The sequence below is a fragment of the Dryas octopetala genome, chromosome 2 (genome assembly GCF_963921425.1).
Source record: "Dryas octopetala chromosome 2, drDryOcto1.1, whole genome shotgun sequence".
Classification (NCBI taxonomy): domain Eukaryota; kingdom Viridiplantae; phylum Streptophyta; class Magnoliopsida; order Rosales; family Rosaceae; genus Dryas; species Dryas octopetala.
Window position 1 is genome coordinate 17432663 of NC_141367.1, and position 144179 is coordinate 17576841.

Consider the following 144179-nt stretch of genomic DNA (forward strand, 5'->3'; position numbering starts at 1 on the left):
AATATTAATTAGCTAAATTAAGCTGCCAAATTCTTAAGCTCAATCAACAAGGGGATCCGTTGTCGCCGTATTTATTTTTACTCTGTACGAAAGGTTTCTCCGGGTTATTGTATTCAGTAGTGCAAAGGGGGCAGTTGCATGGAGTGGTGGCAGCAAGGGGGACTCCGATGTATTCCCATCTTTTTTTGCGGATGATTGTATGTTATTTACTCATGCATCAGTTGCCGCTGGCCACGTGTTACGTGGTATTTTTACTCAATATGAGGTGGCCTTGGGGCAAAAAATTAATCTGGAGAAGTCGGCGGTGGCATTTGGTCCTAATATTGATGGCCTAACTCATGCTTGGATTTGTCATATTCTCGGGATACCGAAGGTGGCTTTGGATGAACGATATCTAGGCCTCCCTATTGATGTGGGGCGCGAAAAGAAGAAGATTTTTTCCACTATAAAAGAAAAGTTGCGGGCGGTGTTGCAAGGATGGAAAGGTAAGTGTTTGTCAGTTGCGGGGAAGGAATTGTTGATTCAGTCGGTGGCCCAGTCTATGCATTGTATTATATGCGTTGTTTTTGATTGCCCAAAGGAATTCGCAAGGAGATTCAGAGTTTCATTCGAAAGTTTTGGTGGTCAAAAATGGGAAAAGATGATGATATTTCTTGGGTTAGTTGGCGGTAATTGTGTGAACCTAAGCATGTTGGTGGACTGGGTTTTCGTGATCTACGGGCGTTTAATCAAGCTTTGGTGGGTCGATTGGTGAACCTAAGCATGTTGATGCAGCTAATCACTATTTGCAAGAGTTTACGGAGGCCATGTTTCCTTTAGGCCCTTCCTCTACTTTGGTTCCTCGGCCTAAACAGGTGTGGCTTCCGCCAGAGGGGGAGGTGTTCAAACTTAATGTTGATGGCGCTACCAAGGTGGAGAATAGGGTGGTGGGAGTTGGGGCGGTTGTCAGGAATCCTGGTGGGGCGTTGCAAGCTGCTGCTGTTCAACGGTTTGATGGTTGTTTTTCGCCTAAAACAACTGAGTTATTGGCGGTTCTTCATGGCTTACGACTCTGCCCGAGGCTGGGCTTCTCCCGTATTGTGGTGGAATGCGATGCACTTGAGGTGGTTAATGAGGTAATGTTTGATGCGGAATGCCTCAGTGCCGATGTGAGTTAGTTCTGGAAGTTCAAATGTTGCTTGGTGATTTCCAAACTATTTCTTTTGCGTATACTCTGTGGGTATGTAACGTTGTGGCTCATCAATTGGCCGAATTTTCTTTAAGTTGTACTCATTCTGTTGTCTGGAGGGAGGTTGGCCCTGTTTGGCTCATTCATTTCCTCCAAGATGATGTTTCTGCTTGGTCAAATTATATTCAATAAATATAGCTCTTTTCCTTGATTAAAAAAAAAAAAAAAGTTTAGATAGTTGTGCCTCTAATGCTACTACTTTGCTCATATAACGGTAGAGTATAAATATGTATAATGGGAGAAATTAAATGTGCTAGAGAATAAAAAAATTTCTCCTCTTACACATTCAAGAATCAAGCTTATTGTAATTTTCATCAGCTCACCATAGAGTGGAGAATTTCTTCATTCACCTAACCACCCAACAATGAATTTGAATGATCAGAATCATTCATATTTTAAGGCATCATTCAAAGATCGCCCTTGCAAAAAGTCAACCAAATCGAAAATTGTTTAGCAAGTATTTTGCCAACATTATTTCAATTTTATCTGACGGAATGTATATATATATATATATATATATCAGGCCCTTTCCATTGAGGGATCCCTCAAATAATTTTATTTAAGGGATCTATCATTGGGCTTATTTCATATTATATTTCAACGATCTGAACCGTCTATTTTGTAGGTCTCTATTCCAAGATAATCTATGCAAAAATTTAGAAAAATCGGAAACCATTAAGATATCTAATTTTGATCAAATAAATAGACGAACAAAATGTTTTCGATAAACACTTAAAATGGTAACCATTTAATCAATGATCAAATGGTTTCCGATATACCTAATTTTTTGCAAAGACTATCCTTCAATGAAGACCAAAAAAATAGACGGTTCTAATCATTAAAGTGCAATGTGGAGTGGACCATACAAGAATGCTCTAAAGTTAACATGTTAGCAAGTTAATATGAAGCTAACTACCCTTTTGGGTCTACTACATGATAACCGTTCATTAATTTTTTTAGCCCCACTTCAAAGATCATCTTTGTAAAAAATCTTCAAACTTACCCATTTACTAACCATTTTATATTGTATTTTAACAATCTGAATCATCTATTTTGTAGGTCTATATAATCAAAGATCATTTTTGCAAAAAATTAAACAAATCTCAAATAAATTGTCGAACATAATATGTCTTCAATAAACACTTGACATGATAATTGATCATTTAATTCTACGGTTAAATGGATTCCAATTTATCTAATTTTTTGAAAGGTTAATCCTTGAAATGAGACTTAAAAAATAAACGACTTCGATTATCGAATTATGAAATAAGCCCTACAAAAGATTTCTTATTTACCGTTAAATGAGAAATTCGACCTTAGAAAAGACACATAGAGAGAGAGGGAGAGAGAGAGAGAGAGAGAGAGAAATTCGACCTTAGAAAAGACACATAGAGAGAGAGAGAGAGAGAGTGGCACATAGCCCTTCCAAAATTTAATTATTTGTGCCAGCAAATCCTCTTCTGTCTTATCTCCTAATTAAGTTCTAACCAATGCATAACTTGTACGACATCTGCTTTTTAATTAGTTGGAAGTGCTTTAATTATCTTAATTCTTAACAAATATTGACCAACAATTAAATAATCTCAGTGGTTGTGCACTACTTGAAAAGTGATATCCTAATTAACGTGCTAATTGGATGAGCCAGGACTTCAAATCTACAATCATCAATGTATTGATTTTCTTAATATAAAGGTTACCGACCGAGCATCATTCTTTTGAGAAGATAATTTTTTTTTTTTTTTTGACGGGGAGAAGAGAATATGATCGAGTGGCAATTCCGTGGAGTTGGTGTCGTGCATATTATCTCGTATTTGTGGTGAATATTAATCAATACTAATTTAACCTATTAATTACAACAGATGTATTTATACTCATCTAATCTTTTTATAATCACAGTATTTTTGGATTGATCCACATATATTGTGAACTAAAAAATAAAAATTAAAGTTTTTTTTTTTTTTTTTTAAAAAAAAAACCTCTAAAAATCCACTTAATTATGATACTAACAAAATTGTTAAAAAAAAAAAGAAAAAACTCTATAATAACTCATACAATAGATATTAAAATATAAGAAAAGTTAGAAATTTTCTTGGATCATATAATACTAGTACTTAAACACACTTATTGTGACATAATTATTCGGGTTATTCAAGTTTAAACACATTTATAATTCGTGTCATCTTCGTGTTTTTGTCAATCAATGGCTAACGTACCCAAACCTGCTAACTTCGTGTCAGTTCCAATCGTGTTATTGTGTTGTATCAAAATTGTCATCTCCTTATTTGAGAATAATGTATTTATTTTGTACACACACGTACACACATACACAACACACTTTTAGGCCCACTATATAACGCCATTTTATAATCTGAACCATTCAAAAATCATCTTTTCCAAAAAAAAAAAAAAATCATTTAACTAACTTTTAATAAGTTAATTGTACTTAAATAAATAGACGAACACAATTTTTTTATAAACATTGAAATGATTGTGATGATTGTCACATGACTAAATAATTTTCAATTTTTGCAAGGATGATTTTTGAATGGAAACCTAAAAAATGAACAGTTCAGATTATGGGATCACGTTGTGGGGTCCACTTTACATTATATTTTGATGATTGGAATCGTCTATTTAAATTTTTGGTCTCCTTTAAATGATCGTTATTGCAAAAAATTAAGCTAATCGGAAACCATTTGACCGTTGATTAAACGGTCACCATTGCAAGTGTTTATCGAAAATATTATGTTCGTCTATTTATTTGATCAAAGTTTGATAGCTTAATGATTTTTCGATTTGTCTAATTTTTTGTAAGGATGATATTTGAATATAGACCTAAAAAATAGACGGTTCGAATCATTGAAATAGAATTAATTACTCTAAGGTACCTTTTACTTATTGTTTTTACTCTCTAGTGCACCAATTAGTTTTTTTTAATAACAAGGTAAGTTGCAGCTAGTTGGCTTATCTTGAAATCTGGTCAATTGTCATTTTATTTCCTTTTTGTCTTTCTCTTTCTTCTCTCTTCACGTTCATCTTCTCTCTTTATGCATTTATGCCATTTTAAGTCAAACTGCAGTTTTTTGCATTTTTCTGCAGTTTCTAGAACTGCAGTTTTCTGCAGTTTCTGAAACTGCATAAAAAACTATAGTTTATGCAGTTTACAGTGAACTGAAACTGCAGTTTCTGGAATTACAAGTGAACTTTCTGCAGTTTCTGAAACTGCAAGTGAACTGAAACTGCATAAAAAACTGCAGTTTATGCAGTTTACAGTGAACTGAAACTGCAGTTTCTGGAATTACAAGTGAACTGAAACTGCAGAAACTTTCATATGGTTGCTTACTAAACTGAAATCTTTGAGGAATTATTGTCATTTTGTGCTTTGGTATAGTAAACATACATTGTCATTTTATGGTTTTCATAAATAAAAACCATATTTCAATGAAAAAAAAAAAAAAAGAACGCTTCTAATCCTTTATTCTAAAATATCTTGGCCAACAACCTTATATAAAAGTTATATCTTTTCTAACCAACAAATCAGTATCAGACACTATCCATTTGTTAGCTTTTTATTAATTTTTTTGACCCGTTGCAGTTGTAAGGATATGGTTGGTATTTTGGTTTTTTCTGTGTCTATTTTGGTGATTACGTGGCATGAAGATCTAGTGAATTTGAAGCATGTGGCCCACAAAAGAAGAATATGCCGTTGAGTTTTTGTAGGATGTGACCTGCAAAGTAAGAATGAGGCATTGGGTGTGTTTGGTTAATAAAAAATGTTGTCAGTACCTTATAATTAATGGACTCATTGAAATATTATATGGAGTGGACCCCATTAGGGATTCTTTAAATAAAATTATTTTTTTTACCACTCTTAAATACAATTATTTGACATAGAGATTTGTATTAATTAATACAAGTGCTATAAATACATGTAAAGCCAAAAATTAGATGAATTATAGGGATTGATTTTAGAACAGTGACAAATCAATTTAAAATAATGGAAACTTACAAAAACAAGCTTCACCAACAGTTTTTTATTTAACAAATCAAGGCCGGGACACATTTCAACCTCATCTTGCGTCCTTATATTAAAAAGATACCCAATTTAATATAAAATAGAAGCCGCCCACAAGATTGCTATGAAATTTCTTTAAAAAGTTCTTTGCTCTTGTTGCGATTTGTGAACCGTACATTTAAGCTGAGTACAAAGTGTAGGCACTAGATAATGATAAGAGAAGGCACTTATTTAACAAGGGGTTGGATTGCCGTACTACTTTGTCATGTTACAACAATGATAGCCCACTTAAGAAATTGCACATACTGTCGATCAAGTTTATTTTCAGACAAGAATTTGGACAAATCAAGGTGGGAACCAAAATTTAAAAGTCAACTACAGGCCACAGCCCCTGTTTTCCCTACAAGGACAAAAACCGTATCAGATGTTTCACATTTCTATTTCTGGACTTTAGTAAAGAGATATTTCACATTTGGTACGTGTAAAATATGGCCTAATTCTTGTCAATGATCTGCTTATCTTCACGGCCCGCAAAGGTAATGCCTCGCAACAATGCATATATTGCGGATGAGAATGTAATTTGATCTTGTTGCCAAATGGCGGATTCTAAAATTTTTCATATATATATATTTTCTCAATGATAAAGAGCTCTCAAATATTTTTTAGAGGGCTACTATTTGTATATTTTTTTTTTTCTTTTTGCACATCTTTTTGTAAAAAAAAAAAATCAAAAATCAAAGGAAAAGACATATCTCTCCTTTTCACACCCAAAAACCAACTCCATTTTTTCTCTTTTGCACACCCCATCAACAGACTAAAAAAAAAAACACACACAACCAGCCACACACACCCCCCCTTCATCTCCCTCATCCGACCACACCCACCCACGCAGCCCTCCCTCAGCAGCCCTTTCGTCACCCAACCCACCCACCCAGCCCCCTCCTTCCCTCCCTCACCCGACCACCACAAGCAGCATCCGACCTCACCCCCAACCTCCTTCTCTTCTCTCCTCCCTCCCTCCCTTTCTCTCTTTGCTTTCTCCTTCGTTCGGCACTGGTTTGCCGAAAATTTGAGTTTCCTTCGGCAGCCACCCACCGAACACCTACAAACTATTCGACAGCCACCCGTTGAACACCCACAAACCATTCGGCATATATCCGCCTAACCTAGAGGGAGGTGGGCCAGGTGGGTCGAGGCTAGAGGGAAGGTGCGACGGGGTTAGGTGGGAAGGGGTGCGATGGGGCCGGGGCTGGGTGGAGGGGAGGGAGGAGGTCGGGCTGGGTGGAGGGGAAGGAGGTGGGCTGGGTCGGGGCTGGAAGGAGGGTGCGACGGGGCTGGGGCTTGGTGGAGGGGAGGGAGGAGGTTGGGCTGGGTGGAGGGGAAGGAGGTGGGCTGGGTCGGGGCTGGAGGGAGGGTGCGACAGGGCTGGGGCTTGGTGGAGGGGAAGGAGGATGTCGGGCTGGGTGGAGGGGAATGAGGTGGGCTGGGTCGGGGCTGGGGCTTAGTGGAGGGGAGGGAGGAGGTCGGGTGTGTTTTTTTTTTTTTTTTTGAGGGGTGTGTTGTTTTTTTTTTTTTGGTCTGAGAGTAAGGGGTGTGTTGGGTGAGGGGTGAGTGTGTCTTTTCCTTTGATTTTTTATTTTTTTTTTTTACAAAAGGGTGTGCAAAAAGAAAAAAAAAAGTGTGCAAATAGCAGCCCTCATAAATTGCTTTAACTTAGCTTCTTTAAGGCATTTGTTCAAATATCTTATCCTTATCTTTATATATATATATATAAATGCTCTAGAGTTCATTGGTGAGTAAATTAATATGAAGTTAATTACCATTTTGGACTCATTACATTATGTAATCTCATAATCTGAATAGTTTTTTTTTTTTTTTCATTATATATAAAAATTAAGACTGTTTTGAAACACTTTAATATAAAAAATAAATGTAATTGGGAGCAACTGGCTGCACTGGTCCCTTACATTAGTGATGGTCATAGCCTTCTTTTCATGGTGGAGCCATCAGCCATGAGTAGCCGTGTAGGCATGAGTTAGCGTGCATGTGATTTTTTCTTTTCTTTATATTTTTAAAATTTTTTAAAAAATACAGGTATTGTTCTGGAAAAATTTTGAAAAAAAGATATTGTATAATGGCCCTCATAAATACAATATTTAGATTCTTGGTCTCCTTAGAAAAAATAAAATAAAATTTATGCCTCCCTGGCGTTATGCCTCATGGGACAACATGGGGAGTGAGTAGACGTGAAATATATAAGAAATATATTCGTATATATGCTCTGCATGGATTGAGAAAGAAAGCGTACTTGTGGGTGTAACTCTCTAAATATCCCTCTTTCATTCATCGATGTAATTTCCAGTGCTTAATAAGTAAACATCCAAAGAAAGTTTACGTATCTTAAAAGAGTCACTTGGCCTGCTCATGTTATTGCTGACTACAAGGAGAGAAAACCTGAAAGAAATTGCCAGAGTGGATCAAGGACCTCAAATCACTTCAAGGGTTGGTGATTGTAGATTGCCCAAATTTTAAAGCTTTGGCGGAAGGAATTAGTGTTGTTTTTCGCTTCAAATTATCTCTGCCCAAAATGGCGCAAATAAGCTCGAGCGCTTTTGCTGGCTTTTGGGCTGTTTTGTTTTTAAAAGAGAGCGCTTTTTCTGACTTCTGATTGTTTTTTCTTAGAATTTTAATAGAGAGAGTAGAGTGAGAAATATAGAGATGAAGAGAGAGAGTTGGAAGAGCAGCCGCACCTTTTGTTCCTTCTCTTTGTGGGTTTGTTAGTGTTATTTGCCCACGTATAGTTTGTGTGTGTCGCTGCACTTTTATATTGATCTCTCTCCTAGTCTCCTTTGCTCTTTGTATTTGTGAACAAGATTTGTTTTAATTTGTTCTTGTTCTTTGGAGAGAGTGTGATTTGGGATTTGGGTTTGTGAGAATAAACACTCATTTTGTAATCTCCTTTTGTTATTAGTGGAATTTTCTCGCCATCGCCGCCTGTGGAGTAGCCCATCTACACTGGTTGGGTGAACCACGTTAAATCCTTTGTGTTTGTGGATTGTTTGCTTAATTTCTTATTTTGTCATTCCTTCATATTTTGAGTTTCTGCACACAAAGTGGTATCAGAGCTCAAGGCTACGCTTGGGGCTATTTCTGATTTGCTCTTAGTTCCAAATTTGTTTGAGCTTTGTAATTGTGATTTTGTTTATGAAGGAAGATATGTCAACAAAATATGAAATTGAGAAATTCAACGGGAGTAATGATTTCAATCTTTGGCGTGTCAACATGCGAGCCCTATTAGTTCAACAAAGGCTGCTTAAGCCGCTACAGGGTAAGGAGGCCTTGCCAGCTACATTGTCTGCAGATCAGAAAGAAGACAAGTTGGATCGGGCGCATAGTGCAATTCAGTTGTCACTATCTGATGAGGTGCTCCGTGAAGTTGTTGATGAAACAACTGCAGCTAGGTTGTGGCTTAAGTTGGAGAAATTGTATATGACCAAATCCCTCACCAGTCGGCTGTATTTGAAACAACAATTATACACTTTCGGTATGTCTAAAGGTTTATCTATTCAGAACCATCTTGATGAGTTTAGTAAACTTATTTCTGATTTGAAAAATATGGATGTGAAAATTGATGCATGATGAGGATCAAGCTTTGATTTTGTTGTGTTCTTTACCTTATTCCTATGAACATTTTGTTGACACTATGCTCTATGTGAGAGAAACTATCTCTTTTGAAGATGTTAAAGCAACTTTGAGTTCTAGAGAACTAAAGAAGAAAGTGTCAGAAAACTTGAATGAAGTTCAAGGTGATCATGGTTTGTTAGTTCGAGGTAAAGATAGAGATTCTGGTAGTAGTAGAGGTAATTTGAGATCCAAGTCTAAGACAAGGAAAGGTAAATGCAACTATTGTCACAAGCAAGGGCATTGAAAGGTTGATTGCCCTAAACTCAAAGATAATGACAAGTCTGCTGATGCAAATTTTGTGAATCGTGATGATATATTCTGATTTTGCATTTGCTCTTTATGATGATAATTCTACAGAAGATGCTTGGTTTCTTGATTTGGGTTGCTCGTATCATATGTTCTACAAAAGAATCTTGTGTCTTTGGGTACTCTTGACTCTCAAGGCTATAGGCTTTATGCTCATGGTGGAGTTCTAAGAATTAGAAAGGGTGCTCTTGTTGTGATTAGAGGAAAGTTGCTTGGTAACCTCTATGTACTTCAGGGTAGCACAGTTATTAGTGCTGCATCAGTTTCCTCTTCATCATGTCTAGATTTGAATATTGGTATGGAGATGGGTGTATTTAGTGAGGATAAATTGGATGGGTTTTGTGGAGATGAGATAGTGAGACACCACACTAATTGGAAGACACCACTGTATTTCGGAATTGCAGACATCATGTGTGGATCGCTCTTGGAGAAAGCAAATAGTATGCTTTCTAACTTTGGTTGGTCTAAGGACCTTGGTGCTGAAATTGTTAGTTCTTGCTTCTTGGTTAATTGGTCTCCCTCGACTACATTTGTTTTTAAGACTCCAATCGAGGTATGGTATGATACTCATGCTGGTTATTTTGTTTTGAAATTATTTGGTTGTCCTACCTGTGCTCATGTGAGTGATGGTTAGCTTGAGTTGAGGACGTACGCTCTAAAAAAAAGTCAAGGATGAGCTTGCATTCCAGAATTGATAGCTTCCTGCCTCCTTCATTCCTATTGCGGCAGGCAGCCCTCAGAGAAGGAGGGGGTAGCTCCTGCTTTCCTATCGTAAACAATGAGGTTAAGATAGCATTAGCACGGATCCTTAATTAAGAAAGGCCTACGGCGCTAAAGAAAGGGCTTAAAACGCTAGTTTAAGGGAAAAATTTGTATTCCTACGATTTGAATTTGGGGTGAATGGATATTGTTTGTAGTGTGTTGAGCCTTTGTCACCCAAATTTCAACATACATTTGAAAATTGGATGAAATTGACACTAAATAAAAGTTGAGATATCGTAATGCAATTTTTTAAAGTTGAGGTACCAAGTTGAAAAATAAGGTATAATTAATTAAGGTACTAAAATATAATTTGCTTTAATTATAATAGATTGGTCATACTGCCACATGGTGTTACAGTTACACACAATATATAATTTCTCGTGTCTAAGAGTGTATAGAGCTCACACATGCATATTAATATGTAGATGTAGTTACTGCATACTTGTAGTTATGTTTATGTGGAACAACATCCTACTTGATCTTTGAAACTCAATAAGTTGTTATGGGCAATTAGTTATTAGGGACAATGATAAATATGTTCAAATGAGGAAGACACGCTGAAACAAGAAATTAATATACTTAATTTCATATGTTACTCTTTCGTCTCTCAACGAGTACTAAGTAATATCATCGACTGACTGTGATATTAGAGTCAACAACAAAAAATAACATTGGGAAAAAAAATAACCACCTACATAGATTGAAAAAAAAAAAAATTTCTTTTAACTATAAGGAAGTTTGAATTTTGTTTAATCAATGTAAAGTCTACAAAGAATTTTTTAAATATTTACTATATTTTTATAATGTTTGAAAACAAGATTGCATTAGAATTGCCCGGAAGGTGTTGGGATAACTATCATTTGTTTGGGTTCATTTGGGCTGTTGGCCTGTTACTACTTATTACTTACTATAATGGGCTACACATTGTGCTTGGGTTAGCTAGCAGCCATGTAACCTCAATCTAACCCGAGCCCAATGTGTAGCCCATTATTGTAAGTGGCAATAGCCCAATTAAACTCAAAGTCTCACAAATTCATGAAAGATTAGAAAAGAAAAAAAAAAAAATTACCTTCGGCAAAGAACTTGCCAAATCTTTAACTTTCAAATATTAGTGGGGCGAATTAGGCTATCTCATCTCTTAATACTCAAGAGATACAGTATGAGCACCAAAAGCAAAGGAAACTAACACTAGAATATAGAATATAACTGCATCATCCAAAACAGTCCCTTACAATGAAGGCTCATTGCCTTATAAAGACATCAATTACGCTAGAAAGTCTACCCAACTACCCGCCAGCTAATAGCTAAACACCCATTCACAGTATTACCCAAATTCATGTGTAGTCACTCATTTAAGGGGCAAATTTTGAGCAACTGTGAGCACTTATTTTATTTAGTGGTTGGATCTAATACAACGAGTGAATGAGTTATCCATTTAAGAAATTACATATTCAATCCAACGGTGATTATTCAATAGGTGCTCACAATTGTTCATAATTGTCTGAGAACATTTCTATCCATTATGTGATATGTACAACTCATTATCAAGTAATCCAATAGAATTCCCATCATTCCTGCCCCCCTAAATGAAGGCCACTAGGCCAGTCCTCAGGCCTTAAGAATGTCGAGTATAGAAGATGGTCCCAAATGACCGCAATCTCTGCGCAACTGGCCTTCATGCTAGGCATCCCAACCCTTTTGATACTTGGGCATGAATGAGATTGGTTGTGCCTTTTTACCAAGCCACATGGTTTCCCCATTCTTAGCCTTGTTTGTGGTAATTTCCACCTTAGCATTGTCAGCACCAACTTTCTCCATTAGAATATGGATATTGCAGTCATGAGACTTCTCAAATATATGCAATAATTTTGGCTTGATCGATATGCCACTACTTCCATGGCGCTCTTAAGAAACTGAAGAAATTGTGTCATCACATTGGAACCATTCCTAATGTGCTTTACAGTAGACTCTTTTGGAGTGAAGATCAAATTATTGGTAGAGGGTGGTGGAAGCAAGAGATTACCAAATTCCCTAGGCAAGTTGAAGCATTTGAGGTTTCTTGACCTCTCAAGAAATGGAAGCATTAAAACTCTCCCTAATTCTTTATGCAAAAAGTATAATTTGCAGACCTTGAAGATCTCTGGTTGTGAAAAACTAGAAGAACTGCCTAAAGGCTTTGGGAAACTCATTAACCTCAGGCATTTGGATGTAACTTTGAAGAAAAACTGTCTGCTAGGATATTGGGTTGCAAGCTTAACCTCTCTTCAATCATTATGGATTTTGAATTCTGATCATTCAACTTCTTTGTCACAAGGGTTACAATATTTTATTGGCTCCAAATGACATGGAGGGTCTAAAACGAATTCGACCATTGGACATTGGGGAAATTCGAAAGCTTCAATTTTTGCCTTAAGAAATTCATCAGTCTGCATCTGCACTACACTATCTGAGCATTAAAAGTTGTCATGAATTGACAGCATTGCCAGAGTGGACCTCAAATCCCTCCAAAGGTTGGTGATTGTAGACTGCCAAAATTTGAAAGCTTTGCCAGAAGGAATTGGCAGCCTCATGGCACTCCAAAAGCTGTTCATTGCCAAAGGCCCTGACCTGAGAATTAGATGCAAAAAGAAAACTGGACCAGATTGGCCTTATATAGCTCATATTCCAGAAAAACATGTCAGTTAACGTGAAGCAATTGGGGTTCTAAATTCACATCTGCTTTGCTTGTATGATTTTCAATTACTTGTATGGCAAGAAATATGTGTAAAGTGCACAAAAATATTTGTGCCAAATTTCTGGGTTTTTTTTCTTTTAATTTCACTCTTAACTACTGTGCTCATTCCTCTCTATGAAATGTATTTATCCTTTTTGTATTTTCTAAATTCACAAGAAGAGGGATTAACTATAAAATAATTTCCTGGACCAAACAATGAAAAAAACAGAGAAAACTATATAATAATTTCCTAAGTATTTTATGTTGTTTTCATTTTCAAGGACCACAGGGCACCTTGGTAGTTGACACTTGCTTAAAGAAAAGGCAGAGCACAAGCACTGAAGGAGTTACCTGACCGGAGCTTTCGAAGCCATGGAGATGCTAAGTTACTAACGGACTTACCATGATTGCTTTCAAGGCTTCCATTCTCTTTCTGTTATAATCATAATCTCATTCATTCCCTAATTCATGTGCTAATGTGATGTGGGTGACGTCAAGGGTTACAGAGGAAATAAGGGGCAGCAGCTATAATTGATGAAAGAAAGGGCAGTACTTTTGTGAGGCAACTGATGTGAGACATGAAGTTGTGATCTTTTGAGAGGGATTCGTTCAGCTTTTGGCTCTTCTGGAGTAAGAAGAGTATAGTGAAGCCAAGTAAGATTATTAATTGCTGAATGGAAAGAGGGAGCTTTAATTTATGTTATTATTTTATCTTGATTATACATTTAATTTGCTTTTCACTAGCTTGAAATTAATATGCTTTTTTCATTTATGAATTTCTAAGCTCTCTTGGCTAAGGCTAAGAGGAAGCCACAAATTACTATCACGTTTGATCGATTTGAATAGTACATAGCCACACTACTATTCAAACTAGTTGAAGGGGCCAAACTTTTGTGTTATGAGTGCCAGAGTACAACCACAAGTCCACAACCATAAGCAACATCAATTTTGTGAGCCTAGAGACTTCTCATAAAAGGTTGTAAGGGCTTTCTGGCAAACGTGGTTAAAGAAAAGCAAACATTCACAACATTATGGGCTGGTGAAATGTTCCTAGATGATCTACATGGATTACCTCTCAATCATGAAACTGAGTTCTATAAAACTTCTATCGAGCACGACCCCTATATTCAGAATACTCTGTTAGATGACACATGAGTCTCGTTTGATGCATATGATAGGATTGGATAAGATAAATGGCTAAATTCATGTATATTCAAGAAAGAAGTTTCTAACTTAAATAACAAGATGTGAATAAGATGAATTAATCATAAGGAGAAACTTATCCCTTCCAATCCCCCCAAAAATGGTGGGATTAGTGGAGATAAGTTTCCTCTTATAAATATATAATTCATCTTCTTCCCATCTTCTTCCTTCAAGTTAGAAGACACCCTCCATATTCTTTCTTAAATACACATGAATTTAATCATTTTTCATATCCAATCTTATGCTATACATCAAACAAGGCCATGTAGTACTACCCAAAATCCTGCTGAGTCTCCCTTGTAAATAGTACTATCCCACATGTAATACATAGAAGAAAATACTTCTAATATTAATAACAACCAAACCAAACAATAACAGCACCTCTTGTCCTCTCCATATCCCATAATTTGTCATACAATAATCCATACGGGTCTTATGCACCCCCAAAACAATATCAAAATAAAACCAAACCATCCTTCAGCAAATAGTGTATTAGAGCAATAACTAAAAAGGAAAATGTTTATAAGTCATAAACATAACAATATAGGACGAAAGGAAAGACACTGTGCATAGGACGCGAGCTGGAGGTGGACAAGAAGATGCCTCAATGTGGAATTAGCCCAACCTCTACAACCTTCTACCTGCATGTGGGGAAAAAATATAAACAAAAGCTAAATGAGAGCTGATCAACTTGAGTGAGCAAACAAAAAATTAAGTATCCTGACGGACAGTCCAAAACCTATGTGTATAGTGGATTGAAATCTTCTTTTATAATAAAATAAGTCTATATATATATGTATATACGTATACGCTTAACTCATCAATTCATAAATCATATCTTACAAACTCAATTCCAAAATCTTAGAAAGCATGACATAGCTTAAGCTAGACATGCATGTATGTATTTCCAGTTTATTTTCATGCTAAAGGAAGATGAATATGTAAAATTATGAATATCCAATCCAAAACCAATTGCTAATTAATGGGTGAAGAGGCCATGAACATGATATTATAAGGCAATACTTCACATTATCAATGTGAGATATACACGCAATCAACAAAATATGCAAAACACATTGATAATCAATATGAACTAGTATGTTTAAGAGAAATATTAAATGTAAATAAAAAATAAAAATAAAAAAACATTTCTTAAGATTTTGTTAAGAAAACAAAAGCCTTGATCGCCTATGGGTTCGCTCTAGAACTGTCCCCTCCCATATATGATAAGACCATCAAATTAATGCCACAAAAACCTAGACCAGTTTGTGTGAATCCTCTTGTTCTATCAAAAATACTTCAAGGAAATTAACCTTCCCTGTTAATTATCTTTGTATTCCATTAAGATTCTTATTTGATTAAAACCACCTTGGTGTATATCGTATAGGCTAATTCCAAATCTGCAGCTAGGCCACCATATGTGATCACATACGTACAGCTTTAAATTCAAATCTAAAAAGTTGTCATTCGATGCTATAGTTTTTAATTCACACCCGCACTCTTACAGCTCTCTGGAGCTACAGTTTCAAAGGATGCTATGCGTGTTATAATTGATAAAATCTAAGAAAACAATTTCAGTACAACGTAAGTTTATGTTATGTTAAGTGAAATAACTCCTATCACTTGTATGTGCTTAGAAGCGTGACATATATCATATGAAATTGTGTGACAAAGAATACAGAAAAGAATCACCAACTCACTTGTTCATGTGCACATATGCTCTAATCTTTCCTATTGCCCGCTCATTTTCTGCTTCCCTTTTCAAATACATTTCTGGTGGCATGCCTTGTGCACGTGCTGATCTAATCTTCCTTAATGTCTGCTCCTTTTTTTCTTGCTTCTTCAAGTCTAAGGTGTATCGGAATCGACGAGAAGGATTTAGCACAAGTGTAGATTGCTACAAACAAGGAAGCAAAAGCTAGTTAATCCCAAGCTTTGGTGAAATTGGGGTGTCTCTACCCATTACCAATTAATTTTGGGTTGGATGCTTAACTTCTATTATGATATCAGAGCTTGGTTGTCTGCGTTTAAGGCCTAATATATGGTCATACATGCTCTTACGTCACCCAATATAATTTGTCCACGTGTTAGGCTTAAAATCTCGTCACACGTGCGGAGGCGTGTTGAGAGTAATGTGGAGCAATATTCTATATCGGAAAACTAGAGCTTAGCATATGTACTTATAAGGTCTTGAATCTCTTCACCTATTGCCAATTAGTTTTGGATTGAATGTTAGCTCAAATTCTATCAAGATCCAGCCTGCCCTAAAGTCTAATTAGCTAGATTGAATGATAATATTGTAATGAACATACGTACCCTCCAACGCTTGAGGCTGTCAATAGAAGCATGCTTGGTACTGACAATAGCAAAAGGGCCGGACAAAGACATATCCTCGCCAAAGCCGCCAGTAGCCCTGCTGCTGGACTCCAACTCGCGATTTGAGTGACTTATCCTTGGTTCCCAAAACCGTTTCAGGACATATGACGCAGTTCCTAATTAGTAATTAGCAGGAGCACCAAGTGATCAATTATAAAACCAAACATGAAACCAAGCACTTACGGTATTTCCAGACGAGGCCGGAATAATTCATACATGAAACCAAACATGGTGTAGAAACTAATTAAAACAAACAACTCGAGTAACACGTACAAGCAACAAAGTTTCGAAACACAATTGTGAAACAAGCTATAACAATAATGAAGTTTCCTTCATATAAAACTACTGCATACCAGAGAATATATAGAAGTCGAGGATCAATAAGATTGATTTCATAAGTATTAATCTCGATCCTCGACTTCACAAGTATCAAGCTCGCATTAATTGTATCCTATAAGATTTAAAAATCATACATGGAAGACTATAAAAAATGGACAATGCATGCATGTTAAGGAGTGTTGACTTTTAAGGATCAATATATTGGTCATGAATTGAAAGAAAAACTAAACATTCAATATGTATATATCAACTTATACTAATCATTTTTCTTAAAAAATACAGGAAAAGACCCAAGTACCTGTCATCACTTGTTCTTCAGCCAGCTGCTTGAAAAGCTGCGCAGCCTATAACACAACCATCGAAAAACAAACATTAATTAGAAGACAAAGAGGAGGATATATCGAGCAATTAATGTAAGACACATTAATTAGTTTCTAAGTAAACACATATTACTCGAATGACTTGTCCAATGAAAAACATTGAATTAACATACCAATACATCTAAATAAAAAAAAAAAGAAAAATCCTAATTCAAAATGAAGAATAAAATTTTCTTTCTCAGGACCAAATATAAAACTTAAAAAAAGATTCATTAAAGTCCAACGTTTTTCTTGTTTCTTTTCTTTATCTTCCATGGCTACTTTTATTATTTTTTAATTAGTTTAACATCAGATTCTTAGGATAATTTGTGTCACGTTATTCCTTTTTGTATGACATTGGTAGCTGTTTTATAACGCTAGTTGGAGACACAAGCCATAAAACAAATACTCAACAAGTTATTTGCATATTTTAGAGTTTAGTAAACAATAAAGCCTGTATAACAATGGTCGTCCAAAATATGAGGCCTTTTACTATGGTAGGCCCTGTGCGGTCGCACCACCTGCACCGGGTAAGATCCGGCCCTAGCTGCCCTAAAGTCTAGGGCCGCCCTAAAGTCTAACTATTAGCTAGATTGAATGATAATATTGTAATGAACATACGCACCCTCCAACGCTTGAGGCTGTCAATAGAAGCATGCTTAGTACTGACAATATCAAAAGGGCTGGACAAAGACATATACTCATCAAAGCCGCCAGTAGCGCTGCTGCTGGACTCGAACCATTGCAGGAGATATGACGCAGTTCCTAAGTTATTAGCAGAAGCACCAAGTGATCAATTATAAAACCAAACATGAAACCAAACACGGTATTTCCAGACAAGGCCGGAATAATTCATACATGAAACCAAACATAGTGTAGAAACTAAAACAAACAACTCGAGTAACACGTACAAGCAAAAGTTTCTAAACACAATTGTGAAACAATGAAGCACAATTAAGAATGTAACCTCAGAATTGAATAATGAAGTTTCCTGCATGTAAAACTACTGCATACCAGAGAATATATAGAAGTCGAGGATCAATAAGATTGATTTCACAAGTATTAATCTCGATCCTCTACTTCACAAGTATCAATCTCGCATTATTTGTATCCTATAAGATTTAAAAATCATACATAGAAGACTTTAAAAAATGGACAATGCATGCATATTTAAGGAGTGTTGACTTTTAAGGATCAATTGGTCATGAATTGAAAGAAAAACTAAACATTTCAATATGTATATATCAATCATTTTTCTTAAAAAATACAGGAAAAGGCCCAGGTACCTGTCATCACTTGTTCTTCAGCCAGCTGCTTAAAAAGAAGCGTAGCCTATAACACATCCATCGAAAACAAACATTAATTAGAAGACAAAGAGCAGGATATATCGAGCAATTAATGTAAGACACATTAATTAGTTTCTAAGTAAACACATATATTGCTCGAATGACTTGTCCAATGATATTCTTCTTTACTGACTTGCAGTACTAATCTTCAAACCCTTTTAACATTATTTCTGAAAGAAATTAATTCTATATATGCACTAATCATTTCTAAAAATTCAACATAATATATAGCTAAAATTGATCTTTAAGTAGATGGAGGCTGAGAAGCGACAGCCATAGCCATGGAAACAAACCCTAATCAGATGAAATGATAGTACGGTAAACATATATATACCCCCATCATCCAACGCTTGAGGCGGGCCGTAGAAGCGTACTTGGTACTGGGAATATCAAAAAGACTGAACAAGGACTCGTCGTGGAAGTCGCCGGAGCGGTGGTTTGAGAGACTCATCGATGGTATACAGTTAGTTTTCGCAATCTCTGTGCTCTAAAGTATATACTCCAAGATCCACACCACGGTGCCCGAATTAGCTCAACCTCAACCCTATGTCTCTCTAAGTCACAAGTTTTCAGTAAAGGACTCACGCGTGCGGGGGTAGTGTGTGAGGAATATCCAGAAAGCTAGCTGAACCCACAAAAGTGCAAAACGCGGTTTTATGAGATTAAAAGTGGTTTTGAGAGAAATTTCCCGGTAGCTTCGGGCTACTACCAGCTCTCGTCTCTGCAGCATATGCCATTGCAATACACATCCATGCACTTTATTTTACTACACCCATGCACTTTATTTCTTTTTGTATTTTTTCAAAAACTAGTGCCCTTTTCTAAAATAACCAAGAAGAGCTTAGTACACTATTAGAAATATTGGTGTGGAGTGGAGCTATTGTTGCTATGTGGGTCTTCAACATTTTGGCTCTTCGGCTGCACATTTTTGAACTTTTGTTGCTTTCACAAGATGGACACCATAACAAGATATTTTTATCAGAGAGAGATGTAAAAGAATTCATATAGGTAAGTCCCATTAGGGAAAGAATTAATCCCTATATGGTACAGGTATAAGTGACCATGATATATCTTGATGAAGAAGGGGATCGGACAACGAATTCCATTAAAGCCGTGAATATTGCATCTTAGGGGATTTTGAGCACCCTGTTTCCTTTAATGCTTACAAAACTTTACTCATAGCATCTGTATTGGATTTGACTTTTCTATGGAAGCTACACTGCTATTTTTAAAGGGAAAAGATTTTGTGTCCTAATATAATATGAAAAAAATTATTTTTAACACATCACTATTTATTTGTCACATTAAATTAATATTATTATTGTTAAAAATCTATTTTACCCAATTCAGATCTAATGGCTATAATTACTATTTATAATCCAATGGTCTTTTTCAACAACCACATCATATATATTTAAAAAAAATTAAATAGTCATATGTCTTTCACACTCTTCTTTTTTCATCCGAAGTCTTTCTCTTCATAACCTTACCAGGTAAAAGCCCAGTAACGATTTGGTCCTTGGTTTTAGACACACCTGCAACTATCAATCTATCATACATCCCCACTTAAATTTCAGAAAAAAATAAAGAGTGAAGGACCCCCACCCCCTCTCTCTTTAGTCTTTCCCTTCATCCCTGACTAGCCTTGAAAAGCCATTTTGACTCCAAGCTAGTCTCCAACCCAACAACAAAACTCTCTCTCTCTCTCTCTCTCTCTCTCTCTCTCTCTCTCTCTCTCTCTCTCATACAGAGAAAGAGACAGTGATAAAAACCCCTTTTGATTTATAAACATGGAGGCAAGTTGGACTCTTAGAAAGTGAGCCCTCTTCGATCCCTATACCCAAATTTCATATATGCAATAAATAGACTATGAACAAGAACAAGTGTACAAGCAGTACAATAACATCAAACAAGAAAAAAGTCATAAAGCAACAGGGTCAAGGACAAGGCAACAGCTAAAAACATTATCAATTAGCAGTCCACTGCCATTATTAATGGCATCATTCTTGTCTAGTTCTATCGTAAACTTATATTACATAAAGCATTCCTGGCCAAAAAAAAGAATGCTAGCAATTGCTACCATGGAAGAGATTATGATGTGATGAGTTTTTAGGGGTTAAACGATTTATGGCTTGGATATATATATATTTTTTGTTTAATTTAAATTTTGTAAAATTTATAATGAAGATTAAAATAATATTTGTAAAAACTAGCAAGAAATAATGAATTTAATTAAACAACATTAATTAGTTTAATTGACATGTCATCGGGGCACGTGCCATATTAAGGCACTCTAGCATTGCCGATTTTTAAATTAGTTGGGGGCCAGTGTACTTATCAATTGGGGACTAAAAAAGGAACTTTTGGATTTGAAGATATGTTGCATGTAATGGGTAAGATATATGGTCTTTTGCTTTGCTAGATAAATGTTGTGATGTGCATAAAATAATGGCTTATTCGCGTCAATGTCCCCTTAAAGTAACTTCGATTTTCAATTTGCCCCTGAAACTTCATTCATCCCATTTTGCCCCCCAAACTTTACAAACTACCATATTTCGTTAAGTCTGTTTATGAGTCCGTCAAAAAAGCCTACGTGGCGCTTATGTGGAAGGGGGAATAAACTGCCACGTCAACTTATTTGACGGAGCTTGTAACGGATTTGATGGAATATGATATTTTGTAAAGTTCGGGAGTAAAGTCGGAGGAATGAAGTTTCAAGGGACAAATTGAAAACCAAAGTTACTTTCAAGGGGCATTAACATGAATAAGCCTAAAATAATTAAGTTTTCTATTAGAGCCGAAAATAATTAAGTTTTTTATCAGTATTTGGCTAGCTGCATGATGAGAATTCAAAAATCATACTAATACTTCCTTTAACATTTCAAGTACAAGATTAGTTTAAAGAAGAGGATCGATGACTTACTCTGTAGGGGGGCGGGAGGGGGGGGGGGGAGTTTCGTTGTTAGAATCCTGAGCATCAGTGCAACCCTTTGATCCATATTCTTCTTCATATATTGGAGTCTGCAGGGAGTATTAGTTGATCTTCACTTTCATCTGTCCCTGAAAACCGCAATCGTAGCTCATCGCTTGCCTTGAGGTTGAAGTTGAGATATACATTCGCATACGTCCTGCTTTCCATTTTGCCAACAAATCTTGGATGCAGCTAGCGACTTTTTCTTGCAGCCTCAATACAAAACCCAGTGATCGATCATCTGCTCTAGCAAACCAATATTTTCTTGCTTCTGGCTGAGGCAGATTCATTTTTGGCTTTGCAATATTGCTCAAATTCATTCATGACCTTTCTCGCTAGCTAGAAACAACCATGGATGATAAGATGCCCGGCCTCCTTTTTGTCAAGTTAGGTGGCCGGTCCTTATTGCTTGCTTACGCGACCTTTCCCGTACCACCAACTCTTGTCCTTATTACCCCACTTCATGTGAATCATGTGATCCCAAATATAATTGACTTTTCGAAATTGTGATTAAAATTGGTTCATTTACTCTCATAATTTATTTATATATTGTCTCATTACACCATTACATTGAAACAAGTCATGGAAAATAGTAATTGTATTGTGTATTGCATTGAAAATACTATATATGAATCAATATTATAAGTTTTTATGTTTATTATTTTGTTCAATTATTCAATCTTATTCTATTATATATCCGATAAAACAATTTTGGCCAAAGGCCTCCAATAATTTCAACTAAAGTTGGGAGGGTGCCAATTGATAATGTGGTTGTTCACTAATGTTTATTATTGGTGATTACATCACTAAGTCAGACATGAATAGTAATTACATATTCAACTAATTTGTCTGAAGTGTTGATTAAATTGTGGCTAGTTAGTAATTTAAACTAAAAAAATGGGTTTAATTAAATCAGTGGTTCCCTAGTGGCAGCATCTCTTTCTTCTTTTCCCCAAACCAAACAGGATCCAGCATCGGTGGATGTCAACACTCACGTTAGAAAGTGCCGATCGGTTCAAATCCCCAAATTAAGGGGTTGCTCCTCCTCCAGTCACCATCGGAAAGTGCGTTCCCTTTGGACTGTTTATTGCCAAATAACTGAGGTTCAATCCTTCCACTGTTGTTGTGCATAGGTGGGGGAAATTCATGGGTTTTTTTGCTTCTATGGTTACCGTTATTCATGTTTGTGGCACCTGGACCTGGGTTTTTTCAGAAATTGTGGTTCCTCTTTGTGTTTGGGCTGTGCGTGAATGAGGAAGCACCTGCTACACAAACTAGAAGGGTCGATTGTGTTCCGTAGAAGATAGTTCTTAGTTGGTCCAACTATCGAAGTTTTGAAAGGACCAACAATCAGGTAAGCGATAAACAATCAATGATAATCAGTAATTGTACAATTTCACTTGTTGCTCTCCTACCAACATGGAATGCTTTGTGGTTATATTTAAACTTTTGTTGACATAATTGTTGTTGGGAAAATTGGACCTCTCAATATTAACTTGAGAATATTTCCAAATCCCCTCCAGGATTCTCCTTTAGAGAAATATCAAAAACAACAGAGAAATGAAAATAATGCACACAAGATTAACGTGGTTCGGCAAATTTCCGCCTACATCCACCAGAGATATTTGTTCTTCACTATGAGAATACAAATAGTACAAGACACACTTGAGTTACATCACATAACCCAATCCCATGAACCCTTGTACACCCACACTCATAGAATTTCCCAAGAACTCTCTATCTCACCCAAGAGTATTGCACTCTTGTTTCCTCTCTGCACTCAGAAGCTCACAAGGCTTGCTTCTCTAATGCCTTGCTACTTAAATGAAAGGGTTGCTGCCTTTTATAAACAATTGCAGTGTGTGAACTCTTTCATCCACCGAAGTCAACAAACAAAAGGCAGCCATCAATGTGCCAACTAATAAAGACCAAGAGTTGGTTTTCAACTTGATCCAACTAGCCCACAGCTCCTCAGCCCCCTACCTATCAATTGTCATAGCCCTCCTTGTTTCAAGGAGGCTTGTCTCTATCACACCATGCTGCAGCACCCTTTTTCATCATGTGTCATAAACACATGGTTCTTCTCCTTTCAAACAAAAACTGTAGCAGCAAACCTCTTTTTTATTTTTTAATCAATTTCCAACAATCTCCACCTTGATTTAAAAATAAATATAGCTTCTGATATCAACACTGTCTTCATCAACAGTCATAATTCTCAACACAGAGAATTATCATACTCCACCATAAAGAGTACACACACTTAGACTTAACAAATTCTAAGAATTTCACTTCAGCACATGTCGAACAAACTTGCTGAAAAATATGGTGCAACTCTCATGTTAGGCTTTCTCCGAGAGTTCATCAGCCATCGACATAAATTCCACCACACACCTTGCATCAATGCCTAACCAATGCTTGTGTGCAAACTTGTGGATCCGCTAGCAGTACACATCCTCTTTTCATGGCAACTTTTGGAGACTAGCGACATGCCATGAGGATGTACGTGCCCTTCTCACAAGACATCACTATAGTCTCCCAAGAGAGACACGATGTTAGCATCACCGTCAGTATCTGACTTGGAGCCACTCGCCGAACCAGCTCCACCTTTTGGACAATTTCTTTTGAGGTGCCCAGATTGTCCACACCCCCAGCAGACTACATTCTTTTTCATGGAGTTCTTCTTCTTCTTCCAATTTGCAGCTACCAATGCTGAGTTCTCAGATGAAATTTTACCTCCATCTCTCAGCCTTTTTTCTTCAGAAAAGAGTTTGCTTGTAACCTCTGAAAAGATCACAGTCTCATTTCCATACATCAAAATAGGCTTCATGTGCTCATAAGAAGATGGAAGAGACCATATGAGTCTTAAAGCCATATCTTCATCATCAATTTTAACTCCAATGGCCTCCAGTTCAGAAACGATTCCGTTGAGAACACTCAGATGATCAGAAATTGTTGTACCTTCACTCATACGCAGTGTGTGAAACTGCTCTTTCAGGCACACACGATTTGAGACGCCTTTTGCTTGATATAATTCTTCAAGCTTTTCCCAGAGTTCCTTGGCCGTAGATATTCCATGCACATTTGCAAGAACATTTTTGGCCAAACACAAACGAATCGCACTTGCTGCTCTCAAATCTAGATCTTCCCAGTCCTCATCGCTCATACCGGATTTTGTAGCATCTTTGCTGGAATCAGGGGTTGGTCTCCCCTTCAAAACCTTGTATAGCCCAGATTGGATCATCACATCCTTGACTTGTACTTGCCACAAGCCAAAATTGATTCTGCCATCAAATTTCTCTATATCAAGTTTAACAGACATTTCTGCTTCGTACTAGTGCTCTGTGAATAGTACCTCTGTATACGTGAATAGTAACCATACAAATGAATAGTAATTTGTACGTATCCACACTACCACACTAAAGCAGCACTACACCAAGCAACCGAAGCTCTGATACCTGTTGTTGGGAAAATTGGACCTCTCAATATTAACTTGAGAGTATTTCCAAATCCCCTCCAGGATTCTCCTTTAGAGAAATATAAAAAACAACAGAGAAATGAAAATAATGCACACAAGATTAACGTGGTTCGGCAAATTTCCGCCTACATCCACCAGAGATATTTGTTCTTCACTATAAGAATACAAATAGTACAAGACACACTTGAGTTACATCACATAACCCAATCCCATGAACCCTTGTACACCCACACTCATAGAATTTCCCAAGAACTCTCTATCTCACCCAAGAGTATTGCACTCTTGTTTCCTCTCTGCACTCAGAAGCTCACAAGGCTTGCTTCTCTAATGCCTTGCTACTTGAATGAAAGGGTTGCTGCCTTTTATAAACAATTGCAGTGTGTGAACTCTTTCATCCACCGAAGTCAACAAACAAAAGGCAGCCATCAATGTGCCAACTAATAAAGACCAAGAGTTGGTTTTCAACTTGATCCAACTAGCCCACAGCTCCTCAGCCCCCTACCTATCAATTGTCATAGCCCTCCTTGTTTCAAGGAGGCTTGTCTCTATCACACCATGCTGCAGCACCCTTTTTCATCATGTGTCATAAACACATGGTTCTTCTCCTTTCAAACAAAAACTGTAGCAGCAAACCTCTTTTTTATTTTTTAATCAATTTCCAACAATTGTCTTTTGTGTTAAGATTGCAGTAGATTATACATGATTTGAATGTCTTAATTGTGTTGAGGATGCTGCTGTAAAATGTGCTGACTGCTGGAGGTTCTGGAGGTCCGGTCCTCAACTTCATGTTGGCTTCCTGGAGGTCAGGTCCTCAATGTGGAGGTCCGGTCCTCTACTTCATGATTGTGCTGAATTGTACATATGTCTGTATTTTCAATGATTGTGGTTATTAGTTATTAGTTATTCGTTATTCTAGTTAGTCTATAGCCTATAGGTGTGTGCCATGTGGCTTTTAAAGGGCAATTTAGTAAATTTGTTAGATATGGTTTGTTTATAAAGACCTAACTTCAACATTTTTCTTCTCATTTTAGTCCTGAAGCAGCCGCACACCCTCTTCTCTTTCTCTCTCTTTTCTCTCCTCTGCCGTGAACTCTCTCTGGCCATCTCTTCGTCGTCTAGCTGCCAACACCAGCGACATGGACCTCAATCAACTAGTCTCTTCCTCCTCTCTCTATCCTTGCCTTTCGATTGCTCAACAACCCAATGGAAACATGGATTCACACCTTCTCACTGCTATGTCCTAATTAAGATCTTTTCTCTTGCATTCTCCATGGATACAACTTAGAGGCACGCACGGGTAAACAAATATTTTCTCTCTTCCTCTCTCAAATCATGAAATTTTCTTCTAGGGTTTCGGGATTTTGAAAATTATTACAATTTGTAGATTTAGTGTTTAGAGGAAGATTTGAGTTGTAACTATTATGTTTCATTATTTCCTTTCAGATTTGGAGCTTTGAAGAATTTCTATCTTCAATGTTGTTTATACTGTCACCATCATCATCATCTTAAGAACATCCTCTGGACCACCCGAATGAGGATATGAAGAATTTCTGGTGAGACCCACCATGAACCCTAATATCTGCCATGTCCAAGATCCCTAATTTCTAAGAGACCTCCATCCTAGTTGAACTTAGTTTGAGTTATGTTGTGGACAATAAAAAGCGAGCTTCTTTCTTATGAACAAGAGTTTGAGAGTTGATCCGTTTATATTTGTTGTGAATCTTTTTTTTTTTTTTTCATTTTTTAGATATGTTTATATTTATTTATGTTTTATAAATTTCCTTATGATTTTGTGGCTATAAACAAACACTTAATTTCATAGTAAATTCTGAGACTTAAAAATAAAAGGAATATGAAGTATTAGATTTTGCTGGGAGAGGTCCGGTCTTCATGGTGAAGTTGGGAGCTGCTGGAGGTTCTGGAGGTCCGGACCTCAAGGAGGAGGTTCGGTCCTCAGCTTCATGGAGGCTTCCTGGAGGTCCGGTCCTCAGCTTCATGGCTTCAATGGTGAGTTTCTGGAGGTCCGGTCCTCAGGCTTCGAATCCACTTCTTGTCCTACATCAATATGGAACATTCAACATTGCATGGTTTATATATTGGTGTATATATTTGTGTAGATTTTAGATGATGCACAATGACTAAGTATTGTTTTTGGTTAATTCTATATAAGTACAACAAAAAAGTTTGTTTATCAGTAAATTTAACAAATATACACTATATGACTTGTAAATGGTGTTCTTGAAGCAGAGGGAGTTACTACTGAAGCAGCAACAAATCAAGAGGATAAAGTTGCATGTTCAAGGTACACTCTTGATAATTATCGAGGCATTTATATATTTATTTTGGTGGTACAATTAATAAAATTTCATTTTGTCGTTCTGTGAGATTGATGGTATTGAAGGATCTTGAGTTCGTGAAGAGGGATCTTGAAGGGGATGATATTGATGGTGAAAGCTTGGTCATATTTTTGTGAAAACTGGCAGGGTATCTACGTATTTTGTAGTGAGTTTGGAGCAGTTGCTTGACCAAGTTTAATTGTTTTAGATGTTTTTAGTAAGAATGTTGAAGGAAACTGATAGAATGATTTGTAATTTAGGCTTCAACTGATATATATATATATATGTAATGCAATTACTTTCGATTCAAGTATGCGTTTTCAGATTTTATGAACAGTTTATTAATTAGTAGCGTTCCTTTGAGATTATATGAAAATTCATTACTATTAATTAGTAAGCTTTTTTTTTTTTTTTTTGCATGGTGGAGGACATTTAATTACTGAAACCAAATCAAAAACTAATACCAAGAAAGTGGGAATGCATCAAGCTACTGTTGGAATTAGTGAGCTACCTAACCCATTTTTAACAAAATAGCGGAAGAATCCATGGCATATCATTATTTAATAATATCAATCATCCACCAATATAGCAACCTCATTAGATATGGTGAAAAATTGAAACCAACTAACTATAGCATGGTGAGGAGCATTCTTGCAGACTGTCATGGCAGGTTTTGGCAGAAGCTAGCTTCCACCATTCCTACATTTGGGTGACTTTAGCTCCCTTGCCACCCCAACACAAACCTCCAACATGCTCTATGATGACTGCAGGATGGCAATGGGTAATACAAACTAACAATAGTGGCAGTTGCATTTATTCCTACAAAAAAAATTGGTGAGCTTTGCTAGATAATGTTGTAGTGATCCGGAGTCGCTCTCATATTAAAAATAAAAATTTAAAATTTGACTCCGTCCAAGTACCAAATAAATCTGCCAACTATTTGCAATTCCAAAACTTTAAAACTTCATCCTTGTTGCTGAGGTTAATTATGGACCGCTTAGTAATTGATTCTATATCTATGGCCCCTCTCCATCATTTTCTTCTGGTTTTAGGTCTTTCTTCCTTTTATTATATATCTCTGTGTGAATTTTTCTATTAAGGTTCTTAATTTGAATGAATTTGAAGTTGGGTTTTGGTTGTCTATGTTGGATTTTCTTGGGATTATTATAACTATGTTATTTCTGTTATTTTATTTTCGGGCGCAGTAGTTAAAATAATCTAAAATTAAATTTTCTACTAAAGTCTAAGATGATTTAAAGTGCGACTATTGACTGACATAATGTGCACTGGAAGTTTTCATCCGACAGGGCAATGTATTTTGGGGACAAATATCGATGGATACATGCGCGCATGAACCTACTTTGAAGACTCTGAGTATAGACACTATTCTAATGGATTTTCTTGGCTAGCTACAGTGGCAGCCCCACGTTGTGGGTAAAGCACCTCCTATCTTTTTAAAAAATATATATATACACCTGCTAATAGCCCAGCTAGCCCACTAATGAAAAAAACAAAAAAAAAGTATCTTTGTCAGTTTGTCTTTGTCCCCACTCTTCGATTCGATGCGGCACCAGCTTTTTATTCGACCAAAAAAAATAGTTTGTCCCCACCCCACTTTCTTTTCGTTTGCTTTAAAAGTGATGCTATTTGGACTACTTTAAACTGTAGAGTTAATTATTTTATTTTAAAATTTTATTTTTATTTTTAAAATAAAAATTTCAATTTTATTCTTTAGGTCATTCAACAATTATTTATAAAAATATTTATAATTATTCGATAATTATTTGCTAAACATTGGTAGATTTTTTAGTGGATAACTACTAAATAAAAATGAAAAAGGCATTCGATAGTTCTCTGCATAAATATTTATATTTATTCGATACTTATTTGCTGAACATTGATAGATATTTCGGTAGATAACTACCGAATGGATTTGTATAATTTCTTCATAATTTTGTAATAAAAGGTAAAATGAAATAAAAATTAGACAAAATATATTAAGATGGTCAACTCAACAACTAAGATGGTATGCATAACCTTACTCTTCCTCTAATCCTCTCTATTTGCTATGATTAATCAAATTTGTTGTTGGCTTTGTTCTTCACGTGGGCTAGTGAACTGGAGAGAGTCTTGGAGAGGCATGCATGCAGCTTAGGCTTCCTTTCTTGGCCTTCTTTATTCTTTGTTTCTTTTTGGGCCACAATTAATTCTACAAAATAAAAGAACACACATCAAAATAAAATAAAGAGATAATTATAAATTTAGTTCACTTATTTTATATTTAGTTTAATTTCAGTTTACGATTTTTTTTAAGTTCTGTTTTGGTCCATTAATTGTTTCATTTGCTCAATAAAAGTCCAGATTTGTTTTTTAAAATTTGTCTCGCCTTTTACCCTATCAAATTTCAGTCAAATTCACCAAACATATACTTGTTTTACAGCTATGCATTTCTTCTTTATAACCATATAAAGATCATTCAAATTGGAGTTCTAAAACTCAAGATAATTGGCCCCAAAGTAGGGTACCCGAAACTACTAATTTTTCTTAAAAAATTTTCAGATTTTTCAAACTTTACCAAACTTCAATTTTCTTTGATTCTAATACTCCAAATTGGTTCTTATGACTAAGAAATGATAAAATATAACTTATATTTCAATTATAATTGAAGAAAACACAACTAAAATGATTTAAAATTATAATTTAAAAAATATCATGGACCAAAATTGAACTAAATATAAAATAAGTGAACCAAAATTGAACTAGGTATAAAATAAGTGGACCAAATTTGTAATTTTCTCTAAAATAAAATCTCAACAACAAATAAAGTAAAGCACACCCTAATTTAGTTAAAACTTAAAATGAAATAAAATCTAATAAAATCTATGAAATAAAACGAAAACTAGTAAAAATCAATAATTAACTAAATAATCAAACCAACAATTAAAATACTAAAAATAATGACTAAAATGTATAATTTAGGGTTAGAAAATATGTTATAAATTAAGTCCAACAGTAATACTATTATCTAATTACTAATATATCTATTTAAGCTCTTATATTTTATTTTTTTAGCCATTTAGGGATTTAGCTATTTAATTAGGGATTTAAAGATTTAGGGATTTAATTTTTATGCAATAATTGTGGTATTTCTAATTTACTCTTAAATGTTTGTAAAATTAAATGAGAATTAATATTTAATTATCCAAATTGTTTAGAAACTCTAAGGAAAACTCGTGTAATTTGTTAATGTGCATATGATCGCTTTTAAGCTCAATCTCAATTATTGAAAGTGCAAGTTTGGAAACCAAGTAATCTCTAAATTTCAATATTAAATTGTAGTTGCATATTAATGCTAGAAAAATAGGTAGCTATTGTGTGATTTTGTTTTGTAGAATATCCTTACATGTCATGTTTATAATATATTACCAATAGTATGATAGAATTAGAGTATCCAACCCAAAATCAATTGGCTATGGGTGGAGAGGCCCAAGACTTATAAGCACATATGCTAAGCTCTAGTTTTCTGATGTGGGACATTGCTCCACATTACTCTCAACACACCCCCGCACGTATGGCGAGATTTTTGAGCCTTACACGTGAACAAATTGTATTGGGTGACGTGGGAGCACGTGTGGCTGTTGGGCCTTACACGCGGATAACCAAGCTTTGATACCATGGTAGAATTAGAGCATCCAACCCAAAACCAATTGACTATAGGTGGAGAGGCCAAAGACTTATAAGCACATATGCTAAGCTTTAGTTTTCCGATGTGAAACATTGCTCCACATTACTCTCAACATAGTATAGATACAGATTCAGTAATTAAGAATTTATATATTGTGAAGAAGCACATGGTTCAATTTTTATAGACTTATCTTGTATTTGCATTGCATGTTTCATTGGTTTTTTTTTGTCGCATTTTTTTTTTCTCGTCTATGTTTTTGTATAAATATGCATTTTAATGGGTAAGACTCATTATGTCCCTTCTAACTAGGCGTATCTTTTATGTTTTATAATGAAATTTCCTCGTATCTTCGAGGTTGTTTTTAGCCCCCCCAAATTTTAATTCCTAGATCCGTCCCTGAGTGGCAAATCAAGAAAAACATGTCTATGGGAGGCCCTCAGACACTGCAAAAAAGAAATTTGAAATTTATGATCATGTCTGCAAATGAAATAGCTTAAACATCAAAATGATCATCTACACAAAAATCAGAGATTTAAAGTCTATTTTCTATTGGTATAAAGTATAAACAGCAAATATTTGGTATTTTCATAAACAGGGATGAAAGAAATCATTGAAAAGCAAGCTCAAATTATATAGAAACATGTTCCCAACAAAGAAGAGTGACATACACAATCTACCGTTGTATGAATTTAGAATAGAAATTTATGAGCAAATTACGTTTTAGTACCTTAACTATACGGTTATATCTCATTTTTCAACTTAATATCTCAACTATAAAAAATTGCATTATGATACTTCAACTTTCATTCTATGTCAATTTCATACCTTCATTACATTTTTTGTTAAAATTTCTGTTATTTGTCGATGTGGCAATGACTTGGCACACATGGACCCCATCATTCAGCATTAAACTGGCTTGTAAAAATAGCCACATAGACAAAAAATAATAATAAATCAATAAATTTTTGAAAATGAATAAAATATAAAAATGAAATAATTAAAAAATTAAAAAATAAAAGCCCAGCCCCACAGCCCTCCTCCCTCCTCCCTCACCACAGTCACCGTCAACACCCCACCCTCACCAACGGGTCTAGTTCCAGCGACATCTCCTCCTACAGCTAAACTCCACTTTACATATTACAAAAGAGCTAATCCATATTACAAAAGAGCTAAACTCCTACCGCTGGCCTTGTGTTCCCTTCTCACTAATCCATTCGTCTTTTACATATGAAAAAAAGGAAGTGCATGACAAAGAATGAATAAGATGGTAAACAAAAGAATTTAATATCAAATATATGGAAGAGAAAAAATAATTAAAGAATGAATGAATTGTTTCATCTATCGTAAAACAATTTGAAAGAACAAATTGATAATTCATATAAAAAGTTTACAAATTCAACCAAAGCAAAACACCAAACTTTGCTGACCACCATCGTTGTTTTCCTTCTTGTTCATTCAAATCTCTTGCCCATACTTTAGAATAAGCAAATCAAGTAGGGGTGTCCGCATTAATTAGTTAAGACAGTAGGCATGGGCTCCTGTTAATCAGCCCATCACTTTACTTAGTTTTATGTCAGTTAGCTCCATCATGTTATAAGCTGGAGTCTAACCACCAGCATGTAGGCTGGTTTGTCTTTGTGTGTTGCTAATTAACCTCTATATATGAGACAGCTTGTATGTTGTTTTTTTGAATTAAGAAGAAATAAGAGAACAGAAAACTTCTCCAGATTATTTCTCTTCATTGTGTGAGTTCACAGCAGAAAGTTTTGTTCAGTTTGATCGGTTTAAACCGATCTAAACCAACATTCCTTCTCAATGAGCTCACAATCATGGAATACCCCTCCACCGCCACACTGACAAGACACAGAGATAATTCTTCAAAAGGGAGATCTCTGCAATATGGATCTCATACCATGAAGAGGTCATCTTCCTGAAATGGGAAATTCTCATTCTGCAAGGATATCAAAACTCTGACTCATGAGATCTGAGTCTAGAGTTCTATGAGATCTAAAACGTGACTGTTTATCTTGCTCTTCCTTTTTGGGGAAAAATTATATGGATATATACACATACAGCGATGCGGGTTTGGCGGAAGGAGAAGACAGCAATCTTGTCGGACCGGCGAGGAGACATCGCCGGAACCATACCTGCCGGTGAGGGTGAGGGGTTGACGGTGACTGTGGGGAGGGAGGAGGGCTGCGGGGCTGGGCTTTCATTTTTTTATTTTCAATTGTTTCTTTTTTATATTTTATTTCATTTTTTAAAGTTTATTTGTTTTTTATTATTTTGTTTATGCTACAAATATATTCACCATTTGTACTTTGAAACTACTGCAGTAGAAAAGTTAAACCAATCCAATTCTTACTCCATAGGATATATCGACAATTTTTTTTTTTGGGGGGATAAGGATGTACTGAAAGTTCAAAGTTCAAATCTTAAACCATTAATTTATGAACAGGAGCTTCACACAAACATGAGCCAAATACAAGCTTATAGATGCCTTTGTGCGAAGTTTTTTGAAAATATAATCACCGCAAAAGCCAACCTGCAAGAGAGAGAATTTTGTCAGCACGAACAAAAGAAGATTAATAAAGACTATGTTCTGTTGAAACAATGTGTATGTGGGTAATGGCTAGAGAGGGAAAATGCTTCAAAGGCACGTAAATGTTTACGCTTTCCTTAAGACTTTATTTGCCCCCACAACAAGTGTGCAAAGGGGATATGCAAATAAGTCTCTAGGATACAATGAAGCCTAGCAATATGCTAATGTTGGTCTGCGTTTTGCACAACCGAAGACCAACCCAACACTCAAATGAAGGTTTTCAAGAGACTCAAGGTTTCTAGTAATTGTTTCTGCAGTATAACAATTACTAGACGTTTTTCTAGAATAATAACTATAGTAAAGGCTTGTTAGAAATCTCAAAGGAGATGAAAGCACAAGATACAAGAGGAGAGAATAGAATTTTTGGATGTAATCAATCTGCAGGAAATCATCTCTTTATATAGAAATGATGTACCTTTTCCAAGTGGTGTAATACCTTTTCAGATTTCTGGGTTACCACTCTTTGTTAAGAGTTGTCAATTGCAGCCAATATTAATTAATGACCATTAGACACCTTTTGATCAAAAGTCACGTACAAAACTCAACAGACATCTTCTGATCAAAAGCCATATACTTTAAACCCAATAGACACCTTTTGACAGAGACATCCCTCTGCAGATTTAACCCAAGTGGTGCAAAGACCACTTTGCACCCTTTCACAATGAAAGGTTAAATTTCATGCGGTTATAAAACCACCACTTTACTAAATCATCATCCTATCTCATATTTATATTATGAAAATATATCTAACATGTTCAACTTGTACTACTAAAACATCTGATAAACATCTCCATTTGCAACAAATAGCATCCTTGTAACACCCATAAAACCTTAAATGATATCTTTATGATCAACTTACTCAACAAGACCAAGACTGAAGCAATACTGCCACTGTGCCCAACTAAGCCTGACTGTGAAAAAAATCTTCCCAAGAAACTGGATGATGATAAACTACAGAACAGAAAGCCAAGTGTAAACAAATGCAAAATTCATCAAGCCACATGACAAAATAAAAGTACTAATAAGTCTCACCTGAATTGCAAGAATTGCTCCTGCTATTACCAGAAAGAGAGAGTTAGAAGTAACCCATTTCACAGGACTGCTTAGTATACCAGTCTTTCGAGCATGGAGTACAACAGAAATCTGCAATTTGAACAATTAAGATTCAGTTAAAGTCATAATGTAGCATATTCTAATGAATTGGAAAAGATAAATTACTTTTTCCTATTTTTAAAGGGTTAAGACTTAATTACTTGACAAATGACAAATGTATTGAACATCATTGTATTCTTCACTTTGGTGGCAAGATCGCTGGGATAATTTTTCAATAATAAACTCCCTCCTCTAAAATTGATGACAATCAGAGAAGCAATTTGGTACACAACCTGAAATTTCACAACCAAATTACAATGACAAATATTTCGAAAACACAACTCAAGTTAATGCGAAGTTTGTATAATGATATTATATACATGGGTAGGAACTATAATTCTTGTGGTTACATAAAATCAAGTAAAAACATGTACCTGGAAAACCAGTATCTTCCACTGTACATAGTTCTGATAAGGTTGTCTGTAAAACATTGTACCATAAGTGCATTACTATAACCATCAGAGAAGCAAAAAGGCCAGCAAAAAATTCAAGAGATATGGACCTAGTGTAAGTAAGGATGATTTAACAATGATTATTAATCAGATGCCCCTTTTTTCAATCATACTTTTTATTTTTTTAATCTTCCATACATGATTGGTTTATATATGCTTGATTCAAGAACCTTATTTTCCCCAACATCTCTTTGCTTCCAAATTATCATCTGCAGCTCCCACCATCAAAGACATCTTACCTTCGTTCAATAGGGAGTTCGTGCATCAGGTGATCTGCCGGATGTTCACTAGCCAATGCTAGTGGTCCAAGAGCAACTATGAAAAGATTCACCCAGAGAAGCTGTACAAAGCACAAGAAAAATTGCAACATCTGATTAGGTGCATCCATGGAGAGAAATAGAGAGAAAGAGTATCAGAAACAGAGAGAGAACCTGAACAGCTTTTAGTGGAATGTCACCATAGAGAATGGCTGCCATGCAGTTTATAGTTACGGCAACAACATTGACTGTAAGCTGCAGCTGCATAAATTTCCGAACATTGGCATGTAGAAATCGTCCCCATGTAAGAGCCTACATCCATTAAACAAATTAAAATGTTATTGATGAATCAGCATTTTGAAATAATAAAAAACTAACCAGAGCACATGACAAGCTTTATTTACAATCTATATTCGATCAAACTGTGCTACATTCAGGGACATACAAAGGATGTTAAAGATAGGCTGACATAAAATCCACCATATTTAGAGAAGTCAAACCCTGTTGATGTCAAAACTTTGCCAAAGCGTCAAAGCTTTGAACAACCGGTTTGGGGAGTCGAGACACAGGTAACAAACCTGTTATTGAATCATCATTGTTTTTGTTACAAAAAATGACCAACTTCCAAACAGATCAAGCCCATTTCAATTTCCAATGTAAATAGATATTCTTGAAAGAACCATCCATTGAGATGGAAATTAGACCACTGCTAGCTCCCCAAAATTTTGTTCTCCAAATAATGTGACAGTATTTCATTTACTCAAATTTAAGCCCCTCTGCACCTCAATTATTTTTAACAAGTTATATACTATGTTATTTGGTGAATAAATTTGATGCGTAAATTTGGTCAGTGTAGCATTATTGTAATATTTTATCAAGCCAGCAAGACTTTCCATCACGACCGACAACTGTGATTCAAGAAAAAATTCATTTCATTTACATAGGAAACAAAAGATCTTTTTCTACATCAGTCTTCCTTCTCTCATGAATTTTTAAAGGCCGAGATTCATTAATGTACATATAAGTGAACTCCATAATGAACAATGCAAAACAATCCAACTTTTTTCTCCGCAATTCACATTGGGTTCTACAACATAATTTTTTTTCCAATGCAATGATGTGGTGTGCATATCCTGTACCACATACATTGGGATTAAAAGTTAGGAGAAAAACCGAAAAAGCTAGGATAAGTAGCAATTGTTCACATAACAAATTAGCAGACAAAAAACCAACAGCTTTCAAGGGGAGAAAAAAGCAATAGCATAGAATCAGAAAATGACCATTTTCAGACAATATGAAAAAGGTATTTTTTGGATATCAAAAACAAACCTTCACAACCGTTGCAAAACTGTCATCCAAGATAATGATATCAGAACTCTCTTTAGCAACTTCAGTCCCTTGAATACCCATAGCAAGACCAATGTCGGCCTAAACTTGAAAGTGATAGAACCCAAACAAAACCATCAAAAATGCATAACATCACAAATCTAGAATGCAAGGAGAAACACAAATCGAATAAAAATAAAAATAAATAGTATGAGGATTGAAGAAGTAATAACTGCTAGCTAATACAGAAGTCAAGAAACGGGCTAGAAAAAAGATAGCAAATAAAAAATGTTCACAAACCTCATGTAGTGCAAGAGTATCATTAGTTACATATCCAGTGACAGCAACAATGTCTCCACTGTTACTCAGTGCTTGCACAAACAAATGCTTGTCATTGGTGGAAGATCGTGCCATGACCTACACATTAATTAAAAAAGATCCATTTTTCTACAAAGTTTACCACAATAATTTTTAATCCTTAATGTACAGGAACAATAATTCATATGAACAAACAGATAGTAGATACTCAAACGAATACCTTAATCCTCTGAGCACGTTCTTGTCTTTCCCGGTCAGATAATTCACGAAACTCCCTTCCTTCAATGAGACTTGACTCATCAGTAGCATCTGAATCAAGTATGCCACATTCCAAAGCAATTGCTTTTGCAGTTCGCAGATTTTCACGAGCAAACATGCATACCTATGGCTCAAGATGTGGGAAATTTCTTCACTTAATCATATCGGAAGGAACTTAGCACTCCAACTTCCAAGTGTTCATAAATGTTTTACAACTATATTCCTTTTTCTTTTGTAGGAAACATAACATTTGTTAAAGAAGAAAAATGGTACAGAATAAGTATTCAAAGCATACAAGTAATTACATACAAAAAAAAAAAATTACAATTAAGTCATAACTCCCTCCCAATGAATATATATGAATTAAACTAAAGGAAATGCCTCTAAAATGCTTAGACAATGAGGCCCATATACAATGACACCATCTACAGGGTCCTCCTTTTTTGAGCATATTGTACGAATTATTTTTTCTCACGTACCAGCAACCAAAAAAATCTGCACATAAATAAAAACACCAGCCTGTTTCCAAATCATCAAGATTTTCTAACATAGAGTGGAAAAAAGATTTATAGGGAAGCAATACAAGAAACAGTTTCATTATGATTCCTAAATATAGATGACGGAACAAAGATTGGGAAAGATAAGCCATCATGCCTAATTTCTTCCCAAAATTGAATTTTGGACCCATTTGCCACCGTAAACATATACAACAGGGAACACGAACTGCGTATAACCTTGCAAATAGTATTTCCAAGGACAACAAACAACCTAACTTACTCCACAATCTTGGAATTCCACCCAATAGACTACATCCCATACTTACTCCTAGTGACAGAACACCAAAATTAATCATGCTCAAGAGGAATCTCCACAACCATTTGCCTAAAAAGAGTTTCCTTCCTTTTTACTAAATTCTCAATCAATAGCTAACCCCTGCTTATTTTAGTTTTTGCACTAGGCCCAATTAATTAACGGATCGATCCTATCCTCCCCTCATCACTCTCCTACCATAAAAAATATATATATATATATATATCTCATCAACCTCTCTAAAATTTTGGTCACTCTACTTGGTACTTTATTATTCAGCCACTAGACCACAAAAACTTAAGCCATTGGGTATAAACCAACAATGTATATCAAGCAAACAACCCTTCCTGTGGAGAGGCAAACAAATCAGACAATACAGACATAGAGAGACACACATGTATACATAAGTACATCCTCACCATACACTTTTCCAATAATTACATTTCTCAATATGTCTATCTATCGATAGAAAGATATAGATTTCTATCTGCCCATAATATGGAAGAACCTATGTATATCAAGCCAACAAAAAGGATAGACACGAAATAGGTGCTAGCTATCCAATGATGATTGAATCAGAATGAGTCATCGCTCCCACAGAGAAATAGTACTCCTTCCCCCATTTAACAGTTGCATTTTTATAATAATGCAAAAATGGTTCTTTAGATTTTCTCATATACAGGAATAAGATACAGATGCAGTAATATTACCATTAATTAAAAAGAAAAAGCACCAACATGGTGGGGGATACATTGACATAAATGAATCTTACAATGATTACAAAAGGACCTCATTTGATCAGTTAAGTGTAAAAATCAAAATAATGAATTAGTTTTCAAGTGAGAGAATGAAAGACTAAAATGTAAATAAGATGTGATACCTAAGGTGCCGCAAAAACAATATAAAAGACAAGATGCATCGATAGGAAGAAAAGAAACAGAAAAAAAGGAAAGTTGAGCTTCCACTTTTGCATGCACAAAGCACAATGAACAAGCAATTGCAATTCATACTAAACAATAGGTGTAAAAGCATCAATCTTTTGGCTTTCTACTAGCTGGGTGCAGGTACTGCAGTCATCACTTCTCAATCTAATTTGTCTTAACTGGCCTCCCAACTTTTAATATGAAATAAACCTCCATCCATATGAAGTGTAAAAATTCACATGATAATTCACACAAGGTTTTGATTTTATATGCAATAGGTTTATTACTAAACAATACCTTAATGCCAGCACTTTGGCATATTTCCACTGCCTCCTTGGCCCCTGGTTGACAATGATCCTGCATTTCGTTGTTTACATAAGCTAAACAAACTTGTGATGAAACTTTAAAAAGGAAATGAAGATCTAAAACTGGTCCCTTAAACCCAAACAAACAAACACCACACATATATATAAATATATACATATATTCAATTTGAGACTGTTGATGTTATATGCGAAGAGAAGAAAAACTTAGAAGCTAAGGATAGAGGAAGAATTGCCAGCTCAGATAAAGCTCCAGTTCAGGAAACACATAAATTTTCAAGCACAAACCCAGAAACATAGAGAACATGTGTATTAAAAAAACCTTAAAAGCAATCATTTTTGTTTGTATAAACTTAAGAAGAGAACCTTCATCACTGTGTAGAGGTTAAAGCATCCAACCTAAAACCAAGTGTCAATGGGTGGAGAAGCCCAAGAGATACATAGTAACAAAAGGCTTAACATTCCAATGTGAGATATACTCTCAACACATTGCCTGGGGTTCTCTAATGGAAGAAATAGGAAGTGATTAAATTTAAGTTAGTATGGCTTTTCTAAAAATAAGTTTTATCAGCATGCTCCAAAGACGATTGGAAAATTTCAAAGAGATTTTAAGGTTTTAGATCAATTCAAACTCCCCAAGTATTATTACAATGAAAACCATGAAACTGTGGTAAACAGCTAGCTGAAGTAGTGCTGCAATCTAGAAACATACTCTAGTATGATAGTAAAACTCCCTACGCACATTAAAACTATAAATGATATAATCTCTTCTTAAAATATAAATGATATGATATCCATGTGTGTGTGTATTTTTGGAGGCATTACCCATATACCAACGATAGCAAGTAAAACAAGGTTATCCTCAGGTAATTGCCACTGAGCTAGTTCTTCATGATGAATTGGAACTTCCAATTCACATGATCTCCATGCAATAGCAACACAACGCAAACCCCGAGCAACCATATTCTCAATAGATTTCTTGAAAAATAGTAACTGCAAAAGAGGACATATATATGTCATGACTCATAAGAAGGAACCATTTGAAGAAAACTTTCTAAGTTTAGAAGATAATCACAATAAAAATATACAAACTGGAAAAATGTAAGCTCAACTTTCAATTGTTTTCTTTATCAGTGCAAACTACAATTTTTAAGATGTCTTCTAAGATCTACAAATTTTAATACATGCAAAAAAACAAATAAACAGAATATTTTATAGATGCATCTCACTCAATAAGAGATCAGAGCCATTAACTACAACTATCATATAACTATTCCTTAAAAGAAACTATGTTCTCAAACCTTATCACCATCCATTGCTACCAGTTGATCATTATCATCAATGTACTTTGTACATGAGGCCAAGACTGTTTCAGCAGCCCCTTTCCAGTGTATATGAACTTGAGAGTTTGGCTGTAAATATAGAAACATACAATCAATACATTAATAACACTTTAGATTGGATGCAAAAGAAGTTATCAGCAAAAAGTTATACTATGTTATTGTTTCCCATGTCCTGTAAATAAAATTTTAATACATAACATAATAATTTATAATTTTAAACTACGTACAATAATAGATTGTCCCGATTCATGAATTATTTGTTCACCACAAGAGGGTGGGCTTTTAGTAACGCCACTTTTAGAGGGATACAAATTCATCGCTTGGGATCACATTTTATTGGGATACAATGGTGCATTTTGGCAATGAAACCATTTATTGCTAAAAAACATGTCATGGCCTATAAATTTGCATGAAAAATTGTCAGGTCAACACGAAGAAAGTATTTAGCCATGCATTTCTATTTCTGGAAACAAAAGAATTCACCGCTAGTTGGCAACGAAACAAGTTTTACCACCATGGAACTTTCATCACTAGAGACATTTTAAGCAAGGGTCACAGCTATAATCAATATACTATAGTTACATACTACATAACAAATAGATATACCTATGTATTTATAAAAGAATATATATAGAGTATTGTTCCCTTACAACATATTTGGCATGTTATATATATGTGGATCACTTTTAATCCAAGAGGACGACAAAAATACATACATGCATACATAAAGATCCATCTTGGATTACTCAAATCCACGTGGTTTCTCAATCCACTGAACCTTCTAAGAAAAATTAAAGCATTGCAAGACAAAAAGAATTTGTCACATTGGAAGAGAAGCTAATTTTTGCATGAAGAGATAACAGGACTTTACTAGGAATAGTAGTTCAACCAGATATTCAAACCATCCAGCCAGACAAAAGTACGTAACAGTGACATACTCAACAATAATATGTTTCAAGCTTTAGATACCAAGTTTTCAAAGACAAAAGATCCACCCAAGGGCAGTGTATACACCTCAGAGAACAATGTAAAGGATGCAACACCTCAGAGAACAATGTAAAGGAAGCACTTTTTAACATTGTAAAGGATGCAACATAAACAATAGTAGAGAACAATCAGTTTAGTTTACCAATTGAAGTGCAACGCCGCCTCGTTTTTTCTCTGAATTGAATGGGACCAGTTGAAGAACTGAAGATTGAGACCTGATGTCTTCAAAATTCATACCGAGCTGCAAATAAGGTACCAGTAACTAATGTTGATTTTAAAATATAAAGTTATATATGAGAAATGGCAGAAGAGACAAAGTTAGACAACCGAAAAAAGAACCTTGGTTCCCCAATGCAGAATTACCCTTTCAGTGGGTGATCCAGAAACATCTACACCACCACTCTACAAAAGAGTAGCCAGAGCAAATTATTACAGGACTAAACCTTTGCCACTCTATATTTTGCTAGAAAAATCTTACTGACAAAAGTAGCACAAAGATAAACCTCAGGCACACTTGTGTTCTGCGCAATTCCTTCAATAAGTAAAGACGATAGCTTCGGAGACAAGCATGGCATATTTTCAGAACAATCGATTTTCTTTCCACCAGCATATGCCTCAACAACAGTCATCTATACTTGTACAAATATCAAAAAAGAAAACCAATCATCAGAACCTTTAGGGAGAGGGAAAAACAAGAAATAAGAGAAACAAGACTGGTCTTCTCCCTGAAAACACAAATAAAACAGAGGAAGCTGGAGCTGAAGCACAATTTCCATGTCCACACACTTGTTATTGTGCACATCCACAAACATTTATAGTTGTTATTTACTACAGCACGAACTTAAATTGACTAATCTCCTTTTTTAAGTGGGGCACCGCTGAGTGTGGCTCGAATTTGGAAAAGAAAGTTTTTCTGGAGGACCAATCCACCAAGCTGCCTAACCGACTAATCAGCCATCCAGCAGAAATTTTCCACTCAAGCACTTTCAACCCAAGATGAGGATTTGTCTGTTGCAATCCTTGAGAATTTGGAACTTGTGTGAGATTGTGTGTACTTAGAGTTTTCTATTGAGAACTTGGGAGAGAAGAGAGATTGCATTTAGGGTCTACTTTTGTGATGTCAGTTGAAACTTTGTTCTTCATACCTTTTTAGTCTTCATTTGTTTAGTGATTTGGATCATCATTGCCCCTACTTTAACATAGTTTGATTTGTGTCTGTGATTGGCTTTACTTACTTTCTTCCATTAGTGTTGAATTTAGTTTTGTGATGTTGTAGGGATTTAATGACTTCTGTAACACAAACCACTTTAGCTAAACCTTGAATTAATTTTTGTCAAAAACTATCGAATTGATAAGACCTGGATATGTTCATCTTCACAAATCAATAAAGCAAAAGAAACCCCAACTTCAATCATATCCTAACCTAGGCCCCAGAGAATAAAGACCACAAGGGGAAACAAAGTACAAGAAAGAGCAACCAAAAAACGAAACCTTTAATAAACCACCTTGTTCAAAGTTATTCCAGCCTTGTCACAGAGTAAATTATTGACATAGGCTGTGGTTTCACATGAAAATGGTCTCCGCACCTACATTTCGATAGAGTTCCAGCAAAATATGTAAATTGTATGCTTAAACCCCAATGCAAATATATCTACTTCAGAGAATTAAAGCAAACATATGAAAAATAAAATACAATTGCACATACCAAGGCGTTGTCTCCCCTGATTTTCTTTGTCCAGCTGAAAAGGCTGTGTCACAACCAGAAAATGAAATGAAAAGAAAAATGAGAAATGTTAAAAGATGAATACATATTACAAAAACTTAGCAGATAAGGTATTTAAAATGTGGGCTGAAGTATTCTTTTTCTTACAAAGAGCCCCACCTTGCCCCATGTTAGTAGAGCTAAGACTCAAGGGAAAGGCTAAAGTATTTTAAAAGCATAATGCTATAGAGATCACATTTTCGATCATACCACATTAGCTGAGCAAATGTTGTGATACTTGATGTGTACTTATTACATTAATTATGACGGTCAGTTTTCATCAACTGCCACACATATCATCTTACAAATCAGATGATCAGGAAATCAAGAAAGTAGGATGAGAAATTCGATATAAAGTATTTTAAAAACAATAATGGTACTACTGCTAAACTGTTACATGCTGAATAACACAGGGTACACAACACATGCACATTATATCTGATGAGATCAGGTTACTAGATCAGTTGCAAACATGGTTGCAGGAAAAGAAAAATCTGAAATGTTTTAACACAAAAGGTTTGGCAGACTTACGTTATGTACACAGCTAAGGGGAGCCCTTCAGGTACAGCAGCCACTACAATGGTTAACTAAAATATACCGATATCAGTCAAATTGACACACACACACGTGTATTTTACAGAAAATAACCAAGTAGACATGATAGACATACTGCAGTAATAAAAATTTTAATGACTTCTACATTGGCATCTCCAGGTTTAGGACTTCCATCAGAATTATGGTCAGTGAAGTATCTGCATAAAATGTATTTATGGATCATAAATCATGTCACATTGTTATAGAGAAGGACTGAGTCATTAGCCAAGATTGGAGTTTAAGTACCTGACCAAAAGGGCATCCGCGACGAGAAGAGCTGCATTGGTTCCGAGAACAATAATGAAAGTAGCAACCCCGTTTAAGTGCACCTATTAAGAGTCACTTATGGTTGAATATAGGGTGCAATGAATTGAGAATTATAATTAGGCTGAATGAATAATCTTCATTATACTGTGTATATTTATACAGGATACAAATACCAAAGATGGTAAGTCAACTATACAATTAAAACTGCTAACTTATTGCTAATTGACAACTAATTACAGCTAATACACGCTAACTAATACACGCTAACTCTCCCCCTCAAGTTGGTGCATAAATATCGCACATGCCCAACTTGGATAGCGATGTATGGAAAGAACCACTAGTCACGGCATGAGTCATCATATCAGCCAGCTGATCCGCACTCCTAATATAAGGAACCTCAATCACACCAGAATCTAAATTATCCTTGATGTAGTTTCTGTCAAGCTCAATGTGCTTGGTTCGATCATGCTGCACCGGATTATTAGCAATTTCAATAGCCGCTGTGTTATCACAAAAGAGCACCATCGGTTTTTGGGGACCATACCCGAGTTCATCCAAGAGAATTTTGAGCCAAGCAAGCTCAGTAGTCGCATGATGAAGGGCACGGTATTCCGCTTCTGCACTAGATAAAGATACCACTTTCTGTTTCTTACTCCTCCAAGTTACCAAGTTGCCCCCAACAAATGACACATACCCAGAAGTAGACTTTCTATCCAATTTGGATCCAGCAAAGTCAAAATCAGTATATCCCACAATATCTAGGTGACCATGCCTGGAGAACATAACACCTTTACCTGGAGAGGATTTCAGATAAGCCAAAACACGATTCACTGCATTCATATGTCTATCACTCGGATTATGCATAAATTGACTCACAACACTAACTGCATATGATATGTCAGGTCTAGTATGAGCTAGATAGATCAACTTCCCTACTAACCTCTGATACCTCTCCTTGTTCGTTGGAACCTGATGAGCGTAAACAGCTAGACCATGGTTCACCTCAATAGGAGTATCCACAGGTTCGCAGGCAGAGTTACCAGTTTCGGCCAAGAGATCTAACACATACTTCCGTTGAGAGAGAAAAATTCCTTGCTTGGATCGAGATACTTCAATGCCCAAGAAGTATTTTTGAACTCCCAAGTCTTTCATTTCAAACTCCCTGGCCAGATAGCTCCGAAGCTTCTCTATCTCACGTATGTCACTGCCTGTAACAATCATATCATCAACATAAACAATAAGCAAGGTAATGTTATCACCATCCCTTTTATAGAACAGAGTGTGATCTGCCAAAGCTTGCCTAAAGCCATACTTTCTCATTGAGTAGCTAAACCTGCCAAACCAAGCCCTCGGCGACTGCTTCAATCCATACAACGCCTTCTTCAGCTTGCATACTTTACCTCCTTTTGGTGTAAATCCTGGAGGAGGATCCATATACACCTCCTCTACCAGATCACCATGAAGAAATGCATTCTTCACATCAAACTGTCGTAGCGGCCAGTCCAGATTAACTGCAAGAGAGAGTATGACCCTAACAGTGTTCATCTTGGCTACAGGGGCAAAGGTCTCTTGATAGTCAATCCCATAAGTCTGGGTGTAACCCTTGGCTACTAGTCTAGCCTTGTACCTGTCCACTGTCCCATCTGACTTATACTTCACCGTAAATACCCACTTACACCCTACTGTCTTCTTTTCTCGAGGTAACTCGACCATCTCCCAAGTAGAGTTCTTCTGGAGAGCCTCCATCTCCTCTACCATAGCATTCTTCCACTTGGGGTCTCCAAGGGCTTCCTGAAAATGACTAGGAACAGACACAGAAGACAATTGAAGGGCAAAAGCTAGATGAGATTTAGACAACCGATGATATGAGATGAAATCAGACATTGGATACATGACATTAGAAGATGACTTGGAAAAACCAAACCTATCAGGTTCTTTACGATCACGAAGAGGATATTTCCTACCCTGACCACCGACTTGTAAATTCAAGTCAGCAGAATCTGAAGCTACAGTGGTAGGATCCAAATAAGAAGAATCTGAAACTATAGGATTAGAGTCCAAATCATTATCAAAGGTTATAGGAGAAGAGACATGTACCTCAGAATTAATCTTGGAAGAGTCATTCGATGGCATGGTAGTATCATCAAGAGAAGTACTGGAATCAGAAGGAGGCACGGCAGTAGCATCTTTGTTCCTTCTTGTATAGTGTTTTTGGAACAACTGTGCTGGCCTTTCACCCCTACCTTCTTCAGGTTCGGATTCAGTCTCCATAAGATTTGGGGTATTAGAAATCTCCCCCTCACCCAAAGTAGCTGAATCTTCCCCCTTACCTGAAATCCACAATCTTTTTTCTGCCAACCATAATTGTTCCTCTTCCTTACTATTAATCTCCCCCGGAAGAGGAATCAAAGACACATCCCCAGAAAAATAAGACACTCGTTCACAGAATTGAACGTCCATAGATACATAGTATTTGCCCGTAGGGGGATGAAAACACTTATATCCCTTTTGGGAATTAGAGTATCCAAGAAAGACACACCGAATAGCACGTGGATCAAGCTTATCCCTATGAAGAGAATGAACATGAACATAACACACACAACCAAAAATCTTAGGACAAAGATTAAGGGTAGAAGGAATAGAGTGGAACCGTGATAACATCCTCAAAGGAGTTTGGTAGTCAATGATACGGGCAGGCATTCGATTGATAAGAAAAACAGCAGTCATGACAGCATCTGCCCAGAAACGTTTAGGAACATGCATAGTAAAACATAAGGCCCTAGCTACCTCTAGGAGATGCCGGTTCTTACGTTCTGCTATACCGTTCTGTTGTGGTGTGTAGGCACACGTTGTCTGGTGAAGGATGCCATGGAGTTTGAAGAAATCAGCAAGAGACTGATTCACAAATTCACGACCATTATCAGAATGAAAAACCTGAACCTGAGTATGAAACTGTGTGACAATCATTTTTTAAAATTGAGGAATAACATGGATAACGTCACTCTTAGACTTTAGCAAATACACCCAGCTTACCCTAGTGCAGTCATCAATAAATGAAACAAAGTATTTATGACCCGAAGCAGACAGGGTAGAAAAAGGACCCCAAACATCAGTATAAACACAAGAAAAAGGTTTCGAACTTTTATTGGAACTGAGTTTGAAAGGAACACGATGATTTTTAGCATAAATGCATTGTTCACATCTTAAGCTAGAAATAGAAACATTGCAAAACAACTTAGGAAATAAACGTTCTAAGTAGGCAAATGAAGAATGACCTAAACGACAATGCCATAAAAGAATTTTTTCCCTATCAGACCTCTCTCTCTCTACGTGAAAGCCGCGACTAGATTCGGATTGCAATGCCGTGGCCCCCTCCAAGTAGTACAGACCTCCTCTCTCCTTACCAATGCCAATCGTCGTCTTCGTGAGATTGTCCTGAAACACACAATGAGTAGAATGAAAGGTTACAGAACAGTTGAGACGCTTGATAAGCTGGCTAATAGAAAGAAGGTTATTAGAGAGAGTAGGTGCAAGTAAGACAGAAGACATGGAGAACGTGGGAGAAAGTGAGACATTCCCGGCCCCTGTAACTGGCATGGGAGTCCCATCAGCAACCTGAACAGACTTAACAGGTGGAGATATTAGAGAATCAAACAAGGAAGAATTACTAGTCATATGATCAGTAGCCCCTGAATCAATAACCCAAGTGTTATTAGCAGAAGAAATAAAGGCTAAACCAAAATTACCTCCTTGAGAAGACACTCGTGAGACATGAGAAGCAGAAGAAAGAGATGTGTCAGCAAGGGCAGCCTGAGAAGATTTCTTGTTCTTCCTCTCAGCTTGCTTCAGCTTATACCACTCCGGGTAGCCATGCTTCTTCCAGCAAACGTCGACGGTATGTCTGGTACCATTGCAGTGAGTGCAGCGACGAGTAAGAGGGTCAGATGGACCATAAGTAGGAGCAGGAGGTGAGGCTGACCGAAGGCTACCCTTCTGGACTACCAGGGCTGATGCCTCAGAAGAAACTTCAGTTCCCATTGTAACCCGTCGTTGTGCTTCACGACGAACCAGTGAGTATGTCTCTTCCAGGCTGGGCAAAGGAGAAGTCGCCAAAACCCGACTGCTAACTTGATCCAAACTGTGATCAAGACCTGCAAGGAACATATAAACTCTATCTTCGGCGATGCGCTTCCTTTGCTTTTCAATATCAGCCGTACACTCCATGTCATTAGGCCTCCGATAATCTAACTCCATAAAAATGGAGTTCATCTCATTGTAGTATTCTGTGAGAGTCCGACCATCTTGACGTAGCTGAAAAGTTTTCTTCATCAGTTCATAAACTTGAGAAGAATCAGAGACATCCAAATAGCTCCTCTTAACAGCATCCCAAACCTCCTTTGATGTTCCACACTGAACAAAATGAGACATAAGGTTAGGTGTCATGGAATTAATAAGCCATGATTTTACCATAGCATCCTCAGCTTCCCATTCATCATAGGCCGAATCATCAACAGCAGGCGCAACTTTCCTTCCAGTAATATAGCCTTTCTTTTTTCTACCTGCAATATGCATCTCTAGAATTTTTGACCAAACACGATAATTTGTACCATCCAATTTCATATGGATTTGAGAGGAATTATCCTGAATGGTCACAGCAGTTGGCATCTTGCTGTCAGGAGTCATTTTTCCGTCAGACATATCAGATATGCTTAATTCTGTTAACCAGAAGGGTGAAAAACAGAAGTTATAAAAGTCACTGATTTAAAAAACAGAAATCACAAAACCAGCCACGCAGAAACAACTTCTGGACCCTGTGCAATCTGGGTTCTGTTATAAGCAGAGAACAAAAACCACTTGTTGGAACAAAGGATCGGCGTCAGAAAGAATCGTGGAAGGATCGGCGGCGCTGCAGGCAGGAAGGATCGACGGCGCTGCAAGCAGGAAGGAACGACGGCGCTGCAAGCAGAAGGGATCGACGGCGTTCCTGGATGGCGGCGGCGTCGTTATCTGGGCAGCGTCGTCGTCGTCTGGGCGGCGTCGTCTTCTGGGCAGCAGCGTCGCCAACTTCTGGGTGGCGTCGGCGTCAGCTGGTCGTCGTCTTCTGGGCAGCAGCGTCGCCAACTTCTGGGTGGCGTCGGCGTCTGCTGGTTGTCGTCGTCTTCTGGGCAGATGAATGTAGGTACAGAAAATACTAGTATTTGTATTTTCTAAGTATTTTGTAGAATTTAGGGTTTGCTTTCAGCAAGAATAGAGATTAGGCAGCGGAAGAAAAATCTTTAGCCATCAGCTCTGATACCAAATTGAGAATTATAATTAGGCTGAATGAATAATCTTCATTATACTGTGTATATTTATACAGGATACAAATACCAAAGATGGTAAGTCAACTATACAATTAAAACTGCTAACTTATTGCTAATTGACAACTAATTACAGCTAATACACGCTAACTAATACACGCTAACTCAATGCATGAAGAAAGATAATGCAAATAAACAATGAACTACAAATACTGGCAGAAGGATAACCAGAACCATTTGGGGAGTTAATAAAGGCAAAATAAAACATAGGAAAGAACCACCTCCATAGTCAAAAGGAAAAAGAAGAAGAAAATGGTGGAACCACTGTACCGCACAGTGATTTCACCTCCAACAAAAAACCAGGGGATGAAAAAGGAAACCCACAACGCACCTAATTTTTCTCTCTCATCTGCTAAGCCTTTCATGAACAAAAGCTAAAGCATGTGTACTGGGTGACCGGTTGAGTCTCATGGGTTGGCTCCAAGCTAAAGCGTGAGAGCAAAATGTAAGAAAATGGGTCTGTGATTCTGGGTTTGCTGGGCGATCATTTGATGGTTGAGACATGACTCATGACTGAGGTTTCCAAACCAAGACATAGTAAAATGCTAAACTATTATCATTTTCTCAAATGACCCTCATTTTAAGAAAAGTACAACATTGCGGCGCGGCCTCACAATATGATCTAATAATCCGAACCGTCTATTTTTAAATTTTACTATCTACGAGCATCTCTGTAAAAATTCAACAATCTAAAATCATTTGGTCATCTAATTATCGTTAAACAAACATAATGTTTTCAATAACGATTTTTAATTTGGTTAATTTTTTTTTCATGAATGATCCTTAAATGGCGGTTTGGATCATAGAGCCACATTCTAGGGTGGGTCCCAAAGTTGAGACAGAGTGTCTACCCCCTTCTTCCTCCTCTATTCTTTTTCCTTGGAAGTGAGATGAGGGTGGGGGTGGAAATCCAGTGTAATTGGATTAATGAGGAAGGAAAAAATTAGAAAGAAAGCTTGTAACAAAAAAAATTTGGGAATTTTCATAAAATGGCCTCTTTAAATGGAGGCTAAATTATTTTATCTTCCAACACAAAAATCATTAATTTTATGAGTCTTTGGGCGTTTTTTCAATGACAATACACATCGTACGACTATAATCTTGACCTATTCAACTTCAACATTTCCTAGGAAATCAACCTATTCGACCATAATTTCAACCTATTTGACCTATTCAACTATAATTTTGACCTATTCGATTATAATATCAATCTATTCAAATATAATCTAGATATCTTAGGTATTTTGTTCTTTCACACCTAAAATGGACAATATAAGTAATGATTTATTGTGATAAAAGTAGTTTTTCTTTCATTAAAATGTCATTTTATGAAATTTTCCGAACTTTTTTAGCTTTATTGAAAGGCTGATAAACTAGAGTGTCCTGCTACTCCAAAAGGTAATTTCTTTGAAGATAATAGTTGATGAAAGCTGACCTGCAAGGGTTGTTTTTTACCGTTGTCTTTTGAGATTCTACCCAAGAGCAATCCCAACTCAGTATTTTTCCCAACACTTGTTACCTGAATTAAGAAACAACTCATATAAAAAAAATAAACAAATGATAAATGAAATATTGAAAGTTCTATCTCAAAATTATACATGTACAGGGAAAAAGGCAAGCCTGCCATAAACAAAGAAGCAACAAGCATGCAAGGAATTTCAAATAAGCTATTGACTAATTCGCTATTAGGTTAATGTTATTTCTCTCCACAATGTTAAGAGATCTTAAGTTTGCATCTCCCCTCCTCCAAAAAAAAAAAAAAACAAATCGATAAAGATGAGAAAGAAAACATGCAAAGATATCCATATAGTGTGTTGGCGCAGTAAATAACAATTAACAAAAATAATGCATTGATGCTATATGAAAACTCAACTCAAAGAACTTTTGTATTAAAGTACACTCTTTTAGATGAGCTCCCACTTATGCCCTACTAACTATTTTGCATGAACTATATTCATTAATAACATCTCTCATTCAATTCAACACAATTAACTATAAGATTCTTGGACTCTTAAGAAGCATATCCATAAACACCAATTTATTCCCCACACCGATACATCTTACCGCAATAAATTCCTAGCCTGTAGCTAGTAGAAACTTGCTATAGTACTTCTTCATATATATGATCGATCTGACATATATAGTGCTCAAGGCATATATGATATAGTAAACAACTGGTTAGACAAACCTAATTTCTCTTTATGACTCGATCTCTAGCTTTCAAGACAAGAAAGTGCACTGTACAAAAGATGAAAAAATAATGCATCGAAATGGAGTAAAACTTTCATGTAATGAGTGAACATATTCATTTTCTCTGTCTCTCGCTCATCACACGGTGATGAAAGATAGACATAAAATGTGTACACTCATATAATAAAAAAGTTTTTTTCGTCCACATGCGAAAAAGGGAAACATAGGTATTTGAAATCTTTACCAGCATGGTACCACTCCCTCCTGCTACTTTGGAGCCAGACAGTAGAAATGGTTTCTCAGAGTCCTTGGGAAACTGCAAAAACAAAATTCTACTGTTAAAAAAAAAAAAAAAGAGATGCGTTCAAACAAGGCTATAGAACAATAATGAGGCATTAGGGCTCACAATCTTGCTATCTCCAGTGATGCTTGACTTATCTATCGCAAGTGAGTGACCAGTGATTAAAATGCCATCAGCAGGGACCTAAGGTACAATCAGATTGATTGAGTAACAATATATTTTGCATTTGAAATGGAATTGTGAAATATTCAACAAGTAACAATACTGGAGCAGGGCCAATCCGGGGACTAAGGAGGCCCTGTGGAAAAATAAAAATTGGGCCTTTTCGTATAAGAAAATAGGTAAAAATTATTTGGAAAAGAAATCCACATCCAAACAACCAGAAAAAACAAACAAATTGGAAAAGAAATTTTTCTCCACAATGTTAGCATTCAGTATTTTCCTACAATTTTTCTTGGTAAATAAAAGTTAATTGAACAAAAAGAACCACATGAGGATAGCCCCAACAGATAATTCTACAACTATAGAGGGAAATAGAATCTGACACTATTACATCAAATGAATATAAAAAGACATTAATGAATATTGAATTCAAGAATAAGAAAATTAGTATAATGGTGGGGATATATATATATATATATATATATAATGGTGTAAAGCTTACTTTGGTGCAACAGAGCAAGTGATTCTGGCATTTTGAGTCCGAGGGAACCGATAAGAATAAAATGGGTCGATAAGTATGAGAGCCGGGATGAGTGAACAAGGCCGGTCTTGGTGTATGAGGGTGTTGTTAGCTCTGGTACCGCCATGGTAGCAGAGACAGAGAGCTTAAGAGAGAGAGAGTAGAAGAAAAAAAAAAAAAAAAAGACTGTTGCAGACTTGCAGTATATTAATTTCATTAAAATACAATATTATAGATAATGTTTCATTAGTCCACTTCTTTTCAATGAGCGCTAGAATAAGCACTGTTGTGAGCGTTTTAGTGTTAATTGTCACTATATGTGGTTATCAACTGTTGTTTCCTTTTTTTAATTTTTTTTCTTTAAACTTGTGTGTATTATTTTTTGTAATTATTTATTAACATTCCACAAGTCATATGTTATGTGATATAAATGATTAAATGTGGATTGTCAAAGTTTCATGTTATAGGAAAGCGTTCAGAATTTTGCATCAGTGTTTGAACAATTTAATGCTGAAATTTAAAAGTGAGCCAATTTAGTAGTGTTTTCAACACATGTCGTTATTTATTAGCATATCTACTAATTTGGTCATATACTAAAAACTTAATAATAAGCTCTTGAGGTTAAGTAGTAAGAGTGAATAAAGTAAAAATTATGATTAGACTAAATTCAAGATTTAATTTCCTCTGAAATAAAAATAAAAAAAAAAACTTAATAATTAATTAATCGAATAATAGTTGATTTGGTGTTAAAGATAAAAGGCCCACTTTTATTGAGTGGATCCAAAATGCATCAGCCACACATATAAAAAGGCCATTTACGCATTTGACTATTGGGCTTGAAACTTTTATAGGAGGGCCTTTCTTTTGATGGTCTCTGTGCAGGTGCACCTCACCACACTCTCAAGGTCGGGCTTGCATTAGAGATGTATTATCGATAAATAATAGGTCAGTGCTATTCCAACCACCCTAAACTGCTGAGTTGACCATTCTATTTTAAAATTTCAACTTTACCCTTAAAACAAAAAATTTTAATTTTGTTCGTCGGTTCATTCGACAATTATCTACAGAAATATTTATGGTTATTCGACAGTTATCTGCTGAACATTGATAAATTATTCAGTGGATAACCACCAAATGGAAATGAAAAAGGCATTCGACAGTTATTTGCCAAAATGTTTGTGTTTATTCGACACTTATTTGCCGAACATTGGTGGATGTTTCGATAGATGACTACCGAATGAATCTGGGAGATTTTATTCGGTTTTTGCAATAAAGGGTAAAATAGAAAAAAATTTGAACAAAATATATTAGGGTGGTCAACTCAGCAACTGAAGGTGGTCTGCATAGCCTCACTCTAAATAATATTAAGAAAAATTAGAATTTAGTTCTTCTAATATTTTTATTTGAAAAAAAATTTATGATTTTTTTATTCAAAAGCTCTTTAACCATTGCTTTGTCAAATAAATATATCATTATTATTATTTTTTTTAGGGTATAGGATACGAGTTCACCTCATATATTTTTAGGGTATAGAATGAGGTTTATGGAAACTGCATATTAGGTTTTAACCCCAAAATCTCATAGTTAAAATCTAATATAAAGCCGATAAACTAGGGCTCAAGGAATAAGTAAAATTTCACTGCCAAACACTCGAAAATGGTTGCCGAGCGCTCGACACCTGATATGTGTGAAAAAAATAGAAACTAATGGACCAATATTATGTAATATGAAATAGTTACAATATTATTAGACTTTAATTATAATTTTAAAAATCATAAAACTTTAGCTAATAAATTGTAAAATTAAATGACCTAAATAAAAGTCCTCTCAAAACAAAAATAAAGAAGTGAAGATCAAAGTGAAAAAACATGAACAAATGAAACAGTACAACATCAGTTTGTAGCATTATTGGTAAATCTACATACCTGATCACCGGTGTAAAGGGGTACGACATCACCAACAACAATATCATAAGTTGAAATATTAACATGTTTACCACCTCTAATAACCTGCATAATATTGAATTCAAAAGTTTAATTAAGCAATTAGGGAGGTAAATAAATATCAGCTGGTAATTTTAAACCCCCAAATTACTCTTTTTATTTTTTTTCCCCGCCCCCACCCATGCTAAAACTCGCCCCAAACTAACCACCTGCATATCATTTAGGCGTAAAATACTACATAAATTACGGTCATGCCACTCAAGCTGCAGTCATTCTCTTCAGAGAAAAATTTTGAGCAACTATATATGGAGAAGGATAGTGGGTAATTAATTACTGTTGGATTAAATGTGTAATTTTTAAATGAATAAATCATTAACTTGTTGTATTTAATCAAACCATTAAGTGCAATACTGTGCTTACAATTACTTAAAATTTGTAAATTAATCGGGAGACTTAGAGTTAGTGCAGTCAATTTTATGAGCCTTTCTTAGAGTAAGACCGGTAGTGATTTAGGATTTTTAATTAAGTCCTTTATTTTTATTTTTTTTACGGCTTTATGTCCGCCCAAAATCACGGAGTTAAAACCTAACACGCAACCTCTACAAAACCCACTTTATACCCTAGGAAGGAAATACCCTTCAAATAGAGAGAAATACCTTTCAAATTAAGAAAGAACTTTATTATGAATTAAAAAGACTTTATTATAAATTAAAAGGACTTTATTATGAATTAAAAAGATTTTTATAAATTATTATGAAGTAAAAGGATTTTCTTATAAATTTTAAAACACCACCAGTCTCTATCATAAAACTGTTTTTCTAAAAGATCTAAGCTTAATTATCTCTTAAAAGAATGAGACTAGTTACATATTGCTATACTAGTTACTAATTATTCATTAATGTAAAACTAAAGGCTCAACACTCCAACTCGCATGGAACTTTAACTTCTTTTTTTTTTTTTAATAATCATATCCAGGGACAATTGACTTTCTTTGAGATGTCTAAGAATTTTTATATGGGAATGCTATGAACATCAAATTTGTTTACCAAATGATTGATGTGGCATATTTATTCAAGTTTGGAGCTACTCTGGACATGAATTTTGTAATTCTTAAAGAACATGTGTCAAGACACATCATTTGGTAAGCAAATGGATAAATAAATTTGATGTCCATACATTAAGTTTCCTTCTTACATATCTGTCTCTACTCTCTATTAATTAGCTAGGATAACTACTCTTACATTGAAATATCCAAACCCAAAATGTAAGCTGATAGGTGACCTAATTAACATCCCCCTCCCTGTAAATAAAAAGCTAGCTAGCCTAATAAACATGCATGGAGTAGAATGGGACCATTAAAACACACCTTCAAACGTAAATTTATCTTTTTCTCAGTTGTACTCCGGAACTGAAGATGTTGTCTGTGATCAGAAATGGCTGCAGACCCAACAAATTAAGAAAATGCAAGCAGAATAATCGATCAATACATACATTCATTCAAGTAGAACTCAAGTAATTAATATAACCCACGGGTACGTGCACACCCACATCAATGAATTGTGAGACTTCATATATGCCCATATTGATGGCATATGGTTAACCTCCCAACCCATGGTAATAACTAATATAAGATACTTAATTAAGTTCATAGCTGCAACATATGTCAAATATACGTTATAATTAGCAACTCAATGAAAACTAGTAGTCGGAAGAGGGAGGGTGGAGAAAGAAAAAGTACGTACGTTAACCATAACACATGCTCAACATGTAAAGAAAGGTCATTTAATTGTATAGAACTTTTCTCTAATACAGAATAAAAAAATACGGAATTAATGCAAGATGTGATCATGTGAGACAAAGTTCAAATGCAGAATCATGTTTGATTCGACAACTACATTTCACATAAAAGAAATACTTCACTGGTACATGCAACAAAAATAATATATTCTTACAAGCACCACGTACGGGAAAAACAATATTCATAATTCCTATATTAACTAATAATAAATAAAACAAAATGCGTGCCAAGCATATATTTGCATTCCATGAAGAAGTTATAGTATCTCAATACCAATTAGAAAAAGATGGAGAGGTCCTAAACAATTTATTTAGTTATGCAAAAGATTTATTTCCCTGATATGGGATTCAACAATAAACACACCAGTACACCACAACATGCATGTTTATTAAATACCTGTGACACCAATGATCATGAGGTTGATGACAACTGCAATAGCAACGCTGACCCCCTCACGACATCCCTCCTTTATACCCTATAAGCAACAAAGAAAACATGAACCACACAAAACCTTATGATCGAAAACAAATAATTGACCGTCAAGGCTAGGCTAACTATTGGCTTGATATATATACATTTGTTAGTTTATTTCTTAGCAACTTAAACTTAGTATACATCTACTCTAATATTGAGAACACTAACTTAACGGTGAAGCTATTAAATAGGCACTGGGCTCACCTCAGCCTTAATACCCAGCACTAAAGAAGCCACTGCAACTATCATCAAAATGATCAGGGTACTATCTTGCCAAGCTTCCCAAAGAAATGTCTATCAGACAACACAAGAAAAAGAAAATATATTATTAACAGCACATTATGCATTCTATTTTTTTCTTGTTTCCAATAGAGGAAGTCCAAATTAAAGTACTTCACAACTGTAAAAGATTAGTAATTACCCAAAACCTCCTTTTTCCCAAAGTATATGTGTTTGATCCAAATGCATTTTTCCGTTTTGACAAATCAGCATCATCCCCATCAATTCCCTTGTCTAAATTTGTTTTTAATATCCTTGCCAAGCCATTGGTCTGATAAAGAGGAGTAAAACAAAAGATAGTTTAAGTAACAATTAATTGTTATACATCTTTGTATATGTACAGAGAGAAGAAAAATAAATTAAAATAAAGTGATGCATGTGCGGTGGACTTGCCCCCTTGTATCGATCGGCCAGAGCAACAACATCACGGTTCCTTGTCAAGGAAGCAAGTTCCTCTTTTTTAATTGTAAAATCTGCCGCAGCGGGTGGCACAGTCCCTAACAACCAGAAGCATTGAGCAGTCATACCAATTATCATGCATACCATGCATCCCTACTTTTTAAATCTATTATTAACACTCCTTCAGATAATAAAGGTACATTTGATATCAAATATAAGTAATCTTTCTCGATGTACGTACGTATGTTCTTTAATTAAATAACTTGTGCATATATTTTATGGCTTTTTTTTTGCTTTTGATCTTATTCTTGGTACTTAATTTAGGATATAAATCATCAATTGAATCCATTTTTTGGTTTTAACTCGCATGGTTTTCAACTTAATTTCTTTCCTCGATTAGATTTTAGGTTCTAAGTCTCGAGTTTAGACCAAAACTCGAAAGTTAAAATTTAAAATATAACCTCAAATGAAGATTATATAGTCTAAAATATAAAATTTTATACCTTAAAGTGTTGAACCATGTCAAAAATAGGATAAAATGGCAAAAAAATCATAAAAAATCTCACACTCATTCTTTAGTTAAAAGGTAATCCTACGCAGAGAATTTTTATTAATATAAGATTCACAAATATTGATTAAAACAAATACAAGAAAGGAAGTACCTGTCACTTGTTCTCCAGCCTTTTTGAAATTATATGCAGCCTAATACGGAGGGGAAAAAATAAGAAGACAAAATCAAACATTAGGAGACAAAAACAACATGAACAAGGTGCATGTACGTAAGACACAAAATATATTAATCAATTAAGTTGAGAATAATTAAATTACATACTCGTATGACTTGTGAATGTGCTCTAATTTTCCTTGACCTCTGCTTCCTTTCTCCTCCCCTTTTCAAGCTTAAGATGTACCGGAATCGACGAGAAGCATTTAGCACAAGTGCAGCTTGCTGCAACGTTACGTTATGGAATAAATTAAGAAAAATGAAAATTAGAGATAATCAAAGCAGATTAATATTATTAATTACAGGCAGTAAACATATATATATACCTTCCAACGGCTGATCCGAGGAACAGAAAGGTGCATAGTTCCGGCCTCCAAATCGTTGTTTTGGTGGTAGGGCAAGCCCGCGTTGGAGTGACTCATGGATCGGTCTCGATCGATCTCTAAACTGCTACTTTAATTGGCAGCTTTAGGGTTTTCAGTCTCTGTCTATCTTCTGTACCCCAACAAACACCCTCTCACTCTTTCTTTCTTCTTTCTTCTCCTTTCTAATCTCAAAATTACAAACTTTTTTCCCCTCCAAGTTTACGTGCCCCTCTGCGACATATATAGATTATCACAATATCATAACGCGTTAAGTTGATGGCGCTGTATGAGAAGCCGCAGTACGTGTCAGTTTCCAATCTATTAACGATGGAGATCTGACGGTCGACCAACTGCCGCGTGTCTATTGTCAATATCGACCGAAGTCACCGAACCCATGCATTATAACATTGTTTCAGTTCGTACGTCATGATAAAATTATCAGACTTTTTTGTTGTCCGTTAGTTACTTAGCTATATAAGTTATATGGGCTGGTCAAATTTATATATATATTATTGGTGATTATATATTTTACTTTCTTTTAGTCCATGAGAAAAGTCAGGATATATATTAATTAGAATCTTTTAGGGTGCGCGCGCTTTGTTCTGGTTTCCGAGAAAATACCAAATGGGAGCTTACTATCTTTGATATGCTTCTTCATTTTGAAAAATTATTTTACCTAATTGTAACACCACAGGACATAATAATGTAGTGTTATTAATTTATTAAAATTATAACACGTGAACGATTTTAAGAATTTTTCCTAGATTTTAAGGTTTTAAAAATTAATTATTATATACGTGTTATAATTTGAGTGGATTGATAACACTACATCATCATATCATGTGATGCTACAATCACACATAATAATTTCTTCTTAATTTCTTTGTCATACCATGCACTAAAAGATATGACAAAGATCTTTCCAACCCAAATTAAGAAATGCCTACACTACTAGAAAAATAGAAAATGGATCTTTAGCTACCAGAAGGGACCAAACACAAAAAGTACGTATTTTTATCGTCCCTTGCGAACAGTAACAATTTTTTTCTGAAAATTGAAAAAGTAGTAGTTTCTATATATAAAACTTTAAAGAATAGCAAAATTTAAGTACATAAGGGCCTTTCGTTGGGTTACGTACGCAGTCCTTTGGTTTTGGGTGCAAAGGTTGGGCCTTTATAAGACTTTATAAATTTGACTGCCTCCCTACAGGGATGGAACCATGGTTCTATATAGAATTGGGCTGGACTGGGCCTTTTAGAAGGGAGCTGAAGATGTGAGCTAAGGTGGGCTCGGATTATTAGTTTACCCCACTCTTTGTGCTTAGTCATTGCCAACATATCAAATTTATGAGTGTCCGACCGTGAGATAATTCAAAACTCATATATACTACTCTCTAAACAATAATGCTAGAGATGATATTTTAGTATTATATTGTGTATTACATGTTTAAAAGATATGTGACATATTGGTGAGTCTTATCTCTATTAAAAAAAGTATTATATAATAGAGTACTAAAGTATAGTTTCTCTAACATTACTGTTCTTGAAATATTTTAAGTGATACAAGAATATATATTAGTCCTAAAGAAAAGGAGGATGACTTACTTTGCAGGAGGCCTTTGATTCATACTCTTCTTCCTTTCTTGCAGTACCAGTCTGAAAACTTGATGATCTCCACCTTCATCTGCCCTCAACCTTCGCTTGAGGGTGAAGTTGAGAGATATTCATGCAAATACGTTCTGCTTTTCATTTTCTGAAGATGAAAAACGACGACAGATATATTGCACCAACTTGCTTGGACCTCAATGCAAATTAAACCCGGCCAGTGATCCATCTGCTTCTTTGACCAAGATCTTGTCTTAGACAAGTTTGAGAAATGTGTTTTTTGGCTGAGCTAGCAAAACTCAAATTCACTCTCGACTCTCGACCTCTCAAAGAGGTTAATTTGCTGTTCCCTGTATAAGAACAAAACCACCAAGGGATAAGATTCCCTGTATAAGAAAAGATACATACATGTAAGGTCGTCTCCCCTCCTTTAATTTCTCAAGTCATCAGGTGGTCCCTATCTTAGGAAAAAAATAATAGTCACGTGGCCCCTTTTGCTGGTTAGGGGTGGGCACGGTGTGGTTCGGCTCACTTCACCCCGAGAACCATGCACCGCGCCATAAATATTTTCTCGGTGTGGTTCGGTGTTGTAAACCGAACAAATTAGAGAAAAACCAAACCAAACCAAACCAAACCATTGCAAAGACGGTTTGGTTCGGTGCATGCACGGTTTTAAAATAAATACAACCTACTTAAAACAAAGTTAAGAACCTACTTAAAAGTTAAAACAAATACAACCTGCTTAACACTTGAAAGTTACTAGTTTACTACAACAACAAAAATAACTACAAGTCTACAACCAAATAAAGTTAAGAACATGCTTTCTTAATTTCTTTAGGCATTACAAGCCAACCAAACAAAGTTAAGAACCTGCTTTCTTAATTTCTTTAGGTTTGTCTGATGACTTGAATCACTTGATGAGTGAATGTCTTCTTCTTTTTTGGTTGGAGAGTGAATGTCTGAATGAAAATGTGATTTACTGATTTTGTCATTTTTTATTTTTGTTTTTGGTCTATTGACTTATTGAGTATTGACTCTATTGACTCTATTCTAATATTACAGACTTTACACTATTAATTATTTAATTAGTTTAATTTAGGTATGCCACTGTCTGATGAGTGATGAGTGATTTCTAAGTGATTTTGTGATTTTTAATTTGTTCTTTTTGTTTTTGGTCTATTACAGTATTTATGTATTACTCTATTTGTTTGGTTTTTTTTATTTTTTCTGTTTTAGTTTTTGGGGTTTCGTTTGGGGTTTGGGTAGATTGGGGTTTCATTTGGAGTTTTGGCAAATTGGGGTTATATCTAATATAAGATTATAATCTGTAACTATATATATTATATAATCTATTTGTTAGTCTATTTGTTTGGTTTTTTTAATTTATTTTATTTGGCATTTCGTTTGGGGTTTGGGGAGATTGGGGTTTCGTTTGGGGTTTGGGTAGTAGGGGTTTCATTTGGAGTTTTGGCAAATTGGGGTTATAAGTTATAAGTTATATCTAATATAAGATTATAATTTGTAACTATATATATTATATAATCTATTTGTTGGTCTATTTGTTTGGTTTTTTTAATTTATTTTATTTGAGGTTTCGTTTGGGGTTTAAGAAGATTGAGATTTCGTTTGGGGTTTGGGCAAATTTGGGTTATAAGTTATAACTATATATAAGATTATATATAAGTATATAACTACTATAGAGTAATTAGTATAGTATATATATAACTATATACTACTATAGTATATACTAGTATACTACTATAATTATAGATTACTTATATAGTTATATATAACTATTGTAGTATGTATACAACTATATACTAAGTTACTAACTATATAGTTATATACTAAGTTTATATATAACTCTATATGCATAAAACATTATTATATAGACTATAGACTATAGAGTATATAGAAATATAATACACTAATTTTATTATATAAGATATAACTAAAATTATATACTAAAACATTATTATATATATAATATTAAACTCATAGGGTTATATAAAATATATTTTAGGGTCTAAAATAAAAATGTATAAAATGTGAACAAAAATGTATAAAATGTGCATAAAAATATGTAATTATATTTTTTAAAAATTACTCGGTTTGGTTCGGGTTAAATGAGCATAAAACCAAAACCGAAACCGTCCATATACGGTTTTATTTGTTTTCTCTTACGGTGTTGACTTTTCGGTCAACTCGGTTTTTTTTCGGTTTTTTTACGGTGGGTTTGGTCGGTTTTTCGGTGCGTCGGTTATTATGCCCACCCCTATTGCTGGTAATGGTCAACATAATTTCCACAAAACGACAAAATCAGAATCTTTGTAAATGACAAAGTTGGCCACTTGGCCTTATGGGCTAAATAATTATTGTTGCTGTTAATCATACAATATTATGTCGAGGAATTTCAAAAGCAGAAATAAATGCACTTAATCACTAGAATTATAAATTCTAGGATATTAATGCATTTGATAAAGAATAAGTTAAGACTTAGAGTACGCTCCTATAAGTAAGGCTAAATGTGTTGGGGACACCCCCTAAAAGAAAGTTACACACTATTTTTTTACTTGTTACTACCTTTGAAATTAACTTACAATTTTTTAACACATTTGAAACTTTGAATTCAAATAGTAATTTCCGTTGTTGAGAAAAAATGTTTGCTAGGAAATTGGAATGCAATGATTTAAGAGAGCTTACTCTCTTGAATCATGATTGATGATTTTGAAGTGTAATCATTCAATTTATTTGTCACAAGGTGTAAAATATCTCACTACACCAAGTAGTTTACATATTTTGCCCAAAAATAGTTGTACATATTATTTTAGGTAGCTTGGTTTCTTTTTATCGGGTAGTTAAGAACCTCATCTCCCTTGAGAACTTAGTCATTTGGGGCTGTCCAAAGCTCTTATTGACTCCAAATGACATAGAGGGACTATTCCGCAACAAACCAACTTCACTCGCTACTAATAGGACTTTTGCACTCATATTATTTGCAATTTTATTGCTCAAAAAGGCAATAGGTACAAGGTCTTTTCTTTAAAGTTCTCGTTGCAATTTTATAAGAGTTAATACTATTTTGAAAGGAAGGAGATTTATTAATACTTAATATATTCAATTATGAGCAATTACTTTTCTGATGTAGGACAAATGGACAATTATATTTGATTCCCCTTTTTAAAGAGAATCTAAATGACTTTGGTCCATTGGGAGTTCCAACCCTTAAATTTGTGCCTCAAGAAATTCATCAGTCTGCATATGCACAATGCTATCTCAGCATTACAAGTTGCCATGGCCGGACTGACGACATTGAAAATTGAAAGCTTTTCCAGAATGAATTGGCAGCCTCAAGCCACTCCTAGAGCTGCTTATTTCCAAATGTCCTGACTTGAGAAATGGACAAGACATGCATGATATGTTGATATTAGCTCTCATTCCTTAGAAACATGAATTTTAGTTAAGATGGAACGTTTGGTGTTCCAAATGCACATTTGATTTTTCATTTTTTTTTTTTCACTAAATGACCAGAAATAGGTGTAAAGTCCACTCAAATATTTCTAATAGTCACTCTACTCTTTGGCTGAAATCTAAGAATCCCAATTCTTTATTTCACTCTTAATTGCTGCCATAATTCTTCTTTATACAAACTCTGAATTCTCTACTTACTTTTCTACTCGTTTTTATATGAGTTTTAATTTTAACGGTCCGTAATTTTAAACCTCCTAACCACTCAAAAAATTTTCTTAAACCCTCACCCATTTAGAAACTCTTTCAAAACTCCTATAACTTATAATTCTAAATCACCATTCTGACGCATGCTGACGTCACTGTAACTGAGTTTTTCTAAAACTGATTTTTTTTTTTAAACTAAATTTTTTGCTTAAACTCAATATTTTGTTAAAACTAAAATCAAATACTCAAACTGAATCGAATATTTACTGAAATTGAAAATAAAATATTCTCTCAAAATGAAATATTCAAATTATAACTAAATTGAAAAAATAACACCGCAAATAATAATTTAATTACACCGTCACATCGCATAAACATTCTATTACACCTAAAACGAAACAATTTCACATAAACACTAAAATTAATAATTACACAGTTACAGAGCTCTGTGCATTTTTTTAATTACAACTAAAACTAAATCAAAAATCTTCAGAACTTCAAATCCTCCAATCTTCAAATTCTAACTGAAACTGAACAATAAAACAATTTCGATCAATAGAAAAGAAATGAAACAAAACATAGTTATAAGTGAAACTGAATTTTCAGGGAGTAAAACTGAATTATCACGAATTGAAACTGAATTTTCATGATATTGAAGATTGAAGATTGAAGCACCCTCATTTAGATATTCATTGTTAAATCACGCATCGTACACAACAAGCAGATAAAAAGCATGGATTTTCATTATACATACATACATACATACATTCATATATAATTATATAACCCTTATTCCAACAAAACAGGTGTTAATCTTCTAACAAAACATACATATGAACAAAATGAAACTGAATTTTCATTTTCATGATACATACATATATATGGACAAAACATGAAACTGAATTTTCATGATACATTAATAATGGCTAACAACAAAAATAATTAATGAATCAAAGCTAAAACAAAACTGAAACTAAATTTAAACTTAAACTTTCTCTGAAGCATATAATTAATTAGAGATCAAACAGAATACTATAATTAAAGCAACATACCTATTCAAGAACTGAATATTAACTTAAACTAAATTGACAGTCAACTTTAATGCACGCCAGATAACAAGCTGCTGAAGCTCCACGGTTAAGCCTACTAAATTGAATATTAACTTTCTCTAAATTGACATTCTATAACAAGCTGCTGAAGCTCCACAGTTAAGCCTACTAAGACAGGGATAGGTGAGGCAGAACACGCCAGATAATAAATCCATAAGAAATCCATAAAATCAGCATAAATCTAGATAATAAAATGAAGAAAACATACAACTTTGAGATCATAGGTGAGGCAGAACACGCCAAAGCACTCAGCCTTGTTCTTAGGGTCCTCGGTTTGGGCAGGAGCAAGAGCTTAAAGTTGATTGAAATCAAGAATAAGAAAATTAATATTAATACTAGCAGAAATCGTACTAAAGGCAACAAGACGAAGGAGGTGTTGGCGATCCGACACCTCAAAGCTGCCGGAGTCGGCAGAACGCCGGCGAGGGAGCTTGTTCTGCCTGGGCCCGATCCACCGTCTTCGTTGGATTTCACAGCGAGTAGAGTGCAGCGGAAGGAAGAGAGTGGCGAGGCTTGAAGGTTGGGACCGGTCTCGCCATCAACTGTCGACGGACGATGGAGAATGCGCCGGTGACAGCCGCTCGGAGAGAGAGAACACGCAGAGAATGAGAGAGAGAGAGAGTGAGAGTGAGCCTGAGAAATGAAACAGATTAATTAAGTGATAGGGCTATAATCGGAAATTAAAATAAAAGGGGTCAAACTTAGTTAGATGTTAGTTGACTAGGGGTTTTGGGAGAGTTTAAATAACTAAAGTTTTATTAAGAGTGGAGGTTTTAAAATAACTAAGCTTTAATTAGGGAGTTTTGAATAATTTACTATAATTTTAATTTTGTCAACAAAAAAATAAACAAAATCAATTTTCTTACATTTAATATTGTTTTTCATTTTCAACTAAGGAGTTAAATTTTGAAATTTTTGGTGAAATGTCGAAAATTTTGTTTTTGGAGGATATGAAAATTTTAACACGAGTTCGTCACTTTTTCGACAATATTTTGCCGAAATTATCAAAATTTCGCAAAATTTGGCGAAATTTCGCTCACAGAAGTCTTTTCCTTGCTGGCGTGTGACCGGACCACCATTCCTTCTAGATCTGGACAGCCAAGAGAGGGAGGAAGATCGGGGAGGGAGAGGAGAAGGAGGATGAGATCGGGGAAGAGAAGAAGGAACTAAGAAAGATTGGAAGAGATTGGGGGGAGGGAGAGAGAGGAGAGAGAAGAGAGAAGAGAGCGACTGGAACTGGGACTGGGAGGCCAGAGAGAGAAGAGAGAGACTGGCAGAGAGAAATGAGAGGAAAGAACTTCTTGGTAAGAACATGAAATTTCTATGTGTTGGATGTGACTGGCTACGATTGGGAGAGAGAGGAATGAAAGAGAAGAAGAAAGTGAAGTGGAAGCCAGGAAGGAAAGAAAAAAAAAAATGAAGAAACGAAAAAAAAAAAAAAAAAAAAAAGGTTTGAAGTCTATGGCCAATTGGAAAGAAAAAACAGAGTTTGAGATTTCGTCTGATTCTTTTGGGATTTCGTTTAGTTTTCTTTAAACTCTAAATTATAATATATTTTTATATAAAAAATAATTAAAAATACTCTAAATGGCATAAATCTTAATATCTATATTATATCTTAAAAATATAGAGTATATAGAGTTTCATGTAATATTAGGGCATATAAAGTAAGGTCCGTTGATTTTAGGTACCAAATTATAATGTTTTTTCATTTTAACTACTAAAACATTTATATCATTTTACTTTAGGTACTAAATTTCAATTTATGTACCAATTTTAAAAAACATGATTATATCGAGCTGTGACTGTCTAACAGTCATAACTTTTTTATTGATTTGTTGTTTTTTCAATATTTACAAGGCTTAAACTTTACTGTTTAGTTTTTGAGTTATATGACTTCATCCCCCAAGCCTAAATCAAAAATATTAAACTCTTAAAAATTTTAAATTTTTATAAATTTGAAACAGTCACAGTTTAATCACAATTGTGATTGTTCGACAGTCACAACTATATAACAAACTAATTTGTGACCTAATCCAAAATGTCTTACTCTAGGTTAGTACTTAAACTAAAAAAAATTAGTGGCTTGCTGCTTTATTGAAAAACTATTGATATTTGATATTTAATCCTAATTTTCTATATGTTTATTTAATATATTATCTATTACATTGATAAAAAATATTAAAGAAATTATACAGTAAGTTTCATGTGATATGTGATGAATATAATGCACGTTGGAGGCAAATACTGTTAAATAAAATTAATATAATTAATAAATAAAATTAATATATTTTTTATACTCTATAATCTATATACTAAACCTTATACTTTATATAGAAAATTAGGATTAAATACCAAATATCAATAGTTTTTCAATAAAACAGCAAGCCATTAATTTTTTTTAGTTTAGGTACTAACCTAGAGTAAGACATTTTGGATTATGTCACAAATCAGTTTGTTATATAGTTGTGACTCTCGAACAATCACAGTTGTGATTAAACTGTGACTGTTTCAAATTTATAAAAATTTAAAATTTTTAAGAGTTTAATATTTTTGATTTAGGCTTGGGGGATGAAGTCATATAACTCAAAGACTAAACAGTAAAGTTTAAAGGCTTACAAATATTAAAAAAACAACAAATCAATAAAAAAGTTATGACTGTTAGACAGTTACAGCTCGATATAAACATATTTTTTAAAATTAGTACCTAAACTGAAATTTAGTACCTAAAGTAAAATGACATAAATATTTTGGTAGTTAAAATGAAAAAACATTATAATTTGGTACCTAAAATCAACGGACAAACATATGGTAAAGTTTTATTCAAAATTTCCTTATTTTAATAGTAATTTCCATCATTTTCGTCTAATTTTTGTCAAAATTTAAAAATCTATAAAAATATTTTCTCATAACCGAAATTTTATTCCTCGTTTCCAACGACCAAACCGCAGCACAAGCACAAGCACTGAAGCTGAAGCAGTTACCTGAGCGGAGCTATCGAAGCCATGGAGACGACGATGACGATGACCACGACTGTGGCAAGGCTCAAACCCAAACCTCTACGACCCCAAAGCCCAAGAATCTTCAAGGCCTTCTCTGTCCACAATCGTCAAGCAGTCTCAGTCGGAACTCCAACACAGACACTGGTGGGTCAATTCGACCCGACAATCCCCATAGAGCGAGCTGTGACTCCGCCCAGCTCATGGTACACCGACCCTTCCTTTCACGCTCTCGAACTCGACACCGTCTTCTACCGTGGCTGGCAGGCCGTAGGTAAGCTTTATTTTTTGTCTCTCTGTTTGGTTGCCGAGAAAAATGGATAGAAAATGATTGGGAAAGTTTTGAGCTTTTGATTGGTTGTTGTTGATTGTCAGGATATACTGAACAGATTAAAAATCCTGGGGACTTTTTCACTGGCAGGTCTGTGTGTGTATTCTTCATTGAATATATGTATATGGAAGCTTTTGAGTAGTTAAGCTCTTCTCTGTTTGGTTTTTGGTTTTTGGGTTTTGATTTAGTTTCAAATTTAAATTATTAGCAGATTGGGAAACGTAGAGTTTGTGGTGTGTCGAGATGATGATGGCAAGCTTCAAGCTTTCCACAATGTTTGTCGCCATCACGCCTCGCTTGTTGCATATGGGAGCGGCCGCAAGTCTTGCTTTGTGTGCCCTTATCATGTGAGTTTTACTTCATTTCTGATTGCTACATGTACATTCCAAGTAGATATTTGACAAGATAACTTTACCCCTTCAGGACATTCATCAATGATTTGATTATAAATTATCCCATCTGGTAGAGAAAAGAGATTAATTTGGCCTTTTGATTACTTAAACATGCAAACCCAATTGCAGGGATGGACTTATGGCTTAGATGGTGCACTTCTCAAGGCAACTAGAATCACAGGAATAGAGAATTTCAATGAACATGTATGCTGTTGCTGTAATATTATTTTGGTTGCAATATCAAATTCCCGCTATTGTACAATTATCTTCCAAATGGAGGCATAATTTGGTTTATTTGTCTGGCCATGAAGGGTAGGAGTTTGGGCTTATACCAGTAAAAGTAGCTACTTGGGGACCCTTTGTTCTTCTCAATATGGAGCAGGATGTTGACACGGATGTAGACATAGTGGAAAATGAATGGCTTGGCAGCTCTTCAAATGTACTGAGTATCGGTGGGGTTGATTCTTCACTAAGTTTTGTTTGTAGACGTGAGTATACAATTGAATGTAACTGGAAGGTGTGTTCCACTGCAAATTTCTTTCAAAACTTCAATTTGAATTTTCTCTGCTTTGGTGATAATCTCTAGAGTAATGCTAGAAGGACTATTATCAGCTGAGCACATTATGTGGCTGGTGAAATCCACTTGTTACATCCTTTATTATGGTGAGTTGTTAATAAACCTTCACCTGCCACATAATATGCTCAGCTAATGCGGTACAAAAATCTTGTCCCTTAAGCATTACTCTAATATTTAATGGCTTGGTGGCTCCATCTAGAGTTAAGAAAGTAATTTACTTCACAGCCTGTTTGTTCTTTGCAGCAAAGACCTCAAAAGAAGATTTAGTTGTTATTAAAGCTCTGATGTTCAAAAATAGCAGGGATAATCGTTATTATGTTTAAGACTATGGAGATTTTCACATATAACTGATTCCTTTTCACCGATTTCTTCTCGCAGGTCTTTTGTGACAACTACTTAGATGGGGGATATCATGTGCCTTATGCACATAAAGGCCTTGCATCTGGTCTCAAGCTTGACTGTTACTCTACCACAGTATGCTTCACCCTTTTATTTTATTTTTCTGGACCTACTTGGCACACATTTGTGAACCACATTGTAGACAACTATTAGTGATGTGATTTACAATGTGTTCCATGTAGCATTACTCTTTCTGGGTATGTGTACTTCAGTTACAAAAATTATGCTACAGCTCTGATACTTCATGTACTATGGATTATTCACATTTTTTATTTGCAGAATAGGTCCATCTAGTATTGTTGCTAATTTGGTCCTAAGTTTTTGTTGTTTGAGTAATCTATTTTAGTGTTTGTTGTCTTTGCATCTTAGTTATTACTTTTGATTATAGATATATGAAAAAGTCAGCATTCAAAAGTGTGAAGGCAGCTCAACAGAAAGGAAAAATGATTATGATCGGCTTGGATCAGAAGCTCTATACGCTTTTGTTTATCCAAATTTCATGATTAATAGGTAATTGGTCAGTGACTAAAGTCGCAATGGCAATTCATTAGTTGTTTCTATAAGATGATTCTACTATAATTTGTTGTAGGTATAACTAATTAAGCTTTTTGAGGTTTCTCATAGATATGGACCGTGGATGGACACCAATCTAGTACTCCCACTTGGACCAAGGAAATGTCAAGTAATATTTGATTACTTTCTTGAAGCTTCTCTTAAGGTAATGTCTAGTGATATTTGATTATTGATAGTCTTATGAGAAATTTTCTCTAGCCAAGATTGTTATGTTGCCAAACTGTACATTTAAATTTGTAATCAAGTGAAATTTTATTTAAATGTGTGGTATAAATTGACAGTCTGGCAAAAGAATAATTAATGTTTATAATATTCTACAAAACTAAGTTGGTATGAACGCATCCAGAACCTTGAGAAAACTTCCATATAGATGTACTTTTGTAAAGTCTGGTCTATTAACTGAATTATATAACGGTACTTACCGATAAACTTCTGTTGGGGAAAAAAAACCTGTTAGTTGAAAGTTCAATCATGCTGAATGCTTTGCTCTTTCCAAGTAATTTTTCTGTGTAAATAACATTCATTCTTGGACAGATCTCAAGAAAAAACCAATATATAAATGAACATGGGTTTGGATTCAGTTTTGCTTTGTATAATTCCATCTTTATTTTTATTTTTATTTTTGGGTTCTCAGGATGACAGAGATTTTATAGAGAGAAGTCTGAAGGATAGTGAGAAAGTGCAGGTATAATCAAATCATGCCTGGTTGATTGCATATATTCTTATTGTCTAGGCCTAATACACAATTGGTTGGTCGAGATATGCAGATGGAAGATGTAATGTTATGTGAAGGTGTTCAAAAAGGTCTTGAATCGCCGGCTTACAATATTGGTAGATATGCTCCGACCGTTGAGAAAGCCATGCACCATTTTCACTGTCTGCTTCATGAGCACCTAACTAAATAATGTCCTCGAGTGTATTCTTCCTCTCTTTTCTTTTTGTCTGTTCAGTTTGATGAATAATCAGTGTGAACCATTTAAAAGAATTTCAAGCAAAAATAAAACTTTTGGTTTGTAACACTCACTTTCAACGTCATATAACGAAGCGTAGAATTGTTTTTCATACGTGGTACTCGAAGATGAAATAAGGAAGAAATTCACACCCTTGATCTTAACAATGTCCCAAGTAGAAAGTCACTAATGTTTCAATGGTGGGTGAGATCTTGAGGACATAAAAGAAAATATTTGGGATGATATCCTAAAGGCCAACAATAGCCAAAAATAATGGACAACCTGATTGCATTTGAAGAACATATGGGAATGGACCAATAACAACCAGTAACTTTTGTATGGCAACAAGTCCCACCATTCAAAATGCAGCAGTACACAAAAGAAATGAAAGAGAACAGTAATCACCACATGTGAATGGCACCATTACTCTGTTCCAAAAGGCAAAAGCAAAGCTCCATGATTGAAATACTACTTTGTATAAACAAATCCATAATCTCACGACTAAGAAACCACAAATCACTCTAGCAAATCAACTGCACAACTAAGATCTGGGCAACAGAGACTAAAGTTACTATTTCTTTTTTAACCCCACTAGAATAGGGTATGAACTATGAAACAACTGTAGTAGAAAGGTGAACTGTGCAAATATATTCACCTACTAAACAAAAGATTGGATCGTCCAGTTCTGTGAAAAATATACTTGCGTGTCTGCCAAAAACGGAAAAAAGAGGATTCACGTCCGCAAAATCTATCAAACAAGCTGGTGCAATTGCTGTAATCCTTTGTGCTTCCTACTGACTAGGCTGAAATACAAGCAGCAAGTGAATATTAGTCGAAAGCCTTTAGAATATACAAGTACAGCTTAATGCCCTCACAAAAATACGAGAGGCAACCTTCATTCTTACCTCTTGAGGATCTCTTCTACGATGGAATATTCTTGTGAAATACTTGTGTAAGGGAGTTTCTGGAACAGGTATCAGCTTCCCAAGTACAGCAAGAGGCCAACTGCACGAGAAAAGAGTTTTTTCAAGTAACAAAAAAAGATGAATATCAAATATTGACTAGAGCGCTTAACTTGTACTACTACTACATGACTTGACAATGAAGAGGTGCTTGTCTTATCATAACCATAGCCTCATTCAAAACAAATAATATCCTTGTAACACCAATCAAACTTTGATGGTAATCATCTTACCTGAGAAAAGCAACTACAGCAGAAATCAGCCAATGCTTCCAATTAAGCTTGACTGTCGAAGTAAACTTCCCAAGAAACTCGACGATCATAATCTACAAAAAAGCAAGCGAGTGTAAACAGTTGGAAAACCCATCAAAGCCCCATGACAAAAACAAGACTTAAAGTCTCACCTGAAGTACGAGAGTTATTGCCACTATTCCCATAAAGAGATAGTTTGCAGTAATTCCTTTGAAAATGTTAAATTCATCAGGCTTTCGAGCATTGAATTCATTGAAAATCTGTGATTTGAACATTGGCATTTATTAAAGTCATAGTAGAAAATCTCATCCACTCTGAAAGAGATCACATGGTGTAATGTTTCCAAATGAAGAAATCCTAGTTTTAACTTTAAAAAGCTTGATCCTCAGTCACAAGGGTAAACAACCACAACAATCCACAAACTAGCAAGTTACTTGAAACAGATAGATCAACCATTTTATTTCAGTTTGATTAAAAGCAGAACTAAGAGATTCAGTAAAAAACTTAAAAGGCTAACACAACATGCGGAACTAGTTATCTCAGCAGATTGTTGAGAGCATAGTTCAGGATCGATTATAACATTTTTTTAAAGACAAATAAATCTCAGAAAATACATGTACATATACCAGAATATGAAAAACAAAAGATGAACTACTTCTCTATTAATTTGTTATAACTTACTTGACAAAGGACAAATGTATTGAATATCAGAGTATTCTTCACTTTGTTAGCATGGTCACTGGTATCATGTTCCAACTTCAGAATACTCTTTCCTCGAAAGTTTAGGACAAGCAGGACACTAACTTGGTAGAAAGCCTGAATATCAATGATAATTTATCAGAAAGACAAACCAGAAGGCAGATTCTGTAGTATGATAATACAATATAGGAACAATGACACTTTTGGTTATAGAAAATCAAGAAAAAATATGTACCTGAACCAACAAGTTCCTCCACATTATATTTGTTATAAGAGGTTCTCTGCAAAACATTGTACCCAGATTACTAGAACCATCACAGAAGCAAATAGGCAAGCCAAATTTGGTTTGTTTGATTAATGACGTCAAAATTCAATTGATATGAACCAATTAGGGGTAAGCATATTCAAAGAAAAAACAAAAACATTCATGTATCAGTAGCAAAAAATGCATAGTATTATCCCGACTGAATATTAACTCCTAAAAGCCGCTAAAGAATCTTATAATAATCATACAAGAGTTATTAGTTTCTCATGCTGTTCTTGCCCAAGAGACATACTGTTAAATATGAGTTGGAAAACCCTTTCCCAGTCCCATGGGTAGCATAGCCTTTCAGAATTCCATACCTCATTATAGTTATATATATAAGCATCACCAAAATAACATGGCATGAGAAGTCAATACGGACTTGAAGCCTAAGTGAAACACATTTTGGCACAATATTGCTGCCCCAGCTTTGAACCTAACCCAGTTTTGGCAGGCACAAGCAACATGAAGTCTTGTTCCGTTATATTTCCTTGTCATCATGGTACAGAGTTCATTCAAAACAGCAATACTAAATCGCAAGACTAACCGTGAAAGAGAGGACAGTATTGTATCCAGCTTATAAAACAAAGTGTTAATAATTTTCAGACTTTGTTAATCAGATGCTCATTAACATAGTTGTTTGGTGATATGATGCGTTTTTTTGTCAGTCTGTAGAAGGCAGCCACCATCAAAGAAATCTTACCTACGACCAACAGGGGGTCTGTCCATCAGGTGATCTGTAGGAGGCTCAGTAGCTAATGCTAGTGCTCCAAGAGTATCCATGATAAGATTCACCCATAGAAGCTGCACAAAGCAAAAGCACAAACAAAAGAGAGATCCACAGGTGCACGCATGAAGAAATATATATATATTATAATATACATATATCTTGAGAAAGAGGGACACAGAGAGAGAGAGAGAGAGAGAGAGAGAGAGAGAGAGAGAGAGAGAGAGAACCTGAACAGCATTTAGTGGAACGTCACCAGAGGAAATTGCTGCCACGACATTTATAATTAGTGCTGCAACATTGACCGTAAGCTGGAATTGGATGAATTTCTGAATATTTGCATATACAGATCGACCCCATCTAACAACCTACATCCAGTGAGAAAAATCCAATTTATAGATGAGTCAGCATTTTGAAATAATAATTAAAAACCACCATTTTGAATGCTGGTATTCTTGATCCAATTGTGCCACACTCGGGGAAACCCAAAGAATGTTAAAAGACATGCATTAAATCTTATTTTGGAATTGCACACCTCATGTTTAGACAAAATTAGGAGAAGTTCAACACCAGATATTCATTTTTAAACTCACAAAAAAAAAAAAAAATGGCACCAGTACCAATCAAATCTATTTCCAATGTAAATAGAGGGGGTCTGTTCTTACATGGTAAGATCAATGTGTCAAATCTTTGATGGGTTTCAATTATATATCGTCTTAATATCTGTTTCTTTTTTTTTTTCCTTCTTTTTGAAACATTAAATTGTTTCAACGATGTTGTGCTACTGAGGATAAAAACGGTCAATGATATTCTCCAGATGTTTGCCGTTTGTCTAGCTGTACATCACTCAATCGAAGATGTATTTTTTAATAGTGAATTTTTTTAAAAATTTGTTGTAATGTTATAATTAAACAGAAAAAACCTCAATGTTTACTTTAGTTTCACTCATTTGGTTACAAAATGTGTTTTTCATATTGATACTAATACCATATATGTAAACCAAGTGCTATGATACTGATTGACGAGTGACTGCAGTGGAAGAGATGATTCACAGTGTGAGAGAAGAACGACACAGACAAGAGAAATAAACAAAACATATACAAGTAGAAAAAAACACTAAAAAAATAGTGTACCGATTTAATAGTAACTTTTTATAAGTACAGTCTCAGCCGTTGGATACATTCAATGGCTGAGTGAAGGCATCTGGCTGTGTGTAATAAAATTTGAAAACATATTCATATAACCACTAACCTTCACAACTGAAGCGAAATTATCATCCAAGATAATGATATCTGAACTCTCTTTAGCAACTTCAGTGCCTGCAATACCCATAGCAAGACCAATGTCGGCCTGAACTTGGATGCAAAAGATTCCAAACAAAACCATTAGAACATAAAATCACACTTTAACACTGAAGTAAAAAAAAGGACAAAAAACAAGAGCCAATAAACTATATAAACAGTATGATGGTGATTTCGGAAGTAGTAACTGCTAAAATAAAAATCAAGAAAAGAGCAAAAAGTAGCAAGCAAAAAAGCCTCTCAGACCTCATGTAGTGCAGGAGCGTCATTAGTGCCATCTCCAGTGACAGCAACAATATGTCCCCTTCTCCTCAGTGCTTGCACAAGCAGAAGCTTGTCATTTGGGGAAGACCGCCCCATCACCTACACATTAAAAAAAAAAACACATTTTACCACAAATTTGGCCATGAGACTTCAATTCTTAAACATACACACCTGCAACAATCAATCTGAATGAATGGACAAGTAGATACTCAATTACTCAGATCATACCGAAATCTTCTCTGCACAATCTTCTCTCTGCTCATCAGAAAGCTCACGGAACACTTTTCCTTCGATGAGAGTTGGCTCAGTAGCATCTACATCAGAACTAAGTATTCCACATTCCAAAGCTATTGCTTTAGCAGTTTGAACATTGTCACCCGTAACCATGCGTACCTATGACATATATCAAATTGGAAGAAAAACTTAAATATGCAGCATCCAAGTCCCTTTATAAGCATAATATTTCAAAGCATCACATGAAAATCAATTACGAAAGCCCTGCTACTAACAATATTTACACAAACGACGGGATTCAAACTTTGGCCTTGGGTGTAGGCTCTCGAACACTAGACCCCACAACAGTAATAAATATTTTAATAAAGCAAAAAAGGCTCTTTAGATTTCCTGTAGAAAAAAATATACCTATATTTAATTAAAACTGAAAACACAAACATGGTGAGATACACACTTACACAGGCACATGCCACAACCTCACAAGGGTCCAACATAAATAAAACTACAAAAGAACCCCATCTAGAAACCATGCACGAATTGATCTTACAATCAGTCCAAAACGACTTCATTTTGACAATGTGTACAAATCAACTAATGATTCAGTTTTTGGAGTGAGGAAGTAAGAGAGAGGCTAAAAATAGCTTTAGCGCAGAAAAGGTAATACATAATGATGCATCAGACTATCCCTACGAAAAATTAAGAAGAAAGTTGGTCTTCCATTGGTAAACAATCAACAAGCAAGTGCAACAAGTTCATACTTTAATTTAGCTGTAAAAGCATCAATTATTTTGGCTTGCTACAAGCTGGGCCTTGAACCCATCTCTCTTCTCTGGCCTCACAAACACACTCATAATCCATATAGACATCCCTCCATATGAAGAATAAAAATTCACATGCTAATACAGACAAAGTTTTAACATTACGAAAATAATGAAATTGACATGTCACTAAACAATACCTTAACACCAGCTTTTTGGCATAGGTGCACTGAATCTCTGACCCCTGGTCGACAAGGATCCTGCATTTTGTAATTGTCTACATAAGCTAAACAAGCTAAAAGCTAATGCAAATTTGAAAAGCAAATAAAAATAAAAAAGGATCATTTTATGTTCATTATAGACAAAACAAAATATGGACGAAGCTCCACCATTGCAGGGTCTGAGACTAGATGTACACAACCTTCCCCCACACCCCCACTTGCGGAGAGACTGTTTCCAGTTTTTTATATAGGAAACATGCTAATTGTATTAATAAGAATGAAGTACAATCAATGTGGACTAGCAGTCCAAAATGATACTATCCTCAGTCCACAAAAATAGGACACGAAAACTAAGATACAATGACAAACATCTCTCCACAACCACCATGTTCCAGTGGAACAACCTTACCACTGCACCAAGGCTCATGCTCTTATGGATGAAATAAGATTACATATATAAAATTACCTCACCAAATTTTCAGTACAGATATATAGGAATTGGTGCAATCAAAATTAGTATTGCATTCAAAGAAAAAATTTCATCGGTATGCTCCAAAAATGATTGGAAATGTTAAGTAGCTATTGAGGTGATTTTAGATCAGTTCAAGCATCTTAAATATATTTACAGCTAAAACCATGCAAGACAAGGCAACAGTTTTAGCAAAATAATCTAATATAACAGTACAACTCCCTATTTGCATTCAAAATAGCAATACAACATCTAAATGTGTGTATGAATTTTTGGAGGCACTACCTTAATACCAACGATAGCAAGTAAAACAAGGTCATCATCAGGCAATGCCCACAGATCTAGTTGTTGTTCATCAGTTGGAATATTTTCCAATTCATATGGTCTATATGCAATAGCAACACAACGCAAACTTCCTGCAGCCATATCCTCAATAGATTGCCTGAACATCATTGACTGCAAAACACCATAAAACACACAACTAGTAAGAACAAAAACTTAAGAACAAGGTTAACATTCTTGATATTTATTGAAATGATATTAACTTGCACAAATTTATATTTATACTAAAGTAAAGAGGCATTCGGGAAGCGACTAGTCGCTTATGGCGAAGCTTCTAGAAGTCCGACCACTACATAGTGAGATCCATATAACAGTCATGAGCGAGTGAAGCCTAGAGAGGCTGAAGCAGTAGCTTCTAGGACGAAGCCTAGCCGATACGATAAGATCAAAAAAAAAAAGTTGAGATAGACACAAGATTGGAAAAAATTTAATACATGGGACAATCTCAAGCTGAAAAGTAATGACTGATGGAAAAAGAAAAACAGAGAATGGTCTATAGATGTATCCAATCGAGAAGAAACCACAGAAATTGACAACTATCATGTAACTATTCTGTAAAAGCCACTATTTTCCCAAACCTTGTCATTGTCCATTGGTACCAACTGATCATTAGAATCAATGTACTTTGTACACGAGGCCAAGACTATCTCAGCTGCCCCTTTCCAGTGTATATGAACTTCAGAGCTGGGCTGTAAATACAGAGAAAGACAATCAAACATTAGTAACACTTCAGCTTGGATGGAAAAGAAGTTCTAAACATAACAGAAGTTTTTCTAAAGAATATATGATAAAAGATCATCAAGATTCCCAAAAGATTTGTTGCATCCAACGGGATAACAAATAGGTGCAACAATGCATTTATCGTGAATTTAAAAATAGGCGCAATAGACAATCTAAAAGTGCGTGCACAACCTCATTGCAGTCACACTGGAACCGAAGCGAATTTTTGCAGGAATAGATGAAAGAAATTTACCAAAACAAGCTGAACCGGAAACTCCAACCACAGGCAGGAAACAAGAGTAATAACGACGTAGACAATAAAAGTAAAGTTTGGGATGAAAATATGTCTCGGACTTCAGATACCAGGTTGTGAAAATGCCATCAAGATCCTCCAATAATCTCTCCCACCCCCAAACAAACCCCCTCTCCCCCGGGGACAACATCTCTTGAAAGCATTATTTTACCATTGTGAGGGTTGCAGCATAAATGATTCTTCAGAACAAAGAACAATCCGTTCACTTACCAATTTAACAGCAGCACCACCTCGTTTTTTCTCGGAGTTGAATGGGAACACATGAAGAACTGAAGATTCAGACCTAACGGCTTCAAAGTTCATTCCAAGCTGCAAATAAGGTATCAGTAACTAATATTGAATTTAAAAAATAAAGTCACCCATGAGAAGTCACAAATTTAATGAAATTAGAAAGCTGAAATTAAAAACCTTGATTCCCCATTGCAGAATTGCCTTTTCAGTTGGTGATCCAGAAATCTCTACATCGCCAACAGTCTACGAAGGAGTAGAAACGGCATATTATTCAACCACCAAGTCTAAGCCTTTACCACCCAATATCCTGATAACAAATCGCATATGAAAAGCAACACAAATACTTTAAGCATACCTCAGACATGTAAATACTGCCGGTTGTATTCTGTGCAATGCCTTCAATAAGCAAAGACGATAGCATGGGAGACACGTCTGACTTCGCATCAGATAGGTCGATTTTCCTCCCACCAGCATAAACCTCAACCACAGCCATCTATATTCAAACAAATATAAAACAATAAATAAATAAAAGATCATTCATCATTCTTGGGGTTAAGAGAGAGAGAGAGAGCTCACATCCACCAGCATTTTCAATTCCTACAATACCTACACAGATTGTCTAATCCCTATTTTTAAGTGGGGCAACACTTTTACCTGACACTTCCATTGAAACCTCAATTTTATCTAAACTCATCTAAACTCAATTGACACTTCCATTGAGACCTCAACAGCTTCATTGTCATAAATCAAAAAAGAACAAGATACTCCACCTTCATTCATATTCTAACCTGCCCCCACCCCAAAAAAAATAAAAAAAATAATATATATATATATATATAAAGCAAATGAAAGAAAGAAGTCTAACATAACCCACCTGGTTCAAAGTTAAGGTCCCAGTCTTGTCACTGCATATAGTGGTGGCAGAGCCCATGGTTTCACACGCAGAGAGCCTCCGTACCTACATTTTGAATTCCATCATACTACATAATTGTATGCTTAAACCCCACGAAAAGTACATCTACTTCAGAATCTATGAGGGAATAAATATGAATAGAAATTAATGCACATACCAAGGCCTTATCTGCCATCATTTTTCTCATCGAATAGGCAAGGCTGTGTCATACCAAAGAATGAAAGGGGAAAGAATGAGGAAAGTAGAAAATGAATACATATGACAAAAAACAAATAAAATAATGTTGGCATTATTGAGAAGTTGGGAGCACCATTTATTCAGGGGGGGGAGGGGGACTCAAAAGAAAAAATTCTACAGTTTAAGCACAAAAGATACAGCAGACTCACGTTAAGGTAACGGCTAACGGGAGACCTTCAGGAACGGCAACCACTACAATTGTAACCTAAAATATTTTCATATTAGTCAAAGTCATACACACACACACCCAAATGTATTTACTGCAACTAACCAAGTACATATTGGCATACCGCAATAGTAACGATTTTAATGGCTCCATCTAGGGCATCTCCAAATTTAGTCTTGCCAGCAATAAACTGAGCACTTCCATTTGCATTACTATGACCAGTAAAGTATCTGCACAAATTATATTATGCAATCATAAATCGTGTCATAGTATAGAGAGGGGTCATTAGTGAAGATCAGAACATACCTGACCAAAAGGACAACCAAGACCAAAAACGCTACTGAGAGTCCAACAATACCAATGAAAGTAGCAACTCCGTTTAAGCGCACCTATTAAGAGTCATTTATGGTTGAATAAGACATGCTACACATGAAATTTTTTAAGATAATAGTTGATTAAAGCTGACCTGCAAGGGTGTTTCTTCACCAGTGTCTTCCGAAATACTAGCCATGAGCAATCCCCATTCAGTATTAATCCCAACACTGGTTACCTGACAAAACAATAATAATACAATATTGCAAGTTCTATTTCAAAATTACATGTGCAGCAAATGAAGGAAAGCATGCCAAAAACAAAGAATAACAAGCAGACAAGGATTTTAATCTCTTGACCGACTCTAGGAAAACATATGTTCAACAATGAAGATGAAAGATAAAAAAAACAATATGTATCATGTAAAACCAACACATCATGAAAAGGTCAAAAGACAGCTGATCCGTAACAAAACAAATTTTCTTGCACACAACCTGAAAAAAGGATATTTTAACAGGAAAAAAAAAAATTAAAAAAAAGGCTAGTCATTTGCAACTAACCAATGACTTGAAAAGCATACTTCAACACAACTGCATCACCCATATGCTTTATTTTGACTACAATTATAAAATTTCTGTTATAATTTCCTTCAAGGAAGTAGTGAAGTCATGCATTGAAAGAAACTTCAAATCTTATATTCAAGGACAAAACAAGTACCTCCAGCATTTCAAACTTTGTAAGTTTTAGTGACTAGTGTCACTTAAGAATCTCAATCCATGTCAAATACCAAGGAAACAAGCAATTCCTGTACTACAACTAATGTGTCTTTTATACGACCTTATTTTGATAGTACTCAGGCATACATGATATACTAAACAACCTTTAGTAACCAAGATATGACTCCCTCGCTTGCAATACAGTGAACTGTAGGACAAGAAAAATTAATACGTTTACATGGGAAAAAAAAAAATACAGATATCTGAATCTTTACCAGCATGCTTCCATTTCCATCCGCTACTTTGCAGCCAGACATCAGAAATGGATCCTTGGAGTCCTTGCGAACCTGCAAGGACAAAAAAAAATTACTTAAAACAAGAAGAAAAAGAAAAAGGCTACGCTTAAACCAGGCAAAAGAACTGGCATAAAGGCTCACAATCTTGCTCTCTCCCGTCATGCTTGACTCATCTATCGCAAGCGAGTGACCAGTGATTAAAATGCCATCAGCAGGGACCTAAGGATAGAATCAGAATAGCAATAAATTTTTTATTTGTAATGCAATTGTGAAATGTATATATAAAAAATTACTGATAAAAATGCATACCTGATCACCGATGTTAAGGGGTATAACGTCACCAACAACAAGATCATAAATTGAAACTTCAACTCGTCTACCATCTCTAGTGACCTGCACATTACCTCCAAATGTAAAATCCCAGTGAAAAAAACCAAAATAAAATCCCAATAAACATCGTATATAATGAGATAGAAGCACACCTCCAATTTTATATTTCTCTTTTCCTCATTTAAATTCTGGAACTGGAGAGATTGTCTGTAATCACTAATGGCTGCAGGTTAAAAAAGCATGCAGGAAAAAACTGATTAGATTGTACCATTTCCGAAACATAGATCCTCCCATACATTAACTAGAATTCGCTGCAAGTAATAAATCTTGAAATTGGTTCTTAGATATATACTTTCTTATGAGTTAATGGCTCCAGTGTCTATCAGTGACAATCACAGCCACCTCCACCCCACCCCACAACAAGAAAAAAATGGACAACAAGTGTTGATGTTGGTTCATAGATATAAACTTTCTTATGAGTTACATTTTTCTTTTGGCAGGAAACGTGACTTTCTTATGAGTTCATGGCTCCAATCTCAAATTATGCACTTAACAAAGAACGGATGCATTCCAGGAGTCCCACTCTAAATAGTCACCACTCAATTAAAAATTGGAAAAAAAAAAAAAAATTAGAGACAATTACAAAACTTAACAAGCATAATTCATAGAAGTCCGCTCAAAGATGGCGAAGGGGGAAAGAAAGAAAACCGTTAACTATCACAGATGCTTAACATGTAAAACAAGTTTACTAGTACATGCAACACAATAGCCCCAACTAGAAAATTAAGTAATATGTTGGAAACAAAAATGGCACTCAAATATATACATATTTTTCACATCATTCAGTACAACATTATCATTCAATACCTGTGACAACAATGACAAGGATAACTGCAAAAGCAATGCTGCCCCCATCATACCATCCCTCCTTTATGCCCTGTAAGAAACAAAGGAAAATATAAGGCAAACATCATAAAACAAAGTATTCATGTCTAAAATAAATAATGACTGGGATTCACAAATGATTGTGACGTCACTCTTTTCGAACATAATGTCATTATGAAAGCTTCAACATTCCAACAGAAAGTGACAGATTGCAGACAGACAAGAGAATTATATCTAGGCTAATGACAGAGATCATTTCTCTAATATTGGAAGACCTTGGCCCTCACACTATATGCAATCATTTATACAGCACAAGCCATCAACCTATCTACACATGGACCCTGTTTTCACTTTTCCTATTTAAAAAAAGACAAATCAAGTGCAAATGATAACCAGACTACAAAACAAGAACAGATTATCATCCTGAAGGGCAACAAGCAGAAGAGCTTCACAAGTAGTCGATATTTATAAGGCCTTCCAAAAAGTTTCACATCCTACTCAGACGAAGGGTGAAGCTATTAAGAAGGCACTTCCAGGCTCACCTCTGTCTTTATACCCAGCGCCAAAGAAGCCACTGCAGCTACCATCAAAATGATCAGAGTAAGGTCTTGCCACGCTTCCCAAAGAAATGTCTATCACGAGAACAAGAAAAAAAGTTATTTTATAATAGCACATAATCCATTCTTCTTTTTTCTTTTTATTTCCAGTATAGGAAGTACAAAAGTTCACAAATGTAATAAAACTTACCCAGAAACTCCTTGCTTTTTTCCGAGGATATGTGTTCGATCCAAATGCATTTTTCCGTTTTAGTAAATCAGCATCATCTCCATGAATTCCCTTGTCTAAATTTGTTTTCAATAAATCTGCTAAGCCTTTGACCTAATGGAGAACAGCAAGAGAACTAACATAAGTTACAATGTTTATATACCAAGTCAGATCACAAAAGACATCATGTGGTAGACTTGCCCCCCCATATTGCTGCAGAGCAGGAAGATCATGATCCCTCGTCACTGAAACTAGTTCCTCTTGTCCAATTGGAAATTCACCAGTAGAACTTGGTTTTGGTGGTACAGTTCCTAGAAATAAGAAGCACCAAGTTAATTATAGAACTAACAGAAAGCACAGCATTTCAAAATAAGGATTCATACATGACATCAAACGTGCTGTTAAGAGAACAAACTACTCGCCTGACACATGCAACAAAGGTTCAAAACACAATTCTAAAACAAATACAAACCTCTGAAAATCTATAAGTGATTTTCCTCTAACTATAAAACTTGTATCAAAGCAGAATAGAGGATCATAATTCACACGATCCCCATAGTGCCCTATGACTAAACCAACAAACAGGGTATTTAACCTTATAACAAAGTAAATATATTTACTTTTGGAACATATTCACGGTGGAGGAAATCAAAACTATGTTTGTTATTGTATATTACAAGAAGAAAGCAGCCAAAAAAAAAAAAAAAAAAAGGCTTTGAGGGTTTTAAAAACAAAACCATGGCCTGTGATTTTTTTAAAAAAATACCTATGTACCAAAAACATATGGCTAGAAAGGATGGAAAAAGGTAAAGATAAAGAAAAAAAAAAAAAAGGGATGGTGAGGCAAGACTATACCCACTTGGCCAGAACTAACATATGGCATCCTCAAAAAAAAAAAAATTAAGTAAGAATTCCTCCTGCTGCTAGGTATCTCAGTAATGTTGCATTCAAATGAGAAGCATTGAGCCATATACAAAAATGACTTGTGAAAAATGAAACCATAAGAATAAAATACAGTTAAAACAGCAATATCACAATGTTCTCACATTATACTATATAAGATGTACAAAAATTGATGACAATAGAAAATACAGGAAGAAAGTACCATTCACTGTTTCTCCAGCCTCTTTGAAAAGATATGCAGCCTAACACAGCAAAAATCATACATTAGAAGACCAATAGAACAAAAGTGATGTAAGACACATTTGTTTCAAAATATATTACTCGTATGGCTTGTGCATGTGCTCTAATCTTCCTTAATGTCTGCTTCTTTTCTTCTTCCTTTTTCAAGTCTAAGGTGTATCGGAATCGACGAGAAGCATTTAGTACAAGTGCCGCTTGCTACAAAGAAACAAAAATTAGTTTAGCCCAAGCCTTGATGAAAGAAAGCTTTTTAACTAGCAGCAAGGTAAACTAAGCAGAAATTTTCAATTATTAGCTAACCATAATATAGAGAACCAGGTAGTACAATTAGACTAAGGATTATAGCCAGATATAGCAAATTACATGTACTAATAAATCAAGGTTGACACATAAAAACTAATAAATCAAGGTTGACACATAAAAACACATGGATCATTAAAAAAAAAAGACTTTCTCCACATTACAATCAGAAACAAAGACACAGGCATATAGTTATTCAATCAACATTGAGTTGCAAGATTAGCCACCGACTTTCTCGTTTTAATAGGAAAAGAGAGTACAATGGATAAAAGAAAGAGAAATACCAAAGGGGATGGACCTAGGTGAAACCCACTAAGAAACATAGAACAGACAAATTCATACTCAATCCCCCTATCATCAAAATTCTTCCATTCTTCTCCAGCAACACAACCCAGATAGAGACCAAAACTACAGAATGCCAAGAATAAGAATACTTTGTGAAGCGACTTGTCTGCAAGAGATAAAAGTTTCTTCAAACGATTCACCCACTGCTTCACACAACATGCACCAATGAGGGGATAGTGAGCATATGCCTCCTTTCTCATCTTGATTATTCAGTTCAATTTGTAATTTCTTACTCATCTTCTACTATTTTTTTTTTTTTTTGTCTTTTCTCCCTTTTCTATCATTTGCTACAGCATTTCTATTTTGGTGCTACATCAAGTGCTATAGCCCAACCTCATTCCACTGCAGCCAAAACCTTGGTGAATCAAACATCCACATGCTGCTGCCACCGGCCACCACAAGCCACCATCACTGTTGTGGTATTGGTCCACCAGCACAATCAAAAGTCAATGCCCACACAACCCAGAAGGACTCATCCCTAATGAACAAATTCTGGTGAGCTTCACAACTCTGATCACGTCACCATCACCCTTGGATTTTCCAGAAAAGTCTGACACATCAGCCATCACTGCCAGTGCCAAACTTATCATCATTCGTAAAACAGCACCATCGAAATAGCACTCATGCCTTACCACCAACTGTTGTCATTGCATAACTGATATCCTGAACACCATCCTTACCACAATCAGCACACTTTCCGCTTCTGCCGAGTGTTGAGACCCCATCCTTAAACACCCATCTTCCACTGCTGCATAACAGATAGCCTTCCCCATCACCCAGCATGTTTGTTTTGCTTATTTCAAAATACCTCCACCTTCCTAACATCCTTATTTCAAAATTGTGATGCAAATAGCGCCGTAAAACTCATAAAAACACCAGAATTATGATCTAAATTTTTTTACCCATTTCATATTTTGTCTATTTTGTTTGTCAAAAGGGTCGGTATTACTCCTTAGTCCTTCCATGCACATAGAACTTTCCATCGACATTTTTCCACACCTTCTTTACACTTCCCACTTTGGACCTACTAAGCCTAATACAGTTTTCCCAAACCCATAAGAGGAAACTACTATTTATGGAAACCTACCACCCAACTGCAGTTCAGAGCACACTGTCATTTGACAAAAACAGTAACCAAAACACGCAACGAAGCTCACACTATGAACAAATCGCAAAAGAAAACAACGCAGATAGACATATGAACATAAACAGACACCCAAGCACAGCAATACACAGAGAAACAAAGAACTAGTTGCAGCAAATTGAAGCATAAATGTAAATATTGATGGAAAAACATACCCTCCAACGCTTGAGTCGCTCAACAGAAGCATCCTTAGTTCTGGAAATATTAAAAGGACCGCCGGATGAGGACTCGTCGCCAGGTCCGGCCTCCAAATCATTGTGGTTTCGGTGATACGGCGAGCCTCGAGAGTGACTCATCGTGTTCCTTCAACCTGTCGCAGGAGAGATGGCACCGTCAGTTTCTTCAACCTCCGTGCTCAACACTCATCCACCAAAATCACTCACAAACCCTAAAGAACTGAAATCACAGCTGCTCAAATTTTGAAGAATCCGCACTTCGTTTCTGCTCTCTAACCCATTTTCGTTTTTTCTGCTCTCTAAGTCAAAATCTTGGCTCAGACAAACGCAGTTTCTCGCGCTTTCTTACACAGAAACGCTTTTTTCCAAGTTTTTTTCTCGGTTTAGAAAACGATTTCTAGGGTTCCAAACGGAAAACCAGCCGCGTTTTACGACAATTTTATAGTGAGGTGAAGCGATAGTCCAACCTGTAGTGTCGACTCCACTACCGTAAAAAGTTTTATGTTCTTTTCCAACTTTTTACTCCAACTCTACCTCCACCTCCACGTGTCTTTTTAAAATAAAAAAAATACAATTTTTGTATAAAAAAAGAATATTATTTTTTTATTTTGGATATTTATTGATTTACGTTTCAAAACATGTCACGAGCTTGATCTGTGGGTGGCTCAGTGCTTAGCTGGTAGTTATAACACTCGAACGTGGGTTTCCCTCTTCGATTGCTTTGCTTTGCGACTTTTTTTTTTCTTTGTGATGTGGCCTATTTTCTTCGCCTTATAGGTAGAGTTAGGAATGGTTGTGCAACGTGCTAGAAGAGTGGATTCTGATGCTGACCATATTTGTGTGACGTGGGAGGAAATTTCCTTGAAGTTTCTTGAAAGCAAAGCATGAATCAAAATCGTGATCACATGTATTCAAGCTTTCAAGATCAAGAGTACTAAAAAAAGTGTATTTAATGCTTACCATAAATTTGTGAGATGGAAGTTAAATCTCTTGTACCCATCACATCATGGGTCATAAAGGTTGTTCTAATTAGGAAAATATCAATGCTTAATAATTGATATTTTCCTAATTAGAATGTTGAAGAAAAAGACTGAATTATTTTATAATTAGATATGAAAAAAAGTAGATTAATTTGTCTTTAGAAAGTAATTAGCTGCCACCTGGTGATAACTAGCTAGTCCTTTAGCTTTTGTGATTTGACTCACCGACTCAGCGAGTCTTGACTCTTGATCGAGCTTTGTGATTTGGTCAGACTAGTGTCCATATTTTCATAATTCTATTATAAGATAATGTCAATGTGGTGGCATTAATTGTGGACGAGTGGAAAGGAACAACAGTTGCTGCCGACAGTAGCAGTGACGAGTTGCAAAATCTCCAGCTGCCGACATTGGCAATCAGATCGAGAGTGGCTTCATGGTTATCCTCCAGGTCATATATAGATATATGCAAGGAGAAGCATTTAGCAAGTATGCCACCTGTTATACCCTCCCCTCCTCTCTCTCTATTTCTCCCTCTCTTTCTTTTTATCTCTCTTTATCTCTTTCTCACTCCTGTGTACGCAAGAGAATAGAGGTAAGAGAACACATCATCACGACTAGTAACTTGGCCCTCCACGACAACTTCACCGCAATCAACTTTGGGAATCGTTCTTTTAGTATAGGTTGTTGAGAAAGACTTTTAGATATAACGAATATATGCACTATTGTATCTATTTTTTTCATTACGTGTTAAATCATATAATAAAATATGAGAGAGATAATAAATATAAAAAATATATACAATTGTGATAGATAAAGTTTTTTTCATCAAGATCATTAACTTAATTATATTATCATACGCCCCATCGAATTTAAAAAAGTATGAATGTTTTATATTATTTTAACATATTATATTATTATATTGATAATTAACATGAGATTTAAATTTAACAAAAGTTAAATTAATTTTTTTTTCCCTTGGATATGAACGGCCGGTGAGTCGGTTACCAAGTACTTGACCATTATCTTAAAAAAAGTGGTCAAGATGGCCAAAAGGGTCAAAGCATGAAAACCGATTTGTCCGCTATTGTTCAAATGAACTGCAGCCATACGAGTTTCCATACACAACGGTGAACTAAAAGCAATTTATAAATGGAACCAAATTCTGAAAAAAATAAAAAACCGGTGTTCGGTTCTCAATCCACTCAAATCATACGTGGGTCGGCATCTGGATTTCCACGTCAATTTGGAGGAGTGGTAAAGAATAAGAATAAATAAGGTATATATACTCCGACAAACCAGCAACAAAACCAGGAAAAGGGTGGCATGCATTCCAATACCATATTCATATAAAGACAATTTGTCGGTAACAAATATTTTAGAATGTAATTTGATATGTTATGTTAATAAATTTATGATTTAATTAATATATTGTCTAAATTCCCATTTTGATAACGTAGACCAACGCTCGAAACCCCCGAAAGAAAAAATGTCGTTTTCATATTGAAGTTTTATTTTCGTTGGATAATTATGAATGAATTAATGCTGTAAAATTAAGATGGGTAAGTAATGAATACGTACGTACCTGTTTGCAAGTCTCTGCAATTCTCCTGCAACGTACCCTTGACGTAATCTCTGCTTGGTTTATGCAATCTGCAGATTCCGTCTAAAGAAAACTTAAATATATAGGCGATCGATCGAATATGTAGGTATAGCTAGAACTCTATCTTCAGAAGACTGAACAACGATCGATCGATATTTGATATCTCTGCATCAACAACAAGATTGAGAGATCCTATGATCCCGAGATGGCCTTGTTCCTTCTTAATTTTGAAGTAATCCCAGCACGCAGATATGTTAGCTTAATATTCTTCTTCAAGATCGATCAAATATTGCATGCCTTGAAAATCATATATAAAGGGAGTAATATTTACCAAGTCTTAGTGCTTATGCAAGATAAGTTAACTAGTACTAGAGTGCAACGTTTATATACAAGTTAAATCTGGCCAATGGAATACATGCACCTTTTCCACTTATAGATATATTCGCTTTTTATCCTAGCTTATTTTTATATCTACCAAACTTTTGGATGGTAGGAAAATTAACGTACACGTACCATGTTAACTCTCCATACCGACGAAAGTTTTCCAAAGCTAATTACCACTTTACAGTCACCAACCATTTTTTTATATATATCAAAAATATTCTTTTGGCAAAATAGTACTTAAGCACGTAACAATATTATGTTGTTCATTGGTTAACTTAACTTTAGACTAAATATGTGGTACCAATTTAATACGACAGATTTTTTGTGTTTTATATATATATATATGAGGATGTAGTGTTTCAATAGAACACTTATCATATTCTATAGTGTTAGTACGTATTTTGGTTAAGTATGGACATTTTTTATATTTTGAAAATGTTACTTTCTTAACGGGATTATATTATATATATTGTTTGGTTAAAATTACTTTATATAGAGTAAAATAGAAACCTAAAGGGTTAATATATTCTAATCTATTAGATGAAAGTTCAACGATTACAACGACATATTTCAGTATATATTAATATTGTACGATGCTTATGGCGTGTAAAGTACATGACAAGTGTCCTATATATTAACCATGCAACTTTCATCCAACGGCTAGAACGCACTTAAGTATAATTTTAAGATACTATCTGAACGCCTCCTTGCATGCATGTGGCAGCATGGGACATGCATATGCTTAATTATAGTGTCTGCCTTTCATGTTCATCGATCAATCAACTAAAATAATATGCTCATCAGTCAACTAAAATAATTGCTTATATATAGTGTCTGCCTTTCATTTCACCCTCTTGAATTCATGTAAAAATTAATGTACTGTATTATAGATAAGTATATACATATATTTATATGTCGGTCCTTTTCTTTTTGGGTAATTGTATTGGTGCTTTTTGCTTTCTAAACCTTGAAGGAAGGTATATATTCAAAATGCATGCATATATGATATTCATAAGGCAAAAGAATATCTCATTACTACTATATATGACAAAGAGGTGTGAAACGCATCGTCAAAACACGTTGGAAAGCTGAGGAAGGGGCTTTTCAATTCTTTATATTTCTTTATTGATTATTTTGGAATAAATAATAGCTCCCTATTTTATGCATTTTACCTTTCATGCATCTTTCTTACCGTGTTTACATTGAGTGAGGTCGCGACGCCTTTGCTTGTTCTTTTGGTTTGGCACCTATATTTATAATAATAATGAAGAGTGTATATGAAGCTATCCTTCGGGACAGTCACATGCAGACTCTACTGATCTTCCTATATAAGCTTTCTTCTTTTTTCTGTTTTTTTTGTTTTTTTTGTCATATAAACATTCTTCTAAGTTTGTTATTAATAATGTATAAACAGATCGAAACGCGGGTATGTTCTCTTTCCAATCAAAGTGACAGCATATAAAATACCTATATTATCATACTGTAGTGTGAATCAACTATAGCTAGCTTATTGGTTAAGTTGATTCTTGCATGAAATTTGTAGTCTAGAATATTCACAGTGGTATGACAGCATAAGATCGATATATGAAGCAGCAAAGCAAACTAAACATAAAACAAGCTGCAAAATATTGCAGCAGCACAAATGAAGAAGCAGCTGACCACGTACGATAACAAGCTGATATCTAATCCAACCCAAAACAATCAAAGAGTATAGTACGTACTGCACAAACTAATCAGACCTGAAGATATTTGGACGAAAAATATATATATATATATATTCCAATTCTCACACAATCTACATGTAATATATAGTTCATCAGGCTGTTCATCATCCATAATTATATTCTAATGTTTATTCTGAGAAACATTAAAAAAAAAAAAAATTCGCACATTAATTAATATATATATATATATTTATATCCAATTCAGCCTGTTCTCCTCGTCACCACAGTAACGAGTCACATAGGTTCATAGCTTTGTTCTCTACTTGACCAAAAAAAAAAAAAAGTTTTGTTCTCTTATACAGTTGAAAAATATGATTAATTTCTATGTCTTTATAATGAATATATGTAATTGGAAACTTACCAAAATTATATATTTTCACTGTGATCAATGCACATGAAGAATCGATAATCTCATCTTAATTATTCGCCCAAATTAATGTTTCAAAATCTAAAGGCCAGCCATACCTTTGAGTATAAAGAATAAGGGAAAAGAATTGTGTGCCCAATTGTGGCACGAAATTCATGTGCTCTAATCTTATGTGGCAAAGTAAAATTTTTTTTTCTTTTTGGTGATTATATACATCATCATATATTTTTTAAAATCAAATTAATATCTTTTTTATTGAAAGACTATCTTACCCATCCCAAATCTAATGGGTATAGTTTACTTTACATTGTTAATTTGTTATCTTCCTCCAACATTCAATACCTACAACCTATAATCTGCAACACACGTTGAAATTCTCCAACAACAACTTTGAATGTTCTCCAACTCCAAGTCTCCAATGATTAAATCTTCTCTCAAATGATCCAACACTTGTTTATTCGATCTCTTCAAGAATCCAATGTTTATTTATCCTCTTTAAGAATAAAATTCTCTTATCTAGAACAATTATTTGTGTCTCTGTGTAGATCAGGATTATATCTAGAACTGAACAAGAAAAAGATTTGACTCAGAAACCCACTTGGAAATTAAATTAACTCTTAAGTCTACACTTGGTCTTCAACTTTGTATTGGCACACAAGTAATCAACACAAACAAAGAACAAAGTGTACCTAAATTCTCGACACATGGCCAAGCAATACTGAAAATTGCTACCCTAAAAATACATACTAACAGAAAAAAAAAAAAAAAAAAATGGAACGTGAGTATTATTGGCCATTTTTGCCCTAGTCTGCTCAAAGACTTGAGTATGCAAAAGGCCGGCCATCATGTTCAATGAGTGCCTATGATTGCTTTTCACGTTATTTAGCTTTTTTTTTTTTTTTTGAATAAGAGCAAAAGACTTTAGTTATTCTTTTTCTTTGTCAGCGATCAATAGCATAAATAATAGTGAAAAGATTATGTGTAGATCAGGATTATATCTAGAACAATTATTTAATGTATGAGTTGAACAAACTTCTTCTAAATTGTAGATGCAATAAGAGGGATGATGTAGTAGCTTTTTAGGGTTCGATCTAAAATTGGGGAAAAATGCATGATGAACGTATGTGTAGAGGTTTTAATTTTGTCGTGAAACCTTTTTGAAATCTTTTTATTTTTGTAATTTAATTAGTGTTTTGTAGAATTTTAAATGAAGTTATATTAGTCTTTTAAAAGCTTATGTGGAAAATATATTATTAGATGTATTCAATAATTTAATTGACATGAAAATTTCATGTCATTAGGACACTCTAGCATTGCCCAAAGAATAATTAACCATATAAAATCGAATTAAGAATAATGAGAACATATGTAGCCATGACAGTTATCCTCATTAATGTTTTAAGAAATGGTTGTTGGTTGGTATAATTCTCAACATTTTTTTTTGTTATATTGGAGAAAATCGAATTCTGCGCCTATCCTAATTAATTCTAAACTATTGCCTCAGCCATCCTAACCAATTGGCCTAAGCTCAAGGACTATATACTTCTCAACTTAATTCAAAGAAAGAACAATGTACTATGAGTAGTTCCTCCTTGCCTAACCTCAAGGACTATATACTTCTCAACTTAATTCAAACATAGAACAATGTACTATGAGTAGATCCTCCTTGCCTATGACATACACCAATTCCTATTCGTACAAGTTTCTCTCATAATATATCCTCATCTTGTCTTGTGTTGCATATATGTGTTAGTTATCTACATTATAGTAACAACTGCATTCCTCTCTAATGCTAGGGAGTAGGGCCGCATGCTATGCAAGAGATGTCGTAGTAGCTAGGGGATCAAAATTTTGATTGTGTAGGACCGAGAAAAAGGCTTGAACTCAAAGTTTGTAAACCTAGCTCAAACAAATATAGGTGACTACTTTTTTAGGAGAATTTGTGTAAGTGAGGTGTGATATTGTGTTAGATTGTAATTTAGTTGAATTTTTGTAGTTGTGTAGATTCGTGTGATGTTGTGTTAGATGAGAATTTAGGCGAGTTTTTTTTATTAATCAACTGGCTTTCATGAAATTTGAACTCATAATCTACTCTTATAAAGGGAAATTAAGTGTCATCCACTAAACCAAATGGTCATTGGCGAATTCATAGCAACTTTTTAATAACATGCTTTGACTCAACTTTTAGGATGTACGTGCCACTTCAAAATGTTGAGAGAAAGAACCTACATCGAAAATGTGAGGCCTTGTATAGTGGCTTATAAGGGGTTAAGTTTTCAATTAGTTTTGGGATGGATGCCTAGATTTCTTCATAGTATCAAAGCATGCTATCCACGTGTTGTGCCAAACAGCTACACGTGCTCTCATGTCACCCAATATGAATTGTCTACGTGTTAAGCTTGAGTGACGTACGTCATACGTGCGGAGGCGTGCATATGGCAAGTTAATGACAAGTTTATCTTTTATGAGACATCCTTAAGATAATGTGTGTATGCATAAACGAGGTCCAAAGCGCTTAAATTAAGGAAATAACATGCTAAGGAATTTAGGACAAAGAGACTTATATCCCTTAGTACTTAAACCTAAAATGTTCCCGATCGCAGGATGATATCTAGGAAATATCAATCTGGCAAGACCGGTATAATCTATCTTTGCTTAAAGGCTAATCGGTCTTGTGTTATTGGTGCAGAGAAACTAGGAGAATATCATGGGTGTCGAATGGTTCACTGAACATGACCGAGCATGAAGACCTATATGGAGTATTACTTACTCGTCAATAAGAATTCATAGTCACGATAGTATAACTGGTCTTTGGACTTGAAACACCACAATTGTCATGCATGTTCGTACGTTATACTTTCAGTACTCTATTATACAATTAAGCTCTAGCCATAAGATTAGCCATCAGTACAGCTCATGTATAGTCAATGACATATAAGGGGCAAGTGTAGTGCGTGCAATAGAGTGACACCCCTAGTAATAAGGGAGATATTTCGTGTGGCAACCAATTATTGGATTCAGGACTTTTTAGCTAGAGTGTATGGATACGAAAGATTTTCTTAGTCCTTTTGGATCTTTTCATGAGGGCTGTTTGCAAAGTATCACAATAAGGGTTTGACAGATGTCTATACTCAACTATTATAATCAAGGAATATATGATGACAAAAAGACTATTATACTTGTAATTTAGGCGAGAAGGTTCTCCACCTATTCTAGTTAATCTAGGTAGCTATGACATGTTGCTAGCTGTCACTTTTGGCTTGTGGAGACCTAATAGGAAAAATGATAATTTTGCTATAAATGGAATATGGTTAGAAAGATGTTCTAACCCAAATATCAGATTCGATTAAAACCTAATATGTCACACGCCAATAGGTCCAAGATGGTTAGAAACCGAGGATGGATATCTTAATTAAAAAGTTAATTAATTGGGATTGTATAAATAATATAACATAAGATGAGAGTCATTGTTTAATTAATTAAATTTTGGGCTTACCCCAATTGGTACTAGTTGTAGTTAAGAGTTAGCTAAAAATGGTAAGAGCCCACAGAGTGTTAGACTCCTCCACCCATGGCTGGCCACACTTAAGCCCATGGTGGGCTAGTTAGGCCAAGAGCTCTAAAAATAGAGCCTATGGATAAGAGGCCAATAAAACAATTGCTCCTGCAAGGTTTCATTTTACCTTTTGTTCTCTCTAGCCATATTACAGAGACTAATTAGCTAGCACTTTGTTCTTTTGCAAGTTCATCATCTCCTCCTCTTTCTAGCGTGGAATGATTAGAGTTCATACATTTGTGTGTCTAAGGGAACCAATCCAACTGATGAACTCGTTTTGGATCAACACACTAATCGAATTCAAGGCACGCAAAAAAGGTAATGTTAATTATTTGAATTAATTAGTTTTGTTATATCATATATATATATATATATATCAAGCCGATACATAATCTTATATATAAACTTTTAATTCCGATGTGTTTATATGATCGAAGTCTAATATTATGTTATACCAATTGAGGCAAATTTAGACACACACTTCAGCAAAATGGTCTTGCTAAAATAAAGCATAGAGGTATTATTGACACCACTATCACCTTGTTTTTTTTTTTTGTCTGACATTATTGTTGATCGACTACTTCTTACCCCAAAAATTTTGATCACATGTCTGCTATCCACTATTAATACCTTATAATCACAAAAAACTTCAGCCTATAACCACATAACTAATGCATTTTCTTAGATTATACTCTTAACTTACAAGGATTCCTTTGTTATCATCCTTCATCTGACAAAATCTATATCTCTAAGCATGTCAAATTTGTTGAAAAGTCTACTCCTTTTTTCTCTACTCAATAAGTCTTCTATAGCTTCTTATCCAAATATTGTATCTTCACATCCTTCTCATCTAGTTTTTTTTCCTCCTTTGAAGTTTCCAACTTCATTTGTACCACATTCACCTTAGGTTGCTCCTAGTCTGGCGAACAGTCCACCCTCACACTCAATCCTACTATCTCACTTTCACCTTTCTCACATTTTGTTGTCTCAAGTCTCATTCCTTATGTCTCATCCATACCAAGTCTATCTTGTTCTTCAATTTCCCCCCACACATGTTGATTGCACCAATGCCTCGATCATTTGATGCCACTAATTTGCAAGTTTTGTTACCTTCCATTATCAACACATTCAATGCTCATCCTATGCAAACTAGATCCAAGTCTAGTATCTATAAAAGAAGGCACCCATTTCTGCAACATCTCAGGTTGATCCAACTCTTATTGAGCCTCGCACCTATGCAACTACAACCAAAATGCCTCAATGGCAAGTAGCCATGATAGAGGAATTTTATGCCCTTCAGAAATAGAAAAATTGGCATCTAGCTAGTTATATTGATACCCAATAGGAATGTGGTTAGATGTAAATGGGTTTACAAGATCAATACGAATGCTAATGGGTCTGTGGCTAGATATAAAACAAGGTTGGTTGCCAAGGGTTTGTATCATGAGGCTGATTTAGACTATAAAGGAAAGTCTTGTGATCAAGAAATCTATTGTGAGATTGGTACATGCCTTGGTTGCGCTGCTCAATTTGGTTAGAAACTTAAGCAATTAGCTAGATTGAAAAATGTACATAGGGTTTTGCAGGAGGAAGTTTACATGGCTCAACCGGCCTCTTGGTCGGGTTTGTGGACTCTACATATCCCTCTCATGTTTGCAAACTTGATAAGTTTCTTTATGACCTTACAACAAGCCCCAAGGGTTTGGAATGAAAGGATTCCCTAGTTTTTTATCATCTCTTAGTTTCAAGTTCTCCCTAGCTGATACATCAATGTTTGTCAGATGTGTGGCAACTAAATTGCGGTACTCCTTCTTTATGTTGATGATATCATTCTTATTGGCAATGATTCAACTGTCATTCAATTTGTCATTGTTGAGTTGGAGAATGAGTTAAGGACTTGGGGCCTTTTTGTTATTTTTTAGGATTGGAAATTCAAAAAATATATTGAGGACTATTTGTTTCTCAACACAAGTATGCCAGATATCTACTTCTTAAGGCAAAAATGTAGGATTAAAAAGCCACTCCTACTCCATGCCCCTATTACCAAATTGCTTACTAATCCTTCTCATTACAAGAGTTTAGTATTTGAACTGTAGTAGGCCATATATTGTTTTCCATGCCAACCTTACGTGTCACTTTATGCAAAATCCTTCCAAAAAATACTTGCTACAGTTAAAAGTATCCTAATATATGTGAATGGCACACTCAATTATATATAGATTTCACTTTTCAGCTAATTCTCTAAAACTTCAAGCATACTCATATGTTGATTGGGTTGGGGATCTGATAGAAGAAGCACTACTGGATATATTGTCTTTTAGGTAATAATCATATCTCTTAGGGAGCTAAGAAACAAGCTATTGTCTCTAGTACAGAGGCTGAGTATCGTTCCATGTATGTCATTACTGTATAAATTTCTTTGCTAAGGCAGCTTCTTTGTGACTTACACATTTACCTTGCTCATCTTTTTATATACTGTGACAATTTGTATGTCATTGCCATGTCCCTTAATCCTATATTCTATGGCAAGACAAAGCATATTGAAATTGATTTTCATTTTATAAGGGAAAGGGCTTTTAAAAAATGTGAGAATGTGAAGTGTTGTCTCACATTGAAAAATTATAACCTTACATAGTGGCTTATAAGAGTCTTGGACTACTCCTCATATTACCAATTAGTTTTAGGATGGATGCCTAGATTGCTGCATGGTATTAAATAGAGGTGGAATCGGTTCGGTTACCGAACCGATTAGTCGGACCCGACCACCAAACTGACCCCGGCGGAATGGCACAAAATATCACCGCCATCGTACCGCCAATTGTCAGTTCCCGACTGTTTCGGTGTCGGACGATTTCAGTCGGTGGAAGTCGGTTTCAGAGAGAACACAAAAATCAAAACAACAACAAAAATCCCAAAAATTAGAACAACAAAAATCAAAACTCCAAATCTAAACAACCAAAATCAGAACAACCAAAATCAAAACCCTAAATCTGAAGTTTATAGAAACAAAATCGCAACAAACCCACAGAGATCTGAAGAAACCCAGCAGCCCACCCAACCCCAAGCATCACCCTCCTCCTTCAACCAAGTTCACCAAATCAGCAAGACAGAGAGAGAAAAAGAGAGAGAAAAAGAGAGAGAGAGAGAGAGGGTGGTGACAGTGGTTTAAGGGTGGAGTTCGTGGTGGCAATGGTGGGAATCTGAGATGGTGGTAGTGGGGATCGCAGAGGGCGTTCGTGGTGGTGGTGGCTGGTATCGCAGAGAAAGAACTGAGATGGTGGGAATGAATTGATTGTTGGGATCGAAATGAGATAGAAGGTTGGCTGGGTATTAGTTGATTGTTGGTGCCAGACTTTGGGCTTGCGTTGACTACAAAAAAAAAAAAAAAAAAACACAAGACAAAGGCCAGAAAAAAAAAAAAAAAAAGATAAAGACCCAAAAACCAGATCGAAGAGAAGAAGAAGAAGAAGAACTGGTTAAACTGCAACCAGAAACCAGAGAAGAATAAGAGACAGAGGAGAGGTGTAGGTTCGGTATCAATCACCGACGGTTGCAAGATTTCCAAACCGTCACCGCCACCGACAAGCATCAGTATGGTAGAGCACCACCACTCTCGGTATTGGTCACTGCCACTTTGGTTGTTTTACGGTTTTTATCGATCGATTTTTCGGTTTGTTTCAGTATTTCAGTTGGATTTCCCAACTCTAGTATCAGAGCAGGTTCACTCACGTGTATTGGGCCAAGTGCCCCCACGTACTCTACATTACCTAATATGAGTAACATATGTCCACATATTTGGCTTGAGTGACACCACACGTGTGGAGGTGTGTGAGAATGTCGATTTTTGTCCCATATTGGAAAATTATAACATTACATAGTGGCTTATAAGGGTCTTGGGCTACTCCTCAAATTGCCAATTAATTTTAAGATGGATGCCTAGATTTCTTCAAAAAAAAATCACTATATACAGTTCATTTCCACCTATAACCAGCTAGCTGATGTGTTTACTAAGGGATTGCATACCAGTCATTTTGTATTCCATCAAAACAATCTCATGGTAGGACCTTCCATGAGCTGGCTTGGGAAAATTTTTGTATGTGACAGTAGCACCACGTGGCATGATGACGTGGTGTTACTAATCTACTTAGATTATAAGACGTGTATGATTTTAAATGTATTTTTTAGGATTTAGGGTTTTAGAAATTAATAATTACACACGTGGCACAGTTTAAGTGAATAGGTAATACCACGTCATTATGCCACGTGGTGTTACGGTTACACACAATAATTTCTCGCTTGAGAGGGGATGATAGAGGTATTAGTTAGGTTGACTCAGCTATCCTAGTCATTAGCCATGTCATACAATTGAGGCATCATTTTTGGAGTTTTTTAGGAGTAGTTATAACAAATAGATGTATTTAAGCCTTCGATATATAGGCTAACTGTATTTTTGCACTTGCAGTTGCAATTGCACAAAAGCTTGGATAAGCGTTCGGACGCCCACAGGAGGGCGTTTGATTACTCGATGATGAACGTAACATTGCCCTGAAAGTTTTAAAACCAAGCCCTCATTCTTTTAATTGGGCGCTTTTTGAAAGGTTGTGACTTGTGAGGCTCTTATAAATTAAGGACTCTCTTATTTCTGTACTTTTGTTTTATAATAAAGAATGTCAATACATGTTAGGTGGTGGTTTGTGGTTTTAGTGGGTGAGAGCATTTACCCTTATACCCAATATACTAGAGTTCAAATTTCCCTTTACCTTTGGCCTGCCCTTATAACAAAAAAGAATTTCAGTTGCTGGACTTAATTGACTTTAACAATGCGAATATATAGAGGTTGAGAAGTCAACACAGCACTTTCGGAGAAGATCGAAAAGTGTAATCAGTTGGCTGTATATATATATATATATATAAGAGTTTTCCATCTATGATACTGCTAGCTTAGAATCAAATATATATGAAGATGTTGCAGCCTCGATCAGACTGGCTATGATTCTATTCGATTCCCATGCAGGGTGGGTCGTAATAAAAGAAGCTCTAGCCAGGACACAAGCATTTATGCAAAGAACAAAGTTGATGATGATGTATATATATATATATATTAATCAAATTGAAAGCTCAGTATATATTGGAAAAGATACTAACCTTATCTAGAACTATATCAATGCAGGAAACAGTGTATATATATCCAAGAAAGTTCGTAGCTCCTGACGTAAAAGTTGATCCCGATGATGGTGACCTCAAAACTATAAGATCGAATCTCAGCTGGTCGATATATCCCCCAAGAAAATACAGAGAAAGATATTTGGGATAAGCTTATTTTATATGCTTGATACGAGTTGCGGAAGAAAGGGAAGAAGAGCCCAAAAAGTAGTAGTACTACTTCTGTCGACTGAGGGAATAAAGTAACCCAAAAGTGATGAGCAGCACTCAGCAGGATCAATATTTAGAGAGCTGGAAATAAAAATAATAATATTGCATCCATCGATCATTCTATGTTATCCCATCCACCGTTTGAATACATGTTTGAACGCCGAGTGGTGGTATCAGGAACGGCAGCATGTATGCCGGCCGCTAGCTGCAAACGCGTTCGGTCAGTACTATAATATGTAGACTTGGTAAAATATTCGACTGTCCAACTGATCGACCATCAACTACTTTATATGGATACGAATCATATATCTTGCAATGCAACGAAACTTCCCTTTGGTATTATTAGAAATTAAGCAATTAATAGGGGGTTGCTTAATTAAAAAAAAAAAAACATGGTTATTGACTTATTGCTTGGTCTCGTATTCGACAATTGTTGAAGAAATATATGTCCCATTCCCACTAAGAAGCTTCGAGGAAATTACACCAAATGCGTGTACGATGCCCTTCCACGTACTCCACCTTTTTTTTTACTTGATTGCAACCCGGCCCACTTCTTTTTCTTCTGTTTTTGCTAAAGCATTAATTTGACTCTCGAAAAGCCTGTTTAGCAAAATTTCTTTTTTAGTTTCTTTTTATCTGGAAATAGGAGATTTGAATTTGAGAAAAAAATGGTATCGATCAAACCGGCCGGTCTCTTATTGAATAATGTTAAAGCTAGTGCAACCTCTAGGGAATATTCCTATGAACTTAATGATGATGGTTCAGTTTTAGAATCAGGGAAAACAGCGCGCTGCATGATTTGGTATTAAGAAACCATTGGAACTTGTTTAGGAAGTTGAACGTTAATTTGGTTTAAAGAAAGCACTTCGATGGGATGTGGACAACAATGAATATCCAAAGTCAGGTTTATTGGTGCGTTCTTTCTTCCTTTCAAGACATTGTTTTCTTATATATATATATATATATATATTATAGTTTTCGACCTTTCGAGAAGCAAGTTTTGTAGCAAATTTCATATATAGTCTCTTCGTCCCAACAGTCTTTCTCGTTGATACTTATAGGAGCTTCATTACAAGAGTGTTGGCCTAACCAGAATATACATGAATAAAGTAAATATAATGATAATGATCAAATAATACAAGTAATAAATACATGACTCTAGCTTGCACTACCCGAAGTAGGAGTCTTGATAGGATTAGGATGATCTTGTTTATCAGTTTTAAGTTGTAATGTTTTATTTTGGGCGGAAAAGAAAATTTTGCTTCTTAAGAGAAAATTTAAACGTACACCACAAGAATTAAAGGCATGCAATAAATCAAAGTGTTCATGATGATCATGTTTATGGCTTGCCAATTGCCATCCATTATTAATTTCTAGTATATATATATGTCTGCTACTGCCTATTGGCCAGTAGATCCTACTTAATGCATTTCTGAACTAATCTGAGCGAGTGATCCACAAACGTGCATCATGAAATTAGCTAGGGGCCGGCGGCCGCTCGGCTGGCCAGTGTAGGAGATCGATTGATTGATTAATACATAATAAGTAGATTAACCAACCACCCAACAACTCTATTCCTTGTCATGTTAGGTTAGAAATCCGAAAAAATATTATGTATGATAATAATTATGTGATATAACAACGTAATATTATAAAATTATTCAAATTAATTATAATGTATATGATCAATATTATATCAACATGTCATTTGATATTACCGTCAAATTTTCAAAAATTCTAAAATCTTGCAAGCATGTTTTTTCTCTCCTTTAGTCAGAAACATGTTAAAAATTTAAGTTCATGGATTGATGTTGTTATTTTTTCTCTCTTTATTTTTTAATCTGGTGTTATTTTCCACGCAAAGTTGAGTTCATATGCAAAGACCAAATGAAGCATATTATCTACAGATCGACTACAGCATCTGACTTTTTATTCTATTTAAAGCAAGTTGGATTTCAAAATTCATCTTACTGAAATTTCTTGGTAACTGTCAGCACCTTGATACACACACAGCTGAACTTATTGGAAGCTCACGTCATTCAACTCCACGTCAGACAGGTACCAACATTGTTTTCAACTTACCATTTTGAGAGAGTACTTTTTCTCAAAAAAATTCAGTACAGCTCAAGAATGCAAACATATATATACATAGACTTAGTTACTAGTAAGAAGGTACTTAATTGTGTAAAAATGCAAATATTCAATCCAAGCTCAATTACAACAAGGCCTTTTTACCCAAATACCACCTGGACTATAGGGGGTGTGCTCTCATACCACATAAACCTTTTTTCTTGTCAATTTACCACCTGAAGTATCAATATGTGCCGATAAAACTAAAATAAAAAAATCAATTAAAAAATAAAAAACAAACCCAGCCAAGCCAACCCACCCTCACCCCCAACGTCGACCCATCCCGGACGATTCCAGCCTCCCTTCCTCTCATTCCCTCTCTTTTTTAAATTATACTTAAGAGCAAACTAAAAAATTTGAAAAAAAAAGTTTATGATTTAACAAAAAAATTGACTGTATGTGTCACATTAGCACATGTTGATACTTTAGGTGGTAAATTGGCAAGAAAAAAAGTTTTGAGTGGTACGAAAACATACCCCCTATAGTCCAGGTGATATTTGGGTAAAAAGGCCTTGCAATAATATATATTGTGAACTTGTGAAGCATATAAGTGCCTATTTAAATGACTTAAGAAATGACAATATCTTTAATGGTTAAATTTGATACCGTAGTTCAGTCATTCAATGCATTATTCTTTATAAATTAACTTAAGTTTTTTAAGTAAACAAATATGTATTGTGTAATTAACTAGTAATTGTTATTTATGAAATTTAAATTCATGACTTCTTTTTACAAATAGGAGACTGAATATTATTTTACTAAATCAAATAGTCATTAACACAGGAATAAAAATGTTGTAAAATTACAAATATTGTTAACATTACAAAAGTTGGTCATCTAAACTATGCAGATAAATATAGTTTGTCGAATAAAATTGAAATAATGTTGGCTTTAATAAACTGGTTATACAATTTTTGATCTAACTGATTTTTTTTATAAAGATGATCTTTGAATGATATTCTAAAATATAAATAATTTAGATCATTAAATTGTAAGTCCAAAGATTGAAAAATATATATACATATATATACTCTTAACATATACCGAATACATTTAAAAGTTGTACCAAAAAAGAGAATACATTTAAAAGTTCAATGCATTATTCTTTTGAAAGTAGTTGACTAGTTTAGACTTTAGACTTTAGACTTGATCGGGACTCATATATATGTTTCTGAATATATGCAGTATGGTTAGAAGTAGCTAGTTACGAGCTCTGCTATTATTAAAACCAGCTAGTATGGGCCTCTTGTTCTTGTCGTCTAAAGGACTTCTCCGTTGAGGGAGACTAAAGCTTTTAGGAAACTGCGGGACCTCTTAGTACAGTTAGTACTCTTGGATCGATGTTATTGTTATTGTCCTTTCATCGTCAACCAGCATTGTCGCATGCAGGGGTAGTATTATTTTTGTTTTCCTTTTTCTCTTGTAGCGAAGTAGCAAAGAGACTGAAACAGATTAATTGAAACACTGTACAATGGGCCAAAAAAAAAAAAAATACTGTAAAAATTAATAATTACACACGTAGCACAGTTTAAGTGGATAGGTAATATCACGTCATTATGCCACGTGGTGTTACGGTTACACACAATAATTCTTCACTTGAGAGGAGATGATAGAGGTATTAGTTAGGTTGACTCGGCTATCCTAGTCATTAGCCATGTCATACAATTGAGGCATCATTTTTGGAGTTTTTTAGGAGTAGTTATAACAAATAGATGTATTTAAGCCTTCTATATATAGGCTAACTGTATTTTTTCACTTGCAGTTGCAATTGCACAAAAGCTTGGATAAGTGTTCGGACGCCCTCAGGAGGGCGTTTGATTACTCGATGATGAACGTAACATTGCCCTGAAAGTTTTAAAACCAAGCCCTTATTCTTTTAATTAGGCGTTTTTTGAAAGGTTGTGACTTGTGAGGCTCTTATAAATTAAGGACTCTCTTATTTCTGTATTTTTGTTTTATAATAAAGAATGTTAGTACATGTTATGTGGTGGTTTGTGGTTTTAGTGGGTGAGAGCATTTAACCCTATACCCAATATACTAGAGTTTAAATTTCCCTTTCCCTTTGGCCTGCCCTTATAACAAAAAAGAATTTCAGTTGCTGGACTTAATTGACTTTAACAATGCGAATATATAGAGGTTGAGAAGTCAGCACAGCACTTTCGGAGAAGATCGACATGCAAGTGTAATCAGTTGGCTGTATGCCTGTATATATATATATATATATATATATATGAGTTTTCCATCTATGATACTGCTAGCTTAGAATCAAATATGAAGATTTTGCAGCCTCAGACTGGCTATGATTCTATTCGATTCCCATGCAGGGTGGGTCGTAATAAAAGAAGCTCTAGCCAGGACACAAGCATTTATGCAAAGAACAAAGTTGATGATGATGCATATATATATATATATATAATATGTATTAATCAAATTGAAAGCTCAGTATATATTGGAAAAGATACTAACCTTATCTAGAACTATACCAATGCAGGAAACAGTGTATATATATCCAAGAAAGTTCGTAGCTCCTGACGAAAAAGTTGATCCCGATGATGAAGTTGGTATTACGAAACCATTGGAAGGAACTTTAATATACTGACTTTTGATTATGAAGTTGAACGTTTGGTTTAAAGAAAGCACTTCGATGGGATGTGGATAACAATGAATATCCAAAGTCAGGTTTATTGGTGGGTTCTTTCTTCCTTTCGAGACATATATTGTTTGCTTATATATATTTTATAATTTACGACTTTCGAGAAGCAAGTTTCGTATAGTCTCTTCGTAGCAAGTTTCGTATATATTGTTTGCTTATATAGTTTCGTAGCAAATTTCGTATATAGTTTCTCCGTCACAACACTCAATTTCAACAAATTTGGCGGAATATGTACTTTCGTAAGTATCTTTTCTAATTAATATATATATATTTTTGTTATCGAGGCTCCCAAAATTCTGGAGCTAAATTCTAACGTAATGTCACTACCAAACTCATTCTATTCTCTAAGAGGGGATAAGGTGAAAAGATGAAGGTTTACCCTCAAAACTCGACAGAAGAAGCAGCGGTGAGTGCTCGCATGTGTTTAAAAAAACATTGCCGAGCGCTCGACAAAGCCACCGAATGTTTGGTGATAGGTGCGCATGTTCGTTGGTGCGCACATAATAAGTTGTGTGTGTGTGTGTATATATATATATATATATATATATATATAAAGAGCTTTAAGTAAATATGTTCTTATTTTAAGAAAAGTAAGAATATCTTTTTTGGACCTATAATACAATGATAGGAATCATTCATATTTTAGGACATTATTCAAATATCACTTTTACAAAAAATCAGCCAAATCTGATTCGGCCAATTTATTATTGTCAACATTATTTCAATTTTTTTTATCATTAAATTTCATTATTGGGTGACACCCAAAAAAGAAGTTCTTACATTTCTTAAAATAAAAATATCCTTATTTGAAACTTCCTATATATATGATGCTATGTATTTAGTTAAGAACTATTAGGTGGTTTTTGATGAGTCTGTAAAATCCTCGATACTGGAAGAGTCACCTTTCTCATTGATACTTTAGCTTACATTACAAGAGTGTTAGCCTAATCAGAATTTACATGAATAAAGTAAATACAATGATAATAATCAAATAATACAAATACTAAATGCATGACTCTAGCTTGCACTACCCGAACTAGGAGTCTTGATAGGATTAATTAGGATTATCTTCTTTATCAGTTTTAAGTTGTAATGTTTTATTTTGGGCGGAATAGAAAATTTTGCTTCTTATGAGAAAATTTAAACGTACACCACAAGAAATAAAGGGAATAAATCAAACTGTTCATGATGATCATGTTTATGGCTTGCCAATTGCCATCCACTTCTAGTATATATTTCTGCTACTGCCTACTGGCCATTAGATCGTACTTAATGCATTTCTGAACTAATCGGAGCGAGGGATCCACAAACGTGCATCATCAAATTCGGGCCCGGCGGCTGGCAAGATTTCGAGATTGATTGATTGATTGATTGATTAATATATAATTAATAAGTAGATTAACCAACTACCCAACGACTCTATGCTGGATAAATCTTGTATGGGGCTTGTCCCATTGGGGCATCTCTCACATGAAGTGGGACCCATATGGTTGTGGGTCCCACCTCATGTGAGAGATGCCCCAATGAGGCAAGCCCCACCGAAGACTCACTCATTCATTGTCATGTTAGGTTCGGAAAAAAAAAATATTTATATATTATTGATAATAAATTATGTGACATAATAATATGATATTATAAAATTATTTAAATTATAATATGTGTATGATCAATATTATATTAACCTGTCACTTGATATTACCCTTAAATTTTCAAAAATTTTAAAATCATGTATGCATGGTTTAAGGTTCTTTATTTTTCTTTATTTTTTCTATCTTCTAGTCAGAAACATGTTAAAAATTTAAGTTCACTTCAGGATTGATGTTGTTATTTTTTCTCTCTTTATTTTTTATTTATTTTTTAATCTGGTGTTATTTTCCACGCAAATTGAGGTCATTTGCTAAGAACAAATGACGTATATTAGCTAAAGACTCTACAGCATCTGACTCTTTATTCGATCTAGTTAAAGCAACTTGGATTTCAAAATTCATCTTACTGAAATTGCTTGCCAACTCTCAGCACCTTGATACACGTTGGAAGCTCACGTCAAACAGCCAAACAGGTACCAACATTGTTTTCAACTTACCATTTTGAGAGAGTACTTTTTCTCTAAAAACTTCAGTACAACTCAATGCAAACATATATATACATAGGCTTAGACTATCCACACAACGGTGGTGAGAATGAGAGTAATATATATTCTGAAAAGTGATTTTGTGGTTTGAAAAGTGATTTTGTGATCTGAGAGTGATAATAATAAGTGCTGAAGCTGCAGTGGTGCTAAAAGTAATACAATTGTACCTAATTAAATTAAGCCTAATTTAGATTAAGTGATAGTTAAGTTATAATTTACAACTTAAATATTTATAAAAATTATACCATTGGTTTTATTTTAAAGATCTTTAATATAAGGTCAATATTGAATATATTTGGATTTATAATTTTATTACCCAAATTATAAATTCTATATTTATAAGTTGTTTGGTATTTTTTAATGTTTGAAATGCAAAAAAATGGTAAATACAACACAATTCATTGTATTTCATAATACGAACGACAACAAACATATAAATGAAACTACAATAATAACTGAAGACTATAACGAGTACATAAAATTAACAACAACAACACTCAAGATGTTAAAAAACCGATGATGAAACGACAAACACAATCTTCAGTGGTTCCCACGAGTGGCCTCGGGCGAATCACAGGCGTTCACGTAAACACTCTCATATCCTCCCCAAAATGAGATATCTGGTTTGGCCTCATAATCAGCACATGGTTGAATGCTCTTTTCGCAAGTACATGGAACCGGACCTGAATCTTTGGGTATTGGGAGTTTTAGGTCCCGCTTGATACAATAGTGGCACAATTGTCTTTTTCCTTCAGCATCGCACATAAAGTATTTCATTATTGGTTGTTTTTGAAACCATGATATACAAGCCTCACAATATGGATTATAATCGTCGGGACCATTGCACTTACACATTTCGGTGCACTAATCAACAATTGAGGGATTTTATTTTCTCTCACTCTCAGCATTAAACACAACCTTAGTTACTAGTAAAAATGTACTTAATTGTGTAAAAATGAAAATATTCAATCCAAGCTCAATTACAACAATATATATTTGAAGCATAGCAGTGCCCATTTAGATGACTCAAATTATTGAGGAATGACAATATCTTTAATGGTTAAATTTGATATCGTAATTCAGTCATTCAATTCATTATTCCTTATAAATTTTAAGGTTTTTAAGTGAACAAATATGTTTTTTGTAATTAACTAATAATTGTCATTTATGAAATTTAAATTCATGACTTCTTTTTACAAATAGGAGACTGAATATTATTTACTAAATCAAATAATCATTAACACACAAATAAAAGTGTTGTAAAATTACAAATGTTGTTAATATTATAAAGGTTGGTCATCTAAACTATATATATAAATACAATTTGTCGAATAAAATTGAAATAATGTTGACTTTAATAAATTGGATAAATAGTTTTCAATTTACTTTTTTTTTTTAAAGTAATATTTGATTATTTGAATGATATTTTAAAATACGAACAATTTTGAAAATTAAATTGTAGGTAAAAAATATATATATATCTTTTCAACATATACTAAATACATTTAAAAGTTATACCAAAAAAAGAATTCATTTAAAAGTTCAATGCAATATTCTTCTAAAAGTAGTTGACTGCTAGTTTAGACTTTAGACTTGATCGGGACCCATATATATGTTTTGAATATATGCATGTATGGTTACGGAGAAGAACTTGCCTGCACCCCCCAATGACACCAGCTGGCATCTCCATCCCACCATCTCTCTCTATCTCTCTCCTCTCTCTCTTTCTCTCTCTCTTTCTTTCTCTCTCTCTCTCTTTTTCTTTTTTTCTCTCTTGTGATACAACCTGTCCCCCTAACACGGGGGCAGGTAAGTTATTTTCATGGTTACGAGCAAGTTGTCAGTATAGAAGTCAGTGATACTGACAACTCTGAAGATGAAGCTTTTTTCTTTCTTGCTCCTCGCGCCAAACCGGCCCCCATGACCCGGCACTCAATATATATGTTTTTTTTTTTTTCCCCTGCTATACAATTAATTTTTTTTTTCATTTTTCATAATTATATTGAGTGATCCTCTCAATCAAAAGAAAAATTTGGAATAAAGATAGTCATGTAGCATACTAGCATCACAAATAAACAGAAAAATTAGTTTCTAATTTCAAACCTTTTTTATCTCTCTCTCTCTATATAATAATATATATGTAATGCCACATCACTATCCTTACTACATAAAAAAAAAAAAAATTCGTAGTCGCATGCAGATTATATAATTTCTCTGGATGATAAATAAATAGTGTAAAGCTATGGCTTATGGGATGGACCATAGATAATTAGATATCTATTGATGTTGTAGCTAGGTAGCTAGTAAATAAATAAAGGGGGTGGGGGTGGGGGTGATGAGGACTGAGGAGGGTGGGCGTGGGGATGGGGGTGGGTTGGACCATAGATATCTATTTACTTCTTTTAGTTTGTTTTTAATTGTTTCTTCTTTTAGTTTTTTATTTAATTAATTTTCTTCTTTTAGTGTTATTTTTTTTTATAAATATTTTAATTGTGAGAAAAAATATTTTAATATTTTTTATAAAAAATGTTAACGGATTTGACGGAATAGTCTCAATTGACGCTTAAGTGAAGTAGTAGTCTTGACGCATGCACTTTTGAAACTAGGTCCAACACCTAAAGCTTAGTTTAGTATTGCTGTGAGAAAAAACTGTTATGAAGTAAAACAGCTGTGAAGTAAAGTCAGCTCATGTTTGGTAAATTATCTTTTCAAAAGTGCTGTGAGTGCAAAAAGCAAAATCAAGTTGTTTGGTAAATTTTAATGTAAAACTATTATGGCTGTTTATAATTACTAAAATATACATAATGCTGAAAATGCTTTTGGCTTATTTGTTTGGTAAAAAACAGGCTTTTTATAATTTTTTGTCTACAAATTTATATTAACATTAAAATTGTTAAAAACAAAATCATTAAATAAGAATGCATATTATTTTTGTAGATATATTATAATTTTAATGGTACAAATAAAATACCATAATTAATTAGGATATATTGGATAAAAATTTTAGTGATATATTATTTTTGTCATTTTGTACAAAAAAATTAAGGATATATTGGACAACTAAAATTTTTAATTAATGAGACTCACAACTTTCATTCAATGCAGTTTTGAAAAGCAGATAGATAGTAGCTTTTTAAAATTGTAGCGAGTGACATAGGATAATGAGATATTACAATTTTTTGTTTTATTATCAAACACCAAAATTATTGTCAGTGACCTATAATTATCACCTACAATCAACAACAATTCCAAACAGATCCTAAGTTGGAGTCATTTTGTTTTAACTTTCCCTATATTTGATATGTTTATTTTAATATAATTTGTCACATGATAAAAGAAATAGATACATTAAATATATATGCTGGTCGGTTTTCTTCATATAATACACCAACAAAATAATTAAGTGGATCTATTATTTATGTCCCTCAAGAATAGCCACGTACAAAATGGTCCAAGCCAGCTTGTTATGTACATTAAGAAGGACCATAGCTAAGAAACCTGCATGAGAGGTTGTCATGCCTGCTCTGCCATTATTAAAACCAGTATGGGCCTCTTGTACGTTCTTATCGCCTAAAGGACTTCTCCGTTGACGGAGACTAAAGCTTTTAGGAAACTGCAGGATCCTTGGTACTCTTGGATCGATGTTATTGTCATTGTCCTTTCATCGTCAACCATCATTGTCGCATGCAGGGGTAGTATAATAGTATTAACTAGAATTTATGCCCGCGCGTTGCCGCGGGTAACAACAATTGATAAAACGTTTTAAAGAGAGATGTGTTTACTTTGTTAAGGTTGTAATGAGATGTTAAAAGAGTTATGAACATTGTAAATATATCATGAGTCGTTGCGTGTCAGATCATTCAAAATATAAGTGCCTTTCATAGGCTGTGTTTAAGTGCCTTTCATCCGCAGGCATGGCTATTTGTTGTTTTAAGATATTGGTGATATCTTAAAAGTGCAAACAGGATTCAAAAAATATTACAATACATGTGAGGAATCTTTGTGATGTTAAACAAAACATAAAGGGATGTACAGTGGTTGATTGTTCAAAAAAGGCATTTATGGTCACTGAGAATGGAGTCAAATTGTGCTTGGTGACTTGTCTTCGCTTGCTTTCTCATGAGGGTTGGTTGGTTGCAGGGGGAGATGTTCACCATGTGTTTTTCCTTCTTTTGTTGTGGGGCTTTTGTCTCCTCTGTTAGCTTCTGTTGAGGAGATTTTTTCTGCTGTGCTGCATTTTTTGATGAGTATACAAAGTGTTAGAAATTGGAAGATGTTAGGTTAAAGTTAAGAAAGAAGGGAATGAAGAGCAGATATTAATAGTATTTTTTGTTTGTTGTGTGATTTGTTTTTAGGTAAAAGAAATTATATATGATTATTAAATGATGAGGATGAAAGAATGAATGTTAAAATTGATGGTTGACTGCAATATGTATAAGATGAATCAAAATGAAGAATGCAGGTAAGAATATATGTTTGGTCAAATTGATACATTATGATATGTCAGTCAAGGGCTCAATAAACTTCATTTTCATTAGTTTTCTCTCTCAAGTCTGAACCATGAAAAGCTTATGAGAATATAAGATGCAGAGTATATACTTGATTTTATATACAGATAGGCCAAGTTAATTTTTTTTGCTCATGCCTTGTAAAAAACATTTTCTTTCAAATTCAAGTATTCTCCATGCAGTGAATTGGAAAACTATTTACCATTGCTTGAAAAAGAAATAACCCAATTTCTGCATGGCATCAAAAGTAGTAAAAAACCATGGTTGCTGATTAATAAGATTACTTATTGCACCAAGCAATTTATGGCTATGAAGTGTAGCTTTTAGTTGGGTTCATCTGAATGTGATAATATCACACCAAAAATTGTGTAAGTATGCAGTGGTGATCAACACTATTCTAACTCATCATCTGAGCATGGGTTATACCTGGCTGTGAGTTTTGCTGTTTTTTTTTTTGAAGGCCACGAGAGGGATGTCATCTGGGCTTGAAATGTCCTCTGTGGGTGTTGGATTTGTAGCTGTCTCTGCGCCAGTGATTTCTTCAATTGCTGCTTCTCTATTGGAGATGGTTTTTGGAACAACAGGGAAAAAAGGAATGCATGTTAGAATTCAGAGAAATGTGTTATAACTTGAATAGTATTAGGATGAGGGGTTAGAGGTTTTAGAGATTGGGTACCTTTTGAATTTTTTCCTCACATTCATTAGAGAAGTGAAAAGAGCCCTTTTGACTGCAGCTTTTTTGGGTGATGGGAGAGTGGGGTATTTTGTGGAAGTCCTTGATGAACCAGAAGGTGTTTTTGGTGGAAATTTTTTGAAAGTAGGTGATGGGGTGGAAAGAAGATTTTTTTGGTTCATTTCTTCCATTGCATGTATAACCATCTGTTGATCTGTGGGAAGAGAGGGTTGTTCAAGGACTTGGGGTTCATCATCAAAAACAGCGTGGATGAGAAGGTCATTTCTTTTGAAATCATTTTTCATGCTGCCAAACCTGATCTGGAAATTTTTAGTTTGGCCTCTAAGTCGAAGGATGTGATCTGGGAATTGACTCTGGTCACTAAAGCCTTGTTCAACAACCAAGCTGAAGCATGATATTCCAAAGAGTTGTTCAGCGGGGTCTCCAATTATGATAACACTGGTTGTGTTAGTTGCATCTGCAATTGCGAAGCTGACCTTGAACCTGTATTTTGAATGCCAGCAGCCATTGTTCAATTGATGAATGCAAGTTAAGAAAGTATAAGAAGGTTAAAGATATTCTATTGGTGGTATATAGATGTGTTTAATTTTTATTTGATTGTTTGTAGTTGTGGAAATGTTATTAGGTCTGAAACTTAAACATTGTATTTTGGTAATATTATGTTTATTTCTTAATAGAGATGAAGTGCATGCAGAAAAGTGATTATATATACTTTAATTATGGAAGGTGTGTGTTAAGGGATTTGTTATTGATGAAAATAGTGATTATGGATGTGTATTATAGATGGTAAATATAGATTTAGTAAATGTGTAGTATGCATGCTATTTTGTATGAATGCATTTGATGTACCACTAAGAATCATACAGAGCGATTATATTCTGTGAAGCATACAGTGTATAATTGTTTGCTAAAGGTAAAAAGAAAGAAAAAAAAATTGGTTACCAAGGAATAGGAAGTGTGCTGAGGGTGCCATGTCTTGGACAAATGAGTTCATCACTTTGAGGTGAAGGCTTGACTTGTTTGTGGCAAGTTGGACACGCTCTGTACCACCATCCAGCATTTGTGTTGAACTGTGTAATGGTTGCACGGCAGATAATCAGTTTGTCCTATAAGTTGTTGGAAATACATAATCAGGGTATTGAAGATGTTTACATGAAATGAAAGATTTAAAATGTATGACCTGACCTATTTGTTTTGATAAAGATGTGCATAAATGATAATGATGATGCAATTAGGAAAATAGGCTGTTTAAGTAAATTATATGAAGTGTATAACAAAAAATAGACAATTTGATAATGGTTTAATTGAGAGGAGATTTTGATTTTTGGTGGTTTATGTTAAGCAACAGATATGCAGGATTATAAATGGTTTAAATGCAGAATAATTTGAATAAAACTTTTGTTTAGCATATTATATGAAGCACCAAAGTTAATGGTTTTAGTTGTGTAGAAATGCTTGAGTTTGTGGACAATGGGTAGAAAGTTTTTGGTATCAGTGAAAACATTAAAAAAAAATTGAGTCAGTGTAAACATTTTTTGAATATTTGTAAGCATTTTATAGTTAATTGTGGAATACAGGGTTTAGAAAAAGTTTGTAATCATTTGATGTAAAAATTGATGTTCCATAATTATAAGGATGTTATATTCAATGTTTCATTTTGTGGAAATATAATAGATGATTATAAGTATTTTATGTTTATGTTGCTAATGTCTAAGTTATAGTTATTTTATAAGGACTTTAGTTGTTAGGTGGCAGTTAGTTAATATTAATATCTGTAGTTAATTGGTATAGATAGGTCTGTGTAAGCATTGTTTAGTAAGGTGTATTTGGTGCAGGTATAGGATGGTCAGTTTGAGAAAGTTTGTATTGTGCAAGTGCTTGTGATTAATTAGTTTGTTAGAATGGATATGTATTGCTGGTAACCAGTGTAAAGCAATGTAGTTAGGTAGTGAGCAGATATTTAGAGACTTTATATTTCACAAAGGCAAGCAGACATGTGAACATCACTAAAGATGCCAAACCAGTAAAAGTGTGTAAGTTATGATATTATGAAAGAGTATATTATAATAATCGTGTCAAAAATGTGAAACTATTGAGAGTTTGTGGCTGATAATCAAAAGAATAAAAAAATTGTAGATGGTTATAAGATTTTGTTGCGAATGTGCATTACCTTGTGCAAATCTGGATCAAGTATATTCAATTCCGCTATATCCACCTTTTGACTCTCTTTTAATTGTTGATAAGGAAGGTGTACCATTGCTGAAGGTGGAAGTACTTTGACAGCCACTGCATCATCTTTGAAACTGAATTGTTGTTGTGAAAAAGATTGAATTAGAGAGTTATATTACAAAAGTACAATTGGTATATTGAAAAAGTTTTAAAAATCTTACGCAATCTTGTAGGATTCAAGTTCTGGTATTGGTGGATTGATGAAATACAGGGTTGAGTTAGTGCTGCTAAGAACAGGTTTTCCTGTGCATGGTTAAAAGAAAGATTAGAGAGTTTTTGTAATGAATATTGGAGATGCAAATAATAGGAAGTTGAGAAAAGGTATCAGTTACCTTGATATTCTTTCACTTTGACGCTTGTGAAAACGATAAAAGTTGGTGGCGGCAACTGTTCTATAGCAGCATGATCAAAATTCTTTGCTGCATCGCTCCATAGTGTTATTCTAATTGTTTGATGGCTGCAACAATAAATGCAGGAGAAAATATTTTAATGGTGATCATAAAAGCGTTAAATTTGTAAGGATTTGGTTAATGGTTGTACCTGATGTTTTCTATATACACTTCACATTTGCTCTCCAACCTTGTTTTCTCAATCATCTTTTGTTCCAAATGCTGTATTGCAGTTATGTGTCCCATCACATCTTCCAATGCATGAAAAAATGATAGTCAGATGTTTAAAGTGTATAAGAGAAGTGTGCAATTATAATTTGAGTGGTGTAAGAGAATAAAAAAAGTTAATGAAAATAATGGGATTAAATATGTGTTCTGATGAGCACCTGTTAGAATGGTGGTTGTATTTATCCGTGCGGATAGTTGATTGTAATCCATGAGGTGAAAACGGTGTGCTGGAATTTTTGGTTGAACAACTGTCAATCTCTTGAATATGGTTCTCTCGTTGAAAATGATAGCAGCAGCATGAGGAACAACTTTGTAGACTGATCTGCTTTTGATTGTGTGAAAGCAGTTGATGTCATAGGTAGCTCCATATTGTATCTTTGGAGCGACACAATCATAGTCAATCTCTTTGACTGTTGCTTGAATTGCATCACCCTTGTTTCAGAAGAAAAATAAGGTTAGTTAATCATGGTAGAATTGCAGCAATGAAGAAAATACATAAATCTAAAAAATGCAAATACTAAATGAATGATGATATTGAAATATGAGAAAATGGAGCATAGAATTGATTGGTTTGTATGAGTTATGTGCACAGCATAGTAAGTTATACTCGTGCTATATAAAGTTAGTTAGACTACTCATGGTATGTGTGGAGCATATCAATTTTGATAAATTAATAAACCTAGTATTTAGTATTAAAAAAAAAATGTAGTTAGTTGAATATTTGATATGTGGAGACAATTTGTAGAGGGATTGTGTAAGGTTTTTTGAGCAGATAATTGTGGTTGTGAAGATTTGAAATAATTATATATGAGTTTTGTTATTTAAAAGGTTGAAATGATGCTTTAATTATATGTTGTAATTTTGATTAAAAAAGATGGGGGTGGGCAGTATTAGTTTAATTTTGTTGAGATATTTAGATAATGTTAGCAGTATAAGGTGGTTGTCAGGAGCATTGTTTTTGAACATTTGATTTTTCATATCTAATAGTTTGGAAAAACAGATTGTTAGTTAGTTAAGTTACATTTTTTAGGAGGAAAACAGTTTTGCAAGTTGTTTTTACATTGAAAAATGGTGTTGGGAAAGTATGTTTGATGTACATTTAGGTATAAACAATCTGTTTTTTAAAATTAGATTTGTTTAAAGGAACAAGTATATTAGTAGAATAAGTAATGGGGAGAGTTTATTTACCATTGCATCAACCAATATGCATTCTAAACCAGCAAATTGGTGGTCAGATCCGAAGACTTTTGGCCTCCAGATCCTGCAGATCCGAACTCTAATTCTCAGTCTGTCTTGATGAGGTTGCAAGCTCCTTATTGGACTTATATCCATTGCATCAGTGGGCTGAAAAAAAAATATATTTTGTGCAAGTAAAGAAAGAAATATATTCTGCTAAATAAGTATAGGTATAAATTATATAGAGATGTTTAGATATGCATGGAGAGGAGTTGAAACCTGAAACTAAATTTTGGAGAACATCTTTATAGACAATGTTTTTAGTGTATTTATTTGGCATCTCTCCATTGTTGTCTATAATTATTTTAAGGCCTTCCCTTGATGTAACCCTAGACAATGCAACATATAGTTGTCCATGGGTGAAGACAGGCTGGGGAAGATATAAACCAACTGTTTTAAGGGATTGTCCTTGGCTCTTATTTATGGTCATTGCATAGCTTGGTCTAATTGGGAATTGACGCCTTTTAAAAGTGAAAGGCCATTTTTTTTCTGTTGCTGTGAGGCTGATTCTAGGTATAAAGAATTTATGGCCGATGTTGCTACCAGTCAGTATCTTTGCTTCAATAACCCTATTAGTCATTTGGGTTATGACTAACCTAGTTCCATTACATAGCCCTGAAGATTGGTTTAAGTTCCTTAATAACATGATGGGCATGCCTATTTTTAAAGTTAGAGTATGTGGAGGTAAGCCATTGAATTCAAGCTGATTAAGGAATTCTGTGGGATACATCATGCTAAGATTTTCTAAATTTCCAGATGTGGAGCATAGACAATCAGAACTTAAATAAGTTCTGGCTTCCGCTGGTAATAAATTGATGGCATAGTTATTTATCTCAGTGACAGTAGAATTCTTAGGTGTAACTATGGCTCTCTCTCTTAAGTAAGCATAATTGTCAAAGTTGGTAAGAAAATCTGGGTATGCTGCTAAAAAAATTGATTCAATTGGATTTGTGTATGAGTCAATCAATAAATCTGCAGGAATTTCTACCCAAGACACCTCTTCATCTGTTGGATCATTTATATCACAGATTTGACCATCACCAATTTTGAGTATCCAAGCAGCAAAGTCTGCAAGTTTTGTTCTTTCCTAAATGTTTAACCCCTCTCTTAACAGCCTCATATTCTCTTTCAAACAAAAAATTTTGAAAGAGGGCCATAAGTATGAACTGTTAAGAGTGGCATGTATTATTTCTTCCCTTGTTCCACCTGGAATAACTGGCAGTATTTGCCTAAAATCACCCCCCAGTAAAAAAGGTTTCCCACCAAATGGGACAGGTTGACCTGAACTATCTAAATCCGATAAAATATCGCATAATGATTTATCTAGTGCTTCAAAGCAGTCTTTATGATTCATTGGTGCTTCATCCCAAATAACTAAGGCAGCTTTTTCAATCAATTTAGCCAGATGAGTGTGTTTTTTTATTTGACATGTGGAAGAATCAGTGAGATTGAGGGGAATTTGAAACCTAGAATGAGCTGTTCTGCCTCCAGGTAAGAGCAATGATGCAATACCTGACGAAGCAACAGCTAGAACAATTTGACCTTCAGATCTAATTTTATTAATGATTGTGTGCCACAAAAAAATCTTTCCAGTTCCCCCATGGCCATAAACAAAAAACAAACCAGATTTTTTTTCATTTATGGCAGTGATAACAGAATCATACACGTGTCTTTGTTCTTTGTTGAGTCTAGTGATTAAAACAGAATGCTCATTGGCTAATTGATGAAGATCATAATTTAATTCTTCTCTTAACAATTTGTTCCTAATTTGTAACATGCTGTGCTCATCAGGAATTGGAAGATTATGATCTTTCAAGCTGCTAGATGATGCATTAAACAATAGCTCAAGCTCATACATAAGTGAATTTTGTAATTCAGATTGTGGCACAATGAGATTAGGCATACAAAATGTTTTTCTAAGATTATATAACATATCATCACACATATTTGCCAGTGAGCATCGAAAATGAATGCAGGGTTTGCTACATCACAAAACAAAATGATCGTAACAAATAATTGTCTTAATTCAGAGCATGATGCTGTGTGGACAACATTTTCTAAGGCCTCAATCCATTCCTTATCATCCCCTAACAGACCTAAAGACCTACATGCAGACTGATATGATGGGTGTTTAATGCCATTAAGAGTTTTTATATCATCAAAATCAAAGGCACCTTTATGGGAATTTAAAAGCATTCTCAAGTAATATAATTCTCCAGCTGCAGGGTGTACATAGGCTATTCTCCCTATAGATTTCCCTTGTTTCCTAGGTGTCCAAATCTTATCGCGAGAATTCCATACAAATTTAGAAGGAAATTCTGAATAAGATAAGTTTCGTGCTTGAGGATAGTTTTTATTTGCTTGAAACCAACTGGTTAACATTGTATCTTGAATTGTGGCTCGGTTAAGAATTGAATCAAGTGATTGATCTTCAGCGAAGATAACACTTTGGTTTAAAGGCAGATGTATAGGCAATCGTTCAACAGCAGGTTGTCTAGAGTGAATAGGAAATTGAAATAATCTCCATGCAGCTTCATATGGTGATATATATCTACAATTAAGATAGGATAATATTTCATCGTGTGGCTTGTTTTCAATTATTATCCTAGCTCTATCCGAACCTTTGTTGATGTATTTGAATAAGTATTTTATGAGCATTGATTGACAACACAGTTCAACATTTATATGAGCATTATATCTTAGCAATAACTCTGAATTGTAAGGCACTATAAAGCTGTTATCAAGTTTAATTCCATTTTTGAGCACAAATCTATTAGGATTATCGCGACGCCTATATGTAGGAAAACCACTGGTTTCAAAAACAGTTTCACTTTTGTATTGCTTTGGGAAATATTTAGAGCACTTTCTTGCTCGCATGCAAGGAGAATTAGGATTTAAATGACCACATGGACCATGGATCATGAACTGATCTACAATATGATAAAGTGTTGGATCCACAGCTTTGTCTGGCAATTCAGCTGAGATAATTGAGTCAATATCTGCTGCAGACAATGACTTGAAATCGTGTTCTAACCAAATGAGAAGATGGCAATGAGGCAAGCCTCTTTTTTGAAATTCAATCGTATGAACTTCTGTTTGATGCAACAGACATGAAAAAAAGGACAGGATTAATTAAATTTGTATTTAAAAAGGTAGAAAATCAGCAAAGAATAAATTATCTTTGATGAAATTCACCTGCTGCAAGTGGTCCGAAAGGTTGTCCTGATTTGATGTAACCAACCAAGTCATTTAGTTTGATTTTGAATATTCTAGCAATGATATCAGGCCTATCCTCTGGTTTGCAGCCAGGTTTTCTAAGAAGTTCTCTAATAATTTCAGGCCATTTGACATTGGAAGTAAAGGTAATAAAAAGATCTGGATTTCCATAATGCCTACAAATTGCCATAGCATCTTGGTAATTATTAATCATATATCTAGCACTTCCAATGTGTGAGGTTGGCAATATAATCCGCTGTCCTAGATCAGTGGCATTTCTATGACCCATTGAAACTGCATCATAAATGCCTTTATAAACTTCACTTCTGAGATTTTTTTGATTTTTTCTAATGAAATCTAATCTATCCTCTTCAAGAGTTGCATAGGCATCCACTAAAAATTGTTGAAATAATCTACCACCTTTCAACACTGTACTAAATTCAAATTGTCTCTCCTGAATTTGATAGGCTATAAAGGCTCTCATAGGCACCCTTCCTGTTTTTGGCTGATGACCTTTAAAATCATGATTCCATTTAATATTTGGGCTATAACCATCTTCACCATGAGGAAATAGAATAGGATATTGTAAAGACATGAATTTTGGGTTTAATTTTGTTATTCGTTTCAACTCTCCACTTTGATTTTCTATCACAATATCTCTATTTGAGTCAAAGAGACCAATATCTCCCACTATGAGACCAGCAATTTCATCAGATGTTGGGCTTTCATATTGTTTGCCATGATCTAAGTGTCTTCCCAATATTCTGACTTTCATATCATTAATAGAAGTGCTTTCTAATTTATCCCTGACTGTTCTAAAGAATTTTACCAAGTCATTTGATTGGTCAAACATTTTAATAAGGCCTTCAACAACTTTTGGATCAAGATTTGTATTATTTTGTTTACGATTAACTGCATTAAGGCGATTCATAACTTCATTATAGGTATCATAGATATAGAGCTGGGCAAATTTTGGAGACTCACCTTCCGGTGGTAACAATGATCCCATTAAATGATGAACCTGCCCACTAATCTTAAAAATGTAAGGACCTGGCCTATTGTTAATTGAATGATCAATTTTGGCTCCCATTGAAGTGAATGCAAACATAGAATTGTATGCCCTAATATTGTCTCTAAATATTGAGCTTTTTTGGCCTTTGCTCGGATCAAGTAAATTTTCTAAAAAGTTGGGAGTTGGTTTGGTAATCGGAAGTTTAACTTTTCCTTGCAAACAACAAAGAGTGAACAAAGGCTGTTTGTCTATAGATTTTTTAGCAATGGATTCATTCAGCCAAAAAAGTGCACCACAGTAAATGCACTTATAATCCTTATCTCCAAAATCCACATATTTGTGAATCATTCCTATGGAAAGAAGAAGTGTAAAAGAAAGAAAGAGTATCAATGCATATTATTATTGATAGGAGAATAATCTAAAAATGCTGAAATAAATTTTAATAAAATATTTAACATACTTTGTCTTTTCCTCTGATAAAATGATTGGCTCCTATAGCTGTGATTTGCAGTGTTTTCATTCAATGTGGAGTTGAGGGGTGGAAGTTCAGAATCTAAAACATTTAGATCAGAGGATACAGCATCAGAATCAAAGTCCAATTGTTCCAAAGGGACCTGTTCTGTAGTTGGCTGAATTGGATTAATATGCGTTAAAGTTGTATGCCTAATAGACTTGTGTTTTTTCCTATGAGTTGGAGGATTTGATTCAGAGGCAGTGGTAGAAAGAACATGACAAACATTTTCAGCGGCAACTTGCACACCAGTTGAAATATGAGGACAGTCATCTTTATCTAACATGAGAAATCTAGCACGAACCCTAGACTTTTTATTCATCATATTCAAAGAAAGAAGCCTGAAGCAATCAATAAATAGCTGGAGGAAAAAAAAGACAGACATATAAATAAATTGCAAATTTCAAAGAAGATATATATAACAACCAATGAAAAGAAATTCATATTTATCTATGAGCAGAAGAAATCTAAGATGATAAATAACAGATGCATATCAAACACATTTAAAAAACAGGTAGCAGAAAGTAACCTTTTGCGCAGCAGCAACAAATGCCTTAACAACACAGCGTGAAGATGAAGCTCAAACAACTAACACAACAGTACCTACAAAACATACATATGAATGTTCAAAGTGAAGCAATCACATCAAAATAAAGGAAAACTTAGATATAGGACAAATAAAAGATTTAAAAAGTATACAAATAAAAGTATAAGGGAGCCAATTAAAACTGATTTATTTGAAAGCCAAACATTAAAAAAAACAAAAAGAGACTTTTTATCCATGACATTCAAAGAAAAAAGCCTGAAGCAATCAATAAATAGGTGGAGGAAAAAAAGACAGACATATAAATACATTAGAAATTGAAAAGAAGATATATATAACAACCAATCAACGGAAAATCATATTTATTCATGAGCAGAATATATGTAAGATGATAAGTAACAAATGCATATCGAACATATTTAAAAAACAGGTAGCAGAAGCTAACCTTTTTGTGGAGCAAGAACAAATGGCACAACAACACAGCCTGAAGATCAAGCTCAAACAACAAAGAGAACAGTACCTAGAAAATATACACATGAATGTTAAAAATCAAGCAACCACATCAAAATAAAGGAAAATTTAGATATAAGAGAAATAAAAGATTTAAAAAGTACAGACATAAAAGTATAAGGGAGCCAATTGAAATTGATTTATTTGAAAGCCAAACATTAAAAAAAAAAACAAAAATAATTGAAGTGCCGGCATAAATGTTAATATTTTTGTTCTATGAAATGAAAAAAAACATACTGATTTAGAATAAGAAAAAATGTTAAGGAAGATAAATAAGAATGGTTGATGGGAATATCTATAGCATGAGAGAAAATTAAGAACATATGTAGAAATGAATATTTGATAAGATTCAAACACTGTGATGTGCGCCAATATAAACCAAAGCAATGGAACCAGTTAAATTCAGACAGACAAAGACAGGAGAAAAAAGGGCAGGTCGAAAAACAGAAAGGGAGTAACATAATGTAATGCATAGTAATGAAAGTTGATACCTGTCTACGCAGCTATACAGCCAATAAAAATGATAGTTAATTAATTTTATCGCTGAACAAAGTTGATTATGCAAGAACTATATTAAGAGAAGAATTAAATAAGTGCATAAACTAATTTTTTTCATGGAGCGTATAAATTTTTTTCAAGATAAAGATTTCTAAACAGAACCCAGGACTACGGCGTAATAGAAAGAAAAAAACAGCAAGCAGACATGAAACACTCACAGAAAAAAACTAATAGAAAATAAACAAAAATGGATATTTAAAGATTTAACAATAAATGCAAGCACACACCCAGAGCAATGATACCCAAAATGCAAACAGAGACGCAGCGAAGAGAAGCCAAGCAAACAGAAGCAGAATGATATGAAAAAATGAGATGAGAGAGAGATGAAACTTATCTGATAAGGAGCAGGTAGAAACGAAAGGACGGATCTGAATCACACCACCCGAAATAGAAACGAACGGCAATTGAAAAGCCAGATGAAGCTGAAACAGTGAAGTTGTCAGTGAGATTTGACAAAAGATAAAAGAAAAAAAAAACCCTAAAAAACTTGTGGCTGACCTCTTCGATGCGATGAATTAATCGCATCATCTCTTTGAAATACTGAACCAGCCCAACACATCAAACGACAAAATAAACCAAGGCAGATTGTTGATCCACTCGGAATCACAACCACACAAATAAATGAAGGTGCGACCCAGTTCGAATCACAACCGGAGGAATACATGAAGGTGGGATCAAAGCCCCCAGAGCAGATGGTTCATCTGGTTGAAACATTAACCATGAACCCAGATAAAGCAAGAGAAAGCGAATGACCATAAAGGACAGACGCATTTGTGGTATTATCAAAATGGCAAACAGATCAAAAAAAAAAAAAGCATGTGAGAACAAACGGTAGAGAAATAAAGCAATGGCAGAGAATGTAAAAATTTCGAAAGAACATGGGCTAGAAACAGACAGAGACGAAATGACAAAAAAGGGCCCAACAAAAGGGCAAAACTCAAAAGGCGAAGCACGTGTAAATTAAGGCTGTTAGAAGGGCAAAACCGACTTTTCACGATGAACAGGCTATGAACAGTGTGAATAGTAGCGACTGAACCCTGTTTTAGTATATATAGAATTTTGTTTTCCTTTTTCTCTTCTAGGTTCTAGCAATGTAGTAAAGAGACTGAAACAGATTGAAACACACTGTAATTAACACCTAAAATTGCTACAAATCCATTTCGATCATCATTTGTTCCTATTCTTAGATAATAAATGTGCATCTATGATTAAAGTCAAGTAAAAATAAATAGAAAAAAAAACAAACAAACAGAGGAATGAGTCGAGTGTTTTGGTCATTGTCGGGGGGGTATTTTGGTCATCAAAGGTTTACTGTTAATTTTCATATCTAGCTCTCCATCCCTAACATGCCTTCCCAGTTCCCACATGGATGATGAATGAGTAACTGTGCCTGTGATGAGAAAGCCATGAATGCTGGTTTTCGAGTGCTTTGAGAGTGTATGCTGCAGATATGGTGTTAAATTACCTCTCTACTGTGGCTCCATTGCAGTTGCTTTATCACAGTTGAAACGAGTCATTGAGTGGTTGGATTGAGTTGTTTTCAAAAAGGGATGAGCACTGAATGAAAAGGTTGATAGGCTGAAGAGAAATATCTCTATGCATGGCTTTGTTATTTAACGTACATATCGATCGGGACCACGTTAACTTTAACAATTCCACACCTCGATCTTGCTTCATCACTACTACAAAAAACGTAATACACAACGGATTTTATCCGTTGTGTAAGTTACCAAAATACCGTCGTCTAATCGACCGACGTCTATTGGGGTACCAATAGACAACGGGTAATATCCATTGTCTTGTAAACATTAACACAATGGTTTTAATTTAAAACCGTTGTATATACACCCTCAAAAACTAATGATTTAGGAGATACCGTTGTTGTGTACTTATCTAGACATCGATTTTTATTTAAAGACCGTTGTGTACTAATAGGAGAGACAACGGTTTTTATACCCTAAAGCATGTATTTTACAACTGTTTTAAGTATAACCATGAGGTGAAATAGTCATTAAGACAACAGTTTATGTATAATAACCGTTGTATAAAATAACAATTTCAATTTGCTTTTGATGTATATAATGCTTTGGTACATCGATTTCTATTGAAAACCATTGTAGGACTACACTTTAAACAACGGTTATAACCATATAAACGTTGTACAAAATAATAATTTCAATTTGAGTTTGATGTATATAATGCTTTGGTACAATGGTTTCTGTTGAAAACCATTGTAGGACGACACTTAGTACAACTGGTTTTAATCATATAACCATTGTGTAAGATAATAATTCCAATTTGATTTTGATGTATATAATGCTTTGGGACATTGATTTTTATTGAAAACCAATGCAATACAGCACTTAATTAAAGTATACCAATGCACGCTCATGCTCAGAATTAAACCAAAAGATACTTCATAAATATATGTAAGATTACATTACATGATAGGTTCCATAAGTGTGATCAGTTGTACAAAAAATACATTCAGTCAAACTAGCTTAAAAGAAAAGGCACAGAAAAAAAAAAAAAAAACTAGCTTAACATAACACATTTACTTCCTTCCAACTTGACCCAAGTCACAAGCATATGAATCCATATCTGCCAGTTTCTTACTGTCAACTACAATCAAAACAAAGCTAATAAGATACCAATGCAATGCAAAGCAATAGGTAAGTCATATGCAAGCTCTAAATAAAAGAATTGAAAACACTATTATAATCCTTGATAATTTTGTATATTTACACATCTATATTTCTTGGGTATAAGTGTTGTCCTTTCTCTTCCCCATACCTTTTTAAGTAGCTGCCCCAACTCTAAAGCTCTAAGAAAACTAACAAAGTCCCTGTAAAAGAGCACAAACACACACAAAATCACATTTAGACAAACTTTAGAGAAACATCAAAAAGATACAAATATTCACTTATTTGGTCAAGTAAAAAAGTTTTGAAAGAAGGAAAATCTACTAACTTTTTGTATCTTGACCAAATATTGTTGGGTCTATGCATTTTTTTCATTGTTGGGTTTCTTATTTGCAGATAAGTGAATATTTTTATCTTTTTGAAATTTCTGTAAATAATCATCACTACAAAGTCTATGCACAAATCATGTTTGGTCCATTTTTCTAGTGCCTAACTTATTATTTGAATAATCATGCAAGCTTTAAAATTTCATTCTGATCCAGCATTCAATCCCACAAGAAATTAGAATACAAAGATAGGCTTGAGGTCCAGACCTCACCCTTCCGGACCGGACCTCCAATAAGATTGGATTTAGAAATTTAGGTTTGAGGTCCGGACCTCACCCTTGAGAACCGGACCTCCAGTAAGATTGGTGTTTGAGACCTAGGCTTGAGGTCCGGACCTCTCCTTTGAGGACCGGACCTCCAGTGGCGAACTCAGTTTTCTGTCAACATGAAGCTGAGCAACCAAAACTAAACAAAAGGAAACAACATTTTGAACAACCAAAATACTGATTCAACTAAAACCAAATCAATAAACAAACCCAATATCAGTAAACAAAATCAATAAAGATCAAGCAAAATAAATAAGCATATATCAGTAAACTCATATCAATAAACCCATATAATTTACAAAATCAATAAACAAACCCCATATCAGTAAAACCCAATCAAAAATGTTTTGAAGGTACATTGCCAATAAAATACAATCAGATCAAAAAGATATGATACAATAAATCAATTCATATTTACAAAAAACTAGTTCCAAACATCAGAAAGTAATATGATTATTTAAGCACCTTACCATCCACTCCAATTCTTAGTCCACATTTTAGGACTCTTTTGGGGTGAATTGATCACAGTAAAATCCCTTAATGCAAGTGCTGATTTGTAAGTAGATACAACTCAAGAAATAATGCCAGTTTAAAAAATCTTATATGGCTCTCTGAAGACCATATAACCAGGCATGCCATACACAAAAACCATCTATAACACAAAAACCAGCCATCAATATTCTAATCTACCAATTTGCTACCATCAATCTAATCTAGCAATTAATTAAGCCTACCTATCAATCTTGGCAGCACCCAAAAGAATCTAACAAAGTGATCAATGATATATATATATATATACCCCAAGCTAGTCTAGCTAAACACATGACCTACAAAATCAAGTTCAAAAATGTTGCACGTCAAAAATTCACCTTCTACTCGATCTACATATACTGCCCCACAAAGTTTGCCCATTCAGCCCGGATTTCATTGATATCTTCTTGGGTATAAGTGTTGTCATTCCTTCGCTCCCACTGAAACAAGGCAAAAATGGAGTAGTAATTAAAAAGAAAATTCAACCCAAAATGAAGACATAATGAATCTAAGAAATGAATAAACAATATGCCCCTTAGGTAAAAAAGGCCAAGACAACTCATGATATAAGTGCACAACTACATTAATTAAGAATTAAGCACATATACATAACCAGCAAAATGTCCTAAGCTAACTACACCCAAAACAGAATCTCCCAATGGCCTAAAGAAATTGCACTAGACCACTCATAAATTTGTTATTAATAATATAAGTGCATAACTACATTAATTAAGAATCAAGCTGAAATCAACCTCAAATTCACACAAGTGATCATCAAACAGGGGCCTAGCTATATAACATGTCCACTTCCACAAGTTTGAAAGAATCCACCCAGTATTCCCAATCTGCATGCACCCAAAACACTCTCCTAAGCTAATTTGTTTCCTTTTATTCCTTTACTACATTTCCAATTTTTCAGCTACAAAACAAATAAAAGAATTTCAACATTTCCAAGTAAAAGACAATTTTCATATCACTGCTCAGAGTTCACATGACCAACTTAATGTCAAGTTACTTATACTTCACTAATGCATACCTTAGTCACAAAAGCTAAGCTCTGGAGCAGGGGCTACTGCTGATGAAGAGCATGGCAATGTGCAACTGACTGCATCAGGTTTCCGTTTAGAATGTCCATTTGAACATATTACATGTGAAGCTGGTGGTTGACAATTCGAACCACGTGTTCCCCTGAGCAACGAACATTCAGTATTTTTAGTGTTCATTACAATCATAATCAGTGTAAAGACAAAAAATGGATAACCAAATACCATGAGGCTGCAGCTGGAAGAGCAATAGATCTACCAGAGCTTCCATTTGGAGGAGAACCTCTAATAAGGCTTCCAGTATTCTGCAATATAAAAAAACAAAAAACAAAATCAAAACAAGAATATATGCCTCAAAAACAGCACAACTAATATTCAGCTAAACATCACAACTCTGCAACTTGATAGTCACATCTACTAAATAAAGAAAAATTTAACTTCCATTTCAGATTATTCCTCCAGAATTTTAATCAAATACACCTAAACTATATCAAGGCAAAACAAGAACGCAAATAAAAAACAATAGCATCCAGCTCATTCTTACAGTTCCATAACTTTGTAGTAAATATATGACACTTACACTTGAACCATTTTTAATAATAGGTCGTCCAACAGAAGCAGAACTACTGTTACAATAATCATCTAGTGGCAGAGGCAACACACTCCCTGAACATCATTGCATACTGTGTGCAGCACCAGTAATTTGTTGTACTCTACTCCTTTAAACCATTATGCAAGTTAATTAATCATCCAATCAAAACACTACCAGAAGTTACAAAAAGCAGAAAGCAATGACAAGTATATTAAAGTTACACAAAAATCTTCATTAAAGCATTTTAATGAATATTAAATCTTTTTAACCTTTATCTCCACAAACACCTCGCATCAATAATCATAAAGGAATGACATGAAGTCACAATAAATACCTTTTCCGAATCCTCCTGAATACTGATAGAGTATAACCATCAACAAGACAAGTAACAATATAGCACTCTTATCATTTAACAAAATATTGGCCAGGATAGAGAACTAAATTAGTGTATGCATATATTATTTCATCTTTAGTGAAACTATCTTCCTGACATCCAACCTCATGCAGATACAAACAATCTGGATTGGTGCAAGGCTGGAAACAACAAAAAGTGAATACTCAACTAGATTCTTTCAAATTCAATGTAGGATCTACAAGATAGAGCATTTCATCAAACTAGATAGACCATGTAATGATCTATACCACATTCCTCAGCCATGCATGACAATACTTTGTAGTCCCGAAGCAAGCCCTGAAACATACACCTAAAAGATTATGATGCTGACAACTCTATATTGCAAAATCATGCAATCGTTAAATAAGAGAACAGTCTCAAATAGGTGTAAAATGCACGTACCTCAAAGATTTACCCTCCAAGACAAACCCATGTACATTTTGAATACAACAAACCGCTTCCTCCTCTTTGGAGTAAGTAATATATTTGAGTACAAAGAAACATATGAAACCAACATCAAACACACAAGGGCCATCAGAATTTGGCAATAAACTCAATGCCAAGTTCAAGTCCTAAAATTAGGAAACTAAATTCAAGCATTACAAGGATTGTATCAAAAGACACTTGGTAAATGTAAATAACATCAAGAGAAAATAACACTGAAAAAACGTAAACTAAACATAGAATTCAATTACATGCGAACTTATAAGCTAATTGGAAAATTTAAAGGAACCCAGTTGTATAAAAAAAAAAAAAAAAGGGCCTGATGAACTCACCTTTTCAATCCAATCGGCAGCCTAGCTATTTTCTTTCCCCAAACTCAACAATATCACCAAATATCACCAATATGAACTTCACCTTGAGCAAAAACACAAAACAAAAAGGGTTAGAAGAACCTCAAAGAACAAAAATCAGAAATGCACAAAAAAAGAAAGAACAAAATCTAATGAGAAAAAAACCCCCCAAAATCAAACCCTAACCCAACTGTACCTGAACGGAAGTGCAGAGATGCGCGAAGATGATTCAGGGGAGTGCAGAGATAGCCGGGCGATGAGGAATGGGTGGAGACGCTAAGGACGGAGATGGAGGTCGGTGACGTCAGGAGACGTGCAGATGGAGAGCGAGGGACAACGTCGGAGATGGAGATTGACGCGCGATGAGGACGGAGATTGATGCGCTAGAGGGAAGATCGATCGGTGAAACCAGAGGACTGAGTTGAGGAGGGAAGATCAATCGATCGATGAAGACTAAGTTGTGGGCTAAGTGTGTGTGTGTGAGTTTCTGAAAGGTGAAGTCAGAGGGCTTTGACCCAAAAAGACCTAAGGCGCGCGCGATATGTTTCATTAACGCGGTCATGCACTTGTCAAATAGAAAGACCCGCAAAATTTTCTATTTTTGTGAAACTTGCCCAACACAACGGTATTCCTTAATACTATTGTCTGTTAATTGTTAGGAAAAATTATCAAACCAAATACCATGAGATAATATATATTAATATAACGGTTTGTTAAAAACCGTTGTGTGGTAAATTAAGATAACGGCAAAAATACAAAACGTTGTCTATTGACCGATGTCTATTACGTTTTTTGTAGTAGTGCATGTTGATTTTATTTCATTTGTAGCTTATTTTGGTCTTTGTTTCATTTTATATTTCTTCTTTGAACAATTTGTATAATGTTCATCTGAAAGTACGTGATAATTGATTGATTCCTTCAATTATCGAGACCACCCCATTTGAAGGAATCAATTGAATGATCTTAGGAATGCAGAGAGGGTGATAAAATTGTCGCGGGGAGGAGAGAGAGAGAGAGAGAGAGAGAGAGAGAGAGAGAGAGAGAGAGAGAGAGAGAGAGATTATCATACATGTTATGACATGGAGACGAAATAAATCAAAAGTAGAAGTTGACTGAAACTGGAATTGGCACAATATCGGGAAGTGGGCCAAGTGGCCCCTTGGTCAATTTGGAAAGTCATCTTACTGAACATTGGATTTATATACAAAACCTCGTGAAATAAACAATCTGAAATTTTTCTGCGTGACTAGATTCTTTGTCTTCTTTAAAATATGAATATAATTTTCCATTCAAAAAATAGATCATCTCATATTCTCTGTGATGAAGCGATGTGGTTGACGAATTATTGAATGGCTTATTCACACTATTATCCTTGTAAGATACACTTTTTTTAACTTTATTCCCTGAAATTTAAATTCTTTCAGTTTGCAATCTGAATTTCAAACAGTTGTTGTAAAAGATCATATGCCGTCAACTCTATCAATTTTTCCGTTAAAAAAATTGATGTGGCATCTATATGGCATGAGTGGGATCCTTTTTCTAGTTATGTAACATCCATGTAGACATTAAAAATTATAAAAAATTGACATGGATCTTATTATTTTTTAGTTTAAAAATTATTTTTTATTATTTTTTTTGTCCACATGGATCTTACATAACTAAAAAATGGTTTCACTCATGTCATATAGGTGCCACGTCAGCTATTTTAATGAAAAAATTGACAAAGTTGACGGCATAGGGTCTTTTGTAACAACTGTGTAAAGTTTATGTGGTAATTTAAGAAGATTTAAATTTCAGGAGACAAAGTGAGAAAAAGTGTATCTTATAAGGGATAATAGTGTGAATAAGCCTTATTGAATTGGTAAAACCGTGTTTCACAAGTCACAAGTCACAAATAATTTATTAATTTGCAGAATAATGTGGCATCCTGGTCTATATGTCCAAATGACATTTTACCACTTGTATCGGGTACATGCAGATGCCTCCCCCATGGTGTTGTCATTAACTATGACTCCTATGTAAAGTCAAGGTCAAGATAAGATAATGAATAAACCTGTATTCTAAAGGACATACATTTCTGATTTCTCTGTAACAAAAACAAAATTCCAATACTCTTTTAATATTTATTTGGGTCAGTTACAATTTCTCTAATCTATGGCGCACTTCACTTTCAACACTAATTTTTTGACATTTAATTGTTCATATGATGTTCCGCTATAAAAAGACTCAACTCTTAAAAATATAGTTTTCTATGTTAGTTTTACACATGTAGAGCTTAGAGAGAATGCCACGTATGCAAAATGACAACCTATTTTACTTTTATTTTTTATGGAATGAGATTATTTGTTTAAAGTAACATAGTTTAGGAAGTGAATGTTAAAACATTTAGTTTAGAGGGCAAAGTGCAACTGGCCAATAATTTTGGGGGATAAATTATAATTAACCTTGTTTTTAAGGCTTAGTTTTAAGAGAAATGCTAGTTACCTTCATCTTTTTATTTTTTCTATCTTCTCTCTTCTCCTGCTCATTCCGCAGTGTAATATCATGATCAAAATAATTTATTTTAATAATCATCTGTGTAAAAAATTAAATGAATTGAAAGTCGTTTAGTCATCTAACTGTTATAAAATGAATAGACAGTTTTGGTAACATTTATGTTCATAGTCTATTTATCAATAACAATTAGATGACTAAATAATTTTCAATTTAGTTTTTTTTTTTTTGAAAAATAATTTTTAAAGAGTGATTTAAAAAATGAATAATTCTGATCATATGACTACACTGCATAATGGATAAGAGAAGTGAAGGTAGAAGGAAAATGTAGAAAAGAGAAGATATACAGCTAGCTAGCATTCCTCCATGAACCAAAACATATCAATGGTGCAATTTTATAAATTTTCTTCATAAAGTGAGATGTGAAAGCTTATATATATATTTAAAAAAAATAAAGAAAAAAACTCTCAAATATTCCCTATTGTCGTTGTTGTTTAGCATTTTGCACCATTTATAAAGAGAATACAAAAAAATATATATTATTGGGACAATTTGAGGAGAAAATTATGAGTGATAGCGCTGCCATCTCTATTTCAATCGAAATTTGAGCTATAATGTAGGGAGCATTACTATAGTTGAGCTTTAACAAATAATGTAAATTATATCCTAATACCAAATCAAAGAGAAAATATAAAAAAGAGAGAACAGGGAGAGAAAAACAGAGTTTTTTATTGATATTTCACGTAATGAATACAATATACAGATGCATGTGAGGCTTATATATTCATAGCAGTGCTCTGCTGCCAGACGTCTGGGAGGAAGATTTTGGGCGACTAATACATCCTAGCCGCTCATTCGCTTTTAATTGAATCTTGTGGCTGGTAATTCATGTAAGTGTTAAAATAAAATAAAAACCATTTTTTCTCTCTCTTGCCCACTCTCTCTCTTGCCCTGCTGCCCTATCTGATCCCGTCTTTTACTATTCCCCCAAAATTCCAGCAGTTTTCTCCCGCCTTTTCTCTCTCTCCCTCTCGCATTCGTCAAAAACCCACAATACCCAGACCATTTTAGCCATGGCTACTAAATAGCATTCTCTCCATTCGAATCCAAAAATTGAAAATCTCTTCCTCTCTTTCAATCAATGTTAGCTTCTGCTCTCTCCACTCTCTCAACACATATTAGTTTCTGCTGTTAATAGCTTAAATTGGCGCCGGGTATGCTTTTCCATCCTTCAAAAAGCTCTTCTTTGTTTCATCAAGACCAATATAATGTATTTTGTTACTGTTAATTCAAAGTTCATAATCTTTCTTCCAGTGATTTATCTACAAAAATTGAAAATCTTGTTAGGGGAAAAAAGAATGTTATTATTGCTAGAAATAACTTTGTATAAGAAAAAAGAGGGGTAAAAAAACCTACAGACTTCCTACGTTCTTTAAAAAGAAAAATTTATGAATTTTATGATTAAGTATTCTTTATCATGCACTTTGTTTTTATTTAATACTATTTTTACATATGTTAAATTTCCCTTTCTTTTATTAACTCTGTTTTACCAATTAAAATGGATAACAATGTTGAAAGCAACTTTTTCAACTCTGGGAGAAATAGAGGAATACAACGTACAGGTTGCAAGGCAAAGATCACCATATATAAAGGTCGCTCATCAGACAAGTGGGTTGTTAGTACATTTGTTGGGGACCACAATCACGCACGTACATCTCCAACCAAAGTTCATTTATTAAGGTCACACCGAAAGGTGTCGAAAGTGAAGAAGGTTTTGACAAAGCATCGAACACTAGGTGGGCAATTCCTATGGGCCACCTCCCTCTCTCAAGCTCGATCAACCTCCCTCTTCTTACAAAGGCAATTTGTCGCTTTAAATTGCCGCTCACGCTGATGGGTATATTGGCCTTGGCCTTCATGAAAGAGATAAGGTTTTTAAAGGATGGAAAAGCATACAGACACCACTTTGAGCTTTGAAAGAAAGGAAGAGATTTCAATTCTTGGATTTGAATGGACATAATGTTATTTGGCTTTGGCAACCATAGCTAAACTTTTATGGGTGTAGTGGGTTTTTACTTTTTAACCAAAACGAGGAGAGAGAGAGAGAGAGAGAGAGAGAGAGAGAGAGAGAGAGAGAGAGAGAGAGAGAAAGAGAGAGACAAAAGACGCGTTAGATAGGGCAGGAGAGAGAAAATGGTTATTTTAATTTACTGGGACATGTGATGTCCAAAGTTGTGTTAAACACTACATCAATTACTAGCCACAGGATTCAATTAAAATCAAATGAGCGGTTGAGATGTATTTAGTCGCGCAAAATCCCCCTCCCAGACGTCTGGCAGTAGAGCACTGCTGTATATATTCATATGCTAACTAAGCTTGTAACTAACAAGCGTAACCAACCATTAATAGACAATCAGACAGAGGAGCCTAACTAACTAAATGCTGACATCATTCACTTAAACTAACTAATGCAGAGAATGATGAGCTGGAGCTGACCACTAATAAACTTTGTGTAAAGGATCCTAACTTAAAAAGTTAGTGTAAAAGACAATTTCTGAATTTTTTATAGATGCACTTGTTGTATTTTTACAGATGCACAAACTTTTTTGCGCATATGCACTTATTGTATTTTTACAGATGCACTGAATTGGCCCTCATTTGAATTCTGATCTTAATTAACTCAACTTATTTGATTGGTTGTCCTTTAGACCAATAGTTTTAGTTGTCGGATCCTACAATATAACGGACCCTAAAAAATAATTAAAAAATGCATGGTATATATTCTTGGATGAGAATTGGATAAAATAATAAGGAATATTAATTCTTCATTTCATTCAAAATATTACATTCCAAAAGTATAAATGCTTTTTTCATCAATCAATTATTAAATAAGCATGAAAACTTTCCGAAACTTTTGTCAAAATATATATATATATAGAGGAGTGCTCTAAAACTAACTGGTTTGCAAGTTAATACAAAACTAATCTTGCTTTTGGGACCACCACATAACTAATTTCATAATCCGAACATCAATTATTTAGGTCATACTTCAAAGATCATCATTGTAAAAAATCAACTTAATCGAAAATCATTTAGTCATCTAATTGAGATTAAATAAATAAATAAACGATCCGTGTTTTCGATAAAAGCATATAAATAGTTATTGCTATAATCAAATGACTAAATGACTTCTGATTTTAGAGATTTTTTACATGGATGATCTTTGAAGTAGAGCCTAAAAAATAGACGGTTTGGATTTTGAGATTATATTATGCGATAGGCCCAACATGGTGGTTAACTTTATATTAACTTACTAATTAGTTAGTTTTAGAGTATTCTTATATATATATATATATATATATATATTGACCCGAAACTTATTTTAGTGAAGTAGAGACAAATACTATAAACCAAATAGTACGTCATTGGTACTTTATACATATTTTCAAACAGAAAAAAAAATATATATTTTGGTTGATTTTTATTTTTTTTCTACTGCCTCCTTCCACGCCATTTCTTCGGGATGAGCATTCCTCATCAATTTTTGTGTCTCTTTCTTCGAGAAGCAATATCGCAAGCATAGTATTTTCTGGTTACCAACCAAAGGATAAGAAAATAAGGGGAGTAGAAAAATTAAATGAAAGAGAATTCAAATTTTCTAGATGAAGGAAACCAATAGTCAAAATAAAATTACTAATAATCTCATCTCAAAGACTCTAAATTAATAAAATCAGAGCTGATTTAATTTGTAAAATCTTTTTGGTATTTTTTGCAAAATCACTATTTTACTAGAACACATGTAATCCTTTAACATCAATCATAGGCAGCACAAGTCGCGAAATCAAATGAGATCAGTTGGTGGCCTCTCTATTGCCTTTATTATTATTAGGGTTTCGTTTCCACTCAAAGTTGTATTTTCAAAACTGAAAAAACAGGTTAAAAACAGGTCAATTTTTCCAATTTTCCTACTAGTCTTGTGTGTTTTGCTATTCGGTTATCTGGTTTCAAGGGCTATGCGCTTTCCTGATTTCTCCTCTATGCTTTCTCCTCCTTTTTTGTCTCTTCTCATTTTTCTTCCCTAAGAGCATCTCCAACATCATCTCTATCTACTCTTTAGCTAATTTGGAAAGGATATTGAAAAAAATGTATGCTCCAGCAGCTTCTCTAAATGAATCCCAATTTTAGCAAATCACTTTTTAAATTTAAAAAGAATTAAAAAAAAATTTGTCGGAAAAAATAATTAAATATTCAAATTAACTCTATTAGTCTATTAGAGAGTATTGGTGGAGTAGTCACTTAAAAAGTGGCTAGCTATAATAATATTTTGCTATTTTGACTAAAATTTAGCTAAAAATAGAGAGCATTGTTAGAAATACTTTTAAGGCCAGTTTGATATTGCTGTGATGAAAAACAGTTGTGAAATAAAGTCAGCTGTAAAGTAAAGCAGTTGAGTGTTTGATAAACAATGTTTTCAAAAATACTGTGAGTGCAAAAAACAGTATTAAACTGTTTGGTAAATGTTAATGTAAAAGTGTTGTGGCTGTGTATTATAGGTAAAAAAAAAATAGTAATTGTTGCTATGATTCACTACAGTTTTCAAAAGCAGGTTTCTACATGCTTTCTGTTTTTTATGTGATTCACTGCAATTTTCAAAAGCAACTACAGTTTTCAAAAGCAACTACAATTTTCAAAATTATGTTGAAACTTGCTTTTTGTTTTTGCTGTGGGGAGTTGAGAATTGTGGAGAAAAACAGTTTTTAATTGTTTTTACCAAACACTAAAACTGCAGTATGTGATTGAGAATTGTCATTCACAACAGCTTTTGGGTCTTCCACTGCAATCCCAAACGGGACATTAGCCAAATTAACCCTAACAATGTTTAGCTCCTAATATGTGGCCTCTACAAATACTAAAATGATTAAGATGATAATCAACAAATGACTAAATATATTTAATTTAACTATTTTTTTGTAGGAATGGTACTTTAAAAATGGATAATTCAAATTAATAGATCATATTTAGGTTTTATTTTGGTCGGCACATTATGAGGTTTATCTCAATATATCTTTTACTTTTTATTTTTTTAAGTAAGGTAATCCCTTACTATAAGCTTCCTCATATATGATATTCAAAAGTTCAACCACTGTGACATATATAGAGTATGCATTACAAGTCCAAGTAAATTAATTTGTTTCTGTGTTGATTTATATTTCTTCTTCCTTTCATCATTTTTCTTGATAATTTGACATAGACTATATATCCAAATCAGCATGACATTGCAACTGATTGAAAAGGTTACATCCTTCTGTCATGATTTTAGCTTTGTGACAAGTATGTTGCACCAAATAGCTTGACTCAACTTTTTCTTAAATCCCACGCAGCAGAACCCATCAAGTTATAAGAGAGTGGTTGAGCTGCTTCCCCAACAACCATGACAAATATCGCATTTCAGTACGTGCTAGCTTCTGTGACAAACACGACACACGGTCACACACCTAGTACTTTGAGTGCTTCTGTACTCATCACTAAAAATTGTGAAAGTGTTTTTGTATTTGGTTTCCAACCACCATCATTAACCACTGACAATTAGTACATTGATTAGAGGACCCAATAGCCCAGAGTGAAAAACCCAGGCCTGCCTGCCCATAGTTAATGCTTTGGGTCCAAAGTGAATCATATCCCAACAAAATTATCAAACTCTCTACAGCCATTATTGTAATTGTAAATGTAAGGTTTGAAAATTTGATGATTTCCATTCTCTGATACAGTAAAAAACATTATGCAAAAATGATACATTTATTCAAAAGTTAAGAAACCAACCCTTTTGAATAGAGAAAGACCATTATACCCTCATATCAACTGATGCAAAAACGGTATAATTATCTTAATTTCTACATTCAAACGAGTTCTGTTTTCTTAATAAAAAGAGTCATTTTTGCATTATAGTTTTCATTTTTTGGGTTATTGCACCATAAGCTCTATGTTGTTTTGCAATTAAAACAAACAATGCCAGGCCTTGGTGGAAATTTCCCAGCCTAGTTTGAGCTAATTATTACAAAACAACAGCATCAACAACAATGACAGTTAATGCTAAAACATAAAAAAGAAAATTTGTCTCTTCCTTCAAATTCAAGTTAAGGTTTCTGGTGATGGGTTGACAAAGTCCCCCATAAATCCCATGCCACAAAAGCATTCATCTTTATGCCTCAAATTTTATAAGCTTGCTTGAATTGAAGGCAAGGGATTTGTGGAGCTTTAAGAAATTTCCTCCTTTTCTGCTTTTGACAAATTATAGTAATATAGTTTCTGTTAAAATCAGCGGCTTGTTGGGATCCTCAATCTAGGTTCATTGTCACGCTGTATATCTTTCATATCAGTGATGCAGACACATAGATAAAATAGGCATAAGATGCTGAAAATGAGACCTAAATATTGATTTTTTTCTTCATCATGCATGGGAATGTAATCTTTATAAGTCTCCATTTGCAGCTCTTCATGAATCTTGCTTTCCCTTTGTCAAAAGCTTAATAGAAGCTACAAGAAAAGTAAAGTGATCAAGTATTGACTATCAAGTAAAGCTGGTCCTTCATTTGTTATATTGATGTTATTTATCTAATTCGCTCTTATTTTGCTTTCTTGGCCTTTGTTTTGCTGGTTTTATTAAGTGTAGCTCTTGTTATCTTCTTTTGTGTGGCCTGAGGGCTGGGTTCCATCCCTCTTCATGCCTCTCCTGTGTTGTTCTCCTCTTCTGCCTTTGTGGCTTATGAATTATCTTTGACCCAAAAAAAAAAAACTATTACATTACATTTGAATGATGAAGTTTGAAAGTATCACTAAATTTCAAAATTACAATTTAAAGTCTTAAATTTGTCAAGTTTTTTTATTTGAATAACTTGTCAAGCACGACAAAATTAAAATACAATGTTTATGATAGAGGTAATTGGCGGCGACAATGATGACAGTGGTGACAGTGATGACAATGGTGGTAGCGGTGGTGGTGAAGGTAGTTAGGCGAGGTGGTGTAGTGTAAGCAGCAAAGACAAATGGAGGCTAGGTGGTGATGAGTGTGGCTATTTAGGTGAAATTTAAAGTCAAAACTTATGATCAAGATCTTTAAATTTCATATTTCTTTTCATATTGAATTTCAAGATTTAGTTATTGGTGACACCAATTAAATAAGAAAATCAGACATTATCTTTTTGCAAATCCTGAGTTTTCTCTTAAATACATTGTTTAATTTCTTATCCAAAAACAGTGTTGAGAATTTGATTGAGCAAATGAATTTCAAAATTTTTTTTTTTTTTTTTAAAGATAGAGAATAAACAAATGAAGAAAAGGAAGGGCCTTGTGGCCAACAAAGCATAGAAAGTTAGAAACGGAAGGGCAAATGGGCTCTTACTTGAAGGCCTCAAGCCACCTTGAGTCTTTTGGGCCGGATTTCACTATTCATTTATTAAGTCAGAGCCCTGTTAAATATAGGGCTTTAATTGACAAGCTTTCACTTTACCTCTCCAAACAACCCTGTGAAATATTGAGATGGGATGAACATTCTTATGAAATCACCATTCCATTATTTAATTCACACATTTAACTACAAGTTTGTTTGGTCGAAACTTAGATCAAGAATGAAAATTGGTTTTCCATTCCATCATGACTTGATTGGTTTCCTATTCCATAAAAATTTGATGTTTGATTAACTTTTGAAAAATTGAAAGCAAACACCAACTTTGTTTGCTCCTCTTGATCAGTTCTTAGAAATAAATGGAATGTATGCAGGAGAAATATGTGATCTTCACACTTTTGAAAGACTTTAAATTTTTTGAAATTGAAAATCATTTTGTCACGAGAATGTTCCTAACAAAAAAAAAAAATCAAGCGACACTTACAACAATGGAGAGTGCCACAAACATGAAGCCCAAATCAAGAGAGGGCACAATCCAACAAAAGAACGACATATAAATAGTCACTAGAGGCCAGAGAAGAAGAGAGAAGAGAGTTGAAACCAAACCCAATCTCCGGAACAACACTTAGGGAAACCCTAGAACAACAAAGTCCTAAATCTTTATCATTGAAATTCTTTTTGGCATATATTCATAATGGAATCCAAACGTTAGGGTATATTTACTAAATTGGAATCGAAATGAGCATGAATTAGAATGAGAAATAATTAGAATGAGCAATAATTCAAATGAGAAGAAATCAGAATAAGTAGGAATTGTAATCAAACATTTTCATTAACGTGTTTACGTACTAATTATCAGGAATATATTTGAATGAAAATAAAGCTGATTCCTATAAAATTTTTTATTAACAAGCAAAAATTTAAATCAAAATCAATTTGATTACTGAAATGCCCTTGTGCAAAACAAATTATGTTTTCTATCAACTACTTAACTAATCACAATTTTTCAAAAGAAAATTCTATATATATCCTACTAAATATTTTCCATAACCCTACAATAGTGTTTGTTTACCAATTAAAAATGGTTTTTCAATTTTTTTTTTGTTTATATATTGTTTTTTTTTAAGTTATATAGATTTTAGTTTTTTAGATTTATTCTTTTTTATTTTATTTTATCTCTTCAATTTAAAACAAAATAATAAATACCCCAAGGAAATGTAAGGATATTTTTAGCAAGAAAATTTTCATTTTCATTCTTCATCTCCTGAGGAATCTCATTTCCTAAATTTCAGGATCATTCATGATTTGATGTGGACTCCATATCAATGTTGATTTTTCATATATTAGTAAATTCAAGAACGAGAAATGCAAATGATTCTCATATATTAGTAAACACACGAATGAGAATGATTTCCATTTTTTATCACTAAACATGCTCTTAAGGCCATGTTTGTTTGACCGTAATCCAAGGCCTGAAATGAGAATTGGTTTTCATTCTAGCTAGACATATAAATAAAAGTCTTATTCACATCATTACTCCGTATAAGATACATTTTTTCTCAATTTGCTTTATGAAACTTAAATTTTCTCACGTTACCACCCGAACTTCACACGTTATTGTAAAAACCCATATTTCGTCAACTCCATCTAACAATATGTTAAAAGAGCTGGTGTGGTGCTTATGTGTCACTCATTGGGACCCAGAACCCACCATGTAGACAAAAAAATTATTAAAAAATTACACTAATGTTAAAAAATAAAAAATTCAACTAAAGAAAAAGAAAAAAACAGATCCAGTACCCACCCTCCCCTTTCTTCCCCAACCCACCACCTACGCCTCATTTCCTTATCGCTGGTGGCACCTCCCACTGCCGGGGACTTTCCCTCCTTTCTCCTCTCTCTGACTCTTCCCTCCCTCCACCTCCGGGCAGAGGCTTGGGCTGCTTGGCAGAGCCGACGGGCTGTGGTGCTTGGCAGCTGCGACGAGGTGGTAGAGGCGCGGGTGCTGGCTGGGCGCTGGGCTTGCGGTGGCAAGGCGAGCCTCGGGCTGATGTGCAGTGGCGACGTTAAGCTTGGGGGCAGCTGCTTGATGTGCGCACAGAGAAGGCTGAGCTCGATGGTGGCACTACTTGGCAGAGGTGCTGCGCGCAGAGGCACTAAGGTCGGGCTTGGCTGTGGCAAGGACCAAACAATTACAAATGACCACATACAACCATTTTTCTATTTCTATTTCTATTTTCTTATTTTTACAAACTTTGAAAATTAATTAAAAATAGTTTCAGAATCAGAAAAATACACGAAAAATTCTTATGGACTCGTCTTGACTAATACTAGTTTACTATGGAGTCAAATTACAAATTTGCCCTCTGAGAGTTTCCATAAAATCTAGGAAGTCCAAATTTATTTCTAAAAAATTAAAATAAATTTTCCTCCATAAAATAAATTTCATAAAAATTATAAAACTTCCGTAAAGTCTCAAAAGAATTCTAAAAAATATTTTGAAAATTACCAAAAACCTGTTTTAGAGAATTCTTTTGAGACTTTAAAAAAATTCTAGATTTTTTCTTGAATTTATTTTCCTCTAAGACCCAGAGGTCTTTTGGGTAACAAGTGTTCACATGAAAGGTTGTGTTAGTTTTTAGAAGACCACTGGTATAGACCTTGTATTTTTTGAAGTTCGGGGATTATCCCTTGTATTTTTTGGAGTTCGGGGATTATCCTATGAATTTTGAAAGAATCTAGAGTATTTTAATGTTTTTAAAATAAATTTGGACTTTCCAAATTTTCTTGAAACTCTCAGAGGGTAAATTGGTAACTTGACTCCATAGTAAATTAGTATTAGTTAAGACGAGTCCGTAAGAATTTTTCATGTATTTTTCTAAGTCCGGAGTTATTTTTAATTAATTTTCAAAGTTTGTAAAAATAGAAAAATAGAAAAATGGTTGTACATGTGGCCACTTGTAATTGGTTGGGCCTTGCCACTCAACATGCTGAGGTGGCAAAAGCTTCCACATCCAAGTTCTTCTCTATGAAAAGACCAAAAAATTCCTGAGGATTTGGATGAATGTGGTAACTTGCAAACAAAATTTAATTCATAGGGTAACTTGCTTCAATTTTTAATTTAGGTGGTAACATGCAAATTGAGTCAAAGTTCAGGCGGGTATTTTGCTAAAAAGCCTTATTATTTTTTTGTCCACGTGGATGTTACACAACTAAAAAAAGGTCTCACACATGTTATATAGGCGCTACATCAGCTCTTTTAACGGCAAAATAGATAGAGTTGAAGGAATAGGAGTTTTTGCAATAACGTTGTGAAGTTCGGATAAAAAAGTGAGAATGTTTAAATTTCAGGGGATAAAGTAAAAAAAATTGTATCTTACATGGGCAATAACATGAATAAACCTAAATAAAACTAATAAATTGACCTTCATTGATTATAAACGAATTCCATTAAAAAGGAGGAATAAAAATACGAGGAGCGGGTGATATTTCTATTCCATAGTTAACCTGGAATGTAAAATTGTAATATATATTCTTTTATTAGTTGGTTATATTGAAAAATTAGAAAAAAGACATAACCTAGTACTTCTTCCCACGTCCTTCATCATCTCATCTTCTCTGTTCTATATATGGTAGATTTACCATTGGTGCATCTGATCCCTTCCTCTATAAAAAGGGAAGGAGTGATAAAAAGAGTTTTTGATTATGTGAAAATAGCAAATCTGCCATGGCTATCAGAATGAGTTGCAAATCTGAATTCATCAACAGAATTTCAAACCCATTTTGATATTAATTATATTCAAATTATCCCTTCAATTCCCATATCTTTTGTCTTCTCCACTCTTTTTGTTCTATCTTCTAAACTTTTCAATATAAATTCATAATTGAAGAAGAGGAACAGAGAAGACAGAAAATTGAAACTGGTAGATTATATATATAATATATAAAAACTGCAACCTCAAATTTTCCATTCTTTCAATATGATTGCTACATCGATTTTTCATTCTTTCAATATAAATTTGCAACATTTTTATATATACTATATATATATTATCATATTTGTATATATTAATATAGATTGATTATATTTAATTATAAATTTGTTCTATCCTCCTCCATGTTATATCACTTGATTCAAAAAAAAGTATTCTCTAGTATAATACTTGTTCTATATGTGCAGATGTTCAAGTTTTCTTTTTTTCCCCGGTTAAAACAGATCTTCAAGATTAGGGTAGATTATATGCATTTAATTGAAATTAAAAGATCAATTGGAGTTTATGGAG

At 34.6% G+C, this 144179-nt stretch overlaps 8 protein-coding genes across 13 annotated transcripts; 1 reads left to right on the forward strand and 7 right to left on the reverse strand.

The window, feature by feature from the left end:
* Positions 1–14241: 14241 nt before the first annotated feature.
* On the reverse strand, positions 14242–21626 carry LOC147293590 (uncharacterized). 2 transcript variants are annotated; one of them, XM_086233584.1, is made up of 7 exons: positions 21255–21626; positions 18272–18317; positions 17611–17750; positions 16925–16970; positions 16228–16403; positions 15612–15808; positions 14242–14552 (listed from the first exon to the last, which is right to left on the reverse strand). In XM_086233584.1, the coding sequence occupies exons 2-7, from the start codon at positions 18276–18278 to the stop codon at positions 14549–14551; spliced, it is 570 nt and encodes a 189-aa protein (XP_086089710.1). In that variant the 5' UTR covers positions 18279–18317; positions 21255–21626; the 3' UTR covers positions 14242–14548. The 2 variants fall into 2 exon arrangements, with proteins under 2 accessions (XP_086089710.1, XP_086089709.1); XM_086233583.1 differs by lacking the exon at positions 21255–21626 and adding an exon at positions 18666–19828.
* Positions 21627–33122: 11496 nt separating this feature from the next.
* On the reverse strand, positions 33123–60594 carry LOC147293591 (calcium-transporting ATPase 9, plasma membrane-type-like). 5 transcript variants are annotated; one of them, XM_086233526.1, is made up of 34 exons: positions 60292–60594; positions 58649–58918; positions 58431–58547; positions 58261–58300; positions 57593–57696; positions 57342–57470; positions 57125–57214; positions 56843–56921; positions 56015–56085; positions 54631–54714; positions 52129–52206; positions 51967–52038; positions 50968–51051; positions 44152–44234; positions 43982–44063; positions 43843–43898; positions 43255–43297; positions 43055–43135; positions 42053–42178; positions 41877–41951; positions 41692–41790; positions 40521–40631; positions 40045–40212; positions 39194–39253; positions 37126–37287; positions 36888–37004; positions 36591–36689; positions 35436–35573; positions 35244–35344; positions 34927–34972; positions 34654–34785; positions 34433–34543; positions 34260–34351; positions 33124–33343 (listed from the first exon to the last, which is right to left on the reverse strand). In XM_086233526.1, exons 2-34 carry the CDS (start codon positions 58742–58744, stop codon positions 33289–33291), a joined length of 3081 nt encoding a protein of 1026 aa, XP_086089652.1. In that variant the 5' UTR covers positions 58745–58918; positions 60292–60594; the 3' UTR covers positions 33124–33288. The 5 variants fall into 5 exon arrangements, with proteins under 5 accessions (XP_086089655.1, XP_086089652.1, XP_086089653.1 ...); XM_086233527.1 differs by having other exon boundaries at positions 58649–59048; XM_086233528.1 differs by having other exon boundaries at positions 33125–33343; positions 41889–41951.
* LOC147293592 (uncharacterized) lies at positions 47157–50533 on the reverse strand. Its single transcript, XM_086233532.1, has 2 exons — positions 47919–50533; positions 47157–47607 (listed from the first exon to the last, which is right to left on the reverse strand). The coding sequence occupies exons 1-2, from the start codon at positions 48868–48870 to the stop codon at positions 47573–47575; spliced, it is 987 nt and encodes a 328-aa protein (XP_086089658.1). The 5' UTR covers positions 48871–50533; the 3' UTR covers positions 47157–47572.
* Positions 60595–68016: 7422 nt separating the features above from the next.
* Positions 68017–71359, forward strand: LOC147293593 (choline monooxygenase, putative (CMO-like)). Its single transcript, XM_086233531.1, has 10 exons — positions 68017–68348; positions 68450–68495; positions 68617–68752; positions 68927–69001; positions 69114–69314; positions 69753–69848; positions 70162–70283; positions 70398–70491; positions 70981–71031; positions 71114–71359. The coding sequence occupies exons 1-10, from the start codon at positions 68081–68083 to the stop codon at positions 71249–71251; spliced, it is 1227 nt and encodes a 408-aa protein (XP_086089657.1). The 5' UTR covers positions 68017–68080; the 3' UTR covers positions 71252–71359.
* A 366-nt stretch (positions 71360–71725) lies between these two features.
* Positions 71726–87293, reverse strand: ACA10 (autoinhibited Ca(2+)-ATPase 10). Its single transcript, XM_086233525.1, has 34 exons — positions 86800–87293; positions 84937–85053; positions 84818–84857; positions 83914–84023; positions 83695–83826; positions 83490–83579; positions 82930–82999; positions 82215–82285; positions 82042–82125; positions 81874–81951; positions 81712–81783; positions 80875–80958; positions 80715–80797; positions 80533–80638; positions 80392–80447; positions 80163–80205; positions 79967–80050; positions 79448–79585; positions 79270–79335; positions 79072–79170; positions 78407–78517; positions 77772–77942; positions 76997–77056; positions 76033–76197; positions 75787–75903; positions 75491–75589; positions 74470–74607; positions 74216–74316; positions 73444–73489; positions 73191–73325; positions 72662–72769; positions 72492–72583; positions 72202–72301; positions 71726–72099 (listed from the first exon to the last, which is right to left on the reverse strand). The coding sequence occupies exons 1-34, from the start codon at positions 86938–86940 to the stop codon at positions 72088–72090; spliced, it is 3219 nt and encodes a 1072-aa protein (XP_086089651.1). The 5' UTR covers positions 86941–87293; the 3' UTR covers positions 71726–72087.
* Positions 87294–112629: 25336 nt separating this feature from the next.
* On the reverse strand, positions 112630–117098 carry LOC147293595 (uncharacterized). The gene is made up of 9 exons (XM_086231090.1): positions 116955–117098; positions 115925–116198; positions 115690–115789; positions 115482–115606; positions 115311–115392; positions 115091–115223; positions 113863–114026; positions 112903–113403; positions 112630–112782 (listed from the first exon to the last, which is right to left on the reverse strand). Exons 1-9 carry the CDS (start codon positions 117096–117098, stop codon positions 112647–112649), a joined length of 1659 nt encoding a protein of 552 aa, XP_086087216.1. The 3' UTR covers positions 112630–112646.
* Positions 117099–117102: 4 nt separating this feature from the next.
* LOC147293596 (uncharacterized) lies at positions 117103–117735 on the reverse strand. Its single transcript, XM_086231091.1, has 2 exons — positions 117204–117735; positions 117103–117110 (listed from the first exon to the last, which is right to left on the reverse strand). Exons 1-2 carry the CDS (start codon positions 117733–117735, stop codon positions 117103–117105), a joined length of 540 nt encoding a protein of 179 aa, XP_086087217.1.
* Positions 117736–120177: 2442 nt separating this feature from the next.
* LOC147293597 (uncharacterized) lies at positions 120178–121326 on the reverse strand. The gene has a single exon (XM_086231092.1). It carries the CDS (start codon positions 121324–121326, stop codon positions 120178–120180), a length of 1149 nt encoding a protein of 382 aa, XP_086087218.1.
* Positions 121327–144179: the final 22853 nt, after the last annotated feature.

Coding starts and splice junctions, on each gene's coding strand:
- LOC147293597 (XM_086231092.1), bottom strand. CDS start 121,326: ATGTTTGCATTCACTTCAATGGGAGCCAAAATTGATCATTCAATTAAC.
- LOC147293595 (XM_086231090.1), bottom strand. CDS start 117,098: ATGGATATAAGTCCAATAAGGAGCTTGCAACCTCATCAAGACAGACTG. Junction 116,199..116,954: donor GCATATTGGTTGATGCAATG/GTAAATAAACTC, acceptor TTCTGAAACAAG/GGTGATGCAATTCAAGCAAC. Junction 113,404..113,862: donor AGCACACTTCCTATTCCTTG/GTAACCAATTTT, acceptor TTCAAAATACAG/GTTCAAGGTCAGCTTCGCAA.
- LOC147293596 (XM_086231091.1), bottom strand. CDS start 117,735: ATGATGTATCCCACAGAATTCCTTAATCAGCTTGAATTCAATGGCTTA.
- ACA10 (XM_086233525.1), bottom strand. CDS start 86,940: ATGAGTCACTCTCGAGGCTCGCCGTATCACCGAAACCACAATGATTTG. Junction 84,024..84,817: donor GGCTGGAGAAACAGTGAATG/GTACTTTCTTCC, acceptor TCTTATTTCTAG/GAACTGTACCACCAAAACCA. Junction 80,798..80,874: donor GTGAAGAAACACCCTTGCAG/GTCAGCTTTAAT, acceptor GACTCTTAATAG/GTGCGCTTAAACGGAGTTGC.
- LOC147293593 (XM_086233531.1), top strand. CDS start 68,081: ATGGAGACGACGATGACGATGACCACGACTGTGGCAAGGCTCAAACCC. Junction 69,849..70,161: donor TTGACTGTTACTCTACCACA/GTATGCTTCACC, acceptor TTTTGATTATAG/ATATATGAAAAAGTCAGCAT. Junction 70,492..70,980: donor TTCTTGAAGCTTCTCTTAAG/GTAATGTCTAGT, acceptor TTGGGTTCTCAG/GATGACAGAGATTTTATAGA.
- LOC147293591 (XM_086233526.1), bottom strand. CDS start 58,744: ATGAGTCACTCCAACGCGGGCTTGCCCTACCACCAAAACAACGATTTG. Junction 52,207..54,630: donor CCCTTTACACCGGTGATCAG/GTATGTAGATTT, acceptor ATTGTACCTTAG/GTCCCTGCTGATGGCATTTT. Junction 35,574..36,590: donor GTTTTGCAACGGTTGTGAAG/GTTTGTTTTTGA, acceptor TAATGGATGTAG/GCTCTTACATGGGGACGATT.
- LOC147293590 (XM_086233583.1), bottom strand. CDS start 18,782: ATGAGTCTCTCAAACCACCGCTCCGGCGACTTCCACGACGAGTCCTTG. Junction 17,751..18,271: donor TGAAGAACAAGTGATGACAG/GTACCTGGGCCT, acceptor CTAATAACTTAG/GAACTGCGTCATATCTCCTG. Junction 15,809..16,227: donor ACAGCCTCAAGCGTTGGAGG/GTACGTATGTTC, acceptor CCTTGTTTGTAG/CAATCTACACTTGTGCTAAA.
- LOC147293592 (XM_086233532.1), bottom strand. CDS start 48,870: ATGTCTGACGGAAAAATGACTCCTGACAGCAAGATGCCAACTGCTGTG. Junction 47,608..47,918: donor ACGAGTGTCTTCTCAAGGAG/GTAATTTTGGTT, acceptor TGTGTGTTTCAG/GACAATCTCACGAAGACGAC.